This window comes from Protobothrops mucrosquamatus, unplaced genomic scaffold, assembly GCF_001527695.2.
Source record: "Protobothrops mucrosquamatus isolate PMUCROS unplaced genomic scaffold, P.Mucros_1.0 scaffold491, whole genome shotgun sequence".
NCBI classification, from domain to species: domain Eukaryota; kingdom Metazoa; phylum Chordata; class Lepidosauria; order Squamata; family Viperidae; genus Protobothrops; species Protobothrops mucrosquamatus.
In genome coordinates, this window is record NW_015386809.1 from 1 (window position 1) to 144,179 (window position 144,179).

The following is a 144,179-nucleotide window of genomic DNA, read 5'->3' on the forward strand; positions in this document are numbered from 1 at the left end:
TTATAAAGTACAAACTTCTTGGGCACCTTCTCCATTTCTCAATCCACTGGAAGCAACCCTTACCACGGGGGGGGGGATTGGAGGCATCTGGTTGGTTGCTACATCTACCACACATGTAGTTTTTTGTTTCAGCTAGCAGGTTTAAAACAACAAAGAAGCAATCACAGTACAATAATGGGAAGAAATGTGGGGGGGGGGGGAAACAATAAAATTTAAGGGAGAATTGGTATAAAATGTTTTACAGGTTATATACATATAACTCCATCAATAATTACCAATGCAGACAAACCATATAATAATATATGTTGGAAATGCCACAACAAAGGAACATTTTATCATATATGATGGTCATGTTAAAAGAAAACCTTCAAAATACTGAGAAGAAATAGAACAAAATATTCAGAAAATTCTAAACGTAAAATTTGAACTGAAATCATTAATCTTTCTTTCAGATATAATTCCAGAAAATATAAATAAAAAAATACAATGTATTAAGATACACGCTGACATGTACAATTTGTCACAACATAGGAAACTGATATATCTGTATTATAAAAGTTTAATCAAATTTAAGAAGGAGCATACTGCACATTGCACAGGAAAGCAAATTTAGACATTTGGAATATGGTTTCTAGGAAAACAAAAATAGGTTTCTAGGACCAATAAAAAAATAACCAATTAAATGACCTAAAACTAACAATATCCTTCAAAGTTTAATGCAAAGTACAGTGGTCATGGAAACAAACAAAAGAGGAGAAAAGGTCCCTTAAAAATCTGTAATGTTTTTATCCACGCTTTATCACTAGGGCAGGGGTAGGCAACCTTGGCTTTTATGACTCATGGACTTCAACTCCCAGAATTCCTGACCCAGCATGGTTCTAGGGAGCCCTAGAACTCGGGTCTCCCCAGCGCCTTTAACCATTACACCAGACTGCCTCTAATTTAGACTATTGAATTTGTTGTTGTGAAGTCGTGTCTGACCCATCGCGACCCCATGGACGTTCCTCCAGGCCTTCCTGTCCTCTACCATCTTCTGGAGTCCATTTAAGCTCACGCCTACTGCTTCAGTGACCCCATCCAGCCACCTCATTCTCTTCTATTGCCCTCAATCTTTCCCAGCATTAGGCTCTTCTTCTCCTTCTCATTAGGTGGCCAAAGTACTTGAGTTTCAACTTCAGGATCTGGCCTTCTAAAGAGCAGTCAGGGTTGATCTCCTCTAGGACTGACCAGTTTGATCGCCTTGCAGTCCAGGGGACTCGCAGGAGACTTCTCTAGCACCATAGTTCAAAGGCCTCAATTCTTTTGCGCTCAGCCTTTTGCGCTTAGCCGAACACAGCCATACATTACCACTGGGAAAACCATGGCCTTGACTATACGTACTTTTGTTGGCAGGGTGATGTCTCTGCTTTTTAGTGTGCTGTCTAGATTTGCCATAGCTTTCCTCCCCAGGAACAAGCGTCTTTTAATTTCTTGGCTGCAATCCCCATCTGTGGTGATCTTGGAGCCCAAGAAGATAAAATCTGTCACTACCTCCATTTCTTCCTCATCTATTTGCCAGGAATTGAGGGGGCCGGATGCCATGATTTTGGTTTTCTTAATGTTGAGTTTCAAGCAAACTTTTGCACTCTCCTTCTTCACCCGCATCAAGAGGCTCTTTAATTCCTCTTCACTTTCTGCCATTAGAGTGGTATCATCTGCATATCTTAGGTCAGTGGTGGCACCTATGGCACAGGTGCCAAAGGCAGCACTCAGAGCCCTCTCTGTGGGCACACACACCGTCACCCCAGTCCTAGGTCTTCAGCTGGGTTTTATAAAACCTTTTCGCTTTAGGCCGCCTCCGCCGCCATGTGCAAAAAAAAAAAATTCAATCAGTCAATTTCAACTTCTCACGGGAAAAAAAAGATCTTGCAAAGTTAGAATTGATTGATTGAACTTTTTAGTCCCACCCAGTCTACCGTTACCACCGCAGCCACACCCAGCCAATGGGCCACACCCACCCAGCACACGATGCATAAGTGGGTTTTGGGTTGCAGTTTGGGCACTCAATCCCTAAAAGGTTCACCATCACTATCTTAGGTTGTTGATATTTCTCCTGGCAATCTTAATTCCAACTTTTCATTCAACTAACCCTGCCTTTCTCATGATGTGCTCTGCATATAAGTTAAATAGGCAAGGCGGCAGAATACAGCCTTGCCGGATTCCTTTCCCAATTTTGAACCAATCAGTGGTTCCGTGTCCTGTTCTCACTGTTGCGTCTTGACCCGCATATAGGTTTCTCAAGAGACAAATACACCATCCCAATGTTTCGGAAGGGTACGTGGCCACCGACTAGACTCCGGCACGGCTGAGGAAAAGGGGCAAAGCAAGCGCCAGGAACTCTTAAATATAGAAAGCTCTGACCTCTAGTGTGTGAAACGGTTCTTCCCAAGAGACAGGGAGACGATTCACACGCACCGAGGGGCGCGGCCGGAGCAAAGGCTGGTCAGGGACAGCGCCAGTTGCTGCTGCTGCAGTTTCCTCCCTCCCTCCCTCCCAGGTTCTGTGAAGTTGCCGAGCGAGCAAAGCGGGGAGGTTGAATCACCACCCGGGAGCCAATAAAAAACGTTCATTGGAGGCAGCAAGTCCGCGTCCATCCGCCGCAGGGGTTGAAATACGGGAGGAAAAGGGGAAGCCGAACGCAGCGGCCGCAGAAAAACCACCGTCGCCATGAGGGAGATCGTGCACATCCAGGCCGGTCAGTGTGGAAACCAAATTGGAACCAAGGTATGGCGGTGGTGTGGTGGGGAATTATGTCGCATTATATACAGTGTTTCTCAACCTTGACAATTTTAAGGCATGTGGACTTCAACTCCCAGAATTCCACAGCCAGCTTTGCTGGCTGTGGAATTCTGGGAGTTGAAGTCCACATGCCTTAAAATTGTCAAGGTTGAGAAACACGGCGTTATAAGGCCAACCGATCAATTAATTATAAGTCGCGGACGAAATAGCTCCGGCAGCCGCTCGGGTGGTCCTGGACGCGCGTGGGCGAGGTCCAAGCTCTTTCCCTTCAAGGCGACCGCGCCCTCTCGTCTCGCTCCCTTCCACCTGGACGGGGGATCTCCGAGGAGAAGCCGCCCGTTTCCTTCGTCTTTAATACCCCCCCCCCAAAAAAAAGGGATGAGCAAAATTCCTCCCTGCGAGTTTCGCTTCGCTGGGGGGGCGGGGGTGGGTGGGTGGAGGAGGGAGAAAATCCTTGCAACTTGCCCACGCGCCTGCTGGGCGCCGAGCGCTGGAAAAGAAAGAAAGAAACCACCAAAACGGGAACCTCAATAGCCGCTCCTTGCGCGTTGACCATAAAAGGCTTCGGAAAAAAATTGAACCCGGGGAAAAAAAATGCTGAGGCTGCGGCGGGGGGGGGGGGAAGGAGGAGCGGGTTCGAGTCTGGAAGCGGGCTGAGAATTCGAAACCGATTTCTTTTCCTTTGCAATTCCTCGGTTCCTGTCCCTCCCCCTCCCCCCCACACACAGGTTTTCCAGGGAGGGGCCGGCCGGAGGCCGCTCTCAAGCACGCCCGGCATTCAGCAGCTGCTCGATCCGACGCATGCCTTCCCAGGCCGCCTCTGCCCCGGCCGCGGTGGGTGGGAGACAGGCAGGCAGGCAGGCAGGCAGGCAGGCGGCGGCTGCGCCACGGGCCCCTGCGGGCTGCGGGCGAACAGCGCCGCCCCTAAGCGCCGTCCCTTGTCCTTTCTGCTCCTCGCAGTTTTGGGAAGTGATCAGCGATGAGCACGGGATTGACCCAGCCGGAGGCTACGTTGGTGACTCAGCTTTGCAGCTGGAGAGGATCAGCGTCTACTACAACGAATCATCCTGTGAGTTGTTGTGAGGAGTTTCGGGCCTCCAAGCGATCTCTTTATTTGGGGGGGGGGCAGAAAATGGGAAGGAAGCAACGAGGTTGCTCGCGTGTTTCCTTTAGAACAGTGGTTCTCAACCTTTTTAATGCCACGACCCCAACCGGTCGTAAGTCGAGGACTAAACCAGTCGTAAGTCGAGGACTTTCCCTGCCCGGGAGCGCTGCGCATGCGTGGTTCTTCCCCCCGGCGCCGGCCGAGGCGTAGCTGGCAAGCGGCAGAGACGGAGCAGGCCGACCACCAGCTGGCCTAGCCCAAGGGAGGTAAGGCACCCGCCGGAAAAGGGGAAAAAAATGGCGGACAGCCTTGCTTGGCGACCCCCGTGAAATGGTCGATCGACCCCAAATGGGGTTGAGAACCACTGCTTTAGAAAAATGCCCCCCCCCCGACACCAGCACATCCCCCTGGCTTTAGGCTGTCCGTTCCCAGAATTCCCAAGCATGCCGGGAAATTCTGGAAACGTCCCAAGATGCCTTCGTGTTTTAGAAGCAGCTCTGTGAACTTTAGCATAAAGTTATTACCAAGCTGGCTGTTTTGTAAAAAAAAAAATAAAATAAAAAACTCTAGCAAAGAAATCTGCCTTAATTAGCATACTATCTATAATAGTAACAGGGAGCAGCATTTAAGGCAGTGTTTCTCAACCTTGACAATTTTAAGGCATGTGGACTTCAACTCCCAGAATTCCACAGCCAGCAATGCTGGCTGTGGAATTCTGGGAGTTGAAGTCCACATGCCTTAAAATTGTCAAGGTTGAGAAACACTGATTTAAGGTGTGGCTTGATCGGGAGTGAACTGTGATTTTAGTTATACCACTTCAGAACCGAAAGTGAGATAGAGCATGTTATTTATAACCGGTTGCAAAATTGCATTTTTTTGTCTCTTGAGCACCGTTGCCCATGTGTTTTAGGCCTTTTAATTCATAAGTATAACATACATATATAAATTTCAAAAATACATACTGCATCCTGCTGAAATAGGGTTACTGGGGGAGACAGAAATGAAACCACAAGACAAAATACATTACAATTTTAATAATACGTACTTTGCTTTGGGTCTCAATGAGATAGTCGCCCCAAACAGGTGCCTGTCAGAGATGTCAGATTTCACCATAATTCCCAATGTAAAAAGCACATCTACCACTTACAATGTTCCTTTACATCAGGGGTGTCAAACTCAATTTCATTGAGGGCCGCATCAGCATTGCGGTTGCCCTTGGGGGGGGGAGGTGGGTGTGGCCAGGATGGGTGCGGCCTACTGGGTGGGCGTGGATGGAGTGGGTGTGGCTTGGTGGGTGGCCATGGCCAGCTCTACATCATTCGCGTCAAGGGTGCCTGTGGGGGCCTGGGCAGGAGTGGGACAGATCTGAGGGTCTCTGGCAGAAGGGGTTGGGACCAGGGCAAGTGCCAAGGCATGGTCCACTGGAGGAGCCTCACTGTTCCTCTCAGGCCATGTGGGGGGGGCTGGATGGTGGTGCGGGCTGCCCAGAGCCCTGAGCAGCAGAGGTCAAACGCCCAGACTGGCCCTCGAGCACCTGCGGCACCAAGCCCAGCCCCACTCTCCAAAGGGGACACCCAGCTGCACTTATCTCCTCCTCAAGGCTGCTGCTGTGATTGCTCTCTTTAGCCAGGTTACTCATGATGGGTACGAGGGCAAAGTCAGAGGGAGGCCCATTCCCTCTCCATGGGAGTAGACCTGGCTTTGTATCCAAAGCTTCCTTAGCAATAAGATGGGAGACCCCCAGGATAGGCCAGGAGGAAGAGGCAAGGGGATGGTGAAAGGGCAGCAGGGCAGGACTAAGACAGGAGTTCCCTCAGACCATCCCTCCTTTTTTCCTTCTTTCCTTCCTTCCTTCCTAAGTACAGAGTGGTGGGAAAATATTTGAGATGAGGGAGGGAGAAAAACAGGCAAGAAACGCAGCTGGGGGGTGTGTGTTACCCTTCATGAGGAATGAAGAAATGCACTATTGCCTGGAAGTAGCTAGCACATGGCCCTCACCTACTTCACATATCTGGCTTGGTGGGCTCTGGGAGAGGGGATGCCATGAGCAGCATGAGAGTCAACATTACCTGTGCAATGCCAGCCAGCCCTCAGCCTGCCTGGTCTCAGCAGGCAGCGGGGTGCTTTCCTCACAGTGCCAAGAGGCTGAACCGGGCGATGCAAATCCAATTACAAGCGCGATGCCGCCCAGCCCCCAGCCTGCCCGGTTTTGGCAGGCAGCGGGGCGCTCTCCTCACAATGCCGAGAGGTTGAGCCGGGCGATGCGAAGCTCGTCAGCTTTGCACCTTGCTGCCTGCTGAAAGCTGCCTGCCAAAACTGGGCAGGCTGGGGGCTGGGCGGCCTCACACTTCTTTTTGGATTCGCACCACCCGGCTTAGCCTCTTGGCACTGTGAGGAGAGCGCCCCACTGCCTGCCGAAACCTCTTCCCCGGAGCCCATCAAACCGGATAGGTGAAGTAGGCGAGGGCCATTTGCTGGCCACTTCCAGGCCATGGTGCATTTCTTCATTCCTCACAAAGGGTGACACCTCCCCAGCATGCCCCCAGGGGGCGGGGCCGACGCGGCAGGGGCTGATTCCTTGCTGTTTCCAGACAGCCTTGTGGAGCTAAGACTGAATGTGTTTCAGCATAGATGGCCACCACAAAATTGTACATTGGCTCCCGGCCGGCGTGGGCCAGGGCCAAGGCAGTGGGGGCCATTCCCTCACTGTTTCTAGGATGGCTTTGCAGGCCACATGAAACCATGGGCCGCATCCGGCCCCCGGGCCTTGTGTTTGACATGTCTGCTTTACATTGTTGAGTCATTCTTACTTTTAAGAATGTTCTTCGTTTGTAGTGAAAAATCTGCTTATTTGCATTTACTTTTACCAATCCTTGAACTTTAAGGATTTGACCCTAAGAGACATTCTTTGTGGTCACATAGTTGGACAAATAGCTGCTGATACTGTTGCCTCAAATTTTTCTCCTGCCACATTTAGGCCACTTTTTAACTGTGGCTGAGTGCAAGGGTTGAGTGCAAGCCTGAGGAAGAAGAAGCAGAAGCAGCATGTATTGGCTGGAAGGAGCTGGTTGCCAAGAGTTATACCAATCATCTGTCCTTGACTTAAATGGGGAAATTACTTAATGAGCACTCAGTTCTCAGGAAGGGGAAATTACAGTTCCTCTTTCACTAAGTGAGAGAGCATTTGTGAGTTTGTTGGATGGGTGCATACATATTTACGATATGTGTATCCAGCTTCTGACATACTATCTTTTGCCTCCTACAGCATTTGGGGGATAGAAGAGTTGCCCCATAGCAATTTATTTGATTAGAGAAAAATCATGTGTGAAGTTTGCAAAACCTCAGCAACTAAGCAGTGATTTACTAATATCAAGCCCTAATGTTTTGAGCTATTGTCCCAGTCCAAAAGCATGAAATCCTGCCATTCTTTACAAGTGTGAGCATGTTAAGCTTTGTCCTGGATTAATTTCAGATGAGGTAGTAGTCCATTCTCCTGTTTCTCCACCCACCCCCCTTCCCCATGGCTCCTGACATTTCTGGCTGAATGAAGCTTCCCATTAACTTCCATTTCTATTAATGTAGTACACAAGTTCCATTTGCCTATCCTTGCTTTAACTGATAGCATGATAGGTAAACAAAAGTAAGTAATCGCTGTGGGCCGTGTTTATAACCGATGATGGTAGTTGTACTAGCGTAACATAATAACCTGAGGCTAACAACAGAGCTATCATTCTGATCCAAAAATGGCCGAGGACATGCCTTTGGGAAGCCAAAAGATGAATGCAATAGTTGTAATAGTATGTGGGAAACACCTTGATGAGCTGAAACCAAGAATCTCACTCTTGGTAATGGGGACTGTAAGGGTGTTTAGGACTTGAAATTCTGGTTTTAAAAATGGCACCAGCTTGGCATTTATATCCATAAAGGCTCACTTGACATGGCACCTAAAGGATGAATGTGGGAGTGAGCTTTACAGATTTTCAAAGTGGGATGGCATATGTATGTTGGCTGAGCTTAAGCAAAAGCCTTGGTTAAGATTGCAATAGTTGTGAAGGACAACAAGACATTTTTCCAAAGAACGGTAAGTAAATTGGTCCCTCTTTTTTAGATCAAATAAAAATTAGATGGTGTAGTAAATATTCAGAAATTCATGTGGATAGATCGGTATTCAGTTTTAATTTAATGTACATATTATTTCTTTTAGCCCAAACCTATGTACCCAGAGCAATTTTGGTGGACTTGGAACCTGGAACCATGGATAGTGTTCGATCTGGTCCTTTTGGACAACTCTTTCGGCCTGATAATTTTATCTTTGGTATGTTGACGATATTCTGTTACAAAAAGAAAACTTCCCAAGGACAATGCATTTAATGCATGCATTAGACAATGCTTATGTATCCTTGCACCTTTGGCGGGTTCCTCTCGTTTCACGTTAATTCCAAATGTAACAAAACTTCATACAGGTAGCCAATGCATTTTTCTATAGCACTGGCTGATGAATCTTGAATTTTTAGTAAAAGACAAAAAACATGAGAACTGGCAAACCTATCCATCTTGGCGTTAATGGGTGTGAATAAAATTCCTGTGTTGTAGTGTCAGCATACCACAATGTACATGAATGTAAAATTATATGAAGCATTTCTAAGAATGTTTTGGCTATTGCTTGGCAGCTAGAGTTCCCAATATATGCCAACGCTTGAAAATGTTTAAATTTATATAGATTTTGGAATGATGAAGGTTCATCACTACAGATATTTTGAGTCTATTTCACGACTCGGTAAATCTGACCTTTTTTCCTTTTCAGGACAAACGGGTGCTGGAAATAACTGGGCCAAAGGACATTATACTGAAGGAGCAGAACTTGTAGATTCAGTGCTCGATATTGTGAGAAAAGAATGTGAACACTGTGATTGTTTGCAAGGATTTCAGCTCACTCATTCTCTTGGAGGAGGAACAGGTTCTGGGATGGGAACACTTCTCATCAGCAAAATTCGAGAGGAATATCCTGATAGGATAATGAATACATTTAGTGTCATGCCATCTCCCAAAGTGTCTGACACTGTGGTAGAACCATATAATGCCACTCTCTCAGTCCATCAGCTGGTTGAAAATACAGATGAAACCTACTGTATTGATAATGAAGCGCTGTATGATATTTGCTTCCGTACTTTGAAGCTTACCACGCCAACATATGGAGATCTCAACCATTTGGTGTCTTGTACAATGAGTGGGGTCACAACATCGCTGCGTTTTCCTGGCCAACTAAATGCAGATTTACGCAAGTTGGCAGTAAATATGGTTCCATTCCCACGCTTGCACTTCTTTATGCCTGGATTTGCTCCTCTGACTGCCCGAGGCAGCCAGCAGTACCAAGCTCTTACAGTCCCAGAGCTCACTCAGCAAATGTTTGATGCCAAAAACATGATGGCAGCCTGTGATCCAAGACATGGACGATACCTGACAGTGGCCACAGTCTTCCGAGGTCCCATGTCCATGAAAGAAGTTGATGAACAGATGCTCGCCATCCAGAACAAGAACAGTAGCTACTTTGTAGAATGGATCCCAAATAATGTCAAAGTGGCTGTTTGCGATATAGCACCTCGTGGCCTCAAGATGGCCTCTACCTTTATCGGAAACAGCACTGCCATTCAAGAGATCTTCAAAAGAATTTCAGAGCAGTTCTCTGCCATGTTTAGGAGGAAGGCTTTTCTTCACTGGTTTACTGGTGAAGGCATGGATGAGATGGAATTTACCGAAGCAGAAAGCAACATGAACGATCTCGTTTCTGAGTACCAACAGTACCAAGAAGCAACAGCAAACGAAGAAGAGGAAGCTTTTGAAGATGATGAGGAAGAAGTTAATGAATAAAGTTAATACAATTCTCAAGTCTGAAGTGTTTGCTTTAGTGCTAACCATTTGCATAACATTAAGACTATCATAGAGCTTACTTTTCAGAGGATTAATTTAGCCCAGCGGTTCTCAACCTATGGGTCGCGACCCCATTTGGGGTCGATCGACCATTTCACGGGGGTCGCCAAGCAAGGCTGTCCGCCATTTCTTCCCCCCTTTTCCGGCGGGTGCCTTACCTCCCTTGGGCTGGGCCAGCTGGTGGTCGGCCTGCTCTGTCTCTGCTGCTTGCCAGCTACGCCTCGGCCGGCGCAGGGGGCGGAACCACGCATGCGCGGCGCTCCCGGGCAGGGAAAGTCCTCGACTTACGACCGGTTGGGTAGTCCTCGACTTACGGCCGGTTTAGTTCTCGACTTACGACCGGTTGGGGGTCGCGGCATTAAAAAGGTTGAGAACCACTGATTTAGCCATTTTCTTTAGAATGGATCGTTAATGCTTTGCATCAAAGATAAAGCTAAGACGTCCCGATTTATTGATTTGCTCAATGGGGCTGTGAGAGCCAAGACTTTAACACAAAAAATAAATAAAATAAAAATCAGGCCCAAATTCTACAGAATGAACATTATCTCTCCCATATTCACTAGGTTGGCTGAATCTATTTTGAAACAGTAAAATTCGAGTCTTGCCCATTTAAAAGTAGTCATAAACCTATTAAGTCTTGTTTATAAATTACATAGCTAACCCAGTTATATAATAGGCTTATGAGTGCACGTCTTTTGATTTGGTGTTAGTGCACATAAAAGTTATACTGAAATAAGTAATTGTATCCAGCTTCCTGAAAGAAATCCAGCTTTTAAGAAATAATACATATTCTTCCCATACCGAACTGAGACAATTTACACCGCAATCCTATGCATGGTTACTTGAAAGTAAATACTCCTTATTCTAAATGGAATTTTTTATCCAAGTAAATGTGTTTCAGAATTGCAGTGTTATTATGTCTTTGTTCTCTTTTACCATGTATTGATTTGTTGGGAACAAACTCCATTAATTAAAAATAATTTTAAAATATAATTTAGCCTTATGTATATTCCATATTTATAAATTAATGCTTCAACACCGGTGTTTTGGAATTGTTAAAAGTAACCTCTGAGGAAGTGGATGATTCTTTTGGAAGCTGAAGCTTTAAATTTCATGATACAAAGGAAGCATATTCTAAGGCTGCAGATCCACATGTACCTACTTAGTTCCCAGAATTCTTCCAAACATTGTTACTAATTTTCCACTTTACATGTGATAGAAAGCATTAGAAACATCCCAGATGGTGTAACTACAGTAAATGTAATTTTGTTACATTAAAATGTAAATTAATTCCCATGTTCTCTTTCTGGCTCCAGCAACTTTGCCTTTAGCTCCACCTACCTATTTGTAGTGCTAGCAACCAGGGCACCAGTTATTCTCTTGGGTAATCCCCATCATGTGGACGGACCAGACATGTCTGACTAGATGTCAGCACATTCCATAAGAATTCCAGTCTACTTCACTAGCTGCCACATTAGATTTTCCTCAATGCTATGCCTGACCTATGCTGACTTTGGACATTTTGGATTAGACAGTATGACATTTAACCAGCATCAAGTGAAACAAAGCACTTTCCAACTGAACTCCCATTCCTAGCTGCAAAGAAGTATCTCCAAGTGTGTGCATATGAAATAGCTACTATAGCAGTGATGGCGAACCTTTTAGAGACTGAGTGCCCAAACCGCAACCTAAAACCCACTTATTTATCGCAAAGTGCCAGGGCCGCATCAGCATTGTGGGGCCTCAGGGGGCATGGGGGTGTGGCCCACTGGGTGGGCATGGCTGCGGTTGTCACGGCAGACTGGGTGGGCATGGCTGGGATGGGCATGGCCACCTCGATGTTGCTCATGGAGGGGATGCCTGCAGGGGTCAGGCAGGGTTGGGGGAGATCCAGGGGGTCTCTGGTGGGTGGGGCGGTGGACAGGAGGCACGCAATCCTAGCTGGGACTGGGGTTATGGCGCCAATGGGGATCTGGCTTTCCTTGCTCGGGGTGGTCTTTGGCTTGCTGGGTGTGGGCGTGCTCTACCACCTCTACCCGATCTTGCTAGCTGGCCGCTTTGCCTTTGTGCCTGGTGGGGTTGCTCTGAGTGGCGGCAGCAGCCTAATGGACCTGCGCAAGCTGCTGGCAGCGGTGGCGTGCGTGCCCACAGAGGGTTCTGAGTGCCGCCTCCGGCACGCGTGCCATAGGTTCGCCACCACTGTACTATAGAAACCTAATGATTCATAGGATGAAGACTGGGTTTCTCTCATAGCTTTTATTAGCTATCTAGCCTTTTCAAGCCTTGCTGCTTGTGCTAGCTCTCATCACAATCCAGATAATGTGCCATTAGTGATTGAATTTTTAATATCTTCTTTAACAGGCTCCAACGTGAAACTTTTTTTTAGTACAGCCACAAAGTGGGCTGGATTTTTCGTGGGTCTATTTTCCACAATCTTTCTATCCTTGCTTTGTCACAGGAAGTTCATAACGTACTGTGAAGCTACAGATTTTGCCCCAATGTTCTTCCTTTGCTTCTATTACCTACTGTTTGTTGCTGTTTAGTTTGATGTTTTGGGAACATGCTTCCGTTCCCTTCTCTTTTTACTGACCTAGATACTTTTGCAGCAGTAGCACTCATACCTGCTTCTTGCTTAATACCAGGTAATTTATAAGCAAGTTAAATGACCTTTCTTAGCAGAGATCCCCATTTTTTTTCATTATCAGCTGTTCAATTTGCATTCTATTCTTATCTAATTACTAATTTATAATAGGAACTCCAGCTTACTCTTTTTCTTGTATGCCCTTTGCTAATAACGAATGGTCCATCCATCCTTTCTTGTGCTATCTATCTCTGGTTCTGAACAGGAAGATCAGTATCGTGTGTGTGTGTGTGTGTGTGTATGATGACTTTAAATAACAGTATGGAGCAGACTACTTGATGTTATTGTTCATGTTAGTTTACTAGATGGTACACGGTGAATTCTGATTTTTCTCATTTGATTGCCACACTTTATCAACGTGTCTATGGGACCCCTAGTCTCCTTCAAAAAGCTACCATGTAATCTTTCATGTTTGTAGTTATTAGAAATCTAACAACTGGTTGTATGGTTTCATTACTGGCCCAAGGATCCAAGAGAATCTGCCTGTTTGCACAGTCCACTGTGCTGATTTTATTTAATGTTTCTAAACTGTATTTACAAAATACATTCGTATGCTCAATATTTTACAATCTCATGTAGAAAAAAATCCACACTTTATTAAAATTGCAGTAATATAATTTAGATTTTACACTTCATTGTAGCCACAGACCCATCTCTCTAATGAATTGCCAGGTTTCCAGTTTGATCACGGATACCTGCAGGGTCTTTTTACTGGACAACAAGGTAAAGAAATAAATTCAAATTGGTGGTTGAAAACTATGTGCTTCATCAAAACAAACATATGATAAGCAATGTGGGATCCCAGGAAATACTCTATGACCAAAACCAACAATTTCAGGATATTAACAACTCAAATTTGGTAGAAGTGATGAAAAAATAGATTTTTTTTCCGGTGTTTTGGGAAATTGTACATTCTAGGGCAGTTTAAATATATCAGTTTACACAACTCTAATAACAGATCTGAATTGCTGCAACTCTAGAAGAAATTCAATGTAGGCCCATTAGTTCTAAGAACTATACTTTTTAATCAGGGATTCTGGGAAACAGCTTCCTGTGGATTCTGAATACTCTGTAGAGGGAAATACCCATCCTCCTAGTTCATCAGCCATGGCAGGCTTGTTCCATAAAGCAGAGGATACTTGGGCACCAGATTTTTGAAGTGTTTCCCCTTTACTTTTCAGTGTGCAACTTAACACTGTGTCACTTTTATGTACACCATCATACTGCAACACTAAAAAGGTACATGTCCTCTGATTTGTCTGGCAATTCCCTCATCTGTTGCCTCTTCTTTCTCCTCACGCTCTTTGTTCCAGTCTTTAAGGCCTTCTGGAAGTGAAGTATCTTCATCTAAGCTGCCCGTGCCTTCAACAAATTCTTCATAGGTAGATTTTTCAGCAAAAGGTCGGGGGCCAAGCATTTCAACCATATCACTCTTATCCAAAACCTCCCTCTCCAAGAGCCTTAAAGCCACCTGAAACAATAGGCACACATGTATTACAAGGAAGTTCAACTGCTAATTTTTCATTCCACAATCCTAATAATAGTATGTATGGATAAAAAAAAATTCAAAGATTTTTAAAACCGTTAACCTCTGCTGAATATGTTCTGGGCACATTATAGTACTATTTATTACAACGTCTTCCAGGTAAGAATATACAGGATGAACTCTGCATCTCTGTATCCCTGTATTTCAAGCTTTCAAAAAACAAAATGCATAACTTTTGTTCTGTTATGACTAAAACACCATCACTTATACTAATTAGATGTCCGGAAATAACATTTCTGCTGCTGTCAAAAGCCTTTGGGCAATGATTATGGTTATTTTTGTATAACTGTACCTTTGAACAAATAATATGATATATTCAATAGATACTGATCTTTCTGATACACAGAACATGGTGAAACTCTTAATCCCTAATTTTATACTGGAAGTAGGCAATTTTCATTTCTTTCTGTTCTTGTAGCTACACTCTTAAATAATAATTCTTGGGAACCAGATAATGCTGGTATTTGGAAGGAAAAAGGAATTGGAAAAAAGGATTGTCTCAGTTTCTTTGATCAACTAGAACAGGGGTCTTCAAACTTGGCCCTTTTATGACTTGTGGACTTCAACTCCCAGAATTCCTCAGCCAGGCACACTGGCTAAGGAATTCTGGGAGTTGAAGTCCACAAGTCATAAAAGGGCCAAGTCTGAAGACCCCTGAACTAGAAGGGACCCTTATGTTCTCAGAAAATCAGGTTTGGACCCAATGATCTTTTAACCTACTTAGATAAGAATCTTATGCCCCTCCTGATAATAGCAGGACAAGAATGCATACCTTTTCTACCTCAGCCTTCTTTCCATTAAGTAGAGATAGTGTCCTTTCATAAGCTTCATTAATAAGTATTCGCACTTCTTCATCTATCAATCTTGCAGTTGCTTCACTGTAGGGTTTTTCTAACACCATCTCTCCTTGCCGGGGAAGATCAAATGAAATTTGCCCAACTTTTTCATTCATTCCAAACTGAACAATCTGAGGATTGAACAACAGAGTAGTTAAGCAATTTCTACAACACTTAATCAAGAATCAAATATTAGTGGGTAGCTGTTTTGAGTGATACGGTAGCAATTTAGCCGACAAGCTGACCAACATTAACTGTTCATATGTTAATATGAAGTTGGCTTCTAGGCTGTTCTGGGCAAGAACAGAAAAAAAGTTCCAGTGAGAACCTCTGCCAGGATATTGCTGGCCAGGAGCCAGGTTCTGACTTTTGAAAATCATTCAGGAAGAAGGAGATATCATTCGGGATTGCCCATTTGCACTCTGGAAAAGCTGCTCCTCATGAAGAGACCACAGGAACTGAGTTTCTTGATCTGTGATCCACTGAGAATTGAGCAGCTTGGGAGCAAAGGGATTTAAAATGCACCCTTAAGTACAGAATTAATGTTCATTTAATCAGCAAACGCTTCACTTTCTTAAATCACTTTCAGAAAGAGACATTCCAAATGGTGGTAAAAATCAAAGACTCCCTGGATCAGGATTAAGATCAGACAATCAAGCAGAACAATATCTTAATCAAGGAACTACCAACCCAAACAAACAATCAAGCAATAAACAATAGCTTAATCAAGGAGAAAACAGCACCCCCACCAACACTGAAAAGCTACTATAAAATAAAGAGCAAACCTCACCCCCTTAAGCACTGAAGATACTACCTAGTTGGGTAATCAAATGTCTGCAAGCAAACAACCAAGCTCAGAGAACCCCAAGGATGCCACAGTTCAACCCTGAGCTACATATAGTTTCTTCTCGAGGCAAGGCTGCCTGGATGTGATGAGGGCCAACAGTTAAGTGCCACTGGACCATAAGTCTTGCACTTGTATGGGCACCTTCTGCCAAATGCTTCTTTCCTAGGCTATCCAATGCTTCACCCCTTTCACGTTTCCTCTGATGCAATAACTGCAAACTCCCAAGAATTGATGGACTCGAATATGGCCTTTCAAAACAGTTCTTGGGCCATTTGTTGAGCCATCCCATCTTCCTGGCTTCAGAGAGGAGGAGGAAAAAAAGAAACAACCACCATTTGTCATTTTACAGAAAAAAACCCAAAACCAGGCTTCCAATGCTGATGTTCCTTATTCCCTACCTTGAATTTATACTTGCACTTAATTCCATTGGCCCACCATGTGACTGGGGCTCCTTATTCTAATTACAGCTCCTCAATTCCGACACACACACACACACACACACACACACACACACACACACACACACACACAAACATTCTCTGCCCGCTACATTGTCCTGCCTTTTGTTCCTTTTATTCTTCCCTTATCTTCAGTCTGAGAGGAAACCCTGAGGGAAAATAGCCCTTCTTTTTCTGACAAAGGCAGAGCTGGGGCTGAGGACAGACATCCTTCACTAGATGGAACAAAACCTAAGCCATATATAAGCAATCCTTGGCATGTGGCTGTTATGGACCTTGCCCGTTATGCTCATATGTCGGATGGTTGTAAAATGAGTCAGTCACATGGCCAATCCAATTTTATGACATTTTTGCATCATCGTTAAGCAAACACCATAGTTGTAAAATGAACCCCATGGTTGCCAAGCCGCTCAATGGTTCGCTATGGGCATGCTTTGGCCAAACATCAGAAGTGCTGGTTTTCAGCAAAACTATCATAAAAGACAGACACATGATCGGTGTGGGTGCAAATGGCCACAAATGCAGCCATGTTGCCAAGTACATAAAATTCCATCATGTGACCCCAGAGCAAGTTCACCACTGGAACTTTGGATCCAAGTCATAAGTCCTCTTTTGGGGGTCTGTCGTTAACTTTGAACAATTGCTAACCAACCAGCTGTAAGTTGAGGACTCCAATATAAAGTTAACAGTGTTGCATCAAACGTGGAGAGATTTTTCTTTGTATTCCACAATGTTCGTACTAATGAACATTCCCTATATATCAGAAGATTCAAGAGCAGTTAAAAATACTGCTTTGCAAAAAGCATGTGAATTAATGAATTTATCTACCATTAGATAGCATGACAGCCACCAATTTAAACAGCTTAAAAATTATTAGAAAAATTCATGGATTACATCACTCTCAACAGACCGGATAATCTAAAACAATCGCAGGATACTTTAAATATTAGTTTTTAGGGAGTAACAGTTTGAGAGGTATTACTCTTGCCCTTTGATTCTGTAATGTACCGCATGAACCATTTGTGATGTGGAATACTGGATTAGATAATCTTCACCTGATCCATAATGGCTTTTCTTATATTCCAAAGGAACGTGGTCTTTTAAATATGGATACCAGTCATTCTACTGAAATATTACTATCAAATCATTGTAATTTAATAGTTGGAATGGAACTTATACATACCTATTAAAATTAAATATTTAAACTAATTGCATCAAATTTTGTAACAGAAGTATTCAGTAGAAATTAGGGATATCATAATTATTTAGTTATTAAATCAATAATACAGGCACTAGAAAGTATAATGCTAATGTAACATCAGCATCACTGAAATGTATGGAACCTGCTCAAGAATGCAATACACACACCTGTGCAGCAGTCCCCATTCATTCCTATGTTCTCAGAGAGCTGCTTCAGAAGAGGCTCTTCCTGGAATTCACCCAATAGAGCCTGTAAAGGGGATGAGGCAACTGCTTAATGGCTATCCAGGAAAGTTCTGTTTGGCAATATAAGGCCCAATTTTGTAATCTAAGCTGTCACTAGGAGACCCGAGCATTTCAACATAAGTCTCTAATTCCCCTGATTGCAGTTAATGTCAGTAGTCTAAAAGCCACTTAATCAAAATTATAAAGTACTTTGGACAAGGGCAAGATGATAAAATGTAAATGATCAAATAGGATTTTTGCCTGAAGAAACAGAATTCCGTATTTTGGGAAGAAAGCAAACTCTTTTTCAGCCCGCATTTAGCAGATTTCAGATGAAAGTTTGAGGGAAAAACTGTGGTATTGTCAGAAGATATTAAGAGGAAATAGTATGCAGAAGCAAAATTCTTGCCAGGCAAGATTTCTACAAAGATGGTGAAACACCAAGTAAAAATACAGACCTGAGCATATGCACTCTGAGTAACTTTCTTTAAGTCATCTTGGGCCCCTGTTGTAATTCTTCCAAAGAAGATTTGTTCTGACACACGTCCTCCCAAAGTCATACACATTCTGTCCAGAAGCTGTTCTTTGGTGTACAGATACTGTTCTTTTGGCAAATACTGAGCATAGCCCAGTCCTTTCCCACGAGGAATAATAGATACCTTGTGTCAGAAGAGAAATAAAAGTATTTTTATAACCAACCAACCAACAAACAAGCAAACAGTAGCTTATAACAAATCTATATTTCATATGATGGCTATCTCTGCAAAGACACTTTTAAATAAGAAATATGTAAGACATGACTTTTGGATTCAAAGATATTTAAAGTTGATTTAATAACTTTCCATTCTGTATGAAATAGACAGATGATTAATTCAAGGCATCCTGGTTTGAAAGCCCGCACTGCAAAGGGAGATGCCAAGGAGATATATAAAAGGCTCACCTATAATTTATCTCAACTGAGAAGCAATCCTTCAAAATAACTTCTGTGCCACAAGTCAACATACCTTCAGAAGTGGATCAGCGTGTTCCAGAAACCATCCAGCAACTGCATGGCCAGCTTCATGATATGCAACTGTTTTTTTTTCTTCTGGTTGCAATACTTGTGTTTTCTTTTCCAGGCCTTTGATTGGTTAAATACATAAGTATTCAATTAGTGTGTCAATTTCTATGGAGCATATTTCTCAGCTGCTGTGCCAATGAGGGGCTAACAAGAAAACATGGTACTAGTAAATAATTTTTCTGTTCTCTCTCTGCATGAGTGAGAAATTACCACGAGAGGAAGAAGAAAAAATATTTTTAGGCAAAAGCCACATTGGCTCCTACATACTATTTTCAAGTAAGAAGCAAAATATCATTCTTGCTTCATAGCAGAGATGCCAAAAAATCAGACTGCCAGCCAAAGCAAAGTTTTATGGCCACCAAAGCTGCCTGCATAGGTGGGGTTAAATAAATGAGATTATGCTTTTTTGCAGTTTAAAGGTTTCAGATGAATGGGCAAAACAGGTGCAAATGCTTAAGGCACCTGTCTCATCTGTTTAAAACGCCCAGCCCCTGCCCCTGGGATGTAACTTTCATTGGGGGCATCTAATGAAAGAGGAACTCTTACTGCATTAGGGGAGCAAAATGCCATTTGACAAACAAAATTTTGAGTGTCATGTTTTTGTCATTTCTTTTTAAGTTTTTATTCCCTCCTCCATCCCTGTAAATTATTCTATGGACACTGCACAGATGCTCATGGCATCCATGTGTCGCATAAAGCCTATCACTCTCCATATACTAATGAATGTATTTGCCAAACAAGCAACATTAGAACATGAATAAAAGAACCAACTGATAACAGCACCAATAATGTAATCCACAATGTGTCAGCTCCTCACCTCCTATCACTCTTTCAATAGCTTGCTCAAAATGCTTTTGATTTATAGCATCTGCAAGATGTCTTGCAGCAATTAAGGCAGCTTCATTGCATACATTTGCTATATCCGCACCTAAAGAAAAGAAGGCATAAGAGACACATAACTCCAGGCTATTTCCAATTTTTTTAATCATTTACCACAAGGAGGATACTTTGAAATTTTATATCTCAGTGGCTAATGTTTCCACCGAAATAAATGCCACTCCTGGAAAAATCAAACTCCAAATAAATTTTGAGTCAATGATTTAAAGATTATCTGTTCAGAATCAGGGCAAATAGCTAATATGCTCATAAAGATCCATTCAGTATACCTAAATAATTGGGACCTGAGTTAAAAGAAAAATTATTTGCCAAGCTCCAGAAAATGATTTTCGGTATGCTGAAGGCTAACCTTATTTTGTTATTGACTTTTTTTCGTTGAGGGTCACCATACCATCTTCAAACTCCTTCACCCAAAATAATTTTGGCATGTGACTTCAGGAAGACTAAAACCAAAGTCCTCTTAATATTATAAATTCAGTAAATGATATTTATAATGCAATGTATTAAAAATGCATTCGTTATTACATAGGATTACCTACCTGAAAATCCAGGGGTTAACGATGCAAGTTTCCGTGCTAAATTATCTTTATTCAAGGTAGTATCCAACTTAAGAGGCCTCAGGTGAACTTTGAAAATAGATGCTCTTCCTTTTATATCTGGTGGCCCTTGGGAAGTTTAAAAAAATATTTTTAAAATACATTGTTTACAAATATTTCAAACATGTATACTTTTTATAAAGGCCAATAGGCTCTAATTACTCCATCTCTCTCATCTTCCATGTACAAAAGTATCCAATCTGAGAATCTTTTAGATACGCAATTTCACATGTTAAGTTTGCTAAGATGCTCCAGGAAAATAACAATTCCACCTCATTTCCTCTCTGTGTAATATTGTTTAATATCTTTACAAGACCAATATGGGGAACTGCTTACCAATGAAGATCTGTCTATCGAAACGACCTGGCCTCAAAAGAGCAGGATCCAGGATATCTGGTCTATTGGTGCCTGCCAAGACGACAACGTTTGTTGTGGTATTAAAACCTGTGAATGAAACGTAATATTTAGTAATTATTGATTATTGCAAATATATTATTTTCCAAAATAGACCAACAAATTATGTTTTGACTCCTAATTATTTAGAAAAGCCATAAAGAGGCAAAAATGCATGTAAGCTATATTAAACTGAAAATGTGGGAACTGTGCTTCGACAAACATGGATGAAAAAAGCGCTTGCAGTGAATTTTTAAAATATTTTTTCTTATTCCATAGTTCTTTACTGCATTTGCTTTCCAATTCTCAAAGTAAGTTACACGGAAACAATAGAATTTATTCCCATTTTATCTCTTTAAGATTGTAGTTTTATTTTAATACCTAAGTAGTAAGATGTACAAGAATTATTACTACAAAATTTAAAGAGTTACCATCCATTTCTACTAGGAGTTGATTGAGGGTATTTTCCTGTTCACTTTGCCCTCCAAAGTTACTCCTTCCTCTCTTTCTTCCCACTGCATCTATTTCATCAATGAAGAGAATGCAAGGTGCATTTTTACGAGCCAGAACAAATAAATCGCGAACCTTTGCAAGAGAACAGAAAGTGTTTTCAATGAGTCAGAGATCTACCCCTTGTTTTTTATTCAACAGAAAGTTACCGCAAAGTCATGAAATCGGGAAGATTGTACTGTAGTCAATAAACTAGACGCAAAATGCATTTTGTGCAAATTGTAAGATGTTTTAAAATGAAAACAAACATTTCATGTTTGGTTTAAACATAAAATTAAACATAATTTTGTTGCTTGAGAGCCAAATATATAGAAGAGCTGGATTGATGAATATATATAGTCAAGTATGCCCTGTTCATCCAGATAATATGAAAGGCTACAGTATATAAAAGTGCTTATAAACAATGACACTTCAGCAAGCATAGTAAGTACTATACGTCCATCTTAGAAATACCAAAGCAATCCACGCTTTTTTGCTAGAATATAACAATGCAATAAAATGTAATCTGGGAAAAATACTGCCTAAATCTGTTCAAAAAATTAGTATTAAATTGCTTCCCCCACATTTCTTATTGATTATGCAACTCTGCATTCAGTTAGTACATTTTCAACATTGATAACCAAATATATGAAGCAAGGCTATTCACAAGAAACAGAATGTGCATACTCTATTCCAGTGATGGCGAACCTATGGCACGCGTGGCAGAGGCAGTACTCAGAGCCCTCTCTGTGGGCGCGCGCGCCATGCCCCGGAGATGGCAATTGTCCCTCTTCAATCAGCCGCTTGCTAACTCACCGAGGTCCCATGTGGCCGGATGCATCCCAGCACAGCTGGTTTCCCTCCCCCCCGTCCCATCCCTCCTGGCCTCGCATGTTCTCCTTTTCCCGGGCACGACCCACTGCATCACCTCCTCAGCTGTCGGCCGGTCATCCAGCTCAGAGGCAGCTTCTCTGAACTGCTGCTGGTGGGCTGCAAAACCCCAGAGTGCACCAGTCGAGGGGCTGGCAGACTGTGGTTGCTGATGGACACTGTTGGCCCCCATGCGCTCGCTGGCCTCTGTGTGCAGGGGCCGATGGTGTCAGGCAGCAGCTGCCCCAGCCCCTGCCTCACCTTGCCCTACGACAATGGCACCCTTGCCCGGCCTCACCTTGCCCTACGACAATGGCACCCTTGCCCTGCCTCACCTTGCCTCGCCTCACCCCGCAGGACGAGCCTCCTGCCCACCGCCCCACCTGCCAGAAACCCCCTGGATTTTCCCCAACCCTGCCCAGCCCCCACAGGCATCCCTCCCCATGAGCAACATTTAAGTGACCACACCCACCTTGGCCACACCCACCCAGTCTGCCATGACCACCACAGCCATGCCTACCCAGTGGGCCACGCCCACCTGGCACCCGTCGATAAATAAATGGATTTTGGGTTGCAGTTTGGGCACTCGGTCTCTAAAAGGTTCGCCATCACTGCTCTATTCCATTGTTTAAGAAAACTATAAAAGAATAATACATACTTGAATAGTGTTATGGAGATAGTAACTCCATAACCTTACTCACTTTTATTACAGACAACCAATTGTTTATAACTTATTCACACAGGTGAATATAATGTATTTCCCTGGTTACAAATAAAGAATTTGATTTGAACCTAACTGTGCTTTATCTGGTCCTTGACCACAGTAGCATATTTTGAAGTGAGATTTCAAAATTTGTACATTAATGGAACAAAGGATTCAAAATAGGACAGTATTCACAGGACAGTTAATAAAAATGTAAATAAGACTAAATTGACATGCAGTGAAAAAAAACCAGATAGTAAAAAGGACTACAGGTAGTCCTCGAACTACGACCACAACTGAGCCCAACATTTCTGTTGTTAAATGAGACATTTGTTAAGTGAGTTTTGCCCCATTTTACTTTCTTGCCACAGTTAAGTGAATCACTGCAATTGAAAGTTAGCAACCCAGTTGTTAAGTGAATCTGGCTTCCCCATTGACTTTGCTTGTCAGAAGGTTGCAAAAGGTGATCACATGACCCTGGGACACAACAACGGTCATAAATATGAACCAGTTGCCAAGCATCTGAAGTTTGATCATATGATCATGGGGATGCTACAAAGGTCTGAACAGTATTATTAAAGCAAATGTCGCAGCTACCAACTCGGAGGAGTCAAGGTTTTGCTTACAAAATGGAAACTGAGGTTGTTGACTGTGCTAGAATCTTAGAGGATAATTTTGTAATTGATCATGGCAGGATTTCTCTCTGGTGATCCCTATATACTAGAGCATAACCTGTGTTTCCTGAACTTCATAAGGTTCCAACAGTAATCCTCATTTAACAACTAAAACTGAGCCCAATGTAGTTCTCCCCAACTCCATACCAGAGAAGGACCTTTTCAACCAGTCTCTTTTGAGACTGAAAGAGCTGCCTGCCAAATTGATATGGCCCACGTGGGACAAAGTCCCTCTGCCAAGTAGCTGTTTCGTTCTCAAAAGAGACTGGCTGAAAAAGGTCTATCCTGAAATCCAAGGGAACTAGCCAGGCAGCAGCAGCTTGAAACTTTCCCCTGCTGATCTTGTAGGCACCTAACGCAGATGTGTCTCTTCACTCAGGCTCCCTCTGCACACATCAGATGAACTGTTCTTGTTACTTTCATTTCTGATCTCTATCTTTTTCTACTATCTGATTTTATATCATTTTTAATTTATTGTGTGTGTATTTTATGAATTGCACTGATACGGTTTTCTATAAGGCAGTGATGGCGAACCTTTTAGAGACCGAGTGCCCAAACTGCAACCCAAAACCCACTTATTTATCGCAAAGTGCCAGGGCTGCATCAGCGTTGTGCCCTCAGGGGGAGTGGGGGCGTGGTCCACTGGGTGGGCGTGGTTACAGTGGTCACGGCAGACTGGGTGAGTATGGCCAGGGCCAGTCCCTTGCCATCTCCAGGGGGCCAACTCCACTTGCTCGCTCACTTCCTGCCCCGTCGCTTCCAAACGCCACGTGATCGCTACTCTGGTGAACTCTGCTGGGGCAACGGCATGTGTGCCCACAGATAGGGCTCTGAGTGCCGCCTCTGGTACGCGTGCCATAGGTTCGCCACCACTGCTATAAGGTATTAACATAACTTTCCCTAAGTGTTCTTTTTTAGATAGCTCAACTAACCAAATGCTGTTCTTCCAGCCATCAGTCCCTCTGCACTTAGCCCATATGCATTTCTTGCCTTCTTGTTTAGAGAATACAATATATCAACAATCTTGTTATAATTAATTAAAATATTTAATATGATTATACCTCAGAAACAGACAGAAAACCTCCAAAATAAATTTTCCAGAAACTGAATGGGATATCATTGAGTGAGCTCAATTAAAAACTTTTGATAGCTATCATTTGAAAAAGAACTGTAATCTGGATAATAACTAAAGCGCAGTGTATTAATAGGGTTTTAGGCTTTCAACATTAACTATGTACTTTTTAAAATTAATGATACTGCAATAAAAGAGCAAAGTCATAGACTTACTCTAGCAGGGCCCACGCCAACAAACATCTCTAAGAATTCAGAACCATTGACTGTAATAAAAGGAACGTTGGCTTCCCCAGCTGTTGCTTTTGCTAGAAGCGTTTTTCCAGTGCCTGGGGGCCCAGTCAGAATAGCACCCTAAGAAAAGGTAGGAATAAAAGTTAAACATGATTAAACACACACACACACACAGAGTCATCATCATTCATTTTTGTCATAGTATTAGCAAAATTCAGCAAAGGATTTAGATTGGAGGAAATGTGAAATATTTAAGAAGCTCAATCCAAATTATAAGATTTTATGTAAATACAGAGCATATACTTCCTACTGTTGAGATGATGCCAACATATATTAGCTTGCAAGGTAGTCTTTAGAGCTCCCAACGTGCACAGAGCAGTATGAACATGTTTATTATTTTTTTAAAAACTTGCAACCACCATGTGTTAAAGTAAATCTGTATTAAAAGGTTTGTTTTTTGTTTTATCTAAAAGGAAGTAATGGGATTGAGTTAATTCAGCAATAGAATTGAGCAATTCAACATCATTAGTGAGTTATTTAAATTCCATAAATTAATAATAACATTTTCTTATTCTTGCAGATAATTAAAATTAGGAAGATAATACACTGTGACTAAGTTTGAAATTACTATTCCATGCCAAAGAGATTTCTAAATATTTCTGGCTCTAAGTCAATGAATGCCCTTCAGAATTAGTACCTTTGGGATCTTTGCTCCAAGATCTTGATACTGCTTTGGGTTTTTCAGAAAGTTAACAAATTCCATTATCTCTAATTTAGCCTCCTCACAGCCAGCTACATCTTTGAACTTCACATCTATTTCATCTTTTAGGACTTTAGCAGTTGTTTCACCAACACTGAAGAGTCCACCCATTCCCCGGCCTCCTCGGCCTAATCCAGCTGCTCCTCTTCTTATTGAATATAGCAAAAAGCCAATTATAAGGACTGTTGGCAACATATTCAGCAGAAATGAACTAAAAAAAAGGATAAGAACTAAAAGTTGGTATAAAGCATGGCCTAGTCAAAATATTCATACAACTTGTCAAACACAATGCATGGGAAATACATTACAATGTATATATTTATTGTTAGAAATCTTCTAAACTTAATAGAAAGACTAATATTTAGCAGAACACCTTTTTTTTAATGTTTAGAAACAAACCATCTATGTCCTAAAGAGAGCAATAGTGGATTTATGTATTTTCCTGACAGTTAGCACCCCTATAATTTATTGCAAACAGCTCTAAGTGTCAGAGCTGCCACCTCAAGCTCTGCTATTGCTTGGTGCCAGTCTGCCATGAACTCTGGGGAGACTGGATAGGAGTGGGGGGAGAAGTACCCAGGGTAATGAAAAGTTCACTGTATCAGCTAGAGATGCAATTTCCAAGATTAGATGCTAAGAACGGCTGAGAACAAATCATAGCTGCATTCCAACCCACACTAGGAGCGGCCATTCTGAAAACATCCTTTTTGAATTTGATTGGACAATTGGGGGCCAGCATGGGGATGATGCCATGGGGATGTTACACTTGGGGATTTTGGTGGGCGAATTTCAGTTCTGGCTTAATGTCAAACCTGCCTTAACTTGAACCTTCAAGTAAGAATGTTCCTTAACTCGATTCATTGAGAAAGGTATAGTTTACTAAAGATCAAGTGAAACACAGCACAGCAAAGCCAGAACTGAAATTCACGTGCCAAAATAGGATCCTCCCCATATTGGCTCCCAAATGTCCAATCAAATTCGAAATGGATGTTTTCAGAACAGTCGCTCCAAGTGTGGGTTGGAATGCAGCTATGATCTGTTCTCAGCCGTGTTGACCTTGAAGTCGCATCTCTAGCCCATACAGCGAACTCTTCATTACCCATGGGTACCCCCTCCCTTCCAAAGTTCATGCCAGACTAGCATTAAGCAATAGCAGAGTGTGAGGTGGCACTTCTGACACTAAAGTTAATTCTACTGAGATAAGTGCAAACATAATTGAAGAGAACTTTGGATCCAACAATTATTTAAAATGATGAAAAATTCAGATAAGGACGAGGAAGCAATGGTTTACTTCATACATGCCACACTGAAATAGCTAACCAAATAATTTCCCAAAACACTGAAAGAACTCAGCAGCAACTACTCAAAAACCCATATTTGAAACCCATCTTTGTTTTTAGTTCTGAGAGACCAACAAAGGCTTTAATGACAAAATTATTCAATATCTTTTAGAAGCAGCTGCTCTTGCAAAAGTAAATGTTTATACTTTTTTTCAAAAATTTCAGTCTTGGTCTCAATAACCCTTTAGAATTGTTTAATACTGCTTTATAATGATTTTTAAAGGTACATTATAATGCAAAAATTAAAATATCTATCATTTAAAATGCTTACCCATCACTTTCTGCTGTATATACTACTGGCAATTTCTTCTCTCCTTCTATGCCCATCTCCTGTTGGGCAGTTTCCAAGTTCCGCTCAAATGTATCCACACTCCCAATATTAAACCAAAGAAATTGCTGTAAATAGACCAAAATGGTAGCAATTTAATTTTACTACTTAAGGTAATTTTAGACAGACAAATAATAACACTAAATTTCAGAGAAAAGGATTCCATTATGCATTAAGTGAAACAGGAAAAAATATTTATTGATTGAATTGCTATTTAGCCTTTCATTCAGCTCAAATTGCCATATATAGAACTTTGTTCTATTTTTCCCAACAGTAACATGTAACAAACTTAGAAAATTCTGGATTCAAATACACCCACTGATTTCAGAGGATTTTAAAGATTAATATACAATTGAGACCAACAAATTTTCTTTTGGGGTTGATGAACAAGCAGTTGGAAAAAAATCATGGAAATAATTTGTTTTGTGCATGATAACTGAAGTGAGATCACTGTATGCATAAAACTGAAAAGATTTGGCATTAACCCCAATGGAGGAAAGATTGGTAAAGATGATGGAACTTGCTGAGATGCATAAATTGACTTCTTTGATCAAAGATAGTATCTGTTTATTGCTGAATGGAAACCTATGTGGATTTTTTGCATAAAACAGAAAAAATGAACTTATGATTTATGGTTTTAATTATTAGAAAGAACATATTGTTACTGAGATGCTTAACAGATCAAAATTAAAAACATAAATTTCTTAAAACGCAACAAAAAAACCATTTCTGCTCCACAAGCCATAGTTTTATCAATTGCATATGAAGACATAGACCTTTGCCATAATGCTATGTAATAGGGATTCAGACATTATTTAACTTATAGGAATGCACAGAAGTATAAATATTGCACCCCCTGAAGTTTGCAGGCTATGAATTCAATTTACCCCATCAACAGGAGATTTCCCTGGAATAAAGACGACTCTAACAAAGCGTTTGTTCACTACTTCTAGTTTGTCCACCTATCAAAAAGAAAAGAAACATATTATTACCAGTATTCCTTGTTCATGCAATACTATATTTCTATTTGTATAAAGGCAGGAAAGTATCAGTACTGGATTTATTAACTTCTCCAAATTGGTCTCCTTGCTAATTAAACTAGAGGCTTCAATCTGAATCTGCGCTATACTCATGTAAAAAAAAAACCTGCTCAATTTAAAATAACAAAGAAGATGGGTGAGGTTGATAATTCTCCCCGTGAACAGACTGCTATTGCTTCCTGTTATTCATAAAACTGTGCTCCTGATCACTGGTCCAAAACATAATTTTAGGCAATGGAAGAACTACAGAAAGTAAATGAGAATCCACTAGTGACTAGTCCCTGCTTTGCAATCCTTTATGTATCTTGAATTGCGCTGGTGGGCCCATCCTTTAAACAAATATAACAGTACCTGAAGCCATGGATTGATTAAAATTACTTAAACCTATTTAACTCTACCATTTGGTAAAATGTGCATCTTTTAGTACTTGCAATAGAGCTTTTTCTGAATTTCCAAATTTCCTATTTAACTTCTGAGATACAATGAACAGTTAAATGTGTTTTACACACTGAATAATGTAATTGCTCCGATAACTCTCTATCACTGTCCAAAGTTTATACTGGTATGTAATGAAGATGATTAGGGCTCTAGAGTTTAAAACATATGATGAACAGTTGCAGGAACTGGGTATGTCTAACAAAGAGAAAGACCGGGGTGACATGATAGCGGTCTTCCAATGTTTGAGAGGCTGTCACAAAAATGAAGGGGACAACCTATTTCCCAAAGCACTTGAAGGCAAGACAAGTAACAGATGGAAACTTAACAAAGAAAGGTCCAACCTGGAACTAAGGAGAAATTTCATGTCAGTGAGAACAATTAAACATGGCTTGCCCCCAGAAGTTGTGGGTACTCCAACACTTGAGATTTTGAGATTGGACAGCCATTTGTCCAGAATAGGGTCTCCTGCTTGGGTAGGGGGTTGGATTCCAAGGACCCTTCCGACTCTATTATTCTGTAAAAAAAACTATTCTGAGTCTGTCACTGCAACATTAATAGACTTATGGATCCCAAGATATACATAAACTAATAAGATACCTATTTGCTTCTCTTGAGGATCATGACTTTAACAAAAAAAAAATGGAGTTAGAGAATATCTTGCCTTCAGTTCACTGTGTGTGTGGTAAATTTGTGGGACCACCTCTTCCTTAGAATATCTGCCCACTCCGCCAGATTAGGTAAGGTAGGCACATTCCAGTTCTCTTCCCTGAAATGTCATTTAGTGAGAAGTGTGCCTTTTCCGGATTGCCCCTATTTTACAGAACACGCTCTCCCCAATGATTTGAAGGTCATCACCATTTTAGCTTTTAGCTAGGCTGTCAAGACCTGTCTTATTATTGAGATGCTGGGATAGGATTGTATAGACAAATAGTTTGGAATGAGGGCATCTTAATGGGATGGTTAAGACACAAGGGTTTTGCTTGTTGTATTGCTCTTATTATTGTTTTATAATCACTGGTTTTATTGTTGTGAGCAGCCCAGAGTTACATAGAATGGGTGTCCATGTAAACCAAATATATACATAAATAAACCATAAACAAATAAATGGATGTACTACTACCTTCTCAAAAGGATGGATTTTATTTATTTATTTATTTTTGGAAAAAACAGGAAAATGAGTCCTAAAGTTCTGAAACTAGGATTGTATTTATTCATATGGAAATGTGAGGTAAGAATGATTATTTTTTAAAATAAATAGACCTGCAAGAATATTCCAAGTATGTATTTGCCTTCTGGATAATTTAAAGAAATCTTATTCAAGATTCTTTAAATGTTCAATATTTTTCAGACAAGATGGCTTAGGATAGAGATGGGATACAATGTTTTTGTATCCGACCTGTCAAACTTGGGCAGGTCCTTCTCTCTTTCTAAAATATGGCAGTTTGAAATCAAATTGCTCTGTATCTCTTTCTTTGAGTGATCTAGTGAGGAAGGAAGGAATCGTGTTTCTTTCTTTGTCACAGATTATTAGGACTTCAGACAAGCTTTCTGACACTATAAGGATATGCAACCCTTATATTCTATTTTTTCCCCCTCTGGAAATCCAAATCAATTTACATGGGCACATATTTTTTACATTAATTCAACAATAACAATAATTTAGAGTAGCCTGGATTGAGCGAGTGGCCCCAGATCAGCCAACAGGTTTCCATGGTTGAGGATGGAATCAAACTGGATTCCTCCCATTCTAGTTCTAAGATACTCTACTTCAGCTTATGAATCAATAAAACTATTCCTTGTATCAACTTTAGAGTACTGTCTTTTAAAATACATACGTATTAAAGTTATTATACTAATTACAATGTAACATACCTGAATTATGGTACGCATTAATATACAAATAAACAATCAGAACACCCATAATATTTAGAAACTAAAGTACTTTCTAGAAACTAAAGCAGCTCATTAAGAAACTCACATCTAAAGTATTAATGTATTTGGGCCTTGCAACATGGGGAACCATCATACAGTGATTCTGGTTTCCACTGAATACAGGAAACAGCCTTATGCTGGCCAATCCATCACTCCATCAAAAACAGACAACTTATACATTTACAGATTTTGTGAACTTCAATGTTCAACAGATTCAGCCATCATCATAAATAGTGAAGAATGTCTAAATATTTTATAGTTATGTCAGTTGAGGTAACAGTTGTCCACTTTTCTGACTGGTATCAGTTCTTCTAGGATTTTAGATAAGAGTCATTTTGTATCAGGATACATTTTGCATGTATCTTCTGCATGCAAAATACTAGCTCTGATTACTGCCCTTGATATTATATAGCTATTTTATTTATTTATAAAATGTTAACCCAAATCAGACTAAATGTTCCATGATCTACTAGGCTAATCTGTGTTGAGTTGACTTAATCACATTGATTATAAATTATGTAGCGATGCTACCTTTCATAAGATTACTTCCTCTGGCTACTTACAATTCCTTTGGAAAGATAATTGTTGACAAAGTCTTTCCATGTGATTTCTCTTCCAGAATTCCTGAAGACAACGTAATAGATTACCACAGACCAGAAAAGAGAGGTTGAAATGAAATAATACCGGAACTCTTTATCATCCCAGGGAAAATCACCCTAAAAGGAAAGAAGAGGCATTACTATTTCTAGAGGATAATTCTGTATAAAAATTTATTATTTTATGCTAACAACAACAAGAATGTAGCTTTTTAAATATCCTACAAATTACAATATCTTTCACACTGTATCTTTTACAATGTTTTAAAAATATTTAAATTTTGTACATCACCCCAAAATGCATTAAATGGCAGGCACTATAAATTATATAGCTGAGATAACTATAGATGCTTAGGTCAGAGACTTATAAATTTAAAATACAGAGTGGCATAATTTGTATTGCCTTCTACTCTAATACAGAATTTTATTTAATAACATTTTCTTAAATTAACAGCATTCCAATGGTGAAAAGAAACGGAATATCATGTATTAATGTTTTTATTTACTAAGGCTTATATGTTGCTCCAGTCCACAAGGACTTTGAGTGGTTTTCATTCCCTTCTCTTTACCAAATTGCCTGTTTGGGCTAGGGTTAAGAAATAAAACAGGTATCAGTTGACTTCGTGCTAATGAATGATCTCCTCCAGTAACTTCATACAAACAGGTACAAAAGGGATACAAGTGACAAGCCCTTAGCACTCCATAACAGAGCAGCCCAGGCTGCAACTTTTCCTGTTCCCACTACCATTGAATGGAACCTCTTCTTCACAAACCATTGTAAAACAGTGCCTTTCACTCTTAATCCTTGGGGGGGGATGGGGGGCCACACAGGACCAGGAACGTCACACTACTGTATCCCAGTCCCACCACAGATCATCTATACGGGCAGCCAATATAGTTTCAATACCATATTTAGTCTGAAGCTAAACAACCGTCCTAAAAAGGGAAACTAGATTATTGTTATTATTGTTGGGTTGAGTGACGGCTTCTTCAGGAGGGGACATATCATCATTTCCTTCAAAGCAGATAGGGCCATTGTCTCTCTCAAGGATCCATTATCTACACCTCCCACCCAACTTTCTGCTACCTCTTGGAAAAAGAATTGGAACCTTTTGTAATCTTGACCACCAGTTAGAATCTTCTTTCTTGCCACCTTTTTTGCCTCCACTACTACCTCCTCCACTGCCAGATTTGGAAGATTGCTGGGACTCTGCCTCCTTTGCATCTATAATAAACATACATACGTTTCATTGGAAATTATAAAAGATTTATTAAAATTATCATTCTGACATTCTTAGTCATGGTCAGTTCTGTACACACAATATTTATACAACAATAATCACTATAATAGTCGAACTAGACCAGGCATGTCAAACTGCCGGCCCACAGGCCGGATGCATCACATCAAAACCGCGCCCACCCCATTGCTAGCAATGGGGAAAAAGTCGCAATACATCGTGCAATGTCATGTGACGTCGTGAGTTTGACATGCCTGAACTAGACCATTATACCATTATCAAAATTATATTTTGCACATCTAACCTAGAACGGGTATCAAGAAATCATACAAATTTGATCAATAAACACTATTACATCCAATATCTAATATTAACTGTTGTGGTCCTCTATTTCCCATTTAACTGAATACAGATACCATAATACAGGATAGTTCTATTGCGATACAAGATGACATAGCTCCAGTCATTTTGGTGTGTCATTAATCTCAAAGCCAGGAAGTCTACAACCTGAGGTCTCTGAAAGCCTACGATGTAATCCTGGAGTCTTTCAAAAGTTATCAAATGCCAATTTTTAATGTAAGAAATGGGAGAAAATAATTTACTACACAATTATAGAACAATCATATTAATTATATAATTTTAATTAGATTTAAACATTAACAAAATTTTATATGGGCCTCATTTGATGGAGGGTACTTCATTGAAAGACTTAGTGTAGTTTCAGCCTTGCTATAGAGAAGGATGTCTCTGGCAAGAACAGGCTTCTTTGTGTTAGTAGTCATAGTGGCTTCTTTCGCACAAAGTACATAAAATTGTAAACATCTGATTGTGGAATTTTTGCAGTTTTACAAAATTTGCATCTACCCAGCTACTTCAAGATAATAACTTAAGAAAAATAGTGATATTCAAATTAGTATTATGATTATGCTAGTACCATTAGAACATGTAAATACTGAGGGAAACAGTTTTGTAACCAATTTACAAATTACAGATAGCCCCTCAGGAAAATATCAAGAAATAAATTGGTATGACTAGAATGTTTCAAAGACTGCTTGCTATTTTCCAGTACAGTACTGGTTTTCAATAAGACAAGAAGTAATAGGTGAAAGCTCATCATATTTTTCCAGGCGTATTTATTAAAATATCTGTACTAATGTTATGGCCTGCAAAATAGAAGGCTGGAAATTCAGTTTCCTCTCCCAGATGCCTGTGGGCCTTAAGGGAAATAAGGTAAGTTTAGCCTAACAAAGTAAAGGGTTAGGGGTGACATGATAGCCATCTTCCTATACGTGAAAGGCTGTCACTGTGAAAAGATGGTTGATTTATTCTCCAAAGTAGCTGAAGGCAGGACAAGAAGCAATGGGTGGAAGCTTATCAGAGGGAGATCCAACCTGGAACTAAGGAGAAATTTCCTCACAGTGAAAACAATTAGTCAATGGAACAGCTTGCCTGAATTTTGGGTGCTCCCTGACTGGAGGTTTTCAAGAAAGGATTGGACAACCATTTGTCCATGATGGAATAAGGACTCCTGCCTTAGGTGGGGGGTTGGAGTACATGACCACCAAGGTCCCTTGCAACCCTATGATTCTATGATTCCCTACATCCTGGTCCTACTTCTTGCTCTGAAGTGGCAGCTTAGTCATTCCTGCTGCAACCACTACCCTTTAAGGGGGATTCATTTGGCATATAGCCCCTAATATCAGTATACAGTATAAGACAGATAGGATTCTTTCAACCTATTGTCCTTTCTAGCAACTAAAACATCAAAAAACAAATGTTGAAGTAATTTTGATAATGCCACATTCCGTTTGTGCAATATATTAAAATCGCTTTGTAGCTGTAGGCATTAAAAATTAGATATTCAACTGGAAGGAGAAATGACAAGAGTTGCATGTTAACTGCAACTTTCATATTAGCTAAGAAAGAAAAAATCCAATATAAATTGCAGTATTCCAGGACACAAAGTGATGCTTGAAAAGAAAGGCCTTCAGCCCCAAATCTTGAAAGGGTCTAGAAAGAAATTTAATTACAGATCATCGTAGCAGAGTCTTCCCCCCCCTCCAATGAATATAGTTTGAAATAGCAATAAAGGCTAACCATCTAATTATGTAACTTATACAAAGATAAAGATTCCAGGTATCATCCAGGAAATAGATATAAAAAATTTAGCACAAATTTCTGGCTACCCATATTTATCTATTTCTTTGCAAACCGCTGATAGGGAAGGTGAAAACACCTTTTGATAGACCTCTGGTCCAAAAACATTTTTCTCTCTTTCACTCTGCCTTAACAAAGACAAACTTTTTTATGTGCTGTGTGTGTGTTGTTTGCAGAACCTAATCAGGATGAAAAGGTCAAAATTAGCAAGATGGCAGCTGGACTATTACAATACAGGCCTCGCTTCTTTAAGTAGCATACAATGTTGGCAGATGTACAAAAGAAGTGGAACTTCCATCAATGTTTTTCTTCTACACTCTTGCTGATTTTGATACCCTCCTCCTATGAATACTATTGCCCTCCATGTTAACTCTTTTCTTTGCCCTCTTATTATTTACGACCACAATTGAACCCAAAATTTCCATTGCTAAGCAAGACAGTTGTTAAATGAATTTTGCCCCATTTTACAACCTTTATTGCCACAGTTGTTAAGTGAATCACTGCAGCTGTTAAGTTAGTGACATGGTTAAGTGAATCTGGTTTTTCCCTTGACTTTGCTTGTCAGAAGGTTGCAAAAGGTGATCACATGACCCTGGGATGCTGCAACCATCATAAATGCATGCCAGTTGCTAAGCATCTGAATTTTGATCACAGGACCATGGGGATGCTGCAATGGTTGTCAGTGTAAAAAACGGTCATAAGTAACTTTTTTCAGTGCTGTTATAACTTTGAGCGGTCATGAAACAAATGGTTGTAAGTCAAGGACTACCTGTAATATACATAACAGTTATCAAATAATCAGCTCTTTGCTTTTGAGTAACACCTAATATATAACAAATCTGACAATGAACTAACAGTGAAGTCAAATGGTGAAGTCAAATCTGAAATGTGAGTAAACACAGTAAATATTTTTTCTAGCTAAAGGGTAGTAACAAAAAGTAAAACAACAGAAGCGAAGAACCGGAAGATTATCTTTAGAAGGAATCATCTGACCCAGTTTAAGCACTGAATTATGAAACAATAAACGTGTATACTAGTGCACATGATAATTTGAATTAATGAGTACTAAAATGGAAGTAACCAAGTTAATATTCATTCTACATACAGGCCTCTAATGAAAGTGCGTCTTGGTACCTTTGGGTTCTCCATCGGAATCTTTCACATCATTAGGTTTTTTCCCCCCAGGAAAATATTTTTCAAATCCTATTAAAATAAAGCAGTAATAAATAAAAATAAGGAAATAAAAATCATTAATGCCTAAGATAGTAAAGCTTTATTATATAAATTATCAGGTGGCTTCCAGGTGCAATTCAAGGTGCTGGTTATCACCTCTAAAGCCCTTCAGGGCCTATAATGTCACTAGTGGAGGGACCATTTACCACGAGCTGCTTCTGCCCACTGGGTATAATCAAGCAAGATGGATGTACTTTAGATTCTGCCTATCTAATAGTGTCACTTTACAGATCTAGTAAGCACATCAATCTGGTTGCAGCACCTGTCTTCTGAAATGATACCTCTCAAAGATTTGTGCAACTCCCATCCTCATGATATTCCAGAAACTGGGCAGGGGGAGAGGGAATTCAGTTGTTCTCCCAGGCCATAGAGCTCCTTTTAGTTTAGGTTATTTTTTTCTTTACATTTTTTTCTTTTATCTGTAAGCTACCCAGTCAGCTAGTCTTGACTGGGATTGATTAAACAAACGAACAAATAAAATAAAAATCCCATTAATCAAAAAAGTGAGACATAATTGTAACTTTAGTTCTTCCATATTTGTATATTCCTAGATCCTTTATTCCATCAGGCGGCTAATTCAGTTAAGCTACAGTTATTAAGCAAAGGAAATATACTTATTCATGCTCACAAACACAATCCAGTATAAAGGATTCCAGTATAAAGAAGCAATGGACAAGATGACCTTTGATTTGTGCCTTAGAATTATTTTTGACATTCAAAATTTTTATATATGTGCACATTTCTTATTTCTTAAAAAAACAAAGTCATATTTAAGAGTACTGTATTTGATTCAGTTGGCATAAAGAAAAGGGACGTCAAAAATCAAATATTTACCTATATTATTTATACGAATGTTTTTAAACATTTATAATAATAATATAGTAGATATTTTGGCACTAAACTAAAAATGTTGTATTTCTTTTTTATATCAGAAAGACAACTCATTTTCCTTTTTTGGTATCTTTTATCAGTATTACATTGGCCATTAATTGTTCAATTTTAGAAAATATGTCCATTTGTAGATATCTCCTTTGAAATTTATTTTAAATTAAAAGAAAAAAGTATTTCATTTGAAAGTACCTGGAGCTAGAGAAAGTTTTCAAAAATTATGAAAATATATTAATTCTATTGATATCACTGAATTTTAAGATGTTGAAACTCAAATTGTAAAAGGAATATTTGAAGTCTACATATTATGAGTTTAAATCTCATTGCACATTACTAACTTCCAGTAAGTATTATTATAGACATTATAGGATTTCAGAAAGATATAGCTGCTGTATAAGGAATTTTCCAAATGGAAATGGAAATTTCATTGAATGCAATTGATGACATTCTAAACTTTGCTACTTTTTAATAAATAAAATACACATTTTGCAGAACATGACAATATGTACAATAAATATATGAAACATTGGTTTTGGAAATAATCATATTCTGAACAATCTTTGTGAAATTAATGAGAGTTAGATTCCTTTTATCTTAGTGGATTTACTTAAAGCAAATTTGGGTATTTTTAAACCACAATACAATCTGCAACTCACAGATTCATATCTCCCTCTTGCCATTCAGAATAAATCTTGTTATTTGTATACATCCTTTTACATAAAGGAGGTAATAGTATGCAAGCTATATGGCATCAGTATTATATAGCAATAATTACCTTTTGGAGGTTGGGAAAAGAGTTTTTGATAAGCAGCAATTACATTTACAAGGACACTGTTTCTGTTTGTAGGAACCTGGGAGATCACTTTATCATGAAGCTGAAAAAAATGAGAATGATCATGGTTAAGAATGAAAATCGTTCCAGATTTTTTTAGTACAATTTTATGCACATTTAAAAGTAACTTAAGATGCTTATACTAAGGATTACTGGCAAACTGCATCCAATATTTTCTTAGATTTTAATTTACATAAACCTATCCAGGATTATATCTCACTGACATCACACTTCCATTATATTGTACATTCCCTATCTTCTTCTGAATTATTATGAGAGCCCCAGGAAAGCAGTACTTGGAAATGGCTTTTAACATCCAACAATATCACACACGTATAGAAAGCAATTTGGAATTTCTTAAAAAGTTACAACAGTCTTATATCTAACAATATACTGATCAGCAGAAATGATCAGCAAGTCCATGAAAATAAGTAGGAGATGAGGAACAGATAATCCCTGTTAGCTCTTCCTTGATATCTATGTGAGCCATGGAATACAGGTAGTCTTCACAATTAGCACAGAAATAAAATTGTCTGGTAAAAGGGAAATAGAATGTGGTACCAAATATCTAAGGAGATTCTCAGTCATCCAAGTTATGGTTGTCTCAAAGATACTCAAAGATAGTCTAGTATTAGGCCATAGTCCAACTGCCTTTTAAAAAATCATTTTTGGGACAGAATGCTATAACTGTATACTTCTTCTGGCAACAAATTTAACAATGTCTTTTTCTGTTTAGCAATTCTAAAGCTAGGTAAAGTTCGTACATTGTCCTAAGCTGGGGTTCACCGAGTAACTGGATATGAAGGACTGGGCTATGCAAGCAACAAACAGACCAAATTATGATTTAGCATGGCAAGTGGTTCAGCCGTCTACTGTATATTTTCATGCTGGTTTTAAAAATCGAAGGGGAGCTTCTTTTCTGAAACTTATAAGGAACCAAAACTTAAAAGTTAATCTCTTTCCCAAGTCATATTCTTTCTAAAATTACTTACCAGATAAGTAAAGCATTAATTAATATGTGCTTTAGCACATATTAATTATGAGTATGAATAAAATGAATAAAATATGAATATTATGAATAAAATTCTTACTTCCTTATGGAATCAGACACTTTAGCCAAGCATTTTACAAGAATCCCAGCACACGATAGAGCCGGTTTTTGTTGCACTGTATTTTTTAATTTTCTCACGATGTGGAAGCTCACTCTTAAGTCTCCTACAGAGGATGCCCCATTTTAAAAGAGTATAGGCCAGGGGTAGGCAACCTTGGCTCTTTTATGACTCGTGGACTTCAACTCCCAGAATTCCTGAGCCAGCTAAGCTGGCTCAGGAATTCTGGGAGTTGAAGTCCACGAGTCATAAAAGAGCCAAGGCTGCCTACCCCTGGTATAGGCTATTCATTAGTATATTAAGGTTACCCTAAAGTAAGCGACCCTGATCTTAATAGGGATCTGTTGTATTCTTGCCGCGAGCAAAAAACGCAAGCTACGCAATTTGCTTCGGTCCAGCCGCCGACCCAGTTGATTCGGGCGATTAGGGGCTCAAGAAGCGCTACGGGGAGGGCAGCCGTGGAGACATCGGAAGAAGGCACCCGTCTGCCCTTGCCCTGCTTATCGTCTGTGACTCACCTGTCTCATGGAGCGGGAAGGGACAGCTCGACCTCGGGACCAAAGCTGCAGCTGAGCTGCGGGGACCCCAGTAGGGGTGCGCCGGCAACAACCGCGGGACAGCCAGAGGCAGCGATGAGCCATGGCCCCCCCCAAACAGGCCTAAAGGCCCCACAAGCACAGTTCTCTCACGCCTCCTGAAGGGGCGGGCTGAACCACGCTCCTGGCGCTCCGCCTGCGTCATCACGTCGACGTCGTCCTCCTCCGCCTCCTGTTTCCCATGCGCGCGCAGGGTGTCTCCGCGCCTGCCGTTTGCATGGGGCCGTTTCTTTTCTTTCTTTTCTTTTTCGTAATTGTGGAAGCGCCGCTATTTCCCGAGGGAGCAGTTTTCGAGCACCAGGGCTTCCGTGCTTTTTCCAGAAGGATTCTTACAGACATGAAAAGACCAGCTCGCAGTGTTTCTCAACCTTGACAATTTTAAGGCATGTGGACTTCAACTCCCAGAATTCCACAGCCAGCATTGCTGGCTGTGGAATTCTGGGAGTTGAAGTCCACATGCCTTAAAATTGTCAAGGTTGAGAAACACTGAGCTAAAGTATCCCACAATCCGAGAACAAAAGTTGCATAAGCAGAGATAATAAGCTTGAAAAGGTGTAAGTTTAGAATTATATTTACAGACGTTCTTCATACATAATGAGTTTCGTAAAAGGATAAAGCTGATTTTCTTGTATATGCTTTTGCTTCAAGATAACATAATAAATTTAGCTTGAAGAGAGCAAATCAAAAATAACTGGCTTGTTTTCTTGCAGAATTCTTAGAAACACCTGATGCTGGAAACTGGGCTACTGGATTCTAGTTTTTGAGGGATACAAGACTAGCTGTGTTAAGGAAATTCCACAAAAATTAATAGGGTTTATGTTCGAGTAAGTAGCAATAGGATTGCGGCAATTATGTTAAATGAACATAAACTCTGTTTTCTAGTTAAATGGTAATTATCCAGGAAATAAAAAAACATGGTTTCAGGTCTGCTCCAAATTTGAAAGACTTTTTTTTCCCATACTTCAATTTTATGACAAGGTAGGTGTGACTGCTATTGAACCAGCTTGAACTGGAATATATAAATGTGATACTCTATGAGTTCTAGGACATTCTGGTAGGGTATCTAGCAAAAAAAAAAAAAGTTTTATCTTGGTCTTTGTACACAATATTACATCACTGCATGACTCTGGTCTACCCTCCCTCCAGATAAGAAAATTACAGTTTGGAAAGAACTTAAAAGTGTGTTTCACTAAAGGTTTTTAATCCCGGGAATAAAAGACTTTAAATTACAAGGAAGTAGATTTGCACTAGGCATCTGGAAAAAAATCCTAATTTTAAATGCTAATCCAGTTGGCTCAACTACTTCAGATGTCTGGAGTTGCGCTACATATAGTAGTGACACTGTATTAAGTAACTGAGCTGAAATTGCACAACACTGTCAACTTTATTTAACCCAAATACCTGTTATGTGAACATGGCCATCTAATAATAGGGCTATGTTATACCTAGGTTTTTTCTGCTTTAATTAAAATTAGTGATCCAATACAGTGGATTATTAAATTAAGTGGATTTAGCCAGTCATATATTAAATTGAGAATGTTCTTTAAATTGCTGTCCACTCAGAAATAAGTTCTACTGCAGTGTTTCTCAACCGTGGCAACTTCAAGATGTCTGGACTTCTTGCTGGGGAATTCTGGGAGTTGAAGTCCAGACATCTTGAAGTTGCCACGGTTGAGAAACACTGTTCTACTGATTTCGGTAGGCTTTGTCTCAATAAACTAGTACTGGATTGCTTTTTTCATCAAATACAAATCCAGCAAAAGCGGGATGTATTCTTCTGCTTTCGGTACAGACTAATCTCGACCGAGGCAATCTTTAAAACTCCGCGCGTGGTCAGTCACGCAATGAAAGCCGCTCGTGGAAAAAAAAAGCCACCCGTTCACAGAGGCGGAGGCGTGGCCTAACAGCGTAGCAATGACGGCGTAAGCACGTGCCGGCCGACAAGGTGAACTCCGCGTCTCCGGCTCAAGGGCGTTGCCGTCTTTCCTGCGCACTAGGTCCGCCTTTTCCCGCCTTGCAAGAGCCGAGAGTGGTTGACCCAGGACAGGGGTAGGCAACCTTGGCTCTTTTATGACTCATGGACTTCAACTCCCAGAATTCCTGAGCCAGCATAGCTGGCTCAGGAATTCTGGGAGTTGAAGTCCATGAGTCATAAAAGAGCCAAGGTTGCCTACCCCCGACCCAGGAGATGGTCTCTGCCCTACATTGGTGACGCAGATGCTGACGTCTCCGGCCACATTCCTATCCTGTTTCGCGGGAAGCTCCGCCTTTTCCTTCTGGGCCGAGAAGCCGGTGCCTTCCGCCGCTCAGCTGTCGCTCTTTGCAGGATGAAGATCTGGAGCTCGGAACACGAATTCGGGTAAGGGAGGGCAGAAATGGCGCTTTTCTTGTTTGCCTGGCCTCGGCGGGGACGTCGCGAGAGATCTAACCCGGATTCCTCTCTAGCCTAGTCTGTGGAAGATCTCCAGCTTTTTCTAGCTTGCTGCCTACCCGTGCCTGTAATTCCCAAAGGGGGAAAGGTTGAAGGGATTCGCTCTGTCTGGTTGCGTTAACGAAATCGAGGTTTATTTCTTGGGTTTACGGCAGTGTGCTAATCCATAAGCCACGATTTACAAACCATCCCGCCTGGATCCCGGCGAACGCTCTCAAGATACAAAGAGGCAGCCTCGTTTTGAAGTTAGATGTTGTGTGAACGCAGCCTGTTAACCCCCAACATATTCGGTAGCGCCAGGGAAACCCGTTTCCTACACAACATCTCTTCTTAATTGCTGTAACTTTGCCCGACCTTACAGTCGTGATGCTGAAGACTTAGGGGAAAAGTGGGGAAAAGCTTTGAAAATTGCGGGAGTATCGGTGGTGGGTTGTAGAGGCACGCTCATTTTGTTTTCTTCAAGGCATTAATTCAGGGGTAGGCAACCTTGGCTCTTTTATGACTCGTGGACTTCAATTCCCAGAATCCCTGAGCCAGCTATAGCTGGCTCAGGAATTCTGGGAGTTGAAGTCCACGAGTCATAAAAGAGCCAAGGTTGCCTACCCCTGCATTAATTCAATACTTACAGTAAGTAGATCTTTTCCCCCCTAGTGTTTCCCTTCTGTCCTTATTTCAGGGCAAAGTAGTTCTTGACCTTGCCCTCTAACGGAAACTGGCAAAAGGACACTTCTGCTAGGATGCTGGAAGGTCATCAAGTTGGTGTTTTATTTGTGATCCATGCTGGGTAGCCCTTGGTGGATGATCTTAAAACCTTTCTTTACCTGTTCTGAGGTTTTTAGAAGTAGTTTTTTGATAACTGTGCAATTTGAATAAGCAGTTTGATTAAGCGACAAGTAAAGCTAGTCCTAAATCTTCCTCTCTGGCCTCCATTGTTTTGACATTTTGAGTATGTTTTGGTTATGAAAAATCCAGAATTTGGACTTAAGTCAAGAGTTTTTCCCGGTTTATGTTTCTATGTATACATGAGAAACATTTTGCTTTCTAAATCTATTTCTTTGTCATTTTTTTAGTGGAGAGTTAATCCTTTCAGAAACCAAATTAATATAAAACAGACTTTTAGCACTTCAAGGAAAGGTGGCTAAAAGTAAGAGGTAATGTTGTGATGTCTCCAGATATACAGATATGGAGGAAATACATTCATGATCCAATCATCTTGAAATTTTCTAAGAGAATTTGGAACACTGTAAAAAGTTGTTTCGGATGAAAAGTTGTTGGATAATTCTTGTTTTGCATGAACAGAAGTTATATTATTTTATCCATAGCAAAATGATGTTTTTTGCATAGAAATAACAAATTAGAATTTTGATTTTTCTCAAACCTATTTGATACACTTTTTACATTTAAAGGATTCAGTAATTGTCCAGTCATTTTTAAGTTTTTAAGTAGCATAATATGCTGGTAAATAGCTATGCTATTATGAAATAATTTTCTGAAATTCTATAATAAACCATAAGTCTTTCGTATTCACTGATCTTTTCCCAGAACCTCATCCAGTTCTCCCAGCTGATACTGAATGTGTGTATCTGATTAATAGAATGAATTTGAATGAGCTTAACATAGTATTCTTGGACAATTCTAATTCTCAGGCTTCTAGAGTTATTCTGAAAAGGTGCTGCCACTTTAAGCAATCACATTGAAGGTAATGATTTGATGCCTTTAAACATGAACACCTTTTTAGATTCCAATGAAAGCCTAAAGAAAAAGGGGCTGCTTTAATAAATGATAGGGCGGTTCTGAAGCATTTAATTTTATTTTTGAAACATAAGTCCAGTTAAGTATGCCACTCTCATCCTTGTGAGGTTTTTTTCTGAATGTTTAAGGACATCTGAATGTGAATTTACCCTTTATCATCTTTCTGTACAGATTAGATCGCATAAGCCTTAAGATTGCACATATTAGTGTGATGAAAATCTTCAATCTTGTTACTGATTTCGGCAATTTTAAATCTGCATTTTAATTCTGCAATACCTATAAAAATGAGAGTATAAATCTGTGGCTGCAGCTTCCTTCTAAACTTTATAAGACCCTCTTCTAATTATATCAATATTCTGCTTTGAGCTGCTTTTTAATTAATATGTGAAGTAATTCCTTGATGGAGAATCAATTTGTTTTAGAATGAAAATTGAAGATGGTGCTACTTAATATTTGTCAGTGCTCCTTCCACTAGAAATGGAGACAGCAGGTGAATACATTTTTAAGATATGCACATTGTGGTGCAGAGGTAGCGGGTAATATGTGAGCAGTGGTAAAAAAATGAATATTTGCCCCAATAAACAATATGGCTGGCTGTGTGAATGTGCTTTTGCCTAATTTATTGTATAGAAATGAGTATTGGCTATTTAAAAAGAAATATAAAAGTAACTTGGATGTACAGTAGTAGAAATTGTCTACGTATTTAAAACTCTGTAATAAAGCATGCATGCTGTTGAATGAACATTGAATACAAAAATGAGCAAGCAGTATAAAAGAAGAATGGTGAGATGGCTTGGTCATAGAGAAAGAATGAGGATCAAATTGCAAAACCAGTACATGAAGGGGAAGACAAAGAACATTAGGGTTGCATAGAATTGATGAAATCTTCAAAAAGAGACCAATGAGGGATTTAAAGAATAAAAAGCTATTGTATGAAATGGCATATAGAAAAGATAGAAACCGAAACTGGGAACATGTATTGAAAGTGTTTGTGTTCACATTTTTCCCGGTCTTTAAATCTTTTGTTTATGTGTTACTCTTTTTCTAAGATTTGGATAACATAACTTGACAAAGAACTGCATGATTGGTATGATGTATGTCAGTGAACCAGCACCCCAGAATAGCTGTCATCTTGCCAAAGTTTATTTAAGGTTAAATCCCAAAACTTGGGATAGTCATTTTGAGTGGGGTTATATAATGTATATTATGCTTAGCTTGAGTGTTTAAAATTCACATTATTTGTCTGACATTTAGTATCAAACATTTAGCTTTCAGCAAAAGCTTCAATATATCTGGAAGTGCCAGAAGATAAACCATATAGGTAGAGCTCACTTAAAGACAATAATTTCTATCAGTAAGCAATGAAGTTATAAGTATGATGTCACATGACCAGATTTCTTAGTAACAACAATCACAGCAGTTCCTATTGCTGTTGTTAAGCGAGGATCATGGTGAGGACCTAATGGGATTGGAACTTGTGACTTCTTGCCAGCTTTCCAGCAAGCAAAGACAATGGGGAAGTTGGCAGGAAGTTGCAAGTCTCCTTAGGTGGCTTTGCAAACAGGCCAGCAGGTGCTGGAATACTTGGAAAGCAGGGGTGTATGTGTGCTTACTATGTTGTGGTGTGAGCCCAGCAAGGCCAGCATATATGTGCGCAGCACAACTGCAACCAAATAGGTGACTGCCTACCTGCCTGGGCCCATGGTTTCGGACCTCTTTGAGAGAAAGAACAGTGGGAGTTATTTACCATAGTAACTTGCAACCTTCCATACTGGCTTCCCCATTGACTTTCTTATAGCAAACCAGCAGAGAAGATTAGAAATGGTGATCACAGGATGCTGCAAACATCATAAATGTAAGCCAGTTGCCAAGCACCTGAATTGTTGTCATGTGACTGTAGGAGTGTTGGGATGGCCACAAATATGAATTCTGGTCGTAAGTATCACTTGTTCAGCACTGTCATAAGTTCAAATAGTTGCTGAACAAGTTATTGTTAACCGAGAACTACCTGTATGCACTCTTGCCTAAAAAAAAAAAATTATCTGTCAGCTCTTAAATTTGGACAGAAAGAATGGAATGTTCTGGCATGAGAACTGAATGAGATTGTACTAGTGATATGAATTGGTGAAGTTCTTGTTGCAATTATTTATCCAGTGTAAGTCTCAAGCTAAAAGATACGTTTAGTGTGATTTGAAATTGCCAGAGAACATTTTGAGCATTTTATTTTATTTTTTATCCTGCTTGTGTTATTATTTATAAATAATTCAAAGCGGCAAACATACCTAATACCTCTCCTTTCTCCTCCTATTTTCCCCACAACAACATCCCACAACAATATCCTATGAAATGAAGTGATTGGACTGAGAGTGACTAACCCAAAGTCATTCAGCCAGTTTTTCATGTCTAAGACAGGTCTAGAGTTCACAGTCTCCTGGTTCGTAGACCGGCACCTTAACCAGTAGACTACATGGGCTTTTTCCTTGTGTTGGAGGAAATATTGCTCTTATTAAATTAGGAATCAAGGTGATTGAAAAAGGATCCAACAAAGTATATTTTATTGGTAGGCCCAGATTAGAGAAACCACAGGCCTCCTCACCAAGGAACTGCAGAAGAGCCCTGAACAAAGCATGATTATAGATGTTAGACATTTGGTTTGTTGCCTATGTAAGAAAGATTAAGAAAATATTGTAAATCACAATAGAGACCCTTGCATAAGAAAGCCTTTGAATATGATGTGGGTGAATAACCTTGCCTTCGTGCTCCAAATATTTCTTCACACTATTAAGATTCCCTCTTGCTGTATACATTTTTTAAAACAATAGTGTTTAATGTATCTGTATGCTTCCTCCTTTCACCCCATTGTGTTAACATTCTGAAGAAAGACAGTTGTCTGGTTTCTGTTATCTGTTACTCCAGGGACACTGCACTAGCCTTCATTTCAAATTCTGTACAGTTTTAAATTATGGGTGAGCTGTTAAAGAATAAATGAAGTATAAATGAATTAAACCTTCAGGCAAGTATTAATTATCAAGAGAATCTAACAGAAGCTCGAGCTATGTATATTTTAGCATATGGGAATTGCAACAGAGCTCCTTAAACGAGAGATGTGGAACAAGTGGTCCTACTCAAGAATGTTCTGTTCTTTCAATTCGAGTGATTTAAAGGTATTTCTAAAAATCAAAGTCCAGCTTACATGTTCAGAATGTACATGTGTTATGTGCCAACTTATATTCAGCAGCCTGAGGCTCATAGGGAACAAAGGTTGTGAGTTGTAGTTTGGTTTATCGTTGGATACTTCCAGACTTATCAGCAATAGTTTTCAAACTGATCTAGTTTCTTGAATAGGTTGCGCTGAATCATGATGCCTTTGTCAGATATTCTTTGCATAGTCAGTTTTCTGGAGCCATCAGAATTCAGCATAAGTAGAAAATATAAATAAAAGCAGCTGTCTAGGAATTTAAAACGTCCAGAAATATGTAGAAAGAAAAACGGGGGGGGGGGGCAGACAAACTAATAGAAATGAGAGAATATTTCCAGATGATGTGGTCAAGTGGATATGACACAAGACTAAAAAATACTTAGAAAATTCATAACCATATTTGAAACGGTTTCTAAATACATCGTTGGCACTGATTAACAGGGCTTTTTAAAAAGATAATCTTAAATACAGGATTGAATTTATAATCTGTAAGATTTTTCCTTTGAGTACAGTAGACCATTCCTAGATAGGAACTTGCTACAGAGAAAAATTGTCTTATTAATTTTTAAAATGAAAAAATGCATTGTATTGTAATAGTATGATGTTCTTGTAATGCTACATATGCTCATGTTGAAACAAATTCTGATAGAACTCTTCCACCTGAAGAATATAAAGTAAATCAACATTAAAAGTACATTACACATGAAGATTTTATTCTTTAAAACATTAGCACATTTTATTGTACATTAACTCTATGTTGGGCTGCACTTGCCTTTTGGGTTATGGATGTGGATGGCTATTCACTTAAAAATAGCATATCTATACTTTCTCCTAATTTCTACTTTCAGCTGGTTAAAAATTAAATAAACACAATATGAATGGGAAAAGTTGGGAAAATAATTAGAAAATCATGAGATTCGGTTACTGATTTCTTTTGGGGCATTCTTTAACACAAATTAAAATAATTTCTACTTGTACTGAACCTTCTTTTTGAGTGCTTAAAGATGTGTATTGATTAATTCTGTTCTATTTCATTTTTCCCAGGCATCCATGGGATACTGTAATAAAAGCTGCAATGAGAAAATACCCCAATCCTATGAACCCATCAGTGGTAGGAGTTGATGTCCTGGACCGAAGCCTTGATAATCAAGGAAGATTACATAGTCATCGATTACTTAGTACTGAATGGGGTCTACCAAATATTGTAAAAGCTGTAAGTTACATTGTAAAAAATTAACAATAAACAAAAACAGCACGAATAGAACGTTTTTATTAAATAACTTCCTAAATTATTACCCTCTTGGCTTCTTAATACAATTATCGCTTTTGACTTTGCATAATTCTAGTGATAGATATTTAATATCATTTTGTTAAGAATTACAGTGCATGTCGAGGAATCATACTTTTAAAGATTTATATTCATTGCATAATTTCTGCTCATGTGACCTTTGATTAATTCTCGTTTTTCCTTTTTTTTTCTTCAAGATTTTGGGGACAAATAGAACTGTTACATACATTAAAGAACATTCTGTAGTTGATCCAGTGGAAAAGAAAATGATATTGAGCTCCACAAATGTAAGTAATGAAGTCTGTTGTTTATTGCTTGCAGGACAAGAGGGTTGCTGAATGCTTATTCTGGGTTTTTTTTATACCATGTTTGAAGATTCTTTAAAAAATATAGTTGTAAGACCAAAGTGTAAACGAGAACAGAATACTAGATAATATTCAGTATCTCTGAAATAAACCTTAGGAAAGTCATGCTGGGAAATATAAGTTTAGAATAGGAAGGGCATCCTAAAAGAATCGCACTCAATTATTTTGCTTATACTGATACTTAAAATATGAGTTTTGAAACTCTTTAGCTACTGCCCTCAACAACGGGTTTAAGATTTTAGCCTTCATCATTTTTAAAATGGTCTTTTTATTTAAGGTGTTGCAGAATCTAACTTGTAAGAGTTTTTTATTTAATATGAAAGAGTAAGTCAGAACTAATTTGTGTCTTTATTTTTCTAAGATAACACTTACGAATCTTGTATCAGTGGATGAACGATTAGTTTATACACCTCATCCTGAAAATCCTGAAAAGTAAGTTTAGATGTTATGCTTGAACAAAAGTGTAATTTTGTCACTAAGAATCCTTTGTGATCTAACTTTTTAATTTTTGTCCTTCCCTAGGACTCTTCTAACTCAAGAAGCAATTATTACGGTAAAAGGTGTTAGTCTTAGTAGTTACTTGGAAACTTTAATGGCCAACACAATATCGTCTAATGCTAGAAAGGTAGGCATATAAAATCTTTTTATTGTGTTACTGTTGCTACCATGATATCTGTTTAACAAGTATATGTTCTCAATCCATTGGCTTTTGAGATAGATGGATTCCAAGATACCCTCAATTAAAAATCTTTTAACCAAATAAAAGAGTAGTCAAAATACAACACTATTTAGTAGTTTTTTCAAGTATGATGCCATCTAGACATTTTGGATTATAATCCAATTTATCAATTGTCAGGGAGTGATGAGAGTTAAAATTGAACAAAAGTCACTTATTCAACATTTTGAAAATGTAGTGAATACCAAGCAAGATGACTGGGTGATAGATTGCCTATTCACAAACCATCTGTGCTTCTGGCAACCTCTGTACTTCCTAAAATATTCAGACTTTTTTTTAATTGCAGGGAGCATATTTATCAGAGAAGCTTTGACCTGCAGCTACGTCCCATTTTATTTTTGAAAGGAAGTTATGGAATCCACAGGATTCTTAGAAATAAAAATTATGTTTGAAATAAAAATAATGAGGCTGCTTCTTTGCCTTGCAATGTTGTAGCTTCCTTCTAATTTTATTTTTAAACATTAAGAATGAGGCAAGAGGCTTGAGGACAGGCCAAAGAAATGTCTGAGGCACCTATTGGAATTCAAAGCCAACCCATCTAAAGATCACTAAATTGCTGAATGGTAGGGAAACATTATATTAAACATTCAATATAATTTTTAAAAAAGTCAGATTAAGAACAGGAAAATGACTTAATTACCAGTGGTATTTTAGAGAACATTCTTAACTATTTAGAACTTGATTAAAAAATGAAGGTAGTAGTGCTGATGATTGTGAACAATGGATTAGGTTTCCTTTTTGCATACATCTCTCTCTCTCTCTCTCTCTCTCTCTCTCTCTCTCTGTGTGTGTGTGTGTGTGTGTGTGTGTGTTGATTAAAATGGATGTTTATAACTAAAAGAGTAGAATGCATGTGGCTGTGGTATAATCACATATTCAGTTTGAACTTGAATTGGAAATGTGGCAGCTGGCCTCCTGAACATAGATCAAAGTATAGTATTTCTTACTGCTAATTAGCTTTCCCAGTGGGTTTCTGTAAGCACATAAAATTACAGAGGAAGCAGGCCAATAACCTGCTTGCCATTTTGAGTCTCCAAAGTAGAAGAGAGGAGAAAGCAAGATGTTTATCTATTCATATCTTTGGTTTATATTATACTTAGCAACTGTTTAAGGCAGCGATTACAATTGCATGATGTGATGTGATGTGATGTGGGCATCTTCCTGAGGGAAATCTGGGAACAGGGGAACTATTTACAAGTTATTTAAAATTAAAATCATCCAAATCTCATGGAATATGTGAGAAAAGTGTGCAAAAGATTGTTTTTTTTCAAGGTTACAGGCTTGTAGGGAGCATCCAGTAGTACTTTGTTCCCAGCCCCTGATTTCTTTGTAAATGTAATCTGGCAATTAAATGTGGAAGTTGTTCCAACTGTTCCAGAGAGGGTGTTATTAGACAGTTCTCATCCAGTGTATCTGAAATAGCCAGTGTTATTGCTTTCTAAATTCAGTAAGGTATGAAAAACATGGCATACTTTCTGTTATGACTGCATTCCATTGAGAACAGTCTGCTGCTTCAGGGCAAAACTGAAGTCAAGTAAGAATTGGGCTACCTCTTTTTTACTCTCTTTCCTTTTACAGATTAGTCAGATTGCAAATAATTGCTCTGTTTAGTGATAAGTGGGGAAAAAAGTTGCGAAATGATTCCTTTAAATGATTGATGCTGCCTTTAAAATAAAGTGCAATACACACAGTCCATACGTTTGAGACATTGGTGGTAACCCTGTCTCCTCCAGCTGTTGCTGGGCTCCATTGGGTATGATGGTTTAAGCTTCTGGAAATGAAGGTTTTGCAGTATGTGTAGGGTATAAGTTTCCCATTCTGTGTTAGTGAGTAAGAGAAAGCTAGAATCATAAGCATGTCATCTGTTTCAGTAATTTCAAATAATAAATATGGAGACTAGTCAATAGCATTTTCATGTAAGTTTTCAAGTCTGACAAGCTGCAAGTCCCTTTTTTCCCTGTGAGTTTCAGTTTGTCCTAATTGCACCACTAAATGTTTGTTATGAAATGTAACTTTTGGTTCTTTGAGGTGTAATTCTTATGTGGTTTAGAATTTAATTAGAAATGAGTGGCAAAATGTCAACTAAGTAGCTCACTCCTATAAAGATTATTTTTGGAGACACGCGCGCACACACACACACACACGTATGTATGGATGTACCTGTGTATATATGTTTATATGTATATATGTATATATATTAGATGAGATGAGATGCTGTTCACAGATTTCTGAGGAATGTGATAAACAATCATTTTTACATTTCCCTGCCTGTTTATAAAATTGTCAATGCATTGCTTGTCCTAGTCATTTGCCTGCAGTTTATTCTTCTTTTCTGTTCTAATGCTGGTACCGCTAAACAGTTAGTGTGGCTCTGTATTTTTCACTCATTCAGCTGCGGTCATTTTAATTTTGTAACCAAGTGTCTAGATGGCAGTTATTTTTTTTAAAGAATTTGGTAACATGTAATCTCAAGTAGATGTTAAAAACAAACTAGCAACAACACATGCGCATAGTCGACTCCTCAGTATTAGTACGATGGGATGCATGTTTATATGCTGTCAAAATCCCACTTTTCTATACATAGAAACTTTTTTTGGGTACTCTTGCTTGCTGTATCTATGCAATTAAAATGTTTAATTTTGCTAGAAGCTCTTACATTGTAGGGTTGATGATGGAATAATTGTTTGCTGCAAGTTGTACATTTTTTCTGTGTTACTCCAGGGGTGGGATGCTCTTGAATGGACAATTCAACATTCTGAAAATGTTCTAAGCTAGCAGTCTTTCTACAGCTGCATTTTGTACTAACTAGTGGTAATGTCAGCATTTGTTACCTTGGTATAGCATTTCAGCTTCTAGCAAGTACATGCATGTTGTTGTGATGTACCTTTAAAAAGCTGCATGCTTTTATATGTATATACACACATTGCATATAGAGGAACAGTGCCCTTAATTAGGAATCAGGGCTCTTTTGATATCTAAATACTTTGTCATAGGAAGGTTTTTAATCCAAGGGGATCGATTTAATGTTATTTTTATATTTTGTTGTTGCTTTTTGTGTAAAAAGAATATTATTAGAACACTGGAGGAATTATTTTTTTTAAACATTTGTGTGTTGAATTGGTCAAAGAGCTCTATTGTAGCAATGCATGTCAAATCAGATTGATTATGTGTTCAGGTCTGAGCATTGCAAGACTAGATGTGAAATAACTGTTCAACGAAGAGTTACTTTCAAATCCTAGGTTGCTTAACATGTACTACTTGAGGTCAATATTGGTTTCAGTTGACTCTGCAGTATATTTCTGTAGAAATATGATGCTAACGGCATTTAGCTAATTGATTGATTATATGCCAAGAAGTCATTATCAACTTGTAGCAACCACATAGATTTTTCTGCATCATGATACATGCATTGTAATACAGCTTGTGCTAAAAGCTGTATAAATACAATCAGTGTACTCTGATTATCAGGCTAAGTATATAGATTCCAGCTGCTAGAAGTTGACAGGGATAGATGGATGCTATCCAAAACCTCCTCATGAGGGGGCAGCCAATTCTCAGGTTATTTACATCCTTGTCTTTCTTGACAATGCAGTGAAGAAGGTAGCAGACTGCATACATGTCATTATATATCTAAGTCAGACTATATATACTATATTTACCCCATAGAAAGACAAGATTGCTACTTGCCTGATGATTGTAACTCTTTTGTGATATCTAAATGGACCGTCTTTCTTTTCTTCCCTTCACAAACAGTTGCCTCCTTCCTTGACCTCATCTCAGTCTCCTTCCTTCCTTCCTTCCTTCCTTCCTTCCTTCCTTCCTTCCTTCCTTCCTTCCTTCCTTCCTTCCTTCCTTCCTAATATGATTCTTCATCTGGAGAGTGGTTTATGTGACAGAATGTTTGGTATATGCCAGGGGTGTCAAACTGCTGGCCCGCGGGTTTGACGCGTCACCAGGAAACCACGCCTACCTCATTGCCGGCAATGGAGAAAAAGCTCCGATACATTGTGCGACGTCATATGATGTCACGAGTTTGACATGTCTGATATATACATATGAATTTGTTTTATAGTCTATTAATTTTAGAAAGTTACTCATTCAGTAGTCCCAGTTTTGACTATTTCTGGAATGTGATTTTTTTTGTCCATCACATATTCAATCAAGCCTGTAAAACACTTATATTTATTGGCAATGTGGAAAATTTCCAGCTAGTGAGTTAACCTGATTTAAATGTAAAACCTAGGCACAAAATTTTGTCCAGAATTATATTTTTCTATCTACTTATTTTGAAAATTGGTAACCTTGGGGAACCTTGTCTTCAATTCAGGATTGTCTTCCTTTGGGTAAATGCAGTAGATATTATTATCTTCATTGTTTACAGATACATAACTGCTTTTGTGCTTTTTAAATGAGCTGTCATATAGAACCTTTTGGCTCCACCCACATCTAGTTCAAGCTAAAGTGATTAGCATATTCTTAAGATTAAAAGTGCTCTTTCTCTTTTTCATTCTCCTTTGCATATAAGGAGAAATTTCTAGTTATATAATTTATAATTATGCTTGTCTCTACATTGAAAACAATGAATGGCATAAACAACCAGTTGCTTTTCATTGGAATGTGATGAATTGCAGCTCATTAACTGGGACGTTATTTGAATTTGTACTAATAATGTCATTAGGTTTCCTATAATAAAAGTATTGATTTTGTTTTTCTCCAATTGAATAACTTGTTCCAAAGGTACATTTTTAGCTTCTGATAAAATTGTCAGCTAGCTATAGAGATAAATTTAGATAGGGTCTTTTTTTACATTTTTCTATCAGTCTTGGAACAGAATAGTTTAATTTCTTTGCTTAATATCCTAATTTACAGGTAATTAACATTTATACAAAGATGGTGCAATATCTTTAAATACTCTGATTTTTGGAGTGTGTGTATATAGTATGAACATAGTACATGGTCACCATATCCTCTTAGTTGCCCTTAAATTAAAAACCATTAACATTGTGTCAATTTTGTACTACTATCATATGCATAAATACATTAAAGATGCATGCCTATTGGCAAATCTGCTTGCTTACAGTGTATATTAATACACCATTTGAAGTACATTGCAAACTAATTCTTTGTCAGGATTGCTCTATCCATAACTAAGTGTATTAAAAGTAATCTAATTTATGTGTTTCCTTCAACTGCTATAAATGAATGAGTAACTGTTCATTGCAACATAAACTTGGGAATTCAGACATTTGCTTATTTATCAGTGTAATTAGAATTTGGTTAAATCAAATTATTTCACTTCCTAGAATTTATTTAATTATACACCTATACACATTTATATAATTGTACACCCCCAAATTTTATTTAACCTGGAATTTTGTTGACATAGGTGTCAGATTTGAAGTAATGTTTAAGATTTCTGAAAATTGATATATTGCAAGTATCTTGCACTGTAAGAATGCAACAGTTCACGCTCTGTTTTACAATAAACCAGTGAATGTCTTCTTTCAGCATGTTATTTTTCTATATTGATAATTAATTTTTTTTTTAGATTTTTATTTAGAAGATTTAAAACTAAATCTGAACTGTGTAATTTGCAATACTGAAGCATGTTCAGATAGATAGTAGTTTAAAGATGGTTGATTTAGAATGAAAAATGTTGAAATGTTTGCTGGCTTCAAAAATATTGAAACATTAATAATAAATATAGCGTGCAAAAATGTGAAACTACCTGTGAAAATATATAATTAATCTGGATGTTCTTTAATAATTACGCAATTTGTGGCATATTTCTACTATAAAGCCTTTTTCAAGAGATAACTACTGAATTTAGATAATAACCTCACCCGAGATTCTTTTTGGAAAAGTCATGGCAGCTATGTTGTCATAAATTTAGGATCAATTATACTGTTGCAGGCCTAACATTGCAGTATGAATTCTTAAGGCTCAGCCTCGGATCTCCTATATTTAATGGTGCATTTTTCCTCACTTCATAAATTAAACTTCTATTAAGAAGTCACATTTTTGCAATTTAGGAACAATACATGCAAATACAGTAAGTAGTACAATAACCTAGCAGATGAATACAGAGTAAGCACCATCTGATTATTTTTTTTAATAAAAGCTAAATTCCTGATTTGAGTCATATGTTTTGTAGTCGTCGTAATAAGTAAGTGGGGCATAGGTAAGCAGTTCTGATCAAGTTTCCTATTCCTACCTAACATATTTTTACAGAACTATAGTAAACCTGGTAGCTGCAGTCGGTGTAGATAGAACGTAGTAGAACATGATTACATTCAAAAAAGGAGTAGGTAGGATTGGATATGGTTAGCGCTCGATGAGAAATTGTTGCCAGGGAAGTAGCTAATTCAGTGTGTGTACTTCTGACATGGCTATTACTTCATGTTGATGAGATTTTAGGTGTAGGTTTAGCTCTCTGAGGTGATTTGATTCTAAGTATTTATGATACTTTAAAAAATCTGAAATTTTATTGAACATAATTGGCAGTTATTCACATTCTGTAAATTATCCAAGTGGCAATAAATAACCACCTGGAAGACATTTCAAGGTAGAAGTAACACTCTGGTTGAGCTATGTATAATCTACTAAGTGCCCTCAAAACAGTTGATGTACGTATTTACTTTAACTTCAAAGATCAAAATATTAGTAAAATAGCAATAGCTATCTATGAATATTCAATAGTCATTTGTTAGGTAGGGTTTTAATTTCTTCAGTTAAAAACTTTAGACTAAATTTATTTCAGCAACTCAGGGGCTATGAACATGTTGGAAAGTTCTAGATTCATAGCCCATTCTGCCCCTCACCATGATTTGTAATGTCTTTTTTAAATATTTGGTGTTAAGGAATTTCTCAAAGTTGGAAACAGCTAGCAAGAGGAAAAGATATTTTTTTTGAGGTCTGAGGTGACAAACTGCCTTTGGAGATAACCTCAAGGACTGTAGAATTCTTATGTAGTATTATTTTCTAGGACTAGCCCTTGAAGTATTCTTTCAATTCCAGAATGGAGAAAAAGAAATCAGGGCAATGAATTTTCTCATTCAGAAAAAGCAAAAAAGATACTCCGGTGTATTTTCTTTGTTGAGATGCAGTGTGGTAATGGAGAGTGCAATAATTCCAGTATTCTTAGTATTGTGGCTTATGAAAAGGTTTCACAACTTTTTGACTAGAATTTGGGTCATTGATATGTTCTGGGAATATTTGTAAATCAAATCTGTCTTTAGCAGTCTTCTAGAAATGTTGGAAACTTTGTAATTGATTTGCTGGATTGAGAAATCAGTTCATTGCATTATGCATTAGAATTAGCATGCAATCTTGTAATTTGGTTGGCAAGGGTGTTGTTTACAGAAAAAAATGTGTCATTAGGTTAAAAATTAAAGATTTTCAAAACAAATTAAAATTAATGCTGTTCTTAAAGGAAGGGGGTCCAAGAAATAACAGAGAGTTTCAGTAGCACTAATAATATAGCAGCTTTTCCACCATGTAGGCAGAAACGAATTACTTTGCTTTTGAAACTTTTTGGATTCTGACAGAGGAAAGTTTTACATGCTTAGCATTGTTTCCAGTCAGTCAAATAACCTTTTCTTTTTCCATTACAGGGGCGTGAAGCTTTAGAATGGGTGATTGGTGAACTAACTTCAACACGAGACAGTATGAAATCAACAATGGCAGCTGCTTCGATGGAAAACTGATGAACTGTCACAATCTTTATTTTTCCATTGATTTTTTTTGTTATTGTTGTTGCTGAGGCAAATACTCCTTACTTTTTTGATATTCATATATAGGCAGGCAGGCAGGCAGGCAGAGAGAATGAGAGAGTCTGTTAATTTATAATCAGTTTTACAGGACACTTTTTTTTCTGAACACTGAAGCATTTTGGGGACCCGCTGCATTATAATTAAGCTTATTTTTATGTTTTTATATGGATTCAAAATATAGTTAACTAATTCCCCGCAAGACAGTGACTTCAAATTCAAGCTATTTACGTGGATTTCAAACTGAAAGAATGATTGAAGATTAGTCTACATAAACACCAAGCTGTGTTTTGATAAAAAGCTATACGAATACACTTTTGAATGTGCTGCTCTTTTTGCTGCTTGAATCTTAGCATTTATTTTTTTAAGTACAGTTGTAGTTCTTTGGTGAAGTACATAGGTACCAAAAATATGGAGAGTCTGTCAACCTGTAGTAACTATTTATTTGAGGGGTGGGGGTGGGGGGTGGAATGACAATCCAAAATAGTGTTTTTCAAACTTGAACAACTTTAAGATGTGTAGACTTTAACTCCCAGAATTCTGGGAGTTGAAGTCCATATACCTTAAAGTTACCAAGTTGATCCAGAAGAGATATAGAGGCATGCTCTGATTAATTTCCTTAATTTTGCAGCATGGCCTCGTTGTTTTAAAGAAGTCTGTTTGGGAATATACCAAGCAGTGCTCCTTGGCAAGTTACATTGTTTGTTGCAGGTTTCTGTGGTATTATTTTTGCACTGTTTGTAGAAGCTGAATAAGAAATGCCAACATTTTACCTCTTTATTTATACTCAAAGCACTGGTAAAAACTAGGGAAGCAGATACTTTGCTAGAAGATATTAATATTTTCTTGCCAGCTGATATTTAGTGCATAATTTATTTTGAAATGGATTTCTTCTAATCATTTGTGAAAAGTCAACTAATACCTCAGAGGGAAATACTAGAAATAAAAAACTGGTAGAAATATGTTCATACATTTAGGATAACTTGCTTAGCTCATTATTTCACATCAGGGATTAGAAGGCTGCAAAAAAATTCCTATACCACTCTGTATTTCACATCCTGCTTTGAGAATTGGGTTTATCATGTCCATGTATCTTTCACATGTTGTGAAACTCAAATTACTGTTCCTTCATAAAGTTAGTTCAAATATTGGTTCTGAATTTCAAAATTCAGTGGAATGTTCTTTCTAATACAAATTAGAAATAGTTTTATTAATGAAGACAAACTGCTTTAACTTATGATAGGAGTCTGTAACTTTATATCATAGAGAGGATGCAGTAGAAATTGGCTTGAATATTACAAAGAAGCTTCCATGAAATAAAGTTAGTTTTTAGTCATTTTTTAAAACTACATTTTGTTTGCATATCATTACATTTCATATAATTTACGTTTTTATTTTTCTACAAGTAATTCACTAAGGAGTGAAAACCTGCTTTGTGATATTTTCTCTAGAAATTGGAAGCAGGAAACATTTTAAATCGATAGTATTTCTGAGTAATTGAATAATTTCAAAGCTTTAAAAAGGGAAGATGTAAGGCACATAATTGTTTTATTTCCAAAGTTGTGTCAGAGAAATACAAGCTGAAGAGTGCCTTTACTAGGAAAACTACAATCCTATTCCCTATCCGTATCCCTGCTAAATTCTTTCTGTTGCCAAGGGTTTTCCAGTCTTTAGATTTATCTATACCACCATTTTGCATTTACATTCATTTGTTGGCATTACAATATAATTGAGAGGGAAGCAACACTAATGGCAGGAATAATTCTTTATGTATGAATGAGACCAACAGGGTCTGTTGTCTCAAAATGCACAAGATAGTGGATGAAGCATTGCTGTCTTACTGATTTGTATATTTCCTATGAACGAAGCCTTTCACTAAGAGAAAGGAAAAGCAAAATATTACTGACATCCACTTCCAGAAACTAATAGTGGCTATATGCAGGTGTCTTTCAGAGTTTATTATCTGCCAATGTTATCTGCATGTTCAAATGTTTGATTCATACTGTCCATGAATCGATCTGGTCCTTAATTGGTCTTGTAATCTCTTCCTTATTTGTATGTGTTTTTTGTTTGCATTTAAAAATTCCTCAGTGTAAATGAAGATAAAGCTATGTATCTTGAAAAGATGTAGAAGAAGTATTCGGAATAGATGAAACTGTTTATGCCATGACCAGAGACATCTGTGCAAATTTTATTTTCTACCTGATTGACTATTAAAATAGAAAAATATTATCTTCCCTAATAATGGGGTCCAGTTCCTAGAATAAAGAAATCTTGATTTTAATAATGAGCAGACTGATTATTGGAAAACATTTAGTTTTATGTTTCGGGCAGTAACATCAAAATCTCTGGTTTACATTCTTTTAATTAATGTAGAAAACTGCCATGATTGATGAAAGGCAGCAACAACTTTTCAGATAACATTACTGTAGTGAGGGGAAACATTGATGCACTATGTTCTAGATCTTCATTATTTTGTGATTTGATTGTGAGCTCTATTAAGTGACACATCATTTGATCTCAAGTGTTAAATGCCATGGATTTCTGAAATTATAAATTAATATGACCCACTTAGAGATGGCAAAAAAAGTATTGTTTTTCTTTAGGAAAGCAGTCTGTTTTTAGGTCAGTTGTTGAACAGGATAACCATATAATGCTGAGTCCTAAAAAATAGATCACTAGCAAGGGTAGTGAATGTTCTAGAATGAACCACTAAACTCAAGAGTAGTTAGGAGTGCATATTCCTTAATTTTGCATGTCCCACGGTATGAAACTTAAACCAATGGGGGGGGTACATAAAATGGTGTTTATATTTAAAACACCAATAAAAGGAAAACAAAACTATTATCTTGTTTTTCTCCTAAAAGCTAGAAACCAGACATTCAGCCCAAGAATGGTAATTCTTATTTCCCTTGAGTTTTATCCTATCCAGGCCAGTTCACTCCCAGAAATGTAATTTATAAAAATGGTCCTAGAGATTATAACATTTTTTAAATGTTATTTTTGTTTATGTGCATATAATAGATAATTGTGTTCAGTTGATGAGACAACACAAACAATACTACAACATTTTTATGAGTTTAATAATACATAAACTGCAGGTGAATATTATGTAACAGGAAAACAAGCAGAAAAAGAATTATTGCCTTTTTCATTTACAAATGGTTATCCATTAGGGGAGCCAGCATGATGACATAAGAAGGTAGACTTAAAGAACTTAAAGTTGTGCTTCCTTTTCAAATCATTGCCAGGTACCATTGCAGGTTCAGGAACACAATAAAGAAAACTAAACAACTGTGCAATTTTTTTCCTTGTAAGCATCCAGACTTTTGGTGACCTGTATTTTTTTTTTTTAAGAAAAACAGTTATGTAAAAGATAGTAGGAAAAAAGCCAAAAAGAAAATTATTCTGACTTGTTTTCCCAAACACATTGTCTACTTGCAGAGAGAAAGCCTATTTATCTTCTCTTTCATTACCACTTTTCTCATTTATAGTGCAAGATAAAATCATCATTGCAGCAATAAGTAGTTTCCGAGTATAATCAAGGGATGAAGGCTTTATCATTTTTAAAAATATTACTTTAACACACAATGGCTTTATTCTGTAGTCTAAATTCAGCTCTAAAGAGCTCAGCTTTCTTCAATCCTACTTCATGCATTTGATTTTCATTTGTTCCTCCTGTTTTTACCGTATGATTTTCTTCTGTCTTTGGGCTGGATGAGTTTCTAGGTGAGCAAGGCCTCAGAAAGCAAGATTTAAAACATAGAAGAAAGGCAAGAAAAAAAGTACAATAATTTTCTTACAAATACATGTCTACAAAGCTTTTTTTTTTGCAATATCTTCATTTATGGAATGCAAAAAAAAGTCTTCAGTTAGGAGCAAAATCTAAAATGTGAATGTCATTTTCTTAATTTGAATATAGAGTCATCTCTGTATAAGCAAAGAATTATTGTTCCTGACAGACAGCAGCAGGTTCCAGCAAAGGGTTCTTGCTGGTGGAAAGCTGAGTACCTAATTTCTATAGCAGCTCTCATGAAAGGTTTAGGATTTCCCGTCTTCCAGATTAGATTTTGAGAAATGGACATTGGCAAAAAGAATTGTGCTGTATATATGTGGCTTTCCTCTATGGATTCAGCCAAATCAAGTACTTCTGCATCCAATCCATAGTCATTAAAATGACCGTACATTTTAATTATTTCTCATATCTTCATGCATTTAAAAAGTGTACAGTTCTATACATGCCAATAGGCTTTGAAGCTTAGTGCAGATCACAGCATTGTGATACAAAGTCAGGTGTCTTAAGATTTCCTATTTTTTCGCTTTTGTCTTAAGGTGAAATGTCTTAAGATTTCCTATGTTTCGCTTGTGAATGGCATGCAACTGCAAAAAGACATTTGCTTGACATTCCTTCCTTGTGACTGGTAGGATAGGATTCTGACCCACCCAAGATTCAATAGGATTCATCTCACCTAACTAGAATTTATCTAATTCTCTTATTGACTGGAAATTGTGCTGGCTGCCAGATCTAAGTTTGTTGATAGTGTTTTTTTTATGTTTCCCACTTTTGGGAAGAATTGACCTTGGAAACAGAAAAGGGAAATCATAGGATTGCAAATAACATAGGATTGCAAATAACAGAAATATGTAACTTTCAAATAAGTTTTAGCAAGTTCATTTAACTTTGACACACATCATGTGATGATCAGATGTGCTTTCAGAATCAGTACAGTAATCCAAGTCTTTTTTTTTCCCCTCCTGGGGTGTACTTTTCTTTTGAAAGCATGCAATCATGGAATGTTTGGCTTGTGGAATAGCTTTGTCATATTCTCAAACCAATTAGGCACACAACATTTGTGCAAAGCATTAAAAAACAATCACTTCACAAAGTGGGCCAGTACAAGCTAAATAACCTTCTGTATTGAAGCTGCTGGGTTCTCCGTAAGGCTCAGGACAAACATTTTGAAAACTTTCTTATGCAGAGACCTACCGTGAAAGCCTTCAAAGCAGCCAAACTGCTGAAAGAATCTGTGCTTTGGCAAAGGATTAACTTGGGTTTACATTACAAAACAATTTAAGGTAGAGAAGAGAGGCTCAGTTTAGTAAAATTCCAGTCAGATGACCATATTCCTACGAATGGATTTGTTTTTTAATTTATGGGACCTTACACTGGAGCTGATTTTGAATTACATAGCAGATGCTGATAAGCAATCTCTGAGGGATAATTATAAATAGATATAAGCCCAGCAATAAAGAAAAATGGAGAAGGGAAGTAACAGATTTTAATTTGTACAATTTCTTCTTCAGTAGGCTTTGCCTTCACAGAAATAAGCTATTTAAATCAGTTCTGACATTTATATTGTGAATGTAAGCATCATATGACGGGTGGTAACGGATCAGAAAAATGGAAAATGTTACAACGGTCTATTCATTTTTCAGTTTGAAGTATGGAATTTTGAAGTAAACAATTTTTTTTAGTACAAATTAGTAAAACATTATCTATATATGACTGCTGACTACAGATAGACCTCAAGTTACAACCATTCATTTTAGGACTCTTCAAAGAGACTGAAAAAAGTGACTTATGACTGGATCCTTTCCCTTTTGACTGCCTCAGCATCCCCATGGTCATGTGACCAAAGACACCTGGCAGCCAGTATGACTTTAACGATGGTTGCAATGTTCTGGGATCACAAGATCACCATTTGTGACCTGCCCAGCTGGCTTCCAACAAGCAAAGTCAATGGGGGAAACTGGATTTGCTTAAAGCTGCATGATTCCCTTAACAACTGGAGCAAAAAAGATTGTAAAATTGGGTGTAACTCACTTAACAACCTCCTTGCTTAGCAATGGAAATTCCGATCCCAATTTTGGTCATAAGTCGAGGACTACCTGCATTTCTCTTATGCAGCCCAATACAAAATCTTTAATTCATTCATTTTATTAGAATATCAAATATATCTAGGCAACTATCCAACTATTGTCCTAACAATTTCAGGTGAATCTCATATACCAGAAGTTTGTTTATTTTGCTAGGAAATAAATTTATATATTTATATAATAGTTAATTTTTTTGTGTTCTCCTTGGCCCCACATAAACACACAAAAAATGTGAAAACCATAGAAAATCTTTGCCAATAAAGAGGATTTAATAAAATCCTGTAGTATTTTATTAAATTTGATTAATGTATTCTAGCCTACATTTGAAAAGATGGTTTCTATCAAAAAATTAACCTATTTTTATTGTGTAATGAGAACTACGTGATACAATTAGAAGAATAGTAGATCAGCTGCACTGGAAGTGAATGTACAACATGGAAAGATTCTGGTAACTCAGGGTAATAAGGACTACCAGCTTGATGATAGAACAATACTTTGCTTTCATATTATATGTGTGTACATTTTAAGTTAAAGAGAGCAAAGAACCTAAGATAAATTGCTGATTAACAGAAATGATCACTAATTACCTTGGAGCTTGTCAGTAATCACTCATGTTGCCACGACTTCTAAAATATAGTTTTCAATAAATTTCAAATATCTATCATCTTGTAGGATCATTAAATCTTTCAAGATTTCTTGTATTATACATGAGATTTTAGTTATTTAATTTTCTAGAATTATTCCTAATATATTTAATATTAGAGTTTTTGGGATATTGCATAATCATGCTTCTTTCCTGGAAAGATTGCTGACTTTTATTTTTATTGTTACTTTTTTATATAGTTAGTTCATCACAAGATGCTTGTCATCTACAATTTGTTGTGATAGTTTCTATGGGAGCCCAATATTCACCCCCAAAATAGATTAATTCGTGATCCTTGGATATTAAATTTAACACTCATCATTTCAGTTAGGTAGTGTTAACAGTAAATTGTCTGGGATATTTAAGGAACAATCAAATCAAAATATTAAAAGTCAGGGATTAAGATGGTAGAATAAATTTTGATAGTATATTTCATAAATAAATGTTGGTAATTGGTTGGTAAACTTTTGCCTATTTCGGAAGTGAACTGAGGTGTCACTCATTCCCTTTACAACATAAAAATGAAAATGCAACCTTTTTGCCATCATATTTCATATTTTGATTCTAAAGATAAACTAGGTCATTAAAACATAGCAGAGTAATTGTTTCTATCCACAGATGATCTGCAAACAGTTTAAATGAGTGCTATATATATAAAAATAATCCAATTCCATACTAAGCGCCAGTCTTGTTTAAAAAATCTGATATAAAACAGTGCAAAAATGTGATGTTCAGTAGTATTTTAACTTGAAAACATTCAGTGTTTCTCCAACCTTTTGAAAACAAGGAAACAAAAACACTTCTTAATCCGAGACACATTGTCCCAAATTTTTTCAGGAAAAAAATCTTTACAGCCAAGATACATACCCCTGTAAAAATGGGATTAATAATAGACATGCTCCCATATTCTTGGTTACAGCAGTACTTATGTATTGCTCTATAAAACAAATATACATTATTTATCTTACTTTCTCAGGATTATTTCCCAGAGAACACTAGTTTACAAAAGTTCATTCATATTAAAAACTAAACTTATATTGCATTCTGCATCTATAAAGGGTTTTGTTTTGTTTATTTATAAAAGCTACAGGTAACACTACCACTGATATTCAGAGTACATTCCAAATAGGAGAAAAAATATTATTTTGAACACACTAATTTTATTATAGTATAGCAGAAGCTGCAGGAAAATAATTACCCATTCAGGCTTCCAGCTTATTCAGTATTTTATACTAAGACTGAGACGGTATGGATTGATCAACCATTTCCAGCATATTAACAAATCCTTCTTAATCTTGTACTATAAGATATCAAGTTCTGTACAATAGGGGACTAGGTATGTCAAGTAACAAAATATGACTAATATTTAATTGGTAGCAAATGCCAATATGGTTTACAAATGTACTACTAACAGCATAATCTAGTTTTTCTTTAGTTCTATCTACATATATATATATACATACATACATAGACACTCATCTTAAAAATAATTAAGAGATAAATAGGGAAAAATACAAGTAAAGACTTTCTTTGTACACTGAACATATACAAGTAGACAACAATCTAATATAGTTGCTTTCTCCAGTAAAACAAATGTATTCGCTGGCCTGGTGGGTAGGACAATTTCTGATTTTTTTTGTAAATTATATAAAGCAGGGAAACCAATAAGCTAATAAAAATATAAATGATCAAGTAAAACAAAGGAAAGAATGATGCTCTGGTTTTGATGAGTTTTCTCAGTATCTCATGAAGAGTAAATACTGTAAAGAGAAAGGCACAAGACTCAGATTTCATTGATAGTCCTCTCAGAAGGACAGTATTCTGAAGTGCCTGGAGATGACATGTAGAATGACTGTGTTTTCCTTTTTAATCTGGCTCGTTTGTTAGCCAGAGAGAGGCTGCGACGGCTTGAATTAATGATTTCCGAAATGAACTTCTTACAGTCCACACACACTTCCATGGTGCTCCAGTCCTCCATGAGTTCTTTTGGAAAAAATGCTTCTTCGCTTGACTTATCTACAGACTTTGACTTTGAGGACAACCTAAAAGTAAAGGAACAATTCTGATCTCGTTAGTACCACTCATCTTTCCAATTGTTCTAAAGAGTTTCAGAAACCTTTTCACGTTTTCCCAGTTCTTAACATCTGGCGTATAGAGAAAGAAGGAACTACACAAATCACCTGAATTTCTTATGCTCATTTTATTAATTTATTTGTTTTTGCCTTCGAGTCAGTGTCGACTCCTGGCAACTCCCTGGACAATTCCCTGCAGTTTTCTTGGCACCATTTTTGGGAAGTTTGTCACTGCTTCCTTCTCAGAACTAAGAGAAAGTGACTGTCCCAAGGTCAACCAACATAAAAATAACCAATTTTATATAATCAGAACATTTAATCCTCCGGAAAAAAAAATGCAGGCAAGAAAAGAAAGACTAACACATGAATTATAATAGAAGGCAAGAATGGCTAAGGTATTCCAGTAAATATATTCAAGAAAGGAAAAATGCAAATTTAATGAAAATAGGATGCAGCTGTGGAATATAAATTAAGCAATTGCTCTATACCAGGGGTGTTAAACTGCCGGCCCACGGGCTGGATGCATCAAGCAGAAGCCGCACCCACCCCAGCCCCGGCAAGGGGAAAAAAGTTGTGATACGTCATGTCATGTCACGACATAGTGAGTTTGACACCCCTGCTCTATACTTTTGTTCCTAGTTATTACAGTTTACCAAACAGAATTTGGAGTTTTTAAATCTCATGGAGTCTTAAATACAGAGTATTTTCTTAAATCATGCTATGTAGGAAAAATATATTTTCTTTCTTTGTACTAAAACATGAAATTACATTTAAAACAGGCTGAAAGAACTACAAAAGATTACTTTCTTAATTTAACCGGAGAGTTCTCAGAGCCACATCATGCTCACCTATATGGAAAGTAGAAAACCAATCAAGGAAGGGATATTTTTGAGTTTATTAAAAAGAGTGTCAAAAGTACAGATATCTGCCTAGTAGAAATAAGTATATGCTCAATGCAATGAGCTCATGGCACTCAGGAAGCAAGTGTGTTTCAAGACAAAGATGGCTGAAGTGGAGATGCTTGGATAGCTACAATGTGTGAGGTCAAATTATCCTGAGATATGGTAGCATTGCCCCACTCCTAGAAAAATCCTCTTGCCACTTGGAGACTGATAGTCTTAGGCAAGGAGGACATAATTTCAGGAATAAGGCAGATGTTCCTACTGAAGAAAACAATCCTTGGGTGAGAGACCCATTTCCTCCCTAGGAAGATTCCTATAGGTGTCATGCAGATGGTTTCTGACAGGTATGTGAAAGGACAGATTGGAGAGGATGTAACTAAGAGATAAGAGAGCTTGTTGGTAGCTCATGAACAGCATGGTGTCTAGATGACAAGAAACAATTCAAAATATCCCAACAAACTCTGTCTTAATGATCTCACTAATGAGGCTTGGAAACTCCTATAGTTTCCAAAATTGTGCATTTAGTCTTAATACTAGTATTAAAGACACTTTATTTAAGCTTCCCTGAGCTTGCCCAGTTGTGTGAGCTTGACATATAAATCACATCATGACTTGCCTATTTGTTACAAAGGCATCTAGGCATCATGAGTTATCTAGATGTAAATGACTAGATCAGTGGTGGTGAACCTATGGCACGGGTGCCAGAGGTGGCACTTGGAGCCCTCTCTGTGGGCACATGTGTCATTGCCCCAGCCTTGCCTCCCCCTGTGACCCCCTTCTCTCCAGCAGCCCCCCTGAAGGAGAGTCGCCCCTGAGCGTGGCCCACGCGGAGCAGCGCAGCCAAAGACATGGCAGCCAGGCAGCGTAAACAAGACGCTTCCCTCATACTCCATCATGCACAGTTGATGCTGCAGGGTGCAGGCAGAGGGCGTGACTACTATAGCGCTACTCAGCTGCCTGGGTGATCTGCGGCGGGCCCTGGAGTCGGTGAGTGGCCCTGCGGGTAGGTGGGGTGGGGAATGGGGGGTGGGGGAGTGGGGGCGGGCCAGTTTTTGGGCACTCGGTCTCTAAAAGGTTCGCCATCACTGGACTAGATAGTGCGGGGAAGAAATAATGGTCATTGTATGTGTTGGCACCAATAATATAAGGAAATATAGTGTAATAGTCTTAAATTTAGATTGCTAATAACAGACTGTAATCCAGGACTATTATACTAGTGTTTTCAGATACAAGACCAGCATAGCTCAGGAGTCTTAATGTATATGAGATGATGGTGTCAGGCACAGGGGTTTATACAAGTCAAAAAGGGTTATATATGCACAAAAACTTCCCAAGAAGGATGCCTTGGTTGTCTGCCTTCTTCACAGAACGTTATGCTGTGCTTCACAAAACATTCCTCTGGAAGGTGTTAACAGGAATGGGAAGGGAAGGGAAGAGATCTCCTAGGAGTTTGTTAAAATATTACTTTATTTTAAGATAGGGAAAACATTTAGACCGTAACCTATAGAATTCTTTCTCAGCCTTTAGAAATAACTATTCTCTGGGTCATGTGACTGGGCCGAAGTTAGAGGGGGAGGGACTTAGAATTGAAGTGTTGGGAACATTTCAAGTGATTGACCAATTGCCTCTTCCATACTGGGAAGAGAAATTCTAAGGTTTGAATTTATCTGGAATCTTTCTCCATAGTCTCTGGTTGAACCCAGCCATTTTGAACTCAGTATTTCTAGCTTCTCCACCTCTAACTTGAGTAAGTTGCATTAATATTATTAATTTGGAAAGATGAAAGGGGAGAAAGAAGAAAGAAATGAATCTCTGTCTGTCTTTCTCCCCCCTTATTAATTATAAGCATAACTTACCTTGGTATGCCCTTCAGTGACCTGTGATGGCTGATGGGATTTTTTTCAGACTTCATAAAGCTTTCTCCTTTCTGTAAAGCAGAAGGTCCCAGGGTAAAAATTGGAAGGGTGGAATATGGCTTTGATGGTAGGCGCATCTGTCATAAAGCAAGGGAACAATGGTGAGATATAATTGCCCTGAGATTGTAAATGCCACACTATTTATAGCACCCTACTCCAATATATTCTCAATAATACTGTATTTTTATGAATCTTAGTAAAATGCTAAGATAACAAAGCTTTCATCTATCTTGTAGGTATAATATTCAGAGAGCAAGTGCAGACTCTCATATTCACAACTAGTCATTAAAGTTCATTGCATGACATTTGCCCACTAACAATATCTCATTCAAAAAAACTCTTATGTTTCTTAGGATAAAATTGGAGAAGGATAAAATTAGAGACGGAATGCTATATATACTATCTTGAATTCCTAAAGAAAAGGTAGAATTTAAAACTAACAGATAAAAATAAAGTATTTAAAGAAACAGAAACAATTTAATAAACAGATTTTAGATTTTTGTTTTTAAACTTACTTTTTTACAGCACTGTGAACATACAGGCCTATAACATAAAAAAAGATTGGCTTTCTTAGTTCAAAGTAAAATTGTCTCTGGGGTCTATATTGCATTTTTCCTTATAAAAATATTTTAATAGTTACATACTATTTTTGAATTTCACTGGTTATTTCATTTTTTCAGCATGAATAAAAAAACACAGAAAAAGCTAGAAGATTGACACTGGGTACAGAAGCTTGTGTGCCTATCTAGATCCATCCCAGCTTCCCACATGGGCTATTAGTTCTCCTGTTCAAACCTAGTCTGCTTCATTAAGGTGATTTAACTTGTAGAAACTCTTTCGAAGTAACGAGGAGAAATCACAAAAGCCAAAATGAGCATGTTTCAAATAGTATAGATTTTGGGTAGCATTTCACAATCCAAAACCAGAAATGGAACGAACAAAAATTTGCTGCAATTCTATTCTCCTAAGAAAATTTAGAAACTGACCAAAGATTTCACTTGAGACTACAGCAGACTCTTATTTCAGAAATGCATGAAGCAAATTTTAAATGTGCCTTATGAAAAATTCAGAGGAGTGTTATTCTTCAGAGCAATATAATAATCCATCTACAGTATACATGCATGCAGTTTGTAAACAAGTTTACAAGACCAAGACCGTTAATCTATTTTCTGAGTAAAGATGTCTTTTGCTATTTACTCTTCTTATTTTATATTAGCTGGCATGAACATCATACGCCATAATCAAACATTGTCAACTATAAAAGTTTCCCACTTATGTCTCTAAAAGTGCAAACCTTTAACCTGTTCAAGTTCTCCTTTATTCTCCAAAAATTATCATTCCTCCTTCCTTTCATATGCAAAACTAATAGTAATAAATTCTTTAAAAATGGTTTAATAAGTACTTCATTTCTATCGTTGTATTATTCAGTAATTTTTAATGACAACCATGTGCTTACCTTTTACAAAACTGACAAGTATAGGACCAAGTGAAGAAAGAAAATCTTCTTGTGCGACAACAAAAACAGAGCTACAAAAATTGGGAATAAGAGAGACTATTATGTCCGTAAACAAACTTCAGCAAATATATATTGCATAATCAAGTAGTTGTACACTTAATCATTTAATTAAATTTATTAAAATAAGTAGATTTCCCAGTTTTTATAAAATACTCATTAAATGTTTCTATAATCCTTTGATAACTGACATATCATCTTCTATATTAAGCATTTTGAGAGCATAATAAAGAAGCATGCTGACAAAAAAGAACTGGATTCAAACGTATGCTCTGTTGAATTCTACTGGTGTTTGAGAAGGTGAAGTTGGTGATTTATGTACTGATTTTTGATCCTTTCCTTTGTGAATCTTGCCCAGTGCTTTATATATAAAGCTACTCTAGAAAGCTGAATGATGTTCAGAGCAAGATAGGATAAAATCTGCAAAAATCACTGTTGTGCCCCCTATTGAACATTTGTTAAAAGAAGGTGCTCTTCTATTTTCAGAAGAATAAGTCTCAATTTACAGACCTAATCTTTTCCTTTTGCGCAAATATTTGAATCCATCTCTGCAAATTTTAACTTCCTGTGTATGATATATATACAGATTTCTTTTCCATACTCCACTATCCATATCTATGGAAAATCAATACAATTAGCTGTACCTTTCCCTTCTTTAGGGCAGTATAGACATCTTTGTATTGTTGATACTTCTCTAGTTCTGCCTTTACCAGCACTTGACGGATATGCATGACTTCTTCCACTGTGAGAGCCAGGCATTCCACCGGGTAGCAAAACTCTTCCTGAAAGCAAAAAAAAAGAGTGTTTTTCAACTGTCTTTCTCAGAGCATTTCCCAGCTATCCATGTAAAGAGCCAGCCACCAGGTTAGTAATTTTAAAAGAAATAGATTTTACCATCAACACTGAAGAACATTTATATCAGACATGTCAAACACAAGGCCCGGGGGCCGGATGCAGCCCACGAAGTGGTTTCATGTGGCCCACAAAGCCATCCTGGAAACAGTGAGGGAACGGCCCCTGCTGCCTTGGCCCTGGCCAGCCGGGAGCCAATGTACAATTTTGTGGTGGCCATCTATGCTGAAACGCATTCAGTCTTAGCTCCATAAGCCACCCCCTCTGCATGGCCTGTGAGGAGCAGTGAGGCTCCTCCAGTGGACCGTGCCTTGGCGCTTGCCCCGGTCCCACCCCCTTCTGCCAGAGACCCTCAGATCTGTCCCACTCCTGCTCAGGCCCCCACAGGCACCCTTGACGCGAACGATGTACAGCTGGCCACACCCACCCAGTAGGCCACACCCACTCCATCCACACCCACCCAATAGGCTGCACCCCCCCGGCCCCCCGAGGGCAACCGCAATGCTGATGCAGCCCTCAATGAAATTGAGTTTGACACCCCTGATTTATATGATCCACAGGTATCAAAATAGCAAAGACTTCAGATATGCAGGCTAAAAAGATTGTCCCTGAAAAAGACTTTGATGATTATTAAGCCAATCATTATGATAGTGTCTTTGATACCTTAAGATCCCTAGAGAAGCCGAAGAAACAGTAATCCAATCCAGAAATTTTTTTTATTCTGTGGTATATTTTAACTTACAGTAAAATTATATGTATTATTTTCTTTACAGAATATTTAAACAAAATTATATGTATTATTTTCTTTATAGAATAAACAATTATAATTGCAATTTTGTACACCTTATGCTCCTGTTAGTATGAATATCAGTCTATTACAATTTGTGAAAAGTAGTAGTATACAGAAGGTTTTTTTCAGCACTAAAACGCCGTAACAGTTTCATATCTAATTGAATAAATCATCAGAATTGTTGATACCACGGAATAAAAATGCACATCCCAAATTCAGCTCTTTCATAGATTCTTGCCATAGATTTTGTTGAAAGACAGAATTCTTGCTCTAGCTAAATTATATTTTGCAAATAATTTGGTTTGTAAGTTATATAAAATGACATGCTAACCTTATTTTTACTCTGTGAAAGAAAGACTACAAGGTTGGGAGCAAGAGGAAAATAATCAGTAGTCTGCAGATGAATTAGGACATTCATCAAATCTATGTTGCTTATAGCTCTTAGGAAAAATAGTACAAATTCATACTATAAATACAGCATAATATAAAACTCAACTAATTAGACCAACAGATACAGTGCTATTTTAAGTAGTTTATAATTCTGTCTTTCAATTAAGAAAAAAATTACAATGCAGAACTAGTAAAGAGGGCATACCAAAGCCACCATATTTTAAAGAACAGCTGTCTTACCCATCTAAAAATGGACCTCAAATACAAACTTCATCTTGCTCAAGATGGCTTACAAATTGTGCCTTTTCTATCATTAACTTATTCATGCAGAATATGATGTGACTTCAGAGTCAAAATTTAGTGCAGTTTGCTATACTATATTAACCTTAATATTACCCTGGAAAATGCTATTTTCCCCCACCACATGCTAAAAGTGTTCATGTTTTATAGGCGTTTATAACTTTTTATCTTTTGCTGTCAGTTATATTTATCTACTGCTTTTACAGAATTATCTAGCTTATTTTAAAATAGTAATTGCTTTAGTCTTTTAAATTTCCAGTACGAGTGACTGGTCACTGCTCCAAGATTCAAGACATAAAAGGTGATAGATAATATGATATATATGATTACCCAGAAAAAAATCAAGGAATATGATGGCAGGATTCTTTATATTAAATGTTGATACTCAGTAATCCAAAAATGGTTTGCCACTAAAAGATTTGAAGGACTGTTGCCTTTGTATGAAGCAATCCACATCTGAATGCCTTGCTCTATCACTGATACTAAACTACATGTGGCTATTGAAGTGCAGCAGTGGCGTAGCGTGGGTTGTCAGCACCCGGGGCAAGGCAAGTAATTTGCGCCCCCCCCTCCACAGTGGGCGGCGACCCGGCGGCTCGGATCGGATTCGCACAGGCAGGGGCAAAGAGCTGCGAGTGCGAGCGCGCCCCCCCAGATGTTGCGCCCGGTGCGGCCGCCCCCCCCTGCACCCCCCACGCTACGCCTCTGAAGTGCAGATCAATGAAACTTCCTCTCCAAAAAAAAAAGCCATTGTTCTTCTTCCTTGCTCATAAATATTAAACACTGTAGTTATGTTTTTAAATTATTAGTTTAGATTATTAAAGTTTGCCTTTTGCTGCTTGTTTCATAACTTTGTTTAAAACACCAGTGCCCTTTAAGGACTGATTAATTATGCTCAGTCTTTAATTTAGAAAAGGTGTGGGAGGAAGAACTAGTCCCGTATCTATTTCCCAATGGTGTTTCTCCCCAAGCTGCAACATTAAAGAACTTTCATAACTAAGTAGCTATTCCATCAAGTAAATAATGTATTATTGTACTAATGTAAAAAATGGTACCACTGAGAAATTACTAGCTTTTTAATTTATTCATTCATAAAATACCATCAAATTATAAATTCATAGCTTTTTGTCTTAGAAATACTTTTTTTAAATGTGCATCTATAAGGGGCCATATAACATCAGTGTGAAAATGAGAAGTCCTGTTTGGAAATGTTTAGCATAGAAATAGCATGTGAGAGTAAATCTAAGTTGCTGTTCTCTACCAAACTGGTCAACTCAGCTCTTTCTCCTGGCCTTATTATATGTAATAACCTATTAAATATCAATTAATAATTTTTGCTAATACTTATTGCATATTACACTGAAGAACTGAAATGTTTCATGTCATAATGGTAAAACTGTAGCTATGAAATAGGACGTATTATTTTCTAACTGCACTGTACTGCTTTGTGCTTCACTATAATAAACAGTAGAGAATTGTACTATTCTGTTTTTGCTGTCATAAAATCTTTTTTGAAAATATGAAAGAAGAATGATCAAAACGAGAAAAACTGTTTCATCATTTTAGTTTTTACACCTGGCATTACAAAACAAAATCTTTTAGCTGAAACTGATTCATGGAATAATTCAGGTAAAATTTGCTAACAGTAGCATTTAGCATTACCGGTTCCATGATAATTTATTCCACTTTTGTGAAGAATACATGGAATCAAGTGTACAATTCTGAGAGGAAAACTGTTTTTATGTCAATGGAATACAGCAAAATTAGCAAGACATTACAAGTAATCCATTATTGATGGATCAGGAAGTCAGTTATCGGTTTGAATGCTGCTGAATGTTTTAGTAATATCTGACTCTGCATTCTCAGAATATAGCACACAATCCAGGAAAAGCACTTGATAAATATTGTGACATTAAATTAAATTAAATTGTGTCTTTAAATCTTGAAGAAATGTTTCATCATGGTCTTCTCAGTATAGCCTCACCGATTCATTATTTTGAACAGCATGTTACCAAAGTGTTTGTTCTCTTACTGAAAGCCCCGCTATACTTCAAACTTGAGCAGATCTGTTTGCAAAGGGATCCCAACATTCATTCAAAAATAATTGTGCTTGTTGTGTGGATACTGGAGAAAGGAGACAAGTGATAAGGACACTCTTGTTTCAAAACAGGAGTGACTTATATGCCTGGGTGGCTTCATGTATCTATACATGTGTCTACTAAATCCTTCATATAGGAATAATCAATATTTAAACCTTCAATTATCCAGCCATTCTGGCTATACCTTAAAAACATTTTGAAGTACTACTAGAATTTTATGTTAGACATTTTACAATGAAGACTAGTAGAGAGGAATTCCTTAGAAAATTCTCCAACCTCAAAGAATATTAGGATAGTATTGTTGCTAAGCCTTTTCTTCTAAACCAATACTGTATTGTGGATAATAAACAGATCCTTCCTGATACTAAATATTAGCTGAACTAATGTTTCCTTTTCATTGGAGGCAACTCAAGTAGCTGCTAGTAGGATGGATACAGTAGTTTACCAAGCTAAAATCTTCAGACAGCTCTGAATTAATTTAACTACCCAAGACTAATATAGGAATAATTTCTATTAAGTAACACATAATAAATATATTCATAGTTTTCAAGTGAAGACTACAGTGAAATAAAAAACTTTATAATGATAAAACTCAATGCATTTGTTTATTTTTAGTCCAATCCACTGAGAAAAATGCAGTAATGTGTAAAAATGTTCAAAATGTTCAACTATGTTGACATGAACTCATAAATGTTAATTGTAAATGCTAATTTTAGCATCTGTAAATCTTAATTTAGTTAAGCCTTCATTTAACGTTTGGCATATAGATTTAGCTGTATGTAAATACACATTGAAAGATTAATTTATAATGTGAAAACTTGGCCAAAATTGACATGTATGATTTTATGATTTAAAACAGGGGTCCCCAACCACCAGTTCGTGGACTGGTACCAGGCCGCGTCATGCCAGGAACTGGTCCACACAAACAAGAAAAGCCCCAGCCGCAGGATGCAGGCAGCACACAAAACCATGCCCCCTCCGGTCCTTTTGGTGCCCAAAAGGTTGGGGACCTCTGATTTAAAATAGATTCTTAATTTTTCTAAACTATTTCTCTACTATTGATATTTGTTTTAACTTCTAAAAAGTTAAGATCATAAAATGCTGCTAATAAATTTCTGATGTTACATTCTAATTTGATTACCTTTCACAGACAATTTCAACTTCTAGGCAAATTGATCAGTGAATCTATGCATGCACAAAAGAGTTCTGCAGGCACCAAAATCAATTTCAATCAGAATCCAGTGAAATCTTAAAAGGTTAATGTCTTGCCACGGCTTAGGAAACTGTCCCCATTTGATGGGAAGGAAAGATTCCTAGGACAGATTTTACGAAGTTCACAGTAGGAGGCAAACCTTTGAGGCTTTCCACTGGTTAAAAACTCTTTCACACAGATAATACACAGTTCTGGCCATTCCAAACAAAGTTGCTTCAAAAGGATGGGAACTAAGATGAGAAGTTGTATGTATGGTTGAAAAAAGGGTCTTCCTTGGAACCTGAACATTAGATAGGAAGTAGAAAAGGGAAGGCTAAACATAAATAAAATATTTGTCTACCATTTTAGATAAAATAACCCCAGCATAGATATTTCTTTCTTTTTTATTAGGAAGTCAGCTGAATATAACCAGAATTAATGTATGATATAATACAAGCTCCTGCTAATTCTGCTGGAAGAAACCATCACAGGATAAGTTCCCTGCTAATTCTGCTGGAAGAAACCATTCAACTTTCTTTTCAGTGGAAATGAGGATTATTTAAAGGTGGGATTTCTTTCACCAGAAGATAAGCAGTGACAATCCATCAATCCTGAGGGAAGGAATGAAGAAGGAGGATGTTAAATTTAACATAGGATAATGTGACCTTATTTATGCCACTTTCTTTATACTTTGAGAAACTGCAGGCTTAAAATTGTAATATTAATTTTATATCTTTTTTAAAATATAACTTTAATGGTACTGTTAAATGACAGTGAAACAGTTGCTCAATGACAATTCACAAATTGTTATAAAATGATTATAGTTTTTTCTAAAAACAAAAAAATACATGTGAAATTATCAGTTAATTAATTATCAGAAAGCATAAGCTCAACACTATATATTTATTTTTGAACAACATAGTATGATTTTTTTTAATCACCATATTGTATAGCAGGTTCATCCTTGTGAACAAACACAATTACTGGCACAGGACTATATTCTAATTCAGGAATTATCATTGCTTTCTAAAATACAGTATTGCTTTTTTATGTATATTCCAAAGATCCTCCCACACTTTCATATTACAGAATCCTCATTTATATGGATATAAAACTCCATTTAGGAAAAAAGAAGAAAGAAAAAGAAAGAAAGAAATGAAAAGAAAATATTGTTTTGCTTGATAAATGCAATAGCAAAATGAAAAGCTACAGGAAAAGTATTTTATAGATTATATAAACTATAATATGTATTTATTCAAAACCTACTGGCTGTCCCTATATCTGACATATACATATACATACATGCATGCATGCATGTATGTGTATATGTGTACCAGTATGTGTATATATACTGTCAGATATGGGGGGACAGCCAGTATTATACGTATGTATGTATATATGTGTGTATATGTGTGTGTGTATGTATATATGTGTGTATGTGTTTATGTATGTAGAGGGAGGGAGGGAGGGAGGGAGGAAGAGAGAGGAAGGACAGCCTCTGTGTATGTAGATTTTGGTCCCAACTCTAGTTGACTTCTAGAAACTATTTAAGCTGAAACTTTTTTAGTGGATGTTTGGGCTCCAGCACCAGGTTTGCATATTTTTGACTGTTGGTTTTTTTATATTTTCAATTTTATCAATATTATTGTTTTTTACTGTTGTGAAATGCTACAAGTCTTTACAGAATTGTGGCAGGATATAAATGTGCTTCATTGAGGATTCAGTTTCTTCCATATTTGTGGCCCTCATATACATCCAAATGGAAATCTGCTGGGAACTACTAAGAGCTGATAAAACAATGTAACTTCAGATACTAGAAAATTCTCATACTTTCAGGAAATTTTTGATATATGCTGAAATTTCAATCATTTCAGTCATTGCCTCCTTGGAATTTGGGAATTTTGGCAAATCACTATAGGAGTTTGAGTAGGTTCTGCTGCTTTGTGATCATTCATTCTATTTTAAATTTGTTAACACATTATAACTGCCTTGTTTTTAAGGAAACCAATATATAAAATGTTTAAAATAAAGAAATACTTACAAGAAATCTCCTCATTCTCATAAGACCAAACAACAACAGAATTAGGGGGTTTTCCTTTCAGTATAAGATATAAAATATGAGATTATTTCTTATTCAGATACTTCTGTAGTTTTAATTTTTTAATTAACATTGATTACACCCCCCCCATTTGTATGCTATTCCAAGAAACTGATTTAGCAAAGCAAATGCCTTGTGTGATACTGATGCTGTTCTGATTGCTCTTAGGGGCTTATCTTGACCCCCAGTGAGTTCTGATGGATGGCAGTGCCATTCTTTATTGTCTGAATGAAGGATTTTTCTAGCTTGTTCCTCTCAGAACAGATAAGAGGAACAAGTCCAGAATAAATTGTTTCTGAGATCATGCCACACAAACCCTGGGAAAAAGCATCTATAATTTGTTAGCCTGAATTGCTTTTTGACATAATTAGAATAATTAGAATCATTTATATTATCATGTGGCTTATTTTCTAACAAGCCATAATTATGAAAAATTATGAAAACACAGCCAGTTTAAGTTTTTCAATGGATATTATATTCAGAATTCTTGCTCTACTTTTAATCCCAAAGGCTAAAATAAGAATATAATTGTCAAATAGTATAACTTCTGCTAAAACAAACTTTTGACTTTTTCTTGCAATAATATTGTAGGACCATTTAAGAAAAAATGCATGATAGGCAAACAACTTTTAAATTATATGATTTCTTTAAACTAAGATGAGCACATCTATTAGAAATTCCAGATATCTCAGAAATGATAAAGACTTTTTCTGAAATTGGGTCTCCACAAAAAGCAATTTTATATAGTATATATGAACAATTGCTACACATTTTTTTATATTTCTAACTGTCTGCATGGCTATACTTCAAACAATTTTCACATGTACAAACTTATTATTCTACTAAAGCTATTTCTTGGAAAATAATTGCTTTTGTTCTGTACTCTGCATATTGAACTGACAAATGAGTTTAAGATAATCTAGGATCAGAAAGTGAATTCACGTTAGAATCATATGTCAAAATGCATTTAATTTCTTGATAAAGCAGCTCTGATCTATAAATTAGTGGAGGAATGCAAATTAACTTCAGTATGCTGAAAAATTGTCTTCCAAATCAGAACCTCTTGAGCCAAAGCAGAATAAGAAGTCATGTTATTAAAATCAAATGCACCCCTCTTCCTAAACCTGAATTCTTTCACTCTTTTATCAATTTTAAGAATTCTTTTAACAAAAAAATGGACCTCTTATAAAATACAAGGATTTGGCATTCTGCCAGCTCCTAAAACAGGCATTTTATTCCTTTTGACAATTGTATTTTATTGGAAACTACTTTCAGATAAAGTCACCTAACTGAATGTGCTGTATTTTCTTTTGATCCTTAAATAGATTCAATAATACTATATGACTACGTCGCATTCTAAGCTCTTTAAATATGAGAAAAACTTGTCATATTAAAAATATGCAAAAACATCAGCCAAAAAATTCATTTTCATATTTTTTTTCTATATTTTCATATAGAAGACATTTTACATGGAGATATATTAATTTTGTTAGCAAGTTTATATAAGAGCATCAGTAATTAGGCACAACATTCAAATCCAGAATTTAAAAGTTCAGAGTTATTTCATTGTAGATCTTACTTTAAACTTACAGGAAAGAAAATTCAAGAGCTGTTCCAAGGTTTCACAATTTTGAGCTAATGATTCATCACAGCATATTCTTCCCTCAGTGCTGGAACCACTATGTTTGATTCTGCAACCAATGCCAAATTTGATCTACTACAATACTTACAAGTGATCTGGAGCTCTGTTTTGTGGGGGGCAAGAACTGCCGTACGTTGGTTGGTGTTTCCTTCTCAATGGAATGTCGTCTCTGAGGTGGTTGTCTCCTTTCTGGCTGTGGTGTGGATGATATTGGCAAGAATTTTGGAGGCACTGTAAATTTGATAAGGATGAATTAGGTTCAAATTTTGTAAATTAATATTTTAACAGTACCTGTAATGATGTTATACAACTAGAATGAAAGTAGCATTGTATCATATATCATATCATATCATTATACACACACAAATCTCTATTAATCCATCATGTTTAAAATGTTTCTACTGTTTCAGGAAATCTTATTTGTTTTGAGCATTTTTACTCACCCTTTTTTCCAGATATGGTCTCCAGAAACACCTCTTCCATCTGGGAGGGAGAAACACTACCACTACTGGCTGATTTGTGTATAGACTCCTCCTGGAAATAATAAAATATGGCAATCAGTTGTCTCCCTTCTCCTTAATTGGGAAGCAATATAAACAATATGCAGGAAAATACAGCATAATGTTTAACGATGCAGGATATAGAACTATATAAGATTACCTAGTCATATTAATGAAAATCTTCTAGAAAATAAAATATCACTGTTTCTTCAAACAGCAGAAAATGTTATAGAGGCCATATAATAGGCTGACAGCTACTGTATAAGCTTCTTGTCCATATGTGCAAGCTTTATAAACTAAAAGCAATTCAATGGTGCACTATAGATATCAATAGTACTTATGTTAAAGGAGCATTCATACTGGGATTCTGTACAAGCCAAGGGTGAAGTGAGAGCAAAGTAGACCCAACTCAATGTAAAATGTTACCCACATCAGGAACATGACCTAATCCAAAGTTATTTATTTCATATAGATGGTTTTTCTAACATTTGCTAGCCAGAACTGGATAGTGACACACAGACTGAATCTGCATTTGACATCACAAAACATGCAGCTTTTGCAGTCTAATTTTGATTTTAATCTTAACAGTAGTCATTAGGATGAATTGCATAAAACCACATTTTGTTCAAAATGATTTCAACACTACTTTTATCAAATGTACTATACAACATTTTAAGCAATGTGACCAATAAAAGCAGTAAATGGAAATGAACCAATTACAGGTAGTCCTCGACTTATGATTGTAATTTAGCCTGGAATTACACCCTGATTTTATGATCATTTTTGCAGTGATCATTAAGCAAATGTGGCAATCGTTAACTGAATGCACCGGTTGTTAAGTGAACATGGTGTTGATTAAGTGAGTCTATTGTCCACAATGGGTGTTTTTTGCCAGAAACCAGAAGTAAATGTTATTTTCCGGCAAAAAAAAATTAAAATGAGGTCATAAATTGAGGTCATGTGAGTGCAGGATATGGCAAATGATTATAAATGCAGACTGGGTGCCAAGCACCCAAAATATAATCACTTGACCGAAGTGAAACTTCAAATCTGGGTTGTAAGTAGTTTTGGGGAGGTCCATCATAACTTGAATGATTACTAAGTGACCGATTGTAAGTCAAGGATTACCTGTAAAAACCTAAAAACTGAAGGGATGCATTGTTGCTATACATCTTACCTCTGAATCTGAGCTATCCAGTTCAGCCAAAGTGGGAGCTTTCAAAAGTCTCTTCCGCTGCACTGTTAATTTCGTTGTACCTAGGCCATTTTTCTTTGCTTTGGATTCCAAGCTGCCATTCGCTATACAGCTTTCTAATAGGCTTTGGGAGGCTGCTGATGTGGGTACATCTAGAAAAAGCAGAAAAGGAGCATGAATAAGCACTGCTACTGTGGTATTTATCTTTTCTCCTAAAAATTACAATTATGTAAATGCTATACCAGTGTTGCCTATATACTTTGATATAAAAATATATATATGGGAAAACATACAGGTAGTCTTTGGTTAACGATGGCGATTGGGACAGGGATTTACATCATTAACTAATGTGGTCATAAAATGTGGGGTCATATGACTGTATTGTTTAACAACAACAATCCTGGCATCATTGCCATCAGTAAGCAAAGACCTCCTTGCAATTTCCTGCCAGCATTAAAAAAACCAAGTCAGTGAGGAAGCCAGCAGGAAGTTTCAAGTCCCAGGCAGTTTGAAAGCAGGACAGCAGGCAGGTAAGTGGCTGCTGATAGGCTGGAGAGGCTGTGTGAATGGCCATCAAGTTGTGGTGAGAATGCAAATGGGGCTTCGGGTGCTTGCTGCCAGGCAGGGGAGGATGCGTAGATGGCTGGTAAGGCACAACATGAGGACGGCATGGTTGAGGGTGGCTGCTACTGGGTCGGATAGACTTACCAGAGTGACTTGCAGCCTTGTCTGCTGGCTTCCACATTAATATTGCTTGTGTGAAGCTGACAGGGAAGTCGGAAACGGTGATCAGGTAACTGCGGAATGCTACAACTGTTGTGTGACCCTGTTGCCAAGCATCCACATTGCAAGCATGCTGGGACAGCCAGAACTCTGAAGACTGATCATAATTTCCACTAATTCAGTACTGTCATAACTTTGAACGATTTCTCTACCAGTGGTTGATAACCAAGGATTACCACATTTGAATATGTATCAATATTGAGTTAGCACAGTGTATTTTCTATTGCAAATTGATACTAATATAATACATTTGATGTTTGAAATAGTCTTGCCTACATTTTTGAGCAATGGTTTATAGATTTAAAAAACTGAATCAAAGAACTTCTGCTATAGTAACAGTATACACGAAATATCCAGGGAAGCATAATAGCTTTTATATGGGAATTCAGACAACTTCAGCTAGTCCAAAATGCGGCCGCGCGGGCGGTGTTGGGAGGGACTCGTCGCTCCCATATAACACCGCTGCTGCGCGAGCTGCATTGGCTGCCTGTGGCCTTCCGGGTGCGCTTCAAGGTGTTGACCATCATCTTTAAAGCGCTCCATGGCATCGGACCCGGATACCTTCGAGACCGCCTCCTGCCGCAGATTACCTCCCNCAGCTTGCAGGACTGGCCTAGGGAAATTTTTAGAGGGGGTTTTAATTATATTTTAATTAGATCATAGTTAAATATTTCCTTTTAATTAATTTTAATCCTGTAATTGTTATCTGTGTATTTTTTAATCGATTGTTAGCCGCCCTGAGTCCGCAAGGAGAAGGGCGGGATATAAATTTAATAAAATAAATAAATAAATAAAATAAACTTGAGTCATTGGATGAAGTAGCTTCATTTTGTTATTTGCTGAAAGTTATTATCTATTTTTACCTGATTTCTGATAAATCAGGCAAAAGGAGCACTAAGTATATTGTCTCTTCCTTAGAAATTTGATTACAAACAATTAGCAATTCTGCTTTATTGCATTTTTGCTTGTGGAACTGAAAGGGGAGGCATATGATTTCTGTAGGTGATCTTATGTAATCCTAACTCTTATTGGGCGGAAAGCTTTTAACTCTAGAGGTTCCATAAAAAGATAACAGAATTGGCATGAAGGCTTTACTAATCCATCGCCAATTCCCTCTTTCAAAATGAGATATAAGCTTAAAGCTTGCATGCAAATTAATTTTTAAAATTTAAATTAGCTACTTTTGTTTATTTTAGTAGAAAATATAAGTCCCTTCAAAGTGTTCATATTTTAATTTTATCTATTTCACTATATTTTTGTTTGTACAGCCAGCAACAGAGATTAATCAATCAGGCACTTGAAATGGCTAACATATTTTAGAAATGAAGAGTGACTTGGTTAACACATCTTGGAAAAGTTTTCTCTAAGTTGACCTTGATTCCTAGAGGCTACATTGCATATGCACACAATTTTCTTGATAATTTAATAGCCTTCTTTTGAGGGAAGGGGCTATTTTTCATCTTCCAGTCCAACCTATACCTACTGGTATTTTGGGGAGATTTGTCATCCAAGGACAAATGACCCATGTTCCACTCAGTTCCTGAGCCCAGAGAGATGAACCAGGTTTCATCAAAATCCAAGTACTCACCTAGCCTGCTACGCCTGACCTCATCAGGTGAAACAGGTTTTAGTTTTCTTTCAGATTTTATTTCTTCCAGAATTCTTTCATGGAGGCTACGTGGCCGTGGTGGAGTTGGCTTCAGTTTTCTTGCAGATGCCTGGAAAGAATAACATATCTCAAAAAAAAAAATAATACTGGCAATGCTTAAGAGACGTTCATCAAGATACACAGCTTTACCTGAATTAAGTGTCCATTGAAATAAGATAATAAGGTAAATTTCTAAGCTACAATTTAAAAATAATAGATTGCTTGCCTACAATATAACTATGGTTTTTCAAGTGATAATTGCATATTCACTTTAATAGATTATAACTCTTCTTCAGCCTAAACAATGTCTTAAATATATTACATTTTAAATGGGGAAAAACACATTTAGCCACTGCATGTGCAATAGAAGAGATTTTCTGGCTATCTGCTTAATACCTTGAATTGATGTCAAAAAGTTCTTTCTTGCAAACCAAAGAAGAGACATGAGAGAGATGGAGGGAAGGTCATATCAATGCACAGATGACCACTCAAAGAACCACAGTTATGAATAATCAGCTTGTTCACCTTTGTGGTGGAGGTTTTAAGAAGAGACTGGACAACCATTTGTCTGAAATGGTTTCAGGGTTTCCTGCTTGAGCAGGAGGTTGGATTAGAAGACCTCCAAGGTCTCTTTCAATTCTGTTACTCTGTTATTCTGATATATCTGATTTATCCGAATGGGAACACACACACATAAACAAAATCACACTTTCAGATAAGGGACAGATCTTCATGTCAGAATAGATAACAAAACCAATAGGCTAAGAGAAATATCAGCTGTAGCGGAGATGACTGATATGACTGATATGAAACAGTAAAAATACATAAGATTTTATTTCAAAATAATTCCTCTATTGTGTATTTTATATAAATGCATTTGAAGGATGCCAATGCTACAAAATATAAGAAAAAAAGCTGTGTTTCCTGTATTTTAGAGAAGACTGGGAGAGGCAGTGGAAGAAAGCTGAATATGAAGTAGTTAAAGCAAAACAATATAGAAAATCTCTTATTTTCATTAACTTTGTCCCCCCCCCCCCTTTCCATTGTATTACATACAGGATTTAATGGAGGTCGAGACCGGATAAAGTCCAAGATAATTTCATGGGCACTCTTTTTTAATCGTGGAGGGATATCCCCATTGACCTAAAAGAGAGAAAGAAAAATATCTATTATTTTACTTGCACATCAGTATTATGTAGTCAAAAGGGCAATGAATTCTAAAAAATCATAATTGTGGTGATTACTGAAATGGAGTCGATTGACCACCAGGAGGCAGGCACTATGTAACCAGTTTTATATTATCTGAAACCTGTAAAATATAGCTAGCCAGATGTTATTCTATAGGGTTCAAAAGGTCTTCGGGAATTGAATTAATGGACCTTTGCACTTTAGATTACTATATAAAGCATTAGCTTTAGGAGTTATCCTGATCCTATGCTCAATGATCACAGGAAGAGATACCTAGAAGCTATCGAAATTTCTTAGTAAATGATTTATAATGTTTATATATACAATGAAACAAAATGAACTTCAATTTTATAAACTAGTGTTCCAGCTGAACAGTTTGGTAATTTTTATTAAATCCATATGATATGATACAAAAATCTATGCATCTAGTTTTTATCCGCCTAAAGAAATAAGGTCCTTGTTTCTTCCAAATAGTAGATCCTATAACATAGTAACATTTATTGAAGTTGAGGTGATTTTCAAAATAGCTTGTAAAATTAGCTAAGATTCTATTATTCTAAGGGCAAAAATTAAACAAAACAATATAAAACCCCTCCAGAAGGCATTAGTTTTTCAAATTAACTAAAATAGTTTGCTTTTTTCTCCTTTTTGGTAGTCCTAACATAATTTAAGGCTATGTAAAAAATGATAAAATTGATTTTGACAGAGCTTACCATAACCTTTCTTAAAGTGTAGCGCTTGGATCGAATATCATCCATCAACATTTCATATGGAGTGAGCTGATATTCTATGGGAAGAGGATTGTACTGACGTTCTTGAACTTTCTTAAGTTTTACACCATTTCGCAAATCTCTCATAACCTGAACCCAAAACTGGGCCTGAAATAGTTAAGAATAAAAAGTTAATATATATAACAAAGTTTGTATTATTGTATTTTAAGCTCTACTAAATTTAAATACTTATAGGTAAATACTCGTCATAGCTTCTACATGTATCATGAAGCAAAATGGTGCTTCAGTTTTAAAAGTTAGGGTTTACTTTATTGAATATTGCAACAATTATCTTTTTCCAACTAATTTCCATATATTATTCCATTTTAGATAACACAGTTCCAAATATTTCTTTGTAAGCATGTATGCAGGATAGGAAAGGTTATAAACAAGCAAGCAGTTAATTACATTGTCAGATAACCAAATAATCAGTTGCATGTCTTGAAATTAATAGAGCATCTAGAGTCATGTTTAACTTCAATAACAATAAATTCTTTATTATTTACTTTATAGAGGAAAAAAATGTAATATTAGCCATGATTTTATATATAGATTTTTATATGTGCTTCTTTGTATATATTTGATATAAATGTTTGATATAGATTGTGTTGTCTGGCTATAAGTTTGTAATATAAAGCCGTTACTTTATGAAAAAAAAGTTATCTTACCCAATCAGCAGTTTTTAATTCATCAAGGTCAGTGCTAGATTCTTTATTTCCTTTGTCCATTTCCTGTATTTTCTTTAAATTCTATCAATTAAAAGAAAAAAATATTTGTTTACAATAAGTTCGGTGAAGATACAGCCCTACAGCCCCTGCTGAACTATAGCTACTGTATTAATTCTACCCAGCATGGTCATTGGTAAAGGATATTATGCATTATAATTTAGCAACACCTGAAACAACATCAGCACTGTCAGATAAACTCACATTTAAAGAGATTATAATTATCACGTTTATTTTGGCATTTGTCACTTCCATACAATATTTTGTAATGAACACAATAAAATGAAGATAGTAACACAGGGGTGTCAAACTCGCAACTTCACGTGACATGTTGCGAGTATCGTGACTTTTTCCCCATTGCCAGCAATGGGGTTGGCGCAGTTTCGGCATGATGCATCCAGCCCTTGGGCCGGCAGTTTGACACTCCTGTAGTAACACATTGATATGAAGGATATAGTGAGAGTGATGAAGGAACAAGAAGGTGAGAAGTGAAAAGCTGCAGGTAGCCTTGAGGAGTGGAGGTAAGTAGAGAGAGGATGTTTACTAGAAATAATGTAATAGGTATATAAGTACTGGCAGATGGAAGCAGAAGTTCTAGGTGGGAGATGGGGCTGGAAACTTAGAAGTTGGCATGAGGAGAAAGAGATAACGGTTGTGAAGACCAGAAGAAAATATGATGGGAGCCATTTGATGAGCACTGGGAATTTATGGCCAATACAGGTAGTCCTCGACTTACAATGGTTCACTTAGCGACCATTCAAAGTTACATCACTGAAAAAAGTGAGTTATGACCATTTTTTACACTTATGACCGTTGTAGCATCCCCATGATCATGTGATTTACATTCAGATGCTTGACAACTGACTCACATTTATGACAGTTGCAGTGTCCCGTGGTCATGTGATTACCTTTTGCAATCTTCTGACAAGCAAAGTCATTGGGGAAACCAGATTCACTTAACAACAGTGTTACTAATTTAACAAATGTAGCAAGAAAAGTCGTAAAAGGGGAAAAACTCACTTAACAAATTTTTCACTTAGCAACATAAATTTTGGGCTCGTTGTGGTCGTAACGTCAGGACTACCTGCATATCTTTCTGGCCCTTCACTCTCATTAAAAGAATCAGCTGTCTAGATTGCTGAAGAACTATAATCTCAGGATGATGCTATTAAATGCCAGGTTTATCTGTCACAAGGCCATCCTCATCTAGGCTTCAATTATAGAGAGAGTAAATCTGGCATGGGAGGGAAAGGGAATTTCCTCCTGAGTGAGATGTGTCCACTTCATTTTCAGGTGCTACATCAGTGTTTTTCCAAGACAGAGAAGAGGTGGCACTAGTCTTTTGGGAGATTCTGATGGTAGCTGATACTGTTTGTATTTTTTTAAAAAGTCTAAAAATACAAAACAAAATCCTAGGTAATCAATGGTACACAAAGTTTAATAAATATAATATTTGATTATTTTTATACTTCATGCTCAACATATATTAATCTTCTTTCAAGTCACAAAATGAATTTATATTAAATATATACATTTAAAAACTAAAATCCAAAAAAATATGGTAGTAGTGAAAGAACCCAGTACCAATATTGACAGATTTATGTTATAATTATATGGTGCCCCTGAAATCAAAATAATTATGACAAATGTAATTCACCTGACTGGCTTTACTGAGTCTGTTATAAACATGAAAAAGCCTAAAACCAATCAATTCTTCTGTTTAAATATTTCAAAACTTTTAATTATATTCTGTTCATTATTTCTAGTACATTAGATATGATTTATAATGCTCATAAAGTGAACTCCTGAGTGAATGGGCAAGATAACTGAGGAAAATAGAAGCACAGTATTTGTAATTACAAAAACAATTGTTTTAGAGTATTAATACTAAAGAACAGAAATATATGACATTTTTAAAAGCCAAATAACTAAGTGATTTGTACATTGCTTACCTCTCTAGCACTTTTAATTTTGGCTAAGAATGTGTACAACTCCATTGTTTCAGCAAATAGTGCGCGACATACTGCTTGATAGTGATTTGGTGCATCTGATTGGGTTGGCAGATGGGCAGCGCAAAGCTATGCAAAAAGGTTACAAAAGCATAATGAGTTTTGTTTTACAGAAAAAATACAAATGTTTCATTTATAATTTAAATATCAGAGAAACGTAATTTTATTTTCAATATCACAAAATATTTTAAACCATATTTGAATTATTCTGCTACCCAAGAAAATAAAAAAAACAAATGTTGTTTAACCACACATCATCTAGCAATATCTAGAGTTTTTTGCCCAAGAATATATGCATTAATAAAACCAGTTCATCTAGAATAAATCCTAACAAAACTAAAAAAAACCCTCCATAATTATACCGAAAGCTTGGCAAAGTGAGAATTGCAATAGGAAAAATAAAATAAAACAAGAGGAGGATTATTTCTTTTTTAGATACATATGGCTCAATATGAACTTAACAATATGAACTTTACTTCTCTAGGTACATATGGATCAATGTGTACTTTAACTGCTCCATGGTCAGTATCAGCTCAAGATTTTCATCAAGTTATAAAGCTCGCCAGATTTGTTCTTCACTGTACATTGTTTGCAATTAGTTCCAGATCTTCACTTAATTAAGACATGCTTTAAAGCAGGGGTGAGCAATTAATTTTCCCAATGGGCCACATGAAAAACTGGGACTGTTGTTGCTTGCCATGAAGTCTCAGCTGTCTTAGTAAGTGCCATCAAGCATTTGTTTGCCCAGTTGCCTCCACTCCCAATTTCCAGTGGCAATCTTTTGGACCCAACTGTCCTGGGCACAGAAGTACCTGCTGTTTTTGCTTTTTTTAAAAAAATGGAAAGCAGGTGACCAAGGCAGTGAGGTGCTTCTGCGTCAGCCATGGCAGCTGGGCACAAAAGGCAAAAGATCTGGAAGAGAAGGCAACTGGGAGAACAAACACTTGCTGGGCCAACCTGATGTGGCTGATGCTTCTTAAAGCGTGGCAAGTAGACCCAAAATTGAGTGGTTCTGAAGCTGTTTTCTGGCCCACAGGAGAAGATGGCTAAAAGGCAAAGACGGGAAGAGACAGAAGGACAGGGGGAGTTGGAAGCAGTCTTTACTTTACTAAGGCTGGAGGCTGGAGGGATCAAGTAACCTGCAGATTTTTGGTTAGCTACCTGTAACGAGGATTGCCATCATAGGTTGGTGTGGTCATGTGGTATCTCGCTTTACAATATTACTGACTTATAACAGAAAGATCCAACTTTCCCCAGCAGAAAGTTAAATACTACCTATAAAATGCTATAGTGTAATATGGTACAGTATAGTATTGCTTTCTTCAATAAGCCAGAAAACAAAAAACAAACCTGAATTTAAAATGGCATCTGCCAAGAAAGATTAGCCTGAAAAATATAATACACAGATATTCAGGCACTGTGTAGTGTTTAGGTATTCAGTGTTCCACAATAAAAAATGAAAAAGTGCTTCAGTTCACATGTGGGGGCGAGCATAGTGCCTATTTGCAAACATTTTCTTATTACACAAGATGGAGAAAAAAGTGGCTTTTCAAACAGGTCTTTAGATTTTTTTATTTTTTAAGAATTTTATCATTACTTTATCTGAGTATATTTTTGCAAACCATCAAAGCTTTCCAAACTCATTACAAATACAGACATCTTCTACTACAAACAATAATGGTTTAAATTCTCTTACAGAGAAAATAGGCGTGATTTGAGCAAACAAGAAAGCAAATTATAATTGTTCTTAAAGTTAAACTTTTGCAAGTGCATTTGTGTCATTGTGCTAGGAAGAAGTTTGCAGTCCAGATTTTTGCATAAATATGGAACTGATGGTTGATTGCTGAACACAGTAGATGCAGCATATGATGAAAATAAACCATCTGTCAGAAAGGAATGCTTAGTGAATGGTTGAAAGTTGGGTAGGGATGGGGGAGAGTGTCTCCTTGGTTGTTTAATATATTTGTGAAATGTGTTTGAATATTAGTAGCTCGGGATGGCAGCTGGGCTGTAGGTTTGATCTCCGAACTTGGCGATTTGGCTGCACACATTTCGTCTCCATTCGGGGGGGACATCTTCAGTGTGCTTTGAAGATGTCCCCCCCCCCAAATGGAGATGAAACATTTGCAGCCAAATCGCCAAGCTCGGAGATCAAACAGCCCCCTAATATATTTGTGGATAAAAGCATAAGGAATATTTGTGGTACACATAAGGAATATTTGCACATGATGCTGTGTTACTGGTTAAGACAATGCTTCATCAATTTTTCCCTTCATTGTCCAAAACTACTTATCATAAAGTATTTTACGTAATGTAGGTAAAGCCTTTTAAGTCAATTTAAATGTCTCTGTTGTGATTGGATAATGGGGTTGTGTGTCATTACTTAAAGTAAAATCATTTTACCCAAGTCTGAGTAATTTACCCAGGTTAAGAACTTGAATGATTTTGTATAATGTCATGAGGTATGATCAGACAATCAACTTATCAAAGACAAAGAGTTATATGATGAAAGTTGTATGATGAAAAATAGAGAAAGTAGACGAATATGTGTAGCTTGGTTGAATGTTTAGCAAAGATGGGAAAAAGAAAGGAGAAATTCTAAAATGTGCAAATGTTGATCAAAAGGTTATAAGTAATATGTGATCTGTAATGAATAATGAATATTAAAATGGCTACGTGTAACTGTGCTGCAGTATTAGGTATGCTAGAAGAAACATTTAAAAAGTTGAATGTGGTGAGAACTGTATACCTAAGTATGAATAGTAAAACATGAAGAGCAACTTGTGACTTTCTCATAAATGGGCATATTTTATTTTTTCTAATTGTGGCACAGCCATATAGACATCTATATCACATGAACCCAAATTCTATGTGCTGTAACCTATGGTATAATACCGTAGAAGGTTGTTTTGATCAGGTGAAAGTGGACATTTCTTTACCAAATCTTCTCCTACATAGACATGCATTGGATAGCATATAACCAGGTAGATCTCAATAAGCTAAGCAGGATTTTATCTCTTTGATATTAGTCTATTGAACAGCCTTTAAAGTTGAAAGAAATGTCCAAGGAGAAGGCAATAGAAAATCACGCCTACATTATAGGTAGTCTTTGACTTATGATCATAATGGTGCCTGGACATTCTGTTGTAAGTCATGACGGTTATAAATCGAGGTACCCATGTGATTGGGCCAGATTTTATTACTTTTTTTGTAGCAGTTGTTAAATGAACACTGTGGTCATTAAACAAATGCCAAAGTTGTTAAATGGATCAATATATTCTTATTGGCTTTTTTTGCAGGTGCCAGACAAAGAGGTCAGAAACTGGCAAACAATGTCAAAAATTGTAAATATGGGTTCATGGAATGCTGCAATTGGCTACAAAACTGAGCTGGTTGTGCCTGAAATGCAGTCATTGACTATGATGAGGTGTGCAGCTGTCAAACACTGGAACCAAGTTGTAAGTAGCTTAGAGAGGGGGTGTTGTCGTAACTTCAAATAGTTGCCAAGCAACTGATCATTAAGTGTGGAAGAAAGTCACCAAGAATCAATGTTCACTCAAAGGCTATTTTAATAACTATCTAGAGATAGTAACTACTTAAGATGTGAATATTGTATTTTGAAGAAAACTTTCATGCTGAATTAAAAGGTAAATTTACAATGCTAAATAAATACGTTTAAATAAAGGACTATTTACAGAAAAATACTTTTTATATAACCAACTTTGCATATTGCAAAAAAATTTAAATTTTAATCTGACTGAGATAAACAGATCTCTCTGGTATGTGTTTATATGAAAATGGAATGTGCTAAGAATGTGTGGGTTGTAGAAGAATATTACATCAATGCAGTGATGAAATTCCCAAGAAGCTTTGCATTGGTATGACTGTAGTAGAAGACAATAGACTCTTGAAAACTGAAATGCAGTAAAAACAGAAACAAAAAAACAGGTTTGTGCTAAGTCATATATCAGATGAAAACAATATTTTAAATTAGAATATACTGTCAGGGTCAACCAGGTTAACACTATAATATCTAGGTCAACTCTAATATTCTTTATTAGACAACCACAATGTCAGTGCTCTATCTAAACATAAAAGATGTTGTTTACTTTAACTGTTTCTTAAATATCAACATTGGATAATTAGATTAAAACTATACCTTCATGACATCTCTATAAGACTGTATAACTTCAATATTGCCTTGATGTTCATCATCTATGACTTCATCCAGAGCTTCATAGCCTTCATCTTTGGTCGCATCTGCCTCCACTGTGTTAGTCATATGATCAATCAGTTGCTCCAAGGGAGGGCTGAGCTCTCGCTCTTCATTCTCTTTCAAGCCATAATCCAGTGCTTTATAAATAATAATTCCTAGTGATTCTATAACCTGAAAAGGGATTGTATCAGGTTTTAGATAGGCATTTTGCAACTTCTATCTTATTTAAGTTATAGTCCAAAATATCTGAAAAGCAAAATACTAGTTTATATTAAATCAATAGTTAAATAAGAAAAAAAAATCTCTTACCATATTAATATTATATAGGGAAAAAACATAATAATTACAATATAATCCAGATGTTAACTAATGAATTTCTAATATGCAGCTTGCCCCCTACCCCACAAACTATCTTGCTGATGGTACTTTTCAAAATACTGAAATTGGATAAGGTAGATGTGTTTAATTTTATTTTCTTTGCTTTGAATAACCAGGCTGTAACCAGATTACTTTCAATGTTATGCAAACATTCTTCCTTTGAAGTCTACATGTGGAACTATAGGCATGATAAAGCTCAGTTGAGTAGAACACAGCAAGCTTATGCCACATAATATAGGAGGAGGAAAAGTGGGGATGAAAGGGAAAGTTCCAAGAGGGGGGAATATAGGACAGAAATTAGAACCAATAGATGGGAAATGGGACAAAGATCCCTCTCATTTTCTTTTTCATATCTACCCCTCCTATTTCTTTGATGTTTGAAAGGGGCTGAAATTTAAATGATAGATTTTAGTTATTTTAATGAAGATAATTAACCTTAATGCAGATCATTAGAAAACTAATATAAGGGCTCTGTCTCTCTTTGTTATATATTTAATAAACAAGTATTTAAAAATAGACCTTTTAATTATATTATGGTCTTTTATTTTCACATCTCATGCTGTAATACAATATCATGCATGCCATTCTCCCACACTTAAACAATATAATACAGCATTGTCCATAGACTTGTTGTTTCCCTGAAGTTCTCATATTCATAAATAAAATAACAAAGCCTCAATGCATGTTTTTCCTTGTAAACACTAAAAAAGCTGTCTTGAGCCAAAATTCTTGCCTCCCTAATTTTTCATCAGGGCTATTTATTCCTTCAGCTTGTTTTGTTTTTTTTAAAAAAAAACTTCAAAAATCATCTGTCATAGCAAATTATGTTTATCCTGCCATGTGAGAAATTTTCAAAAAATCACGGAACCTTAGATTCTGGTGCCACTTAATATTCTGATTTGCAAACTTCTGAAACATATCAATCCAAATTGAATGGATTACCAGATAAAAATATAATGCCAATATTAATTAATTCATAGCAATAGTGTAAATTACACTACAAACATACTAAGGAATTAGACTAACAATTCAGTGCAGATTATTTTTAAGTCAGGAAATAGATGACTAAAGCATCCATTTTACTAGGTTCTAACCAACAGTAAATTAATATAATGCTCCATATAAAAATATTTCATGCATTCCTGTAATAATAGTTTAGAGACCATTCTAAACTTAATAATGAAAGCAGTTATTTAAGTATATACATTGTTCTCTTTACTAGCACATGACTTTTCTTCAACATTCTTGAGAACATTATGTACAGGTCAGAGAAAACTGCTTCACTCTTCAAACAGAAGGTTTGTTAATTTTCCTATTTGGATATGTGAACTCCTTCAACAAACAAAGAAACCAAATATATTTAAAATTGTAGTTTCACAATTAACCTTTCATGAATTGCATATTGAAAATCTATTGCCTATATCATTATAATATAAACAGTTCTTTTTTACATTTAATTGCAGCTTTATAAATGTTAACAAATTGGAAAACATGCAGGTAGATATTTTAAAGTGTCTCATCTAATATTAAGTTCATTATACCTTGTATTGTTCAATGTCAACAACTATAGAGAAAGAACATTTTGGCTGTTTGATTACACTGGTAATCTTCTAGATGACTGAATTAGTCACTGCGATATGAATTAGCATTGGATAATGCAATTAATAAAGGTATTTAGATTGCTGTTTGCTCCACATTTCAAGACTATAACAAATAACTTGTAGGGCAAACTGTACTGATTCTACAGTTACAGATAAATGTATGAATAAAGCATTACATCTGCATGATTGCAAAGTATTGTGAAATTTATAAAAAATCATGTCAGATTTTGAATAGGTCAAATCAATATGGATATTTTAACTAATTGGGAGCATACTTTTTTTGCATGCAACTAATTCTGGATTTAGACTTTCACTAAGATTAAATCAAATGAGATCAGTGAGAGTAGTCCCACTGGTTGAATTGATAAATTGTAGAGAAGTGAGTTCAGGAAAAATGCAGTATCCTTTGTTTGTGTATCTGTCTAATGTTAATATTAATCTGGGAGATTTACAAAAAGCTATTTGTTCTTGTACCTTATCTCATAATATNCTAATTCTGGATTTAGACTTTCACTAAGATTAAATCAAATGAGATCAGTGAGAGTAGTCCCACTGGTTGAATTGATAAATTGTAGAGAAGTGAGTTCAGGAAAAATGCAGTATCCTTTGTTTGTGTATCTGTCTAATGTTAATATTAATCTGGGAGATTTACAAAAAGCTATTTGTTCTTGTACCTTATCTCATAATATTTCCAATGATTTTTACTGAAATCTAAGCTTCAGTAATAAGTACAGATAATAATTATAAATCCATTGAATCCATTTTGATATATTTTGGAATAAACATACACTGTATAGTATAGTATAGTATAGTATAGTATAGTATAGTATAGTATAGTATAGCATAGCATAGCATAGCATAGCATAGCATAGAATAGAATAACAGAGTTGGCAGGGGCCTTGGAAGTCTTCAAGTCCAACCCCCTACTTAGGCAGGAAACCCTATACCATTTCAGATAAATAACCTAGTTGCATATTATAGGCATGTATGTAGCAGGAGAGAAGTATATTTCAAACCTAAATCCTAAATTAAAAAGTAGCTGAACAAATTAATATAAGGAGCTAGCAGCAATGAAACAAATGATTCCTCTACCTGAGGAACCATCTTACCCCAGAGGGATTGGCCTGCCCCACTCAGTCCTGCAGAAGGGCATGCTGCATATCCCATTGGTCAAACAATTTTAGCTGGTGTGGCTCCCACCCTTTAGAATGTTGTGCCACTGGAGATGAAATCTGCCCCCACCCCCCTGGCCTCTGGAAGGGCCTAAAAACCTAACTGTGCCGACTGGCTTGGGGCTGTGATGGGGGCAATCCCCACTGGAGTTGGCTAGTGGATTAAGAACATCCCACCCCCTCCCATTCATGTACTAGTGTAGCAAATTTCTTGTTAATTTTAATGTTTTCACATATTCTTGTTTTTATGGTGTTGTAAGCCACCCAGAGTTGTTCGATAGTAAGATGGGCAGCATATAGAATAAACAAACAAACAAATAAACAAACAAATAAATAACAGCCCTTAAAGAGTTTAGGGCAAAAATACTGGCATTACTTGAATTCAGATACACACCTACATACACCCAATATTTAAAGTCTTACTAGAGCACTTGTGCTGACTAATTGCATGTAGTCCATATTTGATCATATTCTTGCCATATTTTAAAATAACTATTAACATTTATTTTAAAATAATATTTTAATCCAAAACATATACCACTCATTCAGGGACTGTTCAAAGTTATGACAGCGTTGAATGAGATGTAGGACGGGTTCTCGTAGTAGTGAATATCACAGTGTACCACAGTTATGCAATTGTAATTTGGGCACTTGGCAACTTTTTACCAATTATGACAGTTGCAGAGTCTGGCAGTCACGTGATTGCCATTTGTGACCTCCACTGCCAACTTCCAATAAGCAAAGTCATTGGGAAAGTCAACAGATTAAAATGGTGATCATATGACACTGCACTTAATGACCATCTGGAATTTGCCTAACAATGGCAACAGCAACTGCCTTTGTAAGTCAACACAGTCCTGTAACGTCATGCTTTATGACTGCAACACTTAGCAATGGAGTTGTCAGTCCCAATTACCGTCATTAAGCAAGGACTCCTTGTACTACTTCCTGACTTCGGCTGAATTCATTGCAGCTAATCGCATTTGGTCAGACTGAAATTGTAAATCAATGTTATTAAAAATGTCCCTGAAGTGGAACAATCAGAGCTGTAAGCAAAATCATTATTAATGTTTCTATTTGCTCTCCAGAATTTCAACTGGTGTACAAAGTGGCCAGTTATGGGCAAACTGTATGACTTCTTTGTTGTAGACCTCAAAGCATATTGGACGTTTTATGAAACGTCAAACTTTCTGAACTGATCTAGTAAAAGATTTCTATGTGCTTCAACTGTTTTTCTTTCTGCATTAAGAGGGAGGGAGGACTGTCTGCCTCATGTCTGTGTTACAGAATGCTACTAATTACTAATAGTTGTGACAAAATATATAAGAAATCATGTTATATTTCATATAAATTCTTACCTTTGTTTCAGAAAAATGTGAATGTTTAGATTTACCTAAAAATGTAAAAAGAAAAGTTACTGTCATATTTAAAAGAAAAAACAGTCAATTTAAAAACAAAATTAGAAAATCTCAATTGCATTCTCTTTATGAACCCGATAAAGGCAAGACTGAAATCCCTTTCAAAATCAAAACCATTTTAAGATCATCAGTTTTGAATGCATACATACTCATTTACTTTCCAATTATACACATAACAAATACATGAACAGACACCATTTAAGTGCCATGTGCTTTTTTCTTTCTTTCGGTTTTAAGGTCCATGTCTATTTCCTTAAGAGTAAGGCCCATTAAACTCAGCACCCTCTAAGCGCAGGACAAACACATTTTGCTGGTTTTGGTTATTCAACATGTCCCTATGACTTTGTCTCCATCTTATCTTCAGCACACATCAAAGACAGCTTAGAGTCATTTTTAACTGCTTGTTTTAAAGTAGTGTTTTTCCTCTTTTGTTAAAATATGTTTGGCCATATTAACAATGTAGTTAGTGACATGGGCAATAGTTGAAACCTACCTACTTATACTGGCCTCTCTAGGCTTCGACAGCTATGCCCTGCTACCTCTGTCCCTGCATACTGTTTTCCATTCTGCTTTTGGATTGGCAGTTGAGTTCTTTCAAGCAGCGCTCTTCCCATGTTCTTCCCAGGTTTCTGAAACTGAACCCCCAAATAGACTCCTGGATCAGCCTGAGCTGAAGCTGACTACAACAGGAGAGGTAAATATGCACAGTGAAGCAGGGCACAGAAAGCCATCTCTTTCACACCAATTCAGGGTGCAACTCCCCACATCTGCCACTTATTAATTAATACTAAATTTACTTGCTGACTGGAAAAGATGATTATTTACCTGTCAGACCTCCAAACACATTGATCAGCTTTAAGGGCCTAGAAATGTATTGGGCAAAGAGCTGCCTATTTCAATTTGCAAGCATCCTTCAGCCAAAGATGAGGGAATAAAACAATTTTCCAAAGCACCCAAAAAAAAAAAAAAAGAGAAACAATGGATGGAAACTAAGGAGAAAAGCAACCTAGAACTAAGGACAACTAAGAACTAACTAAATCTAGAACTAAGAAGAAATTACCTAATGGTGAGAGCAATCAACCAATGTAACAGCTTGCCTTCAGTGGTTGTGGGTGCTCCATCATTGGAGGCTTTCAAAAAGAGACTAGAAATTTATCTGAAATGGTATAGGATCTCCTGCTCAGGCAGGGGGTTGGATTAGAAGACCTTCAAGGTCCCTTCTATTATTCTATGTTCTATGTAGCCCCGCCCCACCCCCCAAAAAAAGCTTGTGGGAAATAGTGATTTGAAACCAGAGAATCTTGTTTTACCATATAGCTCTCTCAAAAAAATGTCACCAGTTTTTCAGGCCTACTTTTAAATTCAGAAGTTCGCCCTCACTTTCCCAGACTACTCCTCTGGTGCTCATTTGCTATTTTAGGGACTGGCTGACAGTGATTGGTGGGTTGATTTGTTTCTTCTAACTCCTGCTGGGTGTTTATTTTCCAGGTCTTCAATCTGTGGCTGACTGAAAGGGTGGAGAAGGACTGCAGGGGGAAAGGGTGGAGAAACCCAGCTCCTGATCTGAGGAGTAAGGAAAAAATATCCAATAAAACAGAAGCGCCTCTGTTGTTTTACCAGGCAGCTTTAGAGATGTAATGAAAACCAAGAGCCTGTACTGCAGAGGTGGAGGAGGACTGTTGAGTAAAGCAGAAAATATTCTTCTGCTTTGCTGGGCAGGCCTACTCACCTTGCAGATCAATTCTCTTTGTACTAAGTTTTGATAGATGGCTAAACCTATGATCTAGCCATGTGTTAAAACTTGGTTTCTTCCAATGATAGCCCTTGCCCAAGATGGGGAAAACAGTTGATGGGTGTTTTTTCTGCCTGTGAGTAACACTCAACATGAAAGGAAACTAAGCTAGGGAAATCCACCAATAGCTCTGACAGACTTTAAACATTTTTGGCAGAACGTAAGGCCTTTCCAGCAAAATGCAAACTCATCCCCTGTCCTTCAGAAACATAGATAGCTAAGAGGGAATACAGGTAATCCTAGACTTGTGACCGATCATACTGTTCAAAGTTACAACAGATCCCCCGCCCCAAAAAGGGTACTTATGATCTGGTTTGAAAGTTCTATTTTGGGCATTCAGCATTTACAGACCATTTGCAGCATCCTGTGGTCACATCCCACGTGGACCCCAATTTTTGCTGAAAACAGGTGGTTGCTTCTGGCTTTCAGCAAAAATGCCCCATAGCCCCAAACAATAGATTCATTTAACAATGGCAGTGTTCGCTTAACAATTGCCACAAAGAAAGGTTTTAAAATCGGGTCAGGCACTTGATGTCCCAGTTTATGACCGTTATAACTTAAAACTGAAATTGGCAGGTTTTGTTACAGTCATAAATTGAAGACTACCTATATATTTGTTGCCCTTAAACTATTTATTGTATGAATAATTTTTGCGATAATAATTTTGGAAAGCTAATTTAGTTTAGTGATTAAGCACCAAGCTAGAAACTAGGGAGCTATGAGTTCTATTTCTGTTTTAGGCATAAATGCCAGCTAGGTGACTTTGGGTGAGTCACTCTCTCTCAGCCCAGCCTATCTCACAGGGTTGTTGTTGTGGGGAAAATAGGAGAAGGAAGTATTAAGTATGTTGGCTGCCTTGAGTTATCTATAAAAATAAAAAGGTAGGATAAAGATAAATATATTTGTGTACTTGTTCTGCTTTTCTATCATTTATCTATAGCTTGCAATAATTTATTCCGTTTTACTTTCAAACACAACCAGTTTGATATTTGATAAATAAATTCATCCTTTCAGATGCACTTGGGCCTTTCTTCGTATTACATCTAGTAGGAAGGTGTCCAAGCTGGGATTGTATTTGCTGTTTATAAGAAAAGATGGTCCCAGACTTATTAATTAGGACTGTAGTGAAAGCATTGGTAAAAAAAACGGATCCAGAAGATTTAAATAATTATACACTGGTGGTCAATATAGACTTCCAGACCAAGATGTTTGAATATGGTAGGTGATAGGTGATCAGATTTGATTTTGGGGGAGGAAAATGGATTTTGTAGATCCATTTCCTTCAGAGTTTATGCCTGATTTTGGCAACAAAACCATGCTAGGCAAATATAACCCTGTATCTCAACAGCTTTTGATATAATTGTTTATGGTATCTTTCCACAGAGGTTATCTCATCTAGGTGCCTTATTGGGATGACTCCCCTGGACGCTTCCCCAGATACCTCTCCAGATGTCAGCTCGGAGGAGGATGAACCAGTTCCAGGCAGGTCTGGAGTGGAGTTAGTCAATGGCTCCAAGCAGCCATCTGAGAGGGATTTAGCTGAAGCACAGCTGCAGCAGGACAGTCCTGAGCTTTCAGATGGGGGAAAGCATGCAGCTGCAGCTAGTCCTTGATGAAGAAGAGGAAATGATTTCATCTGATCTGAGAACACGAAAGGCAGAGAAAAGGCAGGAGCAGAGAAGGTCAGCCAGATTACTCGTGAGGAGAAAGCCTCAACCTCCTTGATGGGCTGTACCAGAAGCTGGCTATTTAGAACAGCAGACAGATGGAGGCGATGCTGGGAATAATGTGTTCATTTTCTTGCCTTGAACTTCGGATTGTGTCTCTTCAACTGTTGCCTTTGCCTTGTCTTGCCTTGCCTTTGCTTGTGGATTTGCCTTTGTCTTGGAATTTGTCTTTGCCTAGTAGATTGGACTTGCCTTGCCTTGCCTTGCCTTGAGGACTAGTATTGGCTTCATTTGAGTAGCCTGTGGAACTCATTGGGTTGAGCTGATGCCGGCACAGGGAATTGCTGGGGAATACAATTCAGGCTCGGAAGCCTTAATAAAGACTCCTTACACCCATGGTACGTGTATGTGTGTGTGTGTGAGTGGTATAGCACACTTATACCATCAAAATCTAAACTTTGTTCTGTTCTTTGGTTGCAGATTATACCTATTTTTAAAAAATTAGTATTTCATCTTAGAGGATTTAAATGTTAAGAATCCATAAATAAAATGTGCATCATGATACGATAATGCAGGCCTTATGTATTTGTAGCAGATACCAGGACACAAATATGTAAGGTGGAGTTTGCTGTCCAATACCATCATGCATTTGTCATTCTTTAACTTTTTTTAAAATCCTACCTTTATTATTTTTCTAAATTATTGAAAGTGATGATCATATCCAATACCCTTCCTCCTCCTATTTTACTCACAACAACAACTCTGTGAGGTAGAGGACTGGCTCAAAGTCACCCACACGGCTTTCATGCTTAAGGCAGGACTAGAAGCCACAGTCTCCTGTTTCTAGCCTGGTGCCTTAACCACATGACCAAATGGCTCTCACATTATTTCATGTGCGATTCCATATATTTCCTATTCAATTAATAAAACCAAAAGGTCTACATAAGAAAGGGGAAGAGATAAAATAGGGGTTTTATGGAATGACGTTATCTCTCAAGAAAGGAATAAGACCCTGCTATTCGCAGATGGCCTTTTGTCAGACTCAAAGAAAAGAGCCTTTTTCCAAGTTGTTTCCAAGCGGTTCTCTTTAGAACAGGAATGGGCACTTTCCCAGAAACCTCTGTTCCACCCCCTCCTGTTTACAGAGAAGCACAGAGAAATCACCTCTCCTGACACGGAGAACGAGAATGAATGCTCCATGGGATGGATTTTAGAGAGGGAAGTTCCTTCGCCTTTTCTTCTGGCCACAATCAGTTGAACAGGATTTTCTTGGGGAAAGAAACTAATATTTAACTGAATTAGTTCCCCGAGTCTTACTCTAAATTATTGACTCCACTTATTGTTAATACTTTTTAATTAATCCAAAAATTGCCCCATGCAACCTACATGTTTTCATTTCTAAGTTGTTCTTTATTTTTATATACAATTGTAGAAAAAAAAATCAATTGTTTCTAACTATTTTTCTTTTTTGACATCCTGTTTACACATTTAGAAGATATTAATAAAGAATGTGTCCGCATAAGCAATAATGTGATTTGTCTTTTCCTTTGTTGTATGTGGTTTACAATTTGTGATTTATGGATTACTCAGCCCTACAAACTCAGTCAATTGTGATTTATACTCATGACTGAACAAACTCTGCTTCATGTGATATCAAATCAGACCCAAGAAATAACCAGAACTTTTTTTTAATCTTTACTCATAAATGTAAATATCATACAAAATGTACTATTTACATAAAATAATATATATTATATATGTATGCATCTGTATTTATATTCTGCCCCAATCCCAAGTGACTCTGTGGCAGACAACTACAGAAATAAACATAAAAAGCAATAAAATAATAAACTTCAAAATACCACTCAATAAAATCAGCTGAACTCAAAGCTTACTAAAGCTTACTGAAATTACACAGATTATAAGGCCTCAAAAGTTAAAATGTTTGCTATTTTATCACAGTAAGTTTAGAGACTGCACTGTCATTATTTAAACAGTCAATTCCTAAGATCACCGTAATACTTAATAATCCTCAATGTGGAACAATGGTAGAACAAAATCAGATTCTCCATTATTTCCAAGGTCTTGTTTATTTCAAATAGGGAAGGATGTAGAAATAAAAGAGCATGGAAATTTTTATAGAAGAACACCTCTTCCCAATTCAATTGTGATATATACAGTATCCACAGATAGGTTCAGAGTGTAGGTATTCCTCAAACTATACTCAACCAAGTCAGTGGGGAAACTGGCAGGAAGTTGCAAGTATCAATTAGCTTGCAAGCAGACGAGGAGGCAGGTAAGTAGTTGCTGCCAGGTGAGGAAGAGTTGAAGAGCAGGTGTGTGAGGATGCAAGGGAGATGCAACTAGACTTGGGGAAGGTACACAAAAGTTCAAGGGGGTGAGTAAGGGTGCATGGGAGAAACGGCAAGGGTTGGGGAGGGTTCTTAAGAGTGCAAATTGCGATTGGTAAGGCTAAGGCAGCTGTCAAGCACCCAGATCGTAATCACATGTCCGTGGGGTGCTTGGATAGCCAGGTCTCTGAGGGTTGGTTGTAACCATAATTCTTTCAGTTTTATCCTAATTTCGAATGGTCATTGAACACATGGTTATAAGTTGAGAGCTATCTGTAATTTTACCTAGCAGACATTGCATCAAATACAACTTTGACAGCTCTTCAAAATATAAATAGATCTGATCTGTATACTGCATACTGAGTATACTGAGAACCACAGAGCAGAAGGCTGGGGATTCCAATTCCCTCTTCCAGAAGGAAGTTTCCCATTTTGGGATAGCAGATTGGTAGTTTCTGCTGTCATCCTCTTATCTTCTGTTCATCTCCTAACTTCAATGTTGAAAGAAATATATCCTGGGATGCTTTTTTGGTAATATCTGTTTTTTAGCTAGTTTACCCTACCGTTATTACTTTATAAATAACTCAAGATGATGAACATAAACAATCCTCTTTCCCCCTCCTCTTTTCCTTAAGACAATGACTTTGTAAAGTGGGTTGGACACAGAGAATATAATTGGCCCAAAGTCACCCAGCCAAATTTCATGCGTAAGAACTGGAACTCATAGTGTCCTGGTTTCTGGCTTAGTGACTTAAAATTACATTGCCTAAAAACAATTGGTGATGTAATTAAAAAAGAGAAATCCAAAACAAATAGATTTCAGATACTCCATAGTGTAGCATTGATTTGCTGCAAATGAAGAGTTCTCTATCAGAATCTCCAGGACCAAGAACATACTGGAGAGGTTTCAAATTATTTTTAAAGATCACAAGAAGATTCTAAAGAAAATGTGTACCTCTGTGAGAATGAGTGAAGGCTTACATTAAACTATTTCTAATATGTACAGAGAAATAAACATCTAGGGCTTAATATAGCACAGTAAACAATAATAAAATCTCAGTACAAATTCTTAACTGGACATTTTTACATATTACTGCAGAAGTAATACAGAAAACCGAAAACTTGTAAACCATGGTGTTCACTCTTTTGATTGTCTGAGCTGCATTGAGTGAAGAGGAATTGTCTTGGGTTGCATATAAAATATATAATATAGTTCATATATATAAATCACATAATTTTAAAAGTTTATGATCTTGTGGGGCCGCATTGCTAGCTGCATATTTCAGAAGGAGAGGAAGCAATTGGGGTACACTAATTCTGTACGTGACCAAGGGCCACATCCAGTGTTGGGATTCAAATATGTGAACAACAAGCTCTCTGTGTGAATGCCGCTTCCAGAAGTCCATTCTGGGCCTGGGCAACAAAAAATTACCTACCGGTTCTGCCGAAGTGGTGCGAACCGGCTGAATCCCACCACTGGCCAAATCTCATTAATGAGGATTTATACTGTCTCAGTCTGCAATCTAGTGTGCCGGCTACATTTAAAAGTGTCAGTTTTCATGTTCTTATATATTGTACTAAAAACAAGAAATAGGAGTTTTAAGAAAAAGGGACAGACTATGCCAAAGAATAAATATAAATTTCCCCATAAAGAAAAAATGGAGGGGTGGGGGAGTTTATTTTCAGAACTACTAATCAGTAAAATTAAGTCAGAACACAGTCATATATATTAAACATTATGGCAATTATCCCAAGTTGGTGCCCTGTTCCAGTTATACTACATAGATTGAATGATTATCTCATTTAGCAATGATGGATAAGAGTCAGGCTGAAGGCTGTATTCACACCACACACTGTGCTAAAATGTGATCACTAATCTGTGCAGTGTGAATCCAAGGACTATTATAAATTTATGGTTCAATGAATTATGCAATCCCATGGAACTGAACTTATAATCATAAATTAGCATATTGTATGAATACAGATGCAATCTATTTGAGATGCTGCAGCTTTACATCAGGTATTTTATTTTTTTTTAAAAAACGCCTTTAGCATTTAATGCAAAACGGTGATTTAAAAAAAGACTAATCCTGAAATTACTGGACTACAGTAATTTGTTCTTCAGGCAATTTACTGCAGTGCATCTTTCCTGTTACACAAGTTCTCTGCTTATAGCCTGGACAGCAATATTTTAATGAGAGAAAATGTAATATGTAGAAGTTTGGGCTTTATAGTATATTAAAAGAAACTGGATTTGCAAGAAAATGTGACTCTGAATTCTTACTCCCTAATATATGCTACTTTGTTGATCCTAGACAGTCAATCATATTCTCTTCTAAGAGTTCATAAACTGTCAAGGGTACAAAATGAAAAATCCATTTTCCCCCCAACCCCAATCTCTAAGCTTGCCCCTAAAACTATTGCAAAAACTCTATAAAACTGTATGTGTACAGCTTATATTTTTAAAACATTTTATACCTCTTGTTTTTCAATTTCCCTACTTTTTCTTTCAACATTCTTCACCTGAGGGAATGATGCAAAAAAGATATGAACTTCATTTTCCTCAAATAAATTTTTTTCTTTCAACTCAGCACATTCTAATGACTTGCATTCAGAGACATGAAAGATAGGACAGGATAGTGGAATTCCTTCTCTAAAAGGCAGCCGGAAAGGCAAATACCCCAAGCAGAATGGTTATACTAAAGTGAGATTTATTTGCTATGTGTTTTATATTACTTAGTTAATACCATCTTCTCAAAAGTATATATATCCCAGAAATTCAAATTTCCTAGCAATTTTCTTTCTCTTGAAGTTTGTAAGATGACATGACTTGCTTTATTTGAAGTATTTGAATTTCTTTAACCCAGCAAACTTTACTTCATTCACTTAACTTGTTGGTGGAATGTTATGACATATATAATCTTCAAAGAAAAGATTGAAGCATTTGATTTACAACATTCCTTTCATCAATATAAATGAAGACAAATATTTGTATTTTCTTCCCTTTTTTTAGAGTAAGAAAAAGAACCAATATAGACATTGCTATGAGAGCAATTCCATGTTTATTCCAAAGCCTTTATAATTCAATCTCAAAAATAATTGTACTCACATGGTAACTTAAAACTTACTACCGTTGTTATTTATCTGTTAACATTCTTTATAAGTTTATTTTTCACTACCACATGGTTTCATTACCAATTGCTACATTTCTATTTTAAAGAAATTATTTATAAAATATTTTAGTTTAGAAAATTTTAAGACTAAGTTAACCCACTTGTAGTATCTTTTGTCTGATTATGTATGTTATGTGAATTGCCCATTTGTAAACAATAATATCCCAACCAATTATGGGTTATTTAACAATCCACTAAACAACCCGTGGCTTAAATTTCATTTTGATGGACCTGGATTAATAATGGTATAGGAATGTTGAGATCTTTCTGTGATGATCGCAGAAATTTTTAAACCTTTCTAAATTAAAATGCTGAATAAATTATATAAATGAAATACAGGTAGTCCTTGACTTATAACCACAATTGAGCCCAAAATTTTTCTTGCTAAGCAAGACAGTTGTTAAGTGAGTTTTGTCCCATTTTATGACCTTTCTTGCCACAATTGATAAGTGAATCATTGCAGTTGTTAAATTAGTAACATAGCTGTTAAGCAAATCTGGTTCCATATAAATTTTGCTGTAAAATATGATCACATGACCTGGGGATACCGCAACCCTCATAAATATGAGTCAGCCAGCCAAAAGTCACTTTTTTCAGTGTTGTTGTAATTTTGAACGGTCACTAAATGAACTGTTGTATATTGAGGACTACCTGTAATGTGTGTCTAATTTATCAAAGTCCGGCAATCTTTCTAACTGATACAGAGCATAATATATTTGATGTTACAGTGTCTTGTTATAAATTTTATACATTAGAATGCTTTGTAAGTACAACTTTAAAATAGGTAATATTACCGAATCAATTTACTGGGGATTGTCAAAAATCTGTTTAGCTCCCTCCGTAACACTGACATGTTTTGAAAGTATTAACAAGAATATAAACATCATGCTCTGTTAAATGCAGCCATAAACACTCCACATTGTTACATTTATTTTTTTTAAAAAGGGAAAATTTTCTTTGATCTTTACAGAAATGCTGACTATAAATTGAAACTCATAACATAAACTCAGCCTAATTAGACTGCCTGCAGTGTTCTTCCATATTTAATTTTAAGAGTCTGTTGATGAAAAAATAATCACTTGCACACCTTCAGACTTTTTTTTGCCCTACTTGTTATGGGGATCTCCAGAGTTTCCATGTTTTTTTAAAATCTTAGTTAGCCTAATAAAGATATTCTAATATGGAAGTTAGTAATATAATACCCAAAAGAAAGAAGACACAAGGAATATAGTTACTATTTCAAGTATTATAAACCAGTCCTAAGAGGAATTCTTCTTTTTGTTATACATTGCATTGGTATAAAAACCTGAATAGAAGGGACTACCCCTCAGCTGAAAACTCTGTGCCCTAAAATCCCAGTCATGGAAATGCATCATAAATACAATTACTGTGCTTGTGATGTAGAACTAGTATGTTCTCTAACCTGTTAATATAAGAATGTTCATGTAACATGTGTTTTAGAATTTAAGAATTCATTAATTCATTTTAAGAGGGGACAATATTACAGATATTAACTATAGTAAATTCTCCTATTATTCTCCATAAAATAGATCATAAAATCCATATATCAAATTCAGTTACCCCCAATTTGAAGTCTTATTAGTTCTTGCTCTGTTTTGTTCACTAGTTGTCCATTTTAAAATTAGGATCTTTATGATACATAGCATGTATCACATTTCTTATTTGGTGTCCGATTGACAAAAAATAGGGATAATCTGTTTATTGACAGAATGATCTTATGTTGAGTTGGCATTGGTTTAGGATGTTGACATGACTTTTAAAAGTATGTTTATAATGACTACTATAGTCAGATGCTAACCCAAGCACAACTAAATAAATATGGCATTTTATTACTCACATACATGAAGAGCAAATTATACATAATTGCTGAACCTGTCTGGCATATTGTCCATAAGTACACTCTTGATAGAGGAATTTAACAAGTCATATTTTATTTCCTGTGTTCATTCTCAGCTTGCTTTCCATATTCTAGTTTCAATATATAACACTGATTTATACACATTAGAATATGAAGATAAATTTCTTCCACATGAAATACTGCACGTTATAAGATCAGGATGTAGAGTCTGCTATACTCATAGAATGTATATTCAAATTATTAGGCAACCTGATTTGTCTGGATGTAATACACACACACACACACACAAACACAGAGATAGAGAGCCAGTAGTCATTAAAACCTCTGCTAACAGCATGCCGGGACTCTGACAGCTGCTCTCTTTGTTTTGCTTTGCAGTGCCCTCCCCCACCATCATGCTGACCTATATGGGCAGCTTTGCATCGCTTTCTTTTCCAGGCTTTCATCAAGTAGGAGCAAAGAAAATGCTAGCTTAACCAAGAAGCCAAAGCAATGCTGGTAAACATACAGAGATACAAGGCTGTCTATTGAAATCAACTATAGCCATATCCATATTGTGGTCCTGAAAATAACATTGCAAATTGCACAATGTTCAGGGTCCTTTATTCCAAAATGTACAAATCATTTCCTCAGGCCACCCTGCAGACTCAAAAGCGTTCGCCTATATATCGGCCATAATGCAGCATTCTTGGGGGGGGGGAGGGGAAGGGGGGGATGTCAAAATGGTGAGATCTTCCTTTTTTCATGTAAAAAAAGAGGCGCGTTATTATAGCCAAGGGGGGGGGGATGGAGAAGAAATGCTAAGTGGACCAGTTTTAGTGCAAGCTGTATAAACAGAAGCAATTTTGTACTGTAGAAAAAGAGGGAGGGGAGGGAAATTTCACTAACGGAGGCAATCCATGTTCCTTTTAAAAAACAACAGCAACAAGAGTTTAAACGGATGAAGCAATGCTGATGGACGGCGGGCTGAAGGTAGGATGAGATTTCCCCTTATCCGCTACTGAATTAACCAGATCCAGCAGCAAGAACAGGAGATGAGAGCAAACGGGGGGGAAAAGGGGCGAGAGGGAGGGAATCGGCTCCTCGCAAAAAGCACCTATAGCGGCGACGCGCCGAGCAAGGAAGTCGCCCGGCTGGGAGCTTCTCCCTCCAGCGAGGACCGGCTGAGGCTAAGACTGCGCCACCTTTACCTGCTCTGGGCGAGCTTCGAGCGGCGGCGGCGCTTCCATTCAAAGTGACGGTCCCATCCCTCCAGATGCGGATGTCGGCAGGGCTCTCGACTCGGCGGGCCAGGCTCTCTCCGCGGCGACCCCCGGCGCGGAGGGAGCCGCAGCACTGGTAGCAAACGGCCCACGCCTGCTCCTCGTTGATGGGCTGGTTGTAGAGCTTGAGGATCTCGTCCAGCGAGAGGGCTTCCCGCAGCATCGCGGCCGCCTGGCCTCCGCCGTAGCCCTCATCCTCTCTGCGGCTGGAGGTGCCGGGCGAGGGTTCCTCGTCTCCCGCCGCCCCGGCGTAAGCCATTCCCTTTGCTGGAGAAGAAACCCCGCGAGCTGCTTTTTCCGTCGCGCCTCGCCTCAGCTGCTGCCCGCTGCCTTCATCTTCTCCCCAAACTCCTCCTTCCCCGCCAAAGCGGCCACCGCAGCCGAGCGCGTGAGCGGTGCAGGACGGCCCAATCCCGCGGGGAGGGGAAACCCAGCGGGAAGAATTGCGGACCGCCGGCCGAGTCACCCGCTTCGAGGGCGGAGACTGTGGAGGGCGGGATTCACTGCATAGCAACCCAATGGCGTCCGCTGCCACCGGCCATTCTCTCCGGTTGGGTTAGGCTGGCTCGGTCGCCCCCTCTCGGTGGGAAACCGGCGCAGCAAGATGGGGGCAAAGGAAGGCCCTCTCTTATCCTGCGCGGGAGGAGGGTGCTGTATTGCGGCCCATATCGAGAAAATCGACTGCATGTCAAAGCCTTCCTCGCCGAGATTTCAGAAGATATTGTGGGAAGTTAGCCCAGAGAAGGAAATATTAAAAAGGCAGAAAGAAAGATATTGTTCACCAAAAGGATTTTTAAAAGCATTTTTTTGAAAAGCAGAAACCAAACCTGGCCTCATCTCTTTGCCCAGGGCAGTAGCTGGTCTTATACATATGCAGATGTGGAACCATCAGGAAGTTTGGAGCCAGGGATCTCAAGACAAAAGAAGCTCTTAAGAGTCATAAGCCCCATCACCTGGGAAGCAGGATATGATAATGGGATTAAACCACAGATATTAAGGCCTAGAAAAACACTCAGAAATAACCTCAAAGTTCATGCCACAGGAACAGGAAACTACTCCAAGCAGGGCTGGGAGGGGGTATAAAAGCCCTTCTACCCATGTGCTCTTTCTCTTTCTTCTCCTCTGCTGCTTCTTGCAAGGACCATCTGTCTTCTGCAATAAACTGTAACCTTCTTCCCAAAGCAGTCGCCATGTTTGCTTATTTATTCCCAGCTTGGATGAACCAGGATGAAGACTTACTTCTAACAATAGTCTGCCTTATCTTCGCTTGGACTTAGACTTCATTCTTCCGTTAAGAAGAGTCTGCAATTCTTTTCCCTCCAAGTGCACACGATCCTGACCTGTGCTTGTGGTAGCTCTGCTGTACAGTACTGCATTCGAGGTTACGTCCTGCCTTCTGATACCTACTTATGGCTTTTCCAACGCAACTTCGTGGGTTTGTATGAGACACTGAATCATAAAATGACTGGAATTCTATTGGCGCAATTCACACCAAATGTAGTTGGTTAGTGTTTTTGTTTAAACGCAGCCAAGGCCCTGACAACTGCCCAAAGCCTTTGAACTGGCACCAGCCTGAGTAAACAATAAAGAATATACACTACTCACTATGACTACCATAAGAACAGCTGCATAAGGAAACAGAGATAAACAATGTCACTCAAGACTGGAGTTCTGTTGTTGAAGGTTAAGGATGTGCCCACTGCATTGGTTCAAGGAATGTTGTATAATTTTTTATCAAGAACTAGAATTGAAACATGCAGAATGAAAAATAGGTGAATGTTAATAAATATTTATGCTATGCTAGCTTTCTTCACACAATATGCTAAGTTACAAGCTACTCTAGAGCCAAACCAATAAAGTGGAACTTCACCTAATATTAGGCATAAATGAATTATTTCAACCTGTTATCCAGTTCAGATAGAAAAATTTTACAGATTGAGACACATTATCCTCAACATGTACATGCCCTACATATAGGCAAGATGTGGTTGAGTGATATACCATTATGTTGGTGTTGACTCTAAACATAATAGTACGTGGAAGTGACCTTGGGAGACAAGAGGAAGATCATTACCTAGGCTGCGGATTCTCCTCCTGTCTCCCAAGATTATAAAAGTCCTGGTGATGCAGTGGTTAGAATGCAGTATTGCAGGCCAATTCTGTTGACTGCCGATTGCCAGCCGTTTGTCAGTTCGAATCTCAAGGTTTACTCAGCCTTCCATCCTTCTGAGGTCGGTAAAATGAAGATCCAGATTGTTGGGGGCAATATACTGACTCTGTAAACCTCTTAGAGAGGGCTATAAAGCACTGTGAAGTGGTATATAAGTCTAAGTGCTATTGCTATTCCTATTGTTCCCACATATTGTCTAAGTTAATGATCACACAGATTTTTTCTATGAACATTTGTCCACAACCTGTTCCTCCAGATCTTCCAGTGATGTAGTATCACCACTGATTTTATCTACCTTTGTGCTGCTGATCCTCTTGCCTTTTTTTTTCAGCATTACAGATTTCTCCAGAGTTTGTCTTCACATAATGTATCCAAAGTACAGATAGTCCTTGATTTATGATCACAATTGAGCCCCAAATTTCTGTTGCTAACCAAAACAGTTAAGTGGGTTTTGCACCATTTCACAATCTTCTCACTACCGTTATGAAATGAATTACTGCAGTTATTAAATTAGTAATACGGTTGTTAAGTGAATCTGGCTTCCCCATTGACTTGTCAGAAAGTCGCAAAAGGGGATCACGTGACACTGCAAATATGAATCAGTTGCTGAGCATCTGAATTTTGATCACTTGACCACGGGGATGCTGTAAAGGTCGTAAGTGTGAAAAATGATCATAAGTCACTTTTTTCAGGACATTGTAACTTTGAACAATCATTAAATGAAATGATAAGGCAAGGATTACCTGTATAATTTGAGCCTGGTCATTTGTGCCTTGAATGAGAACTCCAGGTTGATTTATTTGATGATGCTTTATTTTTTTGACTATTAATATTCTCAGGAAAGTTCTCCAACACCGAAATTTAAAAGCATAAATATTCTTTATATCCTTTTTTTCTCAAAAGTCCAACTTTCAGTTTCATAGAGTGGTCTTTATAGGTGTAGATACATCATGGCACCTGAATATCTGAATATCTTTTGCAAGCTGTCTCATTGTACTCTACCAGGAGATTGTTAGTTCCTTTATATTGGTAACTAATCATAAAAGGCAGAAGCTATCCACTCTTTCAGTATCTTCACTGTCAGTTCTAAGACAGGTTACTTTACCTGTTGTCATTAATGTTGTCTTCTTTATGTTTAATCTTAGCCCCATATTTTTCTCTGTATATCTTGACTTTCATTACTACAGCTCACAAATAATTTCCACTTTCATCAGTATGGTGCAGTTATTGATGATTCTTCTCCAATTTTAAAAACCATGTTCTTCCAATCCAGCTCCCCTAAATATATATTTTGCATAGACATTGAATAAGTAAGGTGAAATATAAGCTTTGTTTCACTCCTCTGCCAATCTGGAGCCAGTCTTTTTGCCATATTCTGTCTTATGATGGTTTCCTGACCAACATATAGGTTTTGCATGAAGAGAATGAATAATTCTAGGATCTTATTTTTCCAAGCACATTCTACCACTTGACATTATTGATGCAATCAGTAATGAAGCACATACTGATTTCTTTTTGGTATTCTTTGGTTTTGATATTGTGGTGTAATATTTCCTTTTTTTGGCAATATGTTGGTTAGTGCACTGTTTTCCAGATTTGCTGGCATAGCTTGATAAGACCTTTACTGATTTTCCTTCTGTTGCTTGCCATATTTCTATAAATATTCCATTAATTCCTGTAGCTTTTTGACGATAACTGAAGTGATAATTTAATTTCATCTTCTTGTGCTAGAGGTTTTATATGTACAAAATATCTTCTAAGATATATTGGATATTAACATCTCTACAGATGCCACTAATGGGAGGGAGGAGGGGCAAGGTCACGGTGGCGTCTGGAAGCAGTGGCTGGGACCAGTAGCATGGATGGCAGCGACAGCCCTCCCCCCCTGTACCTGTTGTTTGCAATAGCTTTGAGCTCGCATGCCAGAGTGTATCGCAATAAACCAATCTACCTGTGAACTCAAATGTCTTGTTTCCTGTTGGAGCCAGGAGTGTGGCAAGGACCTCTGACAGAAAGTCAGCGCTCTTTCTTCCTGTCTCTATCCGTTACCCTTGGTGTTTTGACGGTGTTCTGTATAGGTACCAGGGAATGACTGAGGGCACAGAGGCGATGGTGAATGTAGTCGAGGTGGGGGAGCCAACTGCGGCTGGGGTGGCAGCACCAGTACCGGAGGGTGTGGACAGCGACACGCAACCAGTGGTGTGGCCCAAGGTGCGTGAGGTCAAACCAGAAGAGCCGGCAATCGACGCATGGTCGGTCCCCAGGATGGTGCAGGAGGCAAGAGCCTCAGGAGAGTGGTGGCATAGTTCGGCTGTGAGTGGTCTTGCAGCCTGCCAACCACACACACAGGGTGTTTCGGGCCACCCGTTGATTGAGTGGCGAGAGAGGCACCTAACAGACGAGGATGAAGGGGAGTGGTGCCAGGGCAGCATATGATCGATGTGTTGTGGCAGAGGTTTGGAGAGGTCGGGTTCCAGGATCCCCCTGCGTGACCACATTGGGAAGTTGGGGCTGAGATGGTGGCCTAGCAATGAATGGAACCCCAGCCAACCCAGACATCGTAGACCCGGTTCCGATTGGCTAGCCTGAAACTTAAATTGGATGCCAGACATGTTCATGACATTCCGCAGGTGAGAGGCCCCAATCAGAGCGCATCCCTGACCATCCCAGTAGGACGACCGCAGGCTGTGTGGGATGGAAGGTCGATGCTGGCTCCAAGTGGAGGCCCTGTCGGGTCCAGTTCCAGTGGCCAGGTCATCGGCTCAGCGGGATGCTGGTGTCGGAGATCAGTGCTCTCCACAGGCTGGTGATGCCCTGCAAGGTCCTGGATGGTCCATGGGGTTTTGGCCCCAAAGTATGTCCTGGGGTCCTTCGTCCTTGCAGGCAACGTTTGACGGGAACCCGGACCATCTGGCGTTTCTAAGCCAGGTCATCAGTCATCTGGACCAATATGCCCGCTTTTACCCATCCCAATGGGCGATGATGGTGGCGGTGACCGCAGTATTGCAGGGTAAAGCTGTGGACTTGGTGGTGGATCTGCATAGTGACCATGCAAGGGAGATGACAGATGCCGGACTATTTCTGGAGCTCTACGTGCTCGATTCGAGGCCGTATCCCATGTTCAACGAGCAAAAGGGGAGTTGATGGCACTGAAGCAACGGGGCCAGTCCGTGGTTGAATACGCACTGGAGTTCCAGCGAGTAGACAGCAGGTTGTGGTCCTGGCCAGAATGCCTACTGGTCCACCATTTCCAGGCGGATTTGGATCGTGACCTGCACCAAGCATGCACCTACCGTGGCATCGCAGGCAGGTTACAAGACTGGTTCCAAGCGGTAGTGGACTTGGATGCAGGGGTGCGTGAGTTCCATCCCAAAGGGGATGGGCCCTGGGGACCACGTAGGCCCGTGGAGAAACTGAGGGGCAAAGGACGGGTAACCCTGGGCCCAGTTGTGGGTCCTTCCACTGGCACTTCTCGCCCTTTGTTCAGATGCTTTCGCTGCAATCAGGTCAGAGTGTACTGCAAAAAACCAATCTACCTGTGAACTCAATGTCTTGTTTTCTGTTGGAGCCAGGAGTATGGCAAGGACCTCTGACATAGAGATCTTTTAAAAGACTTTTTTCTGGTCATGCTGATATGTGTGGAAGCTGCAACCTAGTGGTAGATGAACTTTAATTTAAAAAATGTTGACTATCCTGACACACCCAAGTTATTTTCTGGGCAACAGTACAGAAGTAGTTTGTTACTGCCTTTTAGGATGTTTTTTCCCTTCCCAATTTAGCCTACAGCCTTGGTTAATTCTTGGCACAGGCAGTTAAGCAAGATTTCTACAAGCCAAACAGGAAATCATATTGGGCCAGAAGGAGCCTTGGCATGAGTTTAATGAGGTTGCTTCAGACAGACGGATACAGTCCATGTATGCTTGTGTTGGGCTTCAAAGATTTAGTGAGCCTTGAAAGTGAAATCTGTGCTCTAAAGAACAGATTTCCTGACGCTTCACCAGCAACTGTGGCTGGCATATTTAGAGGCAAGATGGTCTGCTATGCAAATCACAAACAACTGAGAGGAATTGACTGGGCTCCTGTTTTTATAACCAGGAATGCTGACTTCTGATTGGTCTTTAACCAAACTCTTTTCTGACTGGATCTGGTTGGTGAAGGTTGATGAGCCCCCCTATTGTCTAGAGTCCATGTTCACTAAACCCTGAAGCACAACACTGCCAAATCCATAGCTCTGTCCACATAGTCTTTACCTAAAATTAACCTAATCATAGTTCACTCAACACATTTCTCAATTTGCATAACATACTAAATATAAATTATTCTCATGATCTGGATTTATAAGACATGTTGGACTGAAATGTGATTAGTTAATCTATGGTTCAATGAGTTGTATGAACACAACCTATAAGAAGAAACATAGGCAGCAGAGGCAATAAAATCTACTCAATTGGATTCTGAGGATCTCTTAATCTGAGATCCCTTTGGCTCTGGAACTATTATTCACTGTTATTGTGAATATATTCACTATATTATGAATTCATATGAATATCAATATAGAATATATTCACTAAATTATGAAATGTATATGTGTAATATAGGTAGACAGGCAATATTTCCGCAAGCAGGCTGAAGGCTGGCTTAAAGCCATTTATGAAAAGCATCGGCTTAGTCAAATTTTTCAGGAACATCAACAACATAAACAATGATATATTTAGTTGCAATATAGAATCAAAATCTGAATTTTAGATTAGCTGCTCTTGATTTACGATGCAAGTATGCATATTCATATCACAAATTAATCATTGTCCATAACACCTATGGACAGAACGAATCCCTTTTCTCCATTTGATTAGTATTTAGACTTTGTGTAAACTATTACAGTATGATTATACAGGATGTTCCCACCTATCATTTTAATGGATTTTCAAAAGAAAAACTATGTGTACATTTTAGCTGTTTTAATTTCATTTTTTTTGTTAGAAACCTGATCGAGATTTTTACCAATTTAAACTTGCGTAAATCATTATTAACACACATTTTATTCCAATAAAATATTTAAAATACATTATACAATTTCTGTCATGATATACAGTATAAAATTTCATAGACCAATTCTAACAGTATAGCAATATCCTTTATTAGGGATCCACCATATTGTATTCAAATATTTGTTTTTAAAATCTCCTGAAATCAGGAGTGATAATAAGATTGTGCTGCCAAAATCTAGAGGCAATATTCCTGAGTTTAAGTGCCATGATTTTTGTTACTGATGCTGCTTTTTTATTCAGAGAGTGAGTTGAAGTGGGGAACCTCCAAAGAGGTTAACTCTGAAAAATAAAAACCAGCATTTTAGCTGAATTTTGGGCTGTTTGGCTTTTTTTCAGGATTTTAAGGATAGGAACAGTTAGCATATAGAAGGCAATCATTTCCAATTCCTCGTTTAATTTAAAGACATACCCAAAATAGTAATTCCAGGTGTTATTTTGTTTTTTTTTTAAAGGCTCTAAAATGTCAGACATCACAGACCGCCTCCTGTAGCTCTTTGAAAGCTGAGGAAGCTGAATGGCAATCCCAATACCCTCCAACATGTACCACCCAAGCCTTAAATAGCTCCTTTGGTGTATACATTTAAGTAGACATAGAAACTAAGTCCATTAAAATCAATCCAAATGAATTCTGTTTAACCATGTTTGAGACCAGGATCAGCCTGCATCCATAACACACACAAATATTTGACTTTCTATAAGGTTTGCATGTAATAGCACTCACTTTCTCCCAAATATGCAAACAATTTCTTAAAGTACACAACGGTATTTGCAAGCAAGCATGATCCAAACTGCACACGCAGATTCAGGATAGGTGAATACTCTGACACGAACTGCAAGTCTCACTTGGTCCCCTCTGCAGCACAGAATTTCTTCACAGAAAGGAGATCTATTTGAAAGAAGCAGAAATACGAAGAGCTACTGTAATTTGATTGAAATAAATAACACACACAGCATATGTTAGGAATACTAATTATTACACAAAAATATTAACTTATTCAAGTTAGTTTAGAATCACACTATATAATAAAAGATTTGAAAGGGGGCATTTAGGCCACCAAATCCAACCTTCTGATTGAGGTAAGAATTCAAACAAATTGGCCATCTAGCCTCTCCTTCAACACAGCAATGAAAAAAGAGCCTTCTTCATTTCTGGACAATTGGTTCTTCTCTATTAGAAAGTTTCTTCTAATTGTCATTCAAAAATATAGCTGAAATCCATTAAATATTTAGAAAGAATAGATCTTAATCTTCTATGTGACGTACTTTTAGATATTTGAAGAGTGCTCTCATATCCCACTCTCAGTTGTCTTTTCTCAACATACTCAGCTACTTCAATCTCTGCTCAAAGGACACATTTTGTAATCCTTTGGTTGAGTGTGATTTTCAAGCCAGGAATAATCATTAACCTATCTACCATACTTAACTAGCTTGCTAATCTGCATATCATAGTGTGCATCAGACATGTCAAACTTGCGACATCACGTGACGTCGTGTGACGCAATGCGGTGGGCGCGGTTTCTTTGTGACGTGTCCGGCCCACGGGCTGGCGGTTTGACACCCCTGGTGTACATTATTATCCTTCCTAACATACAATTTAAAGCCTTACTAACCAGGCTCACTGTGCTTTGGCTGAACACATTTATTGGTTTTATGAGCTATGATCCATCTTGTGCCAGCAGCCCATCATCTACACAACTCAAGTTACATCCCCAGAAACCAAATTGCAGCTGTTGACACAATTTGCATAGCCAATCAGGTTGTTTTATTTAAATAAATTATTGTTCACTGAAATAGCAAGAATTATAGTTGTCTAGATTCTGGCCTTATCCATTAGCCAGGTAATAAAAGTGCAAATAATTGCAGGTAAACTTAAATGTCTAGCAGTAATCTCCCATACCTTCTCCTGAACTCAGACCATGCACAGAAGAATGGAAGCAAATGTTTTAGAGTCTCAATCCTGTCAACAAAAGCTAATGATAGGGTCAGGAGAACTGGCAGGGTTATTTTCTGTTTCTTGGTAAAGATCATATACCAAGATAATCAAAGCAATTTCACCATTAATAAGTCTAATTAAAATGGATCCAGAAACTCAGTATCATTCTGAAGCCCTTCTTAATAAGATAGATTTTCCACATTAAATGGTGGTTGTATTACCCCATAATGGGGAAGTACATCCAAACTGATTTTGTTTCTGCTAGCTAAGACTAGTGCATTATTCTAATGTTATTAGATTTTTATTCTGCCTCTTTTATATATAACTCAAGGCAGCAAACATACCTCCTATTACTTTCCTAATAACCACCAATTGTGAAATGGGCTTAGCATATGGCCCAAAGTCACCCAGCCAGTTTTCATGCCTAAGGGATGCATGGAAATCAAGTCTCCTGGTTTGTAGATCAGCATCTTAACCACTGCGCTGAACTGGCTCTCATAATTTTCTCATAATCTCTCCAATTTTCTATTCTGTTTGATCTGATATTGAATTGGATATCTTATACAGAATTATAATATCAGACCAGTATCTTAGATAAAAATTATATTGAAAAAAAGGAAACAAGTTTTACCGAAGACATGCAGCAAATGCTCTCCTAGCATTTCTATACACAAAATGGATGGGAAATCCTTTGAATGTATGACCATCTGGTACTGCTCTCCTGATAATATCTTGAAATTCTTCATTTCCTGAAGAAATTCCCGTTGTGCGTTCAAGTTCATAGGCTGCCAAAGCTGGTGACAAGAAATAAGACAACTGGTTGTCCCAAACTGTTGCAAGACCAAGATCCTATAGGTTGACAAAACAAAAAATGAATTGAAAATTGCCATTAATTATAAGAGATGGAGTAACAACTAATTTTGCCGGTTTGTCTTTAGAAGAGCTTACAAACAAAAACAACTCACAATTTAGCTAGGTAATTTAATACTCTACCCTCACTCATAATATTTTTAGTTTACAAATCTGAATTATAAAACAGAATGTCATATGCCCTATGATATTTATAGGAAAAACAGGTAAAAGGAAAATTACCATTTCTTCGAGTCCTTATTCTATACTATTAAACTTTGTCACTTGAAATTAGCCATTGTAAGGAAATTTACAATTTTCCCTTTGTAAAGTTATAAATGTCTGAAATTTATAAGCTTGGTTTTCTTAAAACACTTGGACAAGGGTCAGAAGACGAATGTTTAAGAAAGACTTCAGCAGCTTTTTTTCTGATAGGAGGTACTTTTATAAAAATGTAAAAATTACATTACAAAGTTGGCCAAATTTTCTTGAAGACTAAAGAACACAAAATTGTATATTATTTGACTATCATGAGGTTTAGCTGGAAATGTGCAGGACAAAATGGGTGTAGACCACATTACAAATTACAAACACCATGAACTATTTTTTTCTACCAGTAGTATGTTTCCTGAGAGAAGGAGAGAGGGAGAGACAGAATGGTCTAGAAACAATCATATTTAGCACATAAGTACTTTGACCATTGTAAATTTTTTAATGTACAATAAGAAAAAATAGTAATATTAACTAATTCGAAATCTAAACTGTCTTGATCTGCCACCTAGTGGTGTAATGGATGACATGAAACCTCTGGGCTCTAAGCCTCTGAGCTTCTTCAGTCACTTTGCCCAGCAAAGACTAATATAAAATCTTCAAGCTTTTACCATTCTATCCAGGGATTGTGTACAAATGAAACCTTTTCATCTTTTCCATTTTATTATTTAAGATACTCAGAAGAAAAATCCAAGATTATGTGAAAATCCTATATTCATCCAGATTAAAAGGTTAATAACTACATAAAGCAGTGCTCACTACTGTAAATAAACTTATAGATGTCATAACCAAGAGGAACTCGGCCATGTGCTCTTTTTAATTTTTTAGAAAAATAGTGAATTCATTGTAAAGGGTGAAGGGGTGGAGAAAAGGAAAGCACAGTCACTGTCATATGATTTCCCACATGATTTCCTACCATTTCACTTAGCCACGGAGTTGCCAGTCACAATTGTGGTCCCTAAATGAGGGGTACCTGTGCTTCTACTCAGAATTGATTAGAATATAAATATACATTCTTATTTTTAATTAACAGTAATGAACTGTTTTCAGATTTACTAAAGCAACTCACGGAATATAATTCATTATCCTTTGCCAGAATTAGTTTCAATCCTACTTGGTTTCTGGCTGTTCTAAACAGTCATACTATTTTACTCTGGCTGTTCTAAACAGTCATACTATTTTAAACATTATGCTGTATGAAAAAGATCTGAGTTGAAAGCAAAATTACTGAGTCTGATAGAAAATAGGTCGTATGATAGGAGTATCCTGACCCGGTATTGTTGTAGAAGAACCAAGGACAGAAGCTGAAATAGGAGCAATTTAAAAACCAGAAGAAGCATTTAAGATATTTAGATGCAGCATTTAAAAATAAAAAAGAAATATGTGGCAAATTTTGAAGAAGCATACATTTAAGTACATTTTCAAAAAAAAAAAGGTATGACGGTACATCAAATGTTTACCAGAAAGTTGCTCTGGATTTATGAAAAATATTACCAGTTTAACTAGCAATTATTTGATGAAAAACTTTTAGCTATACAAATTGCTTTCGTGACTAAGATGCCCAAACAGTGTTCAAGGAATCTGTTTTTTGTTTATAAGGGATGCTGTAACTTAAAAGTAAATTGGCTTTATTTTTAAAAAGTAAATGTACATATTTCATATGTACCAACTAATGATACCTACCTTCCTATGTTCTATGACTAACATTCTAAATTGCAATTCTAGTTCATTGCTTGCTTCCGCAGCATCAGTTGTGGAACTACAGAGAGGAGGAAAAGGTGGAAGTGCAGTTGTGGCCCCTGGAGAACACACAGATTTGATTGCTTCTCCACTCATTGGTTTCCATTTGGATTCATCATGCAAATCAAAGATACAAATTTCTACAGCATCAGAAGGCTGGCAGTTTGCCAAAAACTTCTCATGATTGAAGATACATCCTATTGTTCTGTAAGGATATAGTGCCTTGGGTTGCTTAACATTTGGAGGATCATCCGGTTTGACAGGGTTGTGGATGTACCTAAAGAACAAAAGGCATGCCTTAATACAGCAAAAGTTAAGTTAAATTTTAAAGTAATCTAAATGGATTAGCTTTTTAATCGACATTATGCTGGCATAGAGGAATTGCTGATTGCTTAGCTATGATTAAAAATACAGGGATGGGTTGAAGAATACACACTCTTTCATTCAACAATACGTTCATAAATACCTATGCAAACTCAACAGCTAAACCTGAATCTCTGTTCTTCATTTCACAATGTAGTATTTCACTGTCCTGTCCTCACCCTTGTACTTTAGTCACCTTTCATTCTTATGCCACTAGTTTTTCACCACAAAACAGGCATTTCCATTGTAAAATTGCCCTGAAAAAATGAATGTTGAATTGAAACACTGGTTGCTTTAAGTGCCTGGCAAGTCCACAATCAAGCTACCTAACCAGAATTTTGCCACTTATATACATTACTGAGAAATTAACTTTTGGGGCTATACATTTATTCTCATGGATTGTACATGTTGCCAAGTTGCTGACTTTTGAGTTCAGAATAGTAATTATTTTGCATGGCATTTTAATGAGGTAGTGTGTTCAGTCTGAACAGAAACATGTTTTGTTAAATAATTTAATGCAATGAATGGTTAAACAAAATTAAATGCTTTCTAATACAGTTTGTATTCTGATGTTTGAATTGTCATAACTTACCATACTTTTACTAATTTTCTTACCTATGTCCTGTTAAACTCTCCCAGAAAGTAGTTACTCCATCAATCCCATAAGTCATCACCCATGTGTGAGGAGTGCCTTTAGCTTTTGTTCCTACACAAACAAACGCTTCCATCCCAAATCCCAACAGAAGACTACACAAAAGGTTAGCATGATCTTCACAATCACCCTGAAGAGGAGATATAATAAATGTAGAACACAAACTCATAAGAACTATTTTTATTTTTTTACAAAATAAAACTTAATATCTAATTAAGATATAAGTAATGTAGCAACTATCTAAGAACTATATGAGTTCTTGGGTCAAACAAATTATCATTATTTATCATTATAAATATATAGAAATATGCAAAATGTTCTCCTCTACACATGAATCATTTCCTATTCTGGAAGGTTGATGTTTGTAAACGTCCAGATTGGTGTGATCTAAAGGAAAATGAAAGGCTGCAGAATAATCTCTCTCTAGAACAGAACATATATGCACATTTACCATTAGTCTAGATTCATAGATTACCAACAATTTTATTACTGTCCAAGTCTCCTCTGAACCATCCCATTCTTAAATAGTTCAGCATCTTATGGAAATACATTTTCTGCACTATTTCCAGAATACCTTAAACTACTTCCACTTTGAGGAATTTATTTCTGAAATTTACTTACCCTTCCAGAATGGTAGAATCTGAATAGTTTCGGCATGATCCAAAGGAAAAATGAAAGGTTCCACAGGTAGTCCTTGAGTTACAATTGTAATTAAGCCTGCCCATCACAGTCATAACTTGTCATGGTTGTAAAGCAGGCCAGTCATGTGACCAACTTGATTTTATGTGGCAGTTGTTTTTTTTAGTGGCAGTTGTTAAGCAAACCAATGGTTCGCTATGAGTGCAAAAGTAAGTGTTGGTTTGGGGCAAAATGTCTTAAAATATGGTCATGTAACTGCAGGCGGTTGCAAATGTGTCCTGGCTGCCAAATGCCCAAAGTGTAGCCACGTAATTGCAGGGGGGGGGGGAGAGGCCCAACTGCCAGAACTTTGAATCTGGGTCAGAAGTACCCCAGGTAGATCAGTTGGAACTTCAAAGGACTACCTGTAATGCTCTTCAGAAGGTTTTATTCCCAAACAGTTGGATTTTCCATATCCTCAGTTAACAAGAAGTTACTGAATATATGCTATTAGAAAATGACACATGCACACATTTATGGGAGAAGGAAAACTCAGGCAAATACCTCATTATTTTATATAGGAAATATAGGTTAGAATTTGTTCCTTATTTAGCAATACTAGGAAAAGGCACACATTGAACTTTGCTGCTTAACTTTAGTTTTCTTTATGTCTATACAGGACTATAGCATGCAAAATCATTTAAACTCCATCGTTTCATCAGTTCAGAGGCATGATAATTCACAGGGCATCTGGATGAAAGCCATCATATTCAATTTTGCTTGAACTAGGAGTTAATAATATAGAAGAGTTAAGATTTAAATTATACCTTGTTTCGACAGAGAAAGGCCAGAAGAGAACACCATTGTTCTTGTTTACTGTTTCCTCCCCCAATGATAGCGGCCTTTTCATAACCGATCACGTTGACAAATCTTGCAGCTTGCCGAGGTGTGTCCAAAAGTCGGCCTGCTCGAAGTGGCCTAATGTATGAACATACTGGCCTGTTTATCCCATTTTCATCCTGAATGTAAAATGTGTGTAAAAAAGTGAATTAAATCAAATAAACTTCTGCATGCTTCAAGAATTACTATGAAGAATGAGGATGAAAAATAGTTCCCACTGTTTTAAGGAACTCATTTGTTTGCTACTGCTTTTTTTCAGGATGTTTCTCAGACTACCTCTCCTTGTTTAGTTTCTAAATCCAGATAAAGTCAGATAGGAGTTGCAATCTCTTAAGATCTTAATTAATTTTAACCCTAAAAAATATCTATATGCAGCTTCTCATTTCCCTCCCCCTTTATCCAGTTGCTTGCTTCCTGCCTCACCTCCATCTTTGGTATAATTGAAGCACAGGTTTCAATTTCCGCAATTGTCTACCCAGCATACTCCCCCCCCCCTTTTTTTTTTTGCTTTTTCTGCTGGAAATGTGAGGGCTATTTTGAATAAGAGAATAATTGACTATATGTATACAAAATCAATATGGCACCTTATTTTATTCCATTTTTTTACTTAGGCAATTATACACAAATGTGGCCAGGCAATTATACACAAATGTGGCACACGTACACATTATTTGTTTAAAAGTACAAAAATACAATTGTGGAACCAAAGAACAATTAAAGCCATTTGAATTCAAGGATAGCATTACTAGATAGTATATTGCTGAATTATTTCTGTGTATGTGTATGTAGTTGTATTATAATTTTCATTTAATATGTATAGATTCTAGAAAAAAACCTCTTGGCCTAGTTTTTTTTTAATGATTGCTATTCCCCACACTTTTAAAGAGATTCCTTACAAATAATGTAAGGACAATATTATTCAACAAGGCAATATACAGACAGATGTTGACTTTAGCCAATTCTCCCTACAGTCTGAGCACCATCTCCCCACACTACTGATAATCCTCTAATCTCCAGATCATCTTTTGAAAGAGCACCGAGCAATCGTCAAAAAACTATCACTGGATTCTCTTATACTAGTCTGAATAAAACACAGTGATTACTTTTAAAAGAAACAGGTTGAGATAAAAATTTGGAATCAAGGCAACTGAAGTCATAGATCCTAAGTAGCTTTTCTTTCCAAAACATTTTTTAATAAATCATAGAGTCTATTTTCTGATAATCAGACTGCTTAATTATGTAAATTAAATTTGGGGGCTGGTAGTATAGCTGGTGTTCTGAAAGAGTTTTTTAGGCCTGATGATGAAAGTGTTTGCTTATTCATAAATCAGCTATCTTACTGGGTGGGTGGTTGTGCATCCTCAAAACTCATTTACTAAAAAGCAAACCACTGAGGATGTTTTCTTCTACTCTAATAATCACTCAAGGTGGTGTGCTGGCTTCCCAAGTTACCACTGTATTTTTATAGGAAGATGATCACAAAGCACTCTGCTGAAGCTGCTTACTTTTTTATTTTCTAAGAATGCCTAAAGAAACATCTAAATTCAGTTTTCCATTTAAATTTTTTTTAACCCCGCACCCCAAAATGCCATATGGAAATGGTGTTTGGATAGCACTGCAGAGGTTATCTATCTAGGAACACTGAGGGACCCAAGTATAAATGCATATGAAACCAGAAAAAATAACATTAAACTGGTCTATTTGCCCAACTTGATACTGGGCAGATGATTTGGGACTGAAAACATTCTATGCAAAAATTCAAACAGTTAACAGCCATACTGATGGGGACCTTTAGGAATTGAAGCCCGGAACACTTGAAAGCACAGGGTAATAAAATCCATGAAAATAAAACCAAATAGCAGCATCAGAAAACCAACATATTTCAGAATAGAAAAGGAGCTGGAAGGGACTTTGGAGGTCTTCTAGTCCAGCCCTAGTTTCAGGTTTTATGCTATAGTTTCTTCTAGTTTCAGGTTTTATGTTATAGGATGTATGGAGAAGGCTTTTAGCAACCATTAGGTAAATACCAGCTTAGCCATGGAAGGAAGATGAAGGTAAGAAAAAAACCCTCAAGAGCATCATACCTTGATTCTTTTTGGTATAAAAAGGAGTACCAAATTTCTGTCAGGTTTTTTGTTATTACACTCTATCTATATACAACTAAAAGTCTCATATTTGATTGTAAATATTAATTGGGTGAAATTACAAGACATAGGGCAGCAATTATTGAACCAAGGTAGCTCAAATGGGCTAATTTTTAGAATGCTACCGGTAGGACCTGTAGGAATGAAATTTGGGGAAATTGTGGTTGCTTCAGCATCACCACGTCTTCTGACTACACTTCCCAGAAATGCATAGGTTGCATGGTACAAGAGAAGAAAGGAAGGCGATGTCCATGCCTTTTTCTCACTTCTCTCTGGTCCTTTAACACAATTGGCTGGCAGCAGGACCTGACGGCTGAGTGGCAATTGGCTGCTCTGGAACAGAGGCTAAGATCTAAAATCTCCCAACGAGGAAAGGATGGAGGGCGTGACTTGGATATCTGCTGGTGAGGTAGAGCTAACTAGGGAGTGCTGGCGATCGACAGGTAAGCCTCCCTGGAGGGAGCCCTTGGGGACATGGTGGGAAGGAAAGTGGAGTATATTTTTCCTTGCTGTCCACGGCTCCTTTGTTCCTCCTCCCCTCTGAATAGTAGCAGGCAGTTCCAAACATTAGCTGAGGAGAGGAGTTATTTCTAACACTTCCTGCCAGCTTCCCACAAGCAACATCAATGGGGAAGCCAGCAGGAACCTGGAAGTTACTCCTAATACCACTCCTTTTTTGCTCACCCAAGATCATTTTGTTTATCTGTTTAAGTAAGAAATGTCTCTAAAAGGATGACTCAGCTGGCATGGGTTATCTAGTAAATAACAAACCAAAATTCCTAAGAATTTGTGGTATTTGTTTCCTTACTGGTGTAACTTGAAAGGTTAACACATACTGAATTCAGGGTAAATTTGTTCCTTCAGCCTTTTATTCACAAATTATATAAACTATAAAGTCTAGAATATGGAATGGGCAAACCTGGGCAAATATTTTCACTAGTCTTGAACTGTGTGAAGTCCTGATCTGTAAGTATTCTCTCCACCATTGCTTTGCATACACAAGAAACAAACGTTCCTTTTCTGCTGTTTTCTGCCGTTCTAAAGAAATCTGTAATTGAAAAAACAACAACCATGTGCTTTACTATTTGTTTCAGTATTCTTTTCTGAATTCAGAAAATTCCATTATAAATCATAAAATATATGCCCTGATAGTGTAAATTGAACTAATGGCTAATGGCTGTTACTAACAAAATACAGTAAATATTTATATAATTCAGGGTATAAATAACATGTCCTAGTGTTGTACTGTAATTAAGCTCGAATTTTAAATCAGAATGTGCTTGGTTAATAAAGTGTAAGATACATTATTACTATATAGTGTACTTGTGGCTGACTAACACATTTCAAGAATGATTAAAGTTTCATCCAGACTTGTGCCACAGCAAAACGAGAATACTTTGCCAGTAGTACATTTTTCAGCATATTGATCAATTTTCAGAAATCCTTTAAAGAGAATTTTTCTTTCCCATGAAGCTCCATGCTTTTGCTCTAGCTTCTTTTACTGCAAGGTTAGGTAAGATTTATCTAATACATACAAAATTAGAAACAGCTTTATTGTTGAGGGCAGATTGGACAGTAATCCTAAAGACTTCTCATAGTACCATCTCCCACATAAATTGGCCATTTGCAACAGAAAATGTGAATTAGAAGGCGTATGTGATAATATCATGAAATAAATTAGAGTTGCTCATTCCATGTTTCACATTAATTTTAATATTACATTAACTTTGATTATAGGTAGTCCTTGACATACAATTCATTTAGTGACCGTTCAAAGTTACAATGGCACTGAAAAAAGTGACTTATGACTGTTTTTCACATTTACAACTGCATCCCCATGGTCATGTGATCATAATTCAGACACTTGGCAACTGACTCATATTTGTAGTTGTACTGTCCCGGGATCATGTGGTCATTTTTTGCAAACTTCTGATAAGCAAAGTCAATGGGGAAGTCAGATTCACTTAATAACTGTGTTACTAGCTTAACTGCAGTAGTTCATTTAACTGTGGCAAGAAAAGTCATAAAATGAGGCAAAATTCACTTAGCAACTGTTTCATTTAGCGATGAAAATTTTGGGCTCAACTATAGTCGTAAGAATGTTTCAAGAAAACTACATGCTTGATAAAAAAGAAATTTTAACTTGTGAAATAAATATTAAAATTTGCTTAACATTAAAACCAGTCTGAATTGTACTAATATTACTGTTAATTACAACATACCTGAGTATTAACTATTTCCTGAGAAAGAGTCTTGTTAAGTTTTGGATAGATTTCAAGTTTGATATTAAGTACTCCAACAGAAACCTTTGATTCTGAACCTTTGAACCAAAAGTTACAGAAGAACTTTTGAACTTAAGAAATAAACCTTTTACTAGATCAAACATTCAAGGTATATACAATGTCTATATACAGTATTACTTACATTTACAACTAGGTTTATCATAATTAAAAGTATTTTACACTACTTCCTCTGTAACTTGGGAGACAGTTTTCCCAAAGTAGAAATTTAAATTTTCATAAGAATAGTTTGGACTATTAGCAACTAGTAAAACAAAAGGAATAACAGAAAATAGTCCAGCTACTCCGATTGATGAATAAAGGGAAGATTAACAGAGAAGCTAGACTTTCTGAAGTTGTACCTGAGATGCCATTCTGTTTCCCCCTACATGTATAAATGTTATTGCTAAAATTCAGAAAAAGTACTTTTGGGAACTTTCTTCCATGAAATACATTTTCATATTAATTCCATCTTCTTTTCAAAGTTGCACCCAACATCATTTCCCCTAATGTTAAAACAGATTTTAAACTTACCTACACCAAGAAGTTCAACTGCCACATTTGTTATCTTGTTTTCTGCACTAAGGACAGACCGCCATTCTAAGAAATAGGATGCTACTAATGTGGTCTCACCCGAGGTGTCTGTTTTGATCAAGACAATGTGCACTGGATCACATACGGACAGCATAGTGGTAGCATCAACCATTTTGCTTCCTTCACCTGTCAACATCACATCCAACTAGGGTTAACTAAAACGTCCAATTAAAAGCGCTTCCCATTCATATTGCCATTTGTTATCTATGTAAGTACTTAAAATTAATAAATAATATTCAACATATACATGAGATAATATTACATGAAAGTTATTATCATGACATTTCAGCAACTATTTACAACCAGTTTAAATCATATAGGAAAAACAGCTGGGATTGGACGCAAGGAAGGAAATTTTGATTGAAAAAGGGTTAGTAGAGAAAAGCACCTTATTCCCATTTGTTCTACCAAAAATCACTGAATTAATATAAAGGAAGATACCAAATTGACTATAATAAAGTAGCTGGTTAGCTTGCTGTTTCACTGAAATATAATCCACAATAGTGAAACAGTATTTCTAAATAGGCTACCAAGTTTTTAAAACTGGTGAGATACCAAATATGCTAGAAATCCTTTCAAAAAAGAGGAGCTCATTTGAATTCAGATTACATTATATGAGGCAAGTAATCTGTTTATACAGCAGCTTTCTAGCTTTATTCATTAAAATGTTTAAAACTTTATGTAAAGAAAAAATCCCTGAAAATGCCATCTTGTACAGTTCTACTCAGAAATCCATCAATTTCTCTGAGATTTATACCAGGACAAACAACTTCCTGAGCTTCCACCTCTAATAGTATTTTCAAGTATATGCTTAGGGATGCATGGATTTGGTATTTCATACAATATTAGCATTACAGGCAGTCCTTCTTTAATGATTGTCTTGTTTAGAGACTGTTCGCCATTACAATGACAATAAAGTAACTTTATGATTAATTTATACATTTATTTATGCAGTTAAATGTATGTATTTATGACTTAAAGCAAAGGAAACCTGAAATATGATCATAAGAACAGTCACAGCTTCACGTAAAACTGCTTTGCTTAACAATCAAGTAGTGGCCCCAATCGTGATTGCTAAATCTATTTAAGATATGTAAGAAATTTTGACCAAGACTCTAAAAAATAATTGCAAATAAAACAGCATTATTCACTTTAAACTTTAAACCACTTTTAAAACAACTGATATTTTTTTATTATTTTCAGTTTCCTATAAATATATGAAGTGAATATATAAAAGGAAAACAGGTAAACTTTCAAATCTGTTGAGTAATTTGATGAATGCAGTAATTTGTTCAAATCATATGCACAAACCATTGCTTGATCTTTAATTTCAAGGCCAGAGTTAACAGATTTATGACCTAACTCATGTTCAGGAAAATTTGTTGGTTTGTTTTTGTTAGAAGACTGTGTATAATTCTGAGACATCACCATGACATGAGAGGCACATTACACATCTATGCCTTTGAAAAGAAATCAATCATAATGCTTAAATTAAAATTTTCAGTACAGTAAGAGTATACAATAAAAAAGGAAGATAGAAAAAAGAAAAGGAATGAAAACAGGAAAAACATAGTAGTTACTCTTTCCATTCTTCTACAGTATCAAATAATTATCTACTTATTTATCAAAAAGTCATCAATTTGATCTTTCTTCTTTCAACCAAAGGTTTTCAGTCTTTTAAATAAAAATGTGTCATTTTTTGTAATGTTTAGATTCTGATTAATGCACAAATTTACTTACCTAAAGTATCCTTGTGTACTTCGAGCAAAAATCCATCACTGAAATCTGGTTCACAGGCACATGGAACAGGCTTAGAGCGGAAACGCTGGTTCCGGAAATGTAAGTAAAGAGTGAAGGTAGAACAGGTTTGACCAGGCAAAGGTTCAGGTTCCTGAAGATGCTCTAGGAAAGCTTTCCCCCCCAAAACCTGAAGGTAAAGATATCTTCGTGTTGGATCAATATTTGCTGTAAAGTATCGGAAAAATATAAGGTAATACAAATGGTATGTAAAATAAAGATAGCAATGTTTTTTTTAAATCAATAGGATCTTCAGAAGCATTAAAAAACTTCTTTTAAAATAAGAATGTGCTTTACAATGTTCACCTAATATTTATTTTAAATATTTAAGTTATTTTCCCATCAAATCTATAATAGTGTTTCCTTTTGACCAAATTGTGACTTATTTTAAAGCAGTGGTTCTCAACCTTTTTAATGCCGCGACCCCAACCGGTCGTAAGTCGAGGACTAAACCAGTCGTAAGTCGAGGACTAAACCGGTCGTAAGTCGAGGACTAAACCGGTCGTAAGTCGAGGACTACCCAACAGGTCGTAAGTCGAGGACTTTCCCTGCCCGGGAGCGCCGCGCATGTGCGGTTCCACCCCCTGCGCCGGCCGAGGCGTAGCTGGCAAGCGGCAGAGACGGAGCAGGCCGACCACCAGCTGGCCCAGCTCAAGGGAGGTAAGGCACCCGCCGGAAAAGGGGGAAAAAATGGCGGACAAAAAAAATGGCAGACAGCCTTGCTTGGCGACCCCCATGAAATGGTCGATCGACCCCAAATGGGATCCCGACCCACAGGTTGAGAACCACTGTTTTAAAGGGTACTACAGCGTTATATTATTTAAGATCTAACAACTGTATTACGATATATAAATTTTTCATTTGTATACATATCTATCAGGCAAAAAAATAAGATTACAGAGAGACCTTGCTTAGGGACTGGGACCAGATTTTCAGTTGCTAAGCACAATGTCCCCTGACTACACCCCTTAATAATGGCAGTTCTTGCTTACTGTCATTAAACGAATCCTACAACATTAAATGTGACATCACGTAGTCGCCATTTGTGACCCTCTGCCAGCTTCTCTATTGAGTTTTGGAAACTGGCAATGAAGGTTGCAAATGGTGATCATATGAACGTGGGATGCTGCAATTTCATAACTGTGAGCTGATTATCTAGTAGCCAGAACGCATTCACGTGATTGCAACTGTCGTAAGTAAGAGGACTGATCACATGTACTACTGTACTTGTTCAGCACTATTAAGTCATCATTAAACAAGGACTACCTAAAACAGAGTTGTTTTGATATGAAATGGGCAGCAAATAAATTTAATAAACAAACAAATTTACAAAAGGATGCCTAAAACATAGAAAGGAAAGAAAATGAAAGAAGTGTAAACAAATCACAGAATGAAACTCTTATCGTTAAAGTTTTATCAAGATAATATGTAACATACTTTTTTTCAATATTGCTGGTTGCCTGTCAACAAAGTGTGTAGATGCTTTTGGAGTGGAAACTCTTTCCCTGTCATTTATATCCTACAGATACAATTAAAATAATATTAAGGTCATTTTCAAATCAGATTTTCTTACAATTCTGTAAATCTTTATTTTTAATTCTTTATTTTATTCTATCAAAATAGCCAGCCCAAGAATATAGCTTTATGATTCAACACTGCTAAATTATCTTTTGCTGGTTATTCTAACATCCATAAGCAAGTAAACTCTTTAGTATGTATTTTTTGAAATAGGCATTAAATAAGAACATTCTAATATTTGCATTTCAGCATGCCCAGGTATTTTATATTCTCTCATTTGTTGTTTTGAAAACTAGTATATTCGTCAATAATTACATACACCAAGTTCAGATCCATTTTGGCCACAAGAGGTTGTAGCTGAGGGAGAAACAGGATGTTTATTTATCTTTTATTGTTTGGTGAGAATACATTAAGTGGTAATGGTAGTAGAACTTTCTCACTTCTATTAAATTCAGAGATGGAGAAATTTATTATGCTTATTCTCAGCCTTTAAGTACTCAGTGAGGTCAAATTTGTCATCCACTTTCTGTACCTTTTTTTGAACCTCCTGCAGAGTGGCTTCTTAAGGATATAAATGAGATGGCATAGCAGGCAGAGGCAAGTTTATACCTAAGAGGCAACATACACCAGGAATGGCCTTCCTTTTGTGTCCTAACTTCTTATAGCTGTTGTATTTCCAAATCAAGCTGCATTTTGTTCCACTTCAGTAGAGAAACAGAATCAGAGTTTATATTGTTTTAGATAATTTTATATCACAAAAAAGCCTGTCAGAAATTCTTTGTTCAAGAAGAGCACTGATTTTATTATGCACATTCATGTTACTCCAGAATGGGTTTTTCTTAATGCCAAACTGTACTCACAGACACAAAATTGAGTTCTTTCATAACATCATCAATGATTCCTCGTTGTGTTAAGGCTTTAATTAGATCTTCCTCAGATAACTGCTGATGCTGAGGTGCCAATTCTTCTCTTATGGTCTCAGCAAGAACTGCTCGAATTCTGCTATGAACATCCATCTAAAAGGAAACATCTTTGTTAACGATTCCTAAAATATATTACACCCAATCTTTTAAATAGATCATTCCAAAACAAGAGCAGGATAATTCCTACATGAAAGTAAGTCCATATTGGTTTTTCCATCAGTAGAAGGGCTTTTTCCAATGCACAAAAGGCATAGGCATCCATCAGCAAAGGATAATATTTTTAGCCATTCATCTTTCCTTTAGCATTTCTGTAAGATCTTTCTGACTATCAGAACTGTTCAGCATAAGCATAAGAGCAGTGCTTGCAGGACCCAAGTGGTAAATTTTCAGAAAGGGATTGTAAACCCGCCATCCCCAACTCTGCTATTAGTGGAAATCCATTAGTGATATTCATGATTCAATCAACATCTAAACAATTATAAAGTTGTAATAAGTGCTTCTTTTTAGCTACTAACTTCAAATGCAATATTAATGTTCTATGACTCCTCTTACAAACTACTCAACAGCACTAGAATGCACTTTTACCGTGTTTCCCCAAAAGTAAGACCTACCCCGAAAAAAAGCGCTAGCTTGACTTTGGAGTGGTCTAATATACGCCCTGCTCCAAGAATAAGCCCTAGTTTTAGGGTGAGGCACATAACTAGAAAGCTGTGGTGGGGGAGGGGAGTTGTCCCACGCTCCCCGCACCCACTTGCCTTGTAGCCAAGCCTCTCCTCGCTGGCCATTTCTTCTGCAGCATCCCCAGGCCTGCCGATGTTGAATCCATAGCTTGGTTGTCAGCTGCAGTGGCCTTCTGGAAAGGCCTTTGACTGTGAAATGCAGGCTGGAGCTCCATTCTCAGTTGCAGAATGAAGCTGGTCCTTTGGCCACAGAAGTGAGCCGGCTGGGCGGGGCTCTTGGTGCCAGAGGTGAGTGGAAAAGACCCCCCCCTGAAAATAAGATCTGGTGTTTCTTTTGGAGGGGAAAAAAAGGACCAGGTCTTATTTTCGGGGAAACACGGTATATCCATGCTTCATAAATATTGGCATTAAATCTTGATATTTTCAGTGTTTCCGTCTTTTCTTCATAACTGACTCTTCAAAATGTATTTGTATTTTTTAAATTAAGTCCTGAATTCAGCTAGGTAAGTTAAATATTAGTCAGTTTATAATTTATAGCCCACTATACATTTACACTTCCACTGGTTATTTTACTGATTTGTACGTTTTTAAGCACATATTTTTACAACTGAAAATAAACTTTTAGCACAGGTTTACAATTTTATTTTCATTTTATATGTAGTTATCAAATGGATTCAAACAAGTTTTTGTCCAGCTTATTTATTGTATTACTGCCTTAATACTCTTCCTTCCAACTATTACTTGATCAACAACTGGCAGCTGCATTCTAAATTTTCTATCATACATTTAGAACCTTCCATCCTTCTAAGATTGGTAAAATGAAGGCCGAGATTGTTGGGGCAATATGCTGATTCTGTAAACCGGTTAGAGAGGGCTGTAAAGCAACATGAAGCAGTATATAAGTCTAAGTGCTATTGCTAGAACTGACATTTTTCCAGAAGGGAGGTTTTAATTTAAATCTTCACCGTCCTATATCAGTTTAGTCACAACAATGTATCTCGGTTAACTCAGTCATTCCACCATGCCACTTTTTCTTCTCTGTCATCTCTTTTCAAATTCATCAAAACAAATCAATGACCAGGTTTAAGCACTGAGCTTATGCCCAAAATTGGCATTATGTAGTCTCAGAGCAATATGCACCCAAGATCTCCTTTTTATCATTTTTGGAACTATTTCTAATCGTAACTGATGAAAGGTTATCACAAAGTTTCCTTCCATTTTTTATTTAGGAAAGTTGCAAGATAAGCCTTAAATATCATCATTAAAAACATTAAAAAACAATTTCCACAAACTTTCCTGCAAAAGCCCAAATTCCCTATTTCCCCACCTCTTCCACAGCCCTTCATCAGCCCCTCCTAAATGTTAAAGGATGTCCAATCCATCACAAAACATAATAAAAAATAAGCTTACTTTTCGTAACACAAACGATGCTTTACAATCCACAACAGACAACTTGTCACAACATCCTAAGCCACAAGCGTCATATTTGGACTTAGCATGTGAAGCAAACCTGAATATTGCCTTGATTTTCTGAATCACAACAATGCTCTGGGGAACAGCTAAAGAGCATGTAAAGACTTGAAATGAACAAATAAAAATAGGTTAGAATTACTTTCCCAAGAATTGCAACAATGAATTCGCATCATTATTAGCTTGCATTGCTGTCTAGTGTGCTACGTGAACAAAATTCTCGAACTGAGTTTTATAGTTTTCTGTGTCGGGCGAAACTGGACAAGAGTGGGGGAAAAAAACTATGATTAAATTAAACACGGGCAAGTTCGTTGTGGAATACCCGCCAGTGAGATCACACACAGGCTATAGCTGGGGTGGTTAAAAGGAGAGCCGAGCAGCGAAATAGACCCTTAACCTTCGTCAGCTGCTGGTGAATGATTTCCTTTAGTTCCGAGGCTTTTTCTGGCGGCAAAGCCATCTTCCCCAACCGGCGTTACAGAAAGCAGAAATCGCGTCGGTTCCCAAGACAAACTCCCTCCGCCATCTCCGGGAACGCAGCCCCAAACCGCCCGCACCTCCCGCCCTCCCGCTCACTGGCCCGCCCGCGCCCTGCCTCTGCTCTGCGAGCACCCATTGGCTCGGTCGTCAGCCAACCAGGGCCTGATGCCCCACCCTCGTTTGGGCAGCGGTCTTTCATCCCAGCCATCTTGCCAAAGTGCGTCGGCTAAAGTCTGTCCTAAACAGTCGCCTGAGAAAAGCCGCGCCCCTTTCTGTTCTCACACCCTGCCTCCTAATTTCAGTCTGGCAAGCAACTCGGTCAAAGCGACGGTTCGAAGTTGTTCTTTCGCCTGCGCCAACCCGTTTTCAGTAAAGCTGTTGCTACAAAGGAGAAAGGCGGACAGGCACCGACCGAACACCTATTTCTGCCAAGGACACTAGAAGGCCCCAGGACGTAGAAACCGGCACGCTTTTCTCCCTGTTTTTGGATCGCTACGAGGTGTTATTTCCTGGGTGCTTTGTGGTTTGGTCCTTGCCGGGATGTTCGTTTCCTGTGATGGCTGTGCGTGCTCCGATTTCAAAGGCTTCACGCTCCTTATGGTAAAAGAAGCATTCATTTTCTTGAGTTTGATAGCCAAGTATCTGTTTGGTCGTTGTCGGGCAACCAGAGAGCGGCACACAAAAACGAGAGTGGCCCGTTTTTGAACTCTGACCTCTTCAAGGGTCCGCTTGATGAGGTTTTAGAGCAAGGGTGGGGAACTATGGCCCTTTTATGATTTGTGGACTTCAACTCCCAGAATTCCTGAGCCAGTCATGCTGGCTCAGGAATTCTGGGAGTTGAAGTCCACAAGTCATAAAGGGGCCACATAGTTCCCCACCTCCGTTTTAGAGGGATGTCGAAATCCTTGGGGCACGCTTCGAATTCATGGTTCTTTTCTCCGTGACTTTCTTTTTCTTTTCTACTCATTATGATCAAAAAGACATGATCATGCCAGTTTTATAAAATAAATATCATCTGAAAACAATGCTACTGTCTGAGTTTTCTTTAAAAGGAGGAGAAGCATTCTTTCAAATAAGCAGAGAGATTTAGGACAATCTAGTCATTGGATTTTTGCAGCCCAGATGTACTACAGCCAAGATTTTTGTAACCCATAAGTAGTCCTCGATTTATGACCAATCACTTAGTGACCATTTGAAGTTATGACATCCACAAAAAGGTACTTACAATCTGGATTTGAAGTTCCCATGGCTAGGCCCTTTCTGAAGTCATGTGATTGCTTTTTAGGAGCTTTTATGGCTGTTCGCAGCATCCTGCAATCACATGACTGCAATTTATGGTTTTTTGCCCAAAACCAGTGTTTAGTTCTGGTTCCATCAAAACACAAGTGGGTCATATACATGCCTTGATTTAGGAGTCATGACATACAATGGGAATTTCAGAATCCATTATAGTTGTAAGTGGAGGACTATTTGTAGTGGTACCTGAAGCTTCTGGTCTGAAGTAAACCAAATGTACTAATAGATTATTCATATGGTCCAGCAGTGTTCTTGTATTAGGATTTTTTATCAATTAACAATTGAAATGTGTTTAAAACCCATTGTGTTATTGAGACCTTCTGAAATTGCCTGAAACTTATTGATGTATATGAATTCAATAATTTCTTGCTCAATGGTAGTCTTAAAATTCCCCTTTCCCTAAACAGTTGCTTTAAGGTCTGCCCTGAGGATCCCAGGTTGGAATTCTATAATTTCTCTTGTTTTGACATTATTTTTATATGGTAATTATGTACATTTTGGCAGATTTATATGTAATCCATTTTAACTAATCACATTTTGTGTCACACCCCATATAAAGTTCAACAGAAGTTCAATATAAGGACATGTAATTTTCCAGTTCAAAAGTACTATTCAATTATTCATAGTGTAACTGAGCTTTGTTTTAATGCAGTAGGTAAATACAAAAGTATATAATCAATATGTTTGCAATTGATTAAGACATCAAGTGAATATATAAATACAAAATTTCTTTGAATTAATTTACAACAATATTGTAATTTAATCTTATGGTTTTACCATACAAAATAGATAAGTAGCTAATTTGATATTTCTTTCCAGCAAATTAGAAATAGAATTAGTATTTGAGGTGATATTTGCCTTTTATCTAATTTCAGCCAGCTGTATCAGTGGGCAATGTGGGCCAGCTGGCTATAGATTTAGTCATTTCTACACTTCATATGCCCAGAGTTGGTTACTTTTATACTGATTGCCTTGTGCCAATGGTTGGAAATAATCCATATGCAACAACTGAAGAGGATGAAACCAAACTATGCATAAATGCTGAAGGTAGGTAGTGTAAATATAGTCTTGCCATCCACTAAATTGGGTATAGATTAGGCACTTCAGATGTGTGATATGATTTAAAGATGTGTTTGCACAGCAGTTGGATCCCCCAAAAGCTACTTAGGAGTTGGTTTTGAAGTTCTGATATTGCCTATCCCTTGTGTCATATGATCACATTTTGGGCACTCTGTAGCTGGTCCACATTTATGACCATTTGCTGCACCCTGCACTCATATGCCTGCTATTTATGATAGTTTTGCCAGAAACCAGTGTTTACTTTGGTTTTCTGCAAAAAAATGGCCCATTGAGAACAATGGGTTTGCTTAGCACTTTACAACTGCTGCAAAAAAAGCAGATGGTGACCCACTTCATGACCATCATGGCTTACATCCATAATTGCCAGGATCAATTACAGTCATAACTCGAGGACTACCTTATGTTTTCATTACAGATGAAACCCTAATCAGTTAGTTCCCAAAATGATTGATACTAACGATCCTGAATTTTAAAATCATTATGAGATTTCAGAAATATTGAAAATTGGAAAAATGTAAATGATGGGTGTTTATAAAATGTTTTCTCTTTTTTTAAGGGCTGCTCTCTCATTGTAAATCTGTTGTGTTAGATTTTTGTCAAAATGCAACAGAGGCATGATTGCAGAGCCCTTCTTAAATTTTCTGGCATCAACTGTAATATGATTAGTTAAAGATAATTTAATGTTAGTGCTGACATGTTGCTTATGCTATTTTTTTCAGTGTATGCAGCAGCATCAAAAGAATTGGTGGTTCTGCAGATCAGGTCACCATTCATAAAGGTATGTATGCCCATGTGGGATTGTGGAAGGTTGTTGTGTAAGATGGCATGTGTATGGCATAAGCATAAAGAAAGACACAGAAAGACAAAGGAGCAGACAAACCAAAGTCGCCTGAACACCTTGAAGAGAAAGGAGATAGATAACAGAAACCAGACTGTTGTCTTTGTTTTTTATAAGAAGGGATGTAGTATATGGGCACAATAAATGTCATTGTTTATAGTACATAATGTTAGTTTTTCTAATTACAGCGGATTAGAGTCCCAACAGTAGAGAATAATGTAGAAATGCTGGGATAGTCAAAATAAAGACATCCCATAGTGTTATCAGAAATAACATTCTACTTGTAAAGGTCACTGTATGATTTATATTGGTTTCTTTATTATTCCTGTGCAACTGTTCTGGGAACGTATCACTCATAACTTTACTTAGTTTCGGGATCTTTTGCTTTCATTTGGCTGGGAATCAAGTGATCACTGTACTTTTTGCACACCGATAAAAGACACTTTGTGCATCCAAATGCTATGATTTCTTCTTTAATTGGACATTTTTCCCACAATAGAGACATGAATTAAACTTCATGTCAAAGTTGGATAATCATGATTACCCTACAAATAATTGTGTCAAAGATTTTGGTAATGCAGCTTTACGAAAAGCATCAATATTGTTTACTTAATGGTTTTAACTCTTTAAATTATTTCGATAAGAGTGAAAAATAACTGAAAAATGAAAAATCATTTTTATTTTTCATTGGCAATAACTAACAAAAAAATATTTGCATAACTATACAAATTCCAGAGTGTTAAAATTATAGATGGATTGACAAGATTCAAAAATACAAAATTCTAACTTCTTGCTTTGCCTCCTGGTGTAATAAAAGAATAAATATAGGTTGTTTTGTCAAATATTGCTCTCGTGGGTGAAAAAATGTGGATTTTCCAAAATTGTTCTCTTGTCAAGCAGTCATGCTTATCAGCGCAATGACCAACAGCTTCATGGGTAAGTCTTACAGATGATATAATTGTATTCATAAGGCCAATTGAGCATTATACCAAGAGACATATACTTACCTAATAGCAGTTTCCTTCCTCATCTCTTTCTGGTAGCTCTCCTTATTCTTTCCAAATCTACCTAGTGAGTTCCTTACATTTCCAGAATATAAGAGAGAAATAGAACTATCCCAATAAAGTGTATTCTGCTAGCTGAAAAGTATCATTTAGTATATTCCAAATCTGCACAGTTTTAGTTCGCAATTACTTTTCTGGACAGATATTTTCCAAACGGATGAACTACTAGGAGAAAAGAAAGTTCTGATTTTGTTCAGTTCATATCTCTATAGACTAGGTATAGATGTGTACATGTATAGTATATATTTTAATAATTTTTGGTTGGGTCTACAGTGCCCAGTTTATTAATTAGGATCTTGCAATACTTAGGATTCAACAGCAAAACGGTACTTTGGAGTATATGGGTGTGCTCAGGTCATACCTGCCTGCATCTGTTTGAAGTATCTATGTGTTTTCATGAGATTAAATAGCTATCCTTTGCAGCTGCAGTATGATCTGAGGAAAAACATGTTTAGTTTATGGAGTTGTTAGTTGTTAGTTACTGTATATGTTGTGCAAGCTCAGGACAGTCTCTGCGCACCCTAATGAAATGGATGAGAGTCATTAAGGGCCATAAAATGGAAGCACTGTGAATAAACATTTTTCTTGTCCAAGAATTATTGCTTTGAATAAGAGAGAGAATGTACAAGGCACTCTGTGGCAACAAGTGCATTTTTCTAGTTTTCAGCTGAAACTACTTTTGGACAGGGTAACCTAGTCGCAGTGATCCATTTATTAGCAATCTCAAGAACTTTATTGCAATATGCTATTTCAGTTAGATTTTAACTGGTTCTTTTGAAAGGTCACAGTTCTGATTTTTGCAGCTAAACTTAAATTTTATGGTTTGTTGACAGCACTGCATTGCGATACTTGATTTCACCTGCCGTTGACAAAACAGTGGGAAATATTTTGGAGAGACTGAGCGGCAGTGAATTGGAGCAAATATCAGCATTTCCTGGAGTAAATGATGACAAAATATTCTATATTCCAGGAGGTGGTATTACAAAACTATTATTCACAGAGAGGTTGGTGTGATGGTAAAGTTTTAATATTGAAAAGTAACATCATATTAGACATTTCTTTTTTTTTTAATATGAAGTAGTCAATGGATCATTGCTTGGATCCCAAAAAATCATAAAATTAAGTTTAAATGACCAATCATGCATTAGAGTGTTATTTTTCAATAATATTTTTTCCCATTCATTGGTGTCCAATTCTTGGAGACTGCCTGGAAAACACCCTGCAGTTTTCTTGGCAAGGTTTTTCAGAAGTGATTTGCCATTGCCTCCTTCCTAGGGCTGAGATAATGTGATAGGAACAAGGTCACACAGCTGGCTTTGGACCCAAGGCAGGATTAGAATACCTCGTCTTCGTGATGCTTTAAGTAGTAAACCAAACTGGCTCTCATTTCTGCAATAATAGTGTTCTAAGTGCATACAATTGCTTTCTGAAACGCAGGAAAATTTCTGACCCAGTTAATGAAATGGAAGTAACATAGCAAGTGGGATTTGAATTCGCCCTGGTCCCTGCTAAACTTTTAGCCATAATTAAAATGATTCTTTAGATTTTAGTCTTAGATTCAAAAGTAAATATTTCTGGTATGTTCCTAATCTGTTAGTTTTCTTTAAAATGCCTGTTTTGTACACAATAGCAGTTGGTTTCTTTTTGATTTTGATAAAAGTTACTTCTAAGACAATTATTATGAGTTAGTTAGATCTTTTATATAAAGCCTGTTAAAACTTCACAGAATGGGCATTTATAAGACTGATGTTCAACTTTTGACTGGTTAAAAAGAAATAACTGACTTTTCTCAGGCTTCATGCAAAATATGAATGATAATATTTCCCTTTCTTCTTTAGTTGAATCTTAGTGCTAAATCAGAAGTGTAGGGAAAATAGGATAAAATATAAGCATATGTTTTTTATAATTAATGTCACCAATTAACTGTTAATGTGGACTAATATGTGAACAGATGTTTCAATCCTTTAAACTTACTGAAACAGTATGTATGTGCGTGACAATATCATTGTTAGAAAACACAGGAAAATTCATTAATACTTTGTTGAATTATCACATAATTTTCTGAAAGAAAGGCTTTGCTTTGTTAATGTAATTACTTGTATGTAAAACTTACACAATGTGTGACAAGCCAGTTGATTCTAAGAAAAGCAAAGATAGATTAATTTAACAGTCTTGTTTTCTTTTGGGATAAAATCATTCTTTAAATATATAATGTATTCTGTTCCTCTTGTACAGTATTCACAATTTACAGCATAATTTACACCCGAGATGAAGAGTTTGTTGAATTTTTCACACCCCTTCATTTTATTTTTATTCCAGTTGTTCAAAAGGAATTCCACTGGTGGTTTTGCTGAAATTCTGCTCTGAAGGAGATAATATTCCTGATGCTTTTGCCCTTGCCGATTACCTTAATGAAGTTTTACCACTAATTTCACCTCAGGTAAGTATGTGTTCCATTACTTTGATTTCGGGAGTTAAGGAAGATTCTTCAGAAAATTGCTTACAATTGATTATGGAGCCAGAATTTAGTTGAAAATATACTTACTTGTCTTTTAAAACACCATAATTTTGTGACCTTTGGTGGTTCATTGAAATAAACATATATAGATCACTATTTAAATAAATATATACAATACTATTTAAATTTAAATTAATTCAAATTATAATGGTATCCCAATAATAGGTAACATTTCAATGGTTCTATGTAAATTTATTAGTTAAAATATCTCTAGGAAAGCTTTATTTTAGCCTATATTTGGGAAACCAGCAAGATTACAGCAAGCTGAACTTCCTATAGAAAGCTATTCCATAAAATGAATATTGCAGTAGAAAAGTATTTCCTTCTCGTCTTGTCTGTTCTTCCCACTCCCAGTTTTACAGTAATAAAGGATTTTTGTAAGTTTTCTGTGGTTCCTGTGGATGGGTCAATTTTGAATGAAGATGGAATTATGAAGGTGTATAGTATAGTATAGCATAGCATAGAAAAGCTCAAAACTACCATTGTATCATAATGATCTCAAATTTTGCAAGATTCTTCAGAATAATTAATTCAAAAACTATTTGGTGGCAATAGACTACAGATAGTCCTCACGTAATGGCTGTAATTTGAGACTGACAGCTCTGACCCTAAGTGAAGCATCACTAAGTGGGAAATCACATTAACATAGCTGTATTTTCTGCCTGGAAAGAGACATGATAACTCGGTTTCTTATCTTTGACTTTTGCTTGCCTCCTAGCCAATTACACGACTGGGGGAACACCTGAAGGTAGTTATTTTTTTCAACACTGTTGTAAGCTTGAACAGTTGCTGAACAAATGGTCAGAAAATGAGGACTATCTGTAGTCAATGCCTTTTGATTCATTAGGCCACTCTTAACAGTTACCAAATGCTAGGTTTTAAATATATCAGGTCAAAACCAAAAATGACATGTAGCAGTTTTTCCAAGGTGAGTTCTTTATTGTTTCACAGCTATAGACGAAATCTTGCCAGATGGAAGATTCTATCTGTAATCTACAATATACCCTACAAACTATTAGGCAGGTCTTGTGTCCACTTTTTCTCTCTCAAGCTTTATGGGCTGAGTTGCCTCTTAGTCCCCTGGAATGCACCCTCTCCCTCCTGGGGATCCATCTCCTTTATTACATTTCATCACAAATATTTAGATCAATGGAATTATACTGCTGGAAATAATTTGCTTTATTCTTTTTTTAATCAATAGAATAGCACTTCTCAAGCAAAATCTTCAAGATGGAAAATACCAAGTTCCTGGAAACTACTTTTTGGTAGTGGACTCCCATCTTCGTTGTTTTAAATCACATTGTTTTTCACATAGTCCATTTGCATCTACAGGCCTATGTAATTTTGTATGAAATTGATTATCACTTTTCATGGATATTTTAATTTACTGGAGCAAACTTATATCAAAACTGGATAAAGTTGGACATAAAATAAATCCTTGGCATACTTTTGGTTCAAATATCAAAATGTTCCATGCTTCTTCTCATTATACATATTTAATTTCTTCTTAAGAGTAAATAAAGGAAAACTGAGATATTCAACATCTATATCACTGCCATTTTTTGTCACATTTAGATGCATGTAACATTTGGACAAGAGAAATTATGGGTTATGTGGTGATCTTCTAAATGTACTCAGAAAATTTTGTACAAAATAAATGAAGCAGATTTTATAAAATCATGGGTATTATATTTGACTTAAGTCCAAATTCAGCTTTCTTAAAACAAGAATTTGAGGCATATAAAGGTCTGTGTTCATGTTACAGGAAGAGGGTTTGTTTCACTGTAAAATGGGAACATGTGGTTTAGAATTTTAAAGGGTTGCTTTTTTAATTGCTTTGTAGCTTTAACACTTGATACGTAAGTACCCAAAATTGTTGGTCTTACATAAAGCAGCTGTAAGTACTTAAAAGGACAGCAATGTTTTCAAATGAGTTATGTTAGTATTTGGTAAATGTATTTCTAAGCAGGTTAAAATAATTCTGTCACTAAAGAAGAAACTGATATTGGAGTGTCCCAGATGCAAAAAAACCTTTGTCTTGTGCCTGGTTTTTTTTTATTTCTTTGTTAAATTTCTGTTTAAACAAAAACAAATGTATTTCTCTTTATGAGCAATATACAGTAATTCACTCACGCAAGCTCCAGATTTGTTCCAACTTTCACTTACGTGTAAAAATATGGTAAGTCTAATTCATCAGCACTGCCATAGCTGGACATAGTTAATTTTAAATCCAGATTCTTTAAACTTTTCAATTATTTATTTGTGTTTCCTATTTTTAAACCGCCCATCTCCCTCAGAGATATAAAAACGTGAGAGTGGATTTGTATCAGTGAGATAATCATTTTCTTTTAAATACAAAATGAT

General features: G+C 37.2%; 6 protein-coding genes across 6 annotated transcripts; 3 read left to right on the forward strand and 3 right to left on the reverse strand.

Moving 5' to 3' along the window:
* Positions 1-2,637: 2,637 nt before the first annotated feature.
* Positions 2,638-9,761, forward strand: TUBB6 (tubulin beta 6 class V). The gene is made up of 4 exons (XM_015816754.1): positions 2,638-2,763; positions 3,739-3,847; positions 8,088-8,198; positions 8,688-9,761. Exons 1-4 carry the CDS (start codon positions 2,707-2,709, stop codon positions 9,749-9,751), a joined length of 1,341 nt encoding a protein of 446 aa, XP_015672240.1. The 5' UTR covers positions 2,638-2,706; the 3' UTR covers positions 9,752-9,761.
* A 3,171-nt stretch (positions 9,762-12,932) lies between these two features.
* On the reverse strand, positions 12,933-39,142 carry AFG3L2 (AFG3 like matrix AAA peptidase subunit 2). The gene is made up of 17 exons (XM_015816753.1): positions 38,961-39,142; positions 37,277-37,376; positions 35,515-35,583; positions 32,095-32,210; positions 30,953-31,105; positions 27,867-27,941; positions 26,923-27,047; positions 25,249-25,522; positions 24,534-24,671; positions 20,942-21,095; positions 20,454-20,561; positions 20,061-20,186; positions 19,442-19,552; positions 18,569-18,684; positions 18,023-18,223; positions 14,771-14,965; positions 12,933-13,923 (listed from the first exon to the last, which is right to left on the reverse strand). The coding sequence occupies exons 1-17, from the start codon at positions 39,081-39,083 to the stop codon at positions 13,684-13,686; spliced, it is 2,424 nt and encodes an 807-aa protein (XP_015672239.1). The 5' UTR covers positions 39,084-39,142; the 3' UTR covers positions 12,933-13,683.
* A 2,174-nt stretch (positions 39,143-41,316) lies between these two features.
* PRELID3A (PRELI domain containing 3A) lies at positions 41,317-56,613 on the forward strand. The gene is made up of 6 exons (XM_015816755.1): positions 41,317-41,397; positions 47,465-47,633; positions 47,906-47,995; positions 48,435-48,505; positions 48,596-48,698; positions 56,423-56,613. Exons 1-6 carry the CDS (start codon positions 41,366-41,368, stop codon positions 56,513-56,515), a joined length of 558 nt encoding a protein of 185 aa, XP_015672241.1. The 5' UTR covers positions 41,317-41,365; the 3' UTR covers positions 56,516-56,613.
* Positions 56,614-63,751: 7,138 nt separating this feature from the next.
* Positions 63,752-92,075, reverse strand: SPIRE1 (spire type actin nucleation factor 1). The gene is made up of 14 exons (XM_029284286.1): positions 91,842-92,075; positions 87,626-87,751; positions 85,617-85,697; positions 84,892-85,056; positions 84,047-84,133; positions 82,931-83,060; positions 80,542-80,711; positions 79,308-79,398; positions 78,953-79,095; positions 70,146-70,283; positions 69,445-69,515; positions 68,504-68,531; positions 67,929-68,065; positions 63,752-65,140 (listed from the first exon to the last, which is right to left on the reverse strand). The coding sequence occupies exons 1-14, from the start codon at positions 91,962-91,964 to the stop codon at positions 64,882-64,884; spliced, it is 1,749 nt and encodes a 582-aa protein (XP_029140119.1). The 5' UTR covers positions 91,965-92,075; the 3' UTR covers positions 63,752-64,881.
* Positions 92,076-115,847: 23,772 nt separating this feature from the next.
* On the reverse strand, positions 115,848-135,081 carry CEP76 (centrosomal protein 76). Its single transcript, XM_015816757.1, has 12 exons — positions 134,937-135,081; positions 132,327-132,482; positions 131,386-131,467; positions 129,892-130,116; positions 128,092-128,277; positions 127,501-127,598; positions 126,198-126,326; positions 123,062-123,253; positions 121,580-121,746; positions 120,545-120,878; positions 118,374-118,591; positions 115,848-116,695 (listed from the first exon to the last, which is right to left on the reverse strand). The coding sequence occupies exons 1-12, from the start codon at positions 134,997-134,999 to the stop codon at positions 116,557-116,559; spliced, it is 1,989 nt and encodes a 662-aa protein (XP_015672243.1). The 5' UTR covers positions 135,000-135,081; the 3' UTR covers positions 115,848-116,556.
* Positions 135,082-135,392: 311 nt separating this feature from the next.
* On the forward strand, positions 135,393-143,480 carry PSMG2 (proteasome assembly chaperone 2). The gene is made up of 7 exons (XM_015816759.1): positions 135,393-135,619; positions 137,191-137,362; positions 138,115-138,173; positions 139,051-139,169; positions 140,131-140,301; positions 141,617-141,737; positions 143,017-143,480. Exons 1-7 carry the CDS (start codon positions 135,560-135,562, stop codon positions 143,107-143,109), a joined length of 795 nt encoding a protein of 264 aa, XP_015672245.1. The 5' UTR covers positions 135,393-135,559; the 3' UTR covers positions 143,110-143,480.
* The last annotated feature ends 699 nt before the right edge of the window (positions 143,481-144,179 follow it).

Coding starts and splice junctions, on each gene's coding strand:
- TUBB6 (XM_015816754.1), top strand. CDS start 2,707: ATGAGGGAGATCGTGCACATCCAGGCCGGTCAGTGTGGAAACCAAATT. Junction 2,764..3,738: donor GAAACCAAATTGGAACCAAG/GTATGGCGGTGG, acceptor TGCTCCTCGCAG/TTTTGGGAAGTGATCAGCGA. Junction 8,199..8,687: donor GCCTGATAATTTTATCTTTG/GTATGTTGACGA, acceptor TTTCCTTTTCAG/GACAAACGGGTGCTGGAAAT.
- AFG3L2 (XM_015816753.1), bottom strand. CDS start 39,083: ATGGCTCATCGCTGCCTCTGGCTGTCCCGCGGTTGTTGCCGGCGCACC. Junction 35,584..37,276: donor CTTTTCCCAACCTCCAAAAG/GTAATTATTGCT, acceptor TTATTTTAATAG/GATTTGAAAAATATTTTCCT. Junction 27,048..27,866: donor GGAAATCTCCTGTTGATGGG/GTAAATTGAATT, acceptor GTCTATTTACAG/CAATTTCTTTGGTTTAATAT.
- PRELID3A (XM_015816755.1), top strand. CDS start 41,366: ATGAAGATCTGGAGCTCGGAACACGAATTCGG. Junction 47,996..48,434: donor TGATATTGAGCTCCACAAAT/GTAAGTAATGAA, acceptor TATTTTTCTAAG/ATAACACTTACGAATCTTGT. Junction 48,699..56,422: donor TATCGTCTAATGCTAGAAAG/GTAGGCATATAA, acceptor TTTCCATTACAG/GGGCGTGAAGCTTTAGAATG.
- SPIRE1 (XM_029284286.1), bottom strand. CDS start 91,964: ATGACTAACACAGTGGAGGCAGATGCGACCAAAGATGAAGGCTATGAA. Junction 79,399..80,541: donor TGGATAGCTCAGATTCAGAG/GTAAGATGTATA, acceptor TATTATTTCCAG/GAGGAGTCTATACACAAATC. Junction 68,066..68,503: donor GTTCACAGTGCTGTAAAAAA/GTAAGTTTAAAA, acceptor GCTTTATGACAG/ATGCGCCTACCATCAAAGCC.
- CEP76 (XM_015816757.1), bottom strand. CDS start 134,999: ATGGCTTTGCCGCCAGAAAAAGCCTCGGAACTAAAGGAAATCATTCAC. Junction 127,599..128,091: donor AGTTGAACTTCTTGGTGTAG/GTAAGTTTAAAA, acceptor TTTGGTTCAAAG/GTTCAGAATCAAAGGTTTCT. Junction 120,879..121,579: donor GAGAGTTTAACAGGACATAG/GTAAGAAAATTA, acceptor TTTGTTCTTTAG/GTACATCCACAACCCTGTCA.
- PSMG2 (XM_015816759.1), top strand. CDS start 135,560: ATGTTCGTTTCCTGTGATGGCTGTGCGTGCTCCGATTTCAAAGGCTTC. Junction 139,170..140,130: donor AATGACCAACAGCTTCATGG/GTAAGTCTTACA, acceptor GTTTGTTGACAG/CACTGCATTGCGATACTTGA. Junction 140,302..141,616: donor AAACTATTATTCACAGAGAG/GTTGGTGTGATG, acceptor TTTTTATTCCAG/TTGTTCAAAAGGAATTCCAC.